General features: G+C 46.2%; 2 protein-coding genes and 15 non-coding genes across 17 annotated transcripts; 12 read left to right on the forward strand and 5 right to left on the reverse strand.

Annotated features, from left to right (window-relative positions):
• Positions 1 to 22,971: 22,971 nt before the first annotated feature.
• LOC126536314 (very long chain fatty acid elongase AAEL008004-like) lies at positions 22,972 to 25,928 on the forward strand. Its single transcript, XM_050183232.3, has one exon. It carries the CDS (start codon positions 23,110 to 23,112, stop codon positions 23,893 to 23,895), a length of 786 nt encoding a protein of 261 aa, XP_050039189.1. The 5' UTR covers positions 22,972 to 23,109; the 3' UTR covers positions 23,896 to 25,928.
• Positions 25,929 to 39,945: 14,017 nt separating this feature from the next.
• TRNAV-AAC (transfer RNA valine (anticodon AAC)) lies at positions 39,946 to 40,018 on the reverse strand. The gene has a single exon. It is a non-coding gene; the product is annotated as a tRNA-Val (tRNA).
• Positions 40,019 to 46,436: 6,418 nt separating this feature from the next.
• TRNAV-AAC (transfer RNA valine (anticodon AAC)) lies at positions 46,437 to 46,509 on the forward strand. Its single transcript has one exon. It is a non-coding gene; the product is annotated as a tRNA-Val (tRNA).
• A 5,966-nt stretch (positions 46,510 to 52,475) lies between these two features.
• On the reverse strand, positions 52,476 to 52,548 carry TRNAV-UAC (transfer RNA valine (anticodon UAC)). Its single transcript has one exon. It is a non-coding gene; the product is annotated as a tRNA-Val (tRNA).
• A 2,240-nt stretch (positions 52,549 to 54,788) lies between these two features.
• TRNAV-AAC (transfer RNA valine (anticodon AAC)) lies at positions 54,789 to 54,861 on the reverse strand. The gene has a single exon. It is a non-coding gene; the product is annotated as a tRNA-Val (tRNA).
• A 4,128-nt stretch (positions 54,862 to 58,989) lies between these two features.
• TRNAV-AAC (transfer RNA valine (anticodon AAC)) lies at positions 58,990 to 59,062 on the reverse strand. Its single transcript has one exon. It is a non-coding gene; the product is annotated as a tRNA-Val (tRNA).
• Positions 59,063 to 64,046: 4,984 nt separating this feature from the next.
• TRNAV-AAC (transfer RNA valine (anticodon AAC)) lies at positions 64,047 to 64,119 on the reverse strand. The gene has a single exon. It is a non-coding gene; the product is annotated as a tRNA-Val (tRNA).
• A 5,322-nt stretch (positions 64,120 to 69,441) lies between these two features.
• On the forward strand, positions 69,442 to 69,514 carry TRNAV-AAC (transfer RNA valine (anticodon CAC)). The gene has a single exon. It is a non-coding gene; the product is annotated as a tRNA-Val (tRNA).
• A 9,608-nt stretch (positions 69,515 to 79,122) lies between these two features.
• TRNAV-AAC (transfer RNA valine (anticodon AAC)) lies at positions 79,123 to 79,195 on the forward strand. Its single transcript has one exon. It is a non-coding gene; the product is annotated as a tRNA-Val (tRNA).
• Positions 79,196 to 79,535: 340 nt separating this feature from the next.
• TRNAV-AAC (transfer RNA valine (anticodon AAC)) lies at positions 79,536 to 79,608 on the forward strand. The gene has a single exon. It is a non-coding gene; the product is annotated as a tRNA-Val (tRNA).
• Positions 79,609 to 80,690: 1,082 nt separating this feature from the next.
• TRNAV-AAC (transfer RNA valine (anticodon AAC)) lies at positions 80,691 to 80,763 on the forward strand. Its single transcript has one exon. It is a non-coding gene; the product is annotated as a tRNA-Val (tRNA).
• A 340-nt stretch (positions 80,764 to 81,103) lies between these two features.
• On the forward strand, positions 81,104 to 81,176 carry TRNAV-AAC (transfer RNA valine (anticodon AAC)). The gene has a single exon. It is a non-coding gene; the product is annotated as a tRNA-Val (tRNA).
• A 3,496-nt stretch (positions 81,177 to 84,672) lies between these two features.
• TRNAV-AAC (transfer RNA valine (anticodon AAC)) lies at positions 84,673 to 84,744 on the forward strand. Its single transcript has one exon. It is a non-coding gene; the product is annotated as a tRNA-Val (tRNA).
• Positions 84,745 to 85,087: 343 nt separating this feature from the next.
• TRNAV-AAC (transfer RNA valine (anticodon AAC)) lies at positions 85,088 to 85,160 on the forward strand. The gene has a single exon. It is a non-coding gene; the product is annotated as a tRNA-Val (tRNA).
• Positions 85,161 to 85,503: 343 nt separating this feature from the next.
• Positions 85,504 to 85,576, forward strand: TRNAV-AAC (transfer RNA valine (anticodon AAC)). Its single transcript has one exon. It is a non-coding gene; the product is annotated as a tRNA-Val (tRNA).
• Positions 85,577 to 85,916: 340 nt separating this feature from the next.
• TRNAV-AAC (transfer RNA valine (anticodon AAC)) lies at positions 85,917 to 85,989 on the forward strand. Its single transcript has one exon. It is a non-coding gene; the product is annotated as a tRNA-Val (tRNA).
• A 37,092-nt stretch (positions 85,990 to 123,081) lies between these two features.
• LOC126536315 (very long chain fatty acid elongase AAEL008004-like) lies at positions 123,082 to 124,602 on the forward strand. The gene has a single exon (XM_050183234.3). The coding sequence runs from the start codon at positions 123,157 to 123,159 to the stop codon at positions 123,988 to 123,990; it is 834 nt and encodes a 277-aa protein (XP_050039191.1). The 5' UTR covers positions 123,082 to 123,156; the 3' UTR covers positions 123,991 to 124,602.
• Positions 124,603 to 128,246: the final 3,644 nt, after the last annotated feature.

Consider the following 128,246-nt stretch of genomic DNA (forward strand, 5'->3'; position numbering starts at 1 on the left):
GGCAGCTGAGCACGGGGTCGCGGGATCGAATCCCGGCCATGGCGGCCGCATTTCAATGGGGGCTAAATGCGAAAAAACCCGTTTACTTAGATGTAAGTGTGCGTTAAAGAAACCCAGGGGCTCAAAATTTCCGGAATCCTCCACTACGGCTTGCCTCATAATCAGAAAGTGGTTTTGGCACGTAAAATCGCCTAATTTTTTAAAAAGTGCCTTCTGAATCTATAATCGGTGTGGACGGTGTTTTAGTATTGCCTGTTCACTCAGAAGACGATTGTGCAGTTTCCTGAATGGGTTGGACACAGATTGCCTTTGTGTTTCCCATTGAGGACTGTGCCACAATAGGTGGTCAATGTTCTCATCGCAGCCGCAGACAGCACATGCAGGACTGTCAGCCCTTCTAATTATTTCCGAATAAGCTTTTGTGATGGCAGCTCTCACCTACAACTGACACAGAAGAGACGCTTCACGTCGGTAATGTCCGGCCGGAGGTCTGAGTTGCAGCGAAGGGTTTAGTCTGTGCAATCTGCTACACCTTGTATGTGCGCTATTCGACTCAGCTAACTAGACTGTGCATGCTAGAATGAGAAGCTGTTTCGCAGCGTCTGTCCTTGAGGGAGAAATGAAAACACAGCGTTCTTCTTGGTTTCACATCCGAGCTGCCTTATCTGCGTCATCGTTTCTAGTGATACCGCATGGACTTGTATCCACTGAAGAGAGTACATGATGGTATTTTTATCTGATGGAAGTGATGGATAAGTTTCACCATTTCGTGCGTCAGTTGATTGTAAGTTCCATATAGGAGAAACGACTGCATACATTGTAAGGCCAGCCGTGAATCGCCGAAAGCTGCCCATTTCCCAGGACTCTGTATTAAATACATGAAGTGCTGCAGCTGTAGACGTAGTGATATGGGAAGTCTTGAACCGCTGGGTTGTTCCCCTTGTTGGTTATAACTACGGCGCCATCAGAACTTGTTCATGTAGTTGAGCCATCAGTATAGACGTGTGTGAACTCACTGTATTTCTCGTGCAAGAGTAAACTAAGCTGCTTGTGCGCATGTGACGGTAAGTCCCACTTTTTCTGAAGTCCTGGGATCGTGAGGCTTATTTGAGAACGGCTCACATATCATGGAAAAATCTAAGGTCTTGCCGCAGGTATGTACCCTTACGTAAGAGAGGCAGGGGGCGCGAAGACAGTTACACTGAATGGCCTGTGGGGCCTTTCTGCTGGGAGACTTGCGAGCTGGTGGGTAAGGGCCCCGACGAAGTGTGATAGTACACACACATTGTTTCAATAATAGCGTGCGTTCTGATAGTGTAAACTTGAGCGATTGGAATAACTTCTGTGGTTGACGCGCACCACGGTAGACTAAGGCATATCCTCAGGGCTTGGGCTGAGATATTTTGGATTGAATTCAGATTAGTTCTGCAGGTGTTAGAGATGACGGGTAGGTTGTACCGCAGGAATCCAATGAGGTGGCCCCTGTACAATTGCAGCATAGAGTGCATTGATACTCCCCGGTTCTTTCATGCTAGGAACATATACATATGCCAGATTCCCATCAGACTTTTCTTCACATAATTCATATGAGAGGTCCAAGAGAGATTTCCGTCAATAGTACACCCCCAAAATCTGTGACTTGGGCTGTAAAAGATCAGCTGCCTGTTGACAGATAGCACGCATGGAGACATTTGTTTCCTGGTAAATTCCACCACTGCACACTTTTCACATGATATTTGAAGTCCTTGTTCCCGAAGGTAGGATGATGTTAAAGTGGCTGCCTTCTGAAGCTGCGCGAGAAGCCGATGTCGCGTCACACTCGACGTCCAGATACAAATGACAGCGGCATAGATGGAAAGCCGAACGGTGCATGCAAGCATGTCGGCGAGTCCAATGAATGTTAGATTAAAGAGCGCTGGGCTCAATACTCCGTCCTTAGGGATCCCAAGGTTACTGGAATCCTGAGAGGTTGGGCCATTCTCGGTAAGCACGAAAAAAGATTGTCGTTTGCAGGTAGCTACTAATCCCGAAGTAGATCTTGCCGCCAAGTCCTAACTGCCTCTAACATGCTGACCATCGCTTCACGTGTTACGTTATCACGTGTCCCCTTAACATCAAGAAACAGGGCAGTATATAACCGTTTGCAAGGCTTCTGGTGCTCGGCGTACGTATGTCGCCAAGTCAACAACGTTGTCTGTGGAAGAATAGCAACGACTGAAACCAGCCATTGCGTCTGGATATACCTCGTAATGTTCGAGGTACCATTTTATTTGTGCTAAAACCATCCTCTCTATTATTTTCCCGATGCAGCTGGAAAGCGCGACCGGTCGGTATGAAGTCGCCAGGCTTTAGCAGTGGAATCAGGCGACTGATATTTCATTCCTGGGGAACCGTGCCCGTCTGCCAGGAGCTGTTGGACAAGAGCGGGAGCACTTTCCGATCCTCTTCGCTGTGTCCGCACCGCGGCTGGGAATGAACCCGCGACTTAAACAACGCGACGCCATACGGGTTACAAGCTTTCCATAAAACTTGCCTATCTACTTATGAGCTTCGCGCTTGGTTTGCTCACAAAGTTAGGGTATCGAAGCATTTGATGCCAATTGCGCAGATACCGTCGCGTTCGCGTCAGCATTTGCGGCGACCGTCAAGCCAGGCGGTCGTTATTCCTGTGTCGCGTCTCTCTTCTTTTTACGACGTGAATGTTAGCAGGAAGCGGGGGAAAGTGGTGTGACTTCAGGTACAGCGAAGAAAAAGGCGTGAACAAATGTTAAAGGAGACAGGACCGTGTTCGAAGGGGTGAAACATTTGGCAACTCTTCAAGAGAAAGCGCGTCATTCGTATACGCGCGCGTCTGACTGAACCTCTTCCATTATCCTTCACTTGCAAATGTTTGATAAATCTGTTTATCTGTTCGTTTAGCAGAACCACGCTCTTGAGAGACACCGCATCGAGGTGACTGTGGTGCCGCAAATGACGCGAGGTTCGAGGTACTAGTACATGTTCGAGGATGAGATCGGTCTGAAGTTGAATGCGGCTTAAATGCAACGCGCAGGGTAAATAACCGGTGTACATTTAGGGTTACAGTATGGGTGCCAAGAGAAGGGAAGCGCAGTCGAGGACCACAGAAGACTAGGCGGGTTGATGAAATTAAGAAATTCACAGGCGCAAGTTGGGATCAGTTGGCACAGGACAGAGGTGGTTATAGACCGCAGGGAGAGGCCTTCGTCCTGCAGTGGACATAAAATAGGCTGATGATGATGATGACGGAATGCAACTCGTGAGCATAAAAAGGGTGATCATATTTAAGATTTACGGAATTTTTAAAAATTGCCTGTGGCAGATAGCGTAATTCTTGTCCTTGTACTTGATTATTGACAGATGCGGACATAACTAGTATGAGAAATCGAAACATGTATTCAAATATAAACTAAAATTCAATAGTTAGCTTCCCAATTAATTACTATACGGCACATATTGTAGTTCACGAATTGTAGCCGGTGAGCTTGCAAGTCGCATCCATTTGAAATTAATTTCCAGGGTGACACCAATTTCGAGATATTATTTCCCAAAGTGTGGAACGAAATACGTGAGCGTGCCAGTTACTTTTCTCGTTCAATGAATAAAAGAGCGTGTTCTTAAAAAGCAAGTGGAACAATAGTCATCTTTAGAGCAAGTTTGACGGCGCATATCTCCAAATTGGCGTCATTCTGGAAATTAATTACAAGTGAATACGCCTTGCAAGCTCACCGGTTACAATTCGTAAGTTTGCGCCGTTAAGTAAATAATTCGAAAGTTAATTAGTGGATGTTTGTTAATTAGTTCAATATGTGTTTCGATTTCATGCGTAAGTAACGTCCGCCTCTCAGAATAACCCAGCTCGAGGACTCGAATTGCGTTACCTGCAACAGGCTATTTAAAAAAAAATTCATTGAACTTAAAGATGATCACCCTGTATAAACAGATATGACGATGGATGGCGAGTCGACACAACCCCAAAATTTTGTGTCGCCTGCTTTGTTTCCTTTCTTTTTTTCTTGTGTCTTATGTCACTCTATGCAGCTTACGAAATAACGCAGTGATACGATTCTCAGTTCTGTGCTTGAAGCATATATGCTAGGAAGCGTTCTAGACTTAAGGGGCTTATTCAAGTTGTTTATGACAACAGGATCAAGTATGCTTCCATAGTTCTCAAGCAGTACGTGGCGGAGGGGATACTACCAGTGCCACAAGGGAAGATTTGAGGCACTTCATACCCTTGAAAACAATGTCTTCATCGATAGCGTACACATCGTACCAGACTGAGAAAGAAGCTTACTTGAGGTAGAATTTTTTTTTCCACCATACACAGAGAAAAAATGTTCTGCAAAGGCATCAGCAGTTTCCGAGACAATATCGCCATTTTAATAAACAAAACATACATCTTCGGCACTCTCTTTAGAAGAGTGAGAGCGCACGTAGTTCCAAGATTATTTGGAATTACCTGTTATAAGGAGCTATCCAGAGCAGGAATTTGCAGGGTGCAAAACACGCACGCACGCACGCACACACACACACACACACGCACGCACACACACACGCCACACGCACACACGCACACACGCACGCACGCACACGCACGCACACACACACACACACACACACACACACACACACACACGCACACACGCACGCACGCACACACTCGCACACACGCACGCACGCACGCACGCACACACACACACACACACACACACACACACACACACACACACACACACACACACACACACACACACACACACACACACACACACACACACACACACACACGCTCCCAGAGCATTTGGCACACACAGACAGGACAAGAACCGGGGAGTGGTCGTCCGCCCAACGCACAGATTTAGTGTTCCAAGTGGCGTGAAATGGCGCGCGCTAGGAGCGCCAATGACCTCTGGCATTGAGGAAGGGGAGTCCGAACGGCCAGATGGGCAGAGAGAAAGATCTGTATGCTAGCGATAAGCATGTAGTTGCGGCGTCGGCCCATGCGGGTGTGACGGGGCTCAGGCTGTCCTAACTGCTTGTTCAGACGGACTGAAGATCAGTGCTATCCTGAGAGCGATAAGGCACCCTGCAGAGTAGACGGTCTCATGCAGTATCGCTGTGATGTTGCAGGATGTACCATTTGAGGCCTCTGAGGTGGTCTTCGTAGGCTGGCATGAGCTTGCAACGACCGAAAAGACGTGAGTAGAGGATACATTTTGCCCTGAGCAGAATGCATTGAGTTTGTCAGTGAGGTGAGTTTACTATGGCGACTCCACTGAGGAGCAGTACTCAAGCTGTGGCAAAACGAGAGATCTGTAGAGTGCTCTGAAAACCTCAGGTCCACAGGGAAAAGAGACACGGGACACAAACCCCAGAATGCGACGAGCCTTAGATACAGTTCTGGTGACATGAATGAGAAGGGCTTGAATAGTCTTCACAGAGGTATCTCCGAGGAAGTACGCTGGGCGCGCAGCAGTTTTATTGTGGCTGATATGCATGACAGCACTTTTGTAATGCTAATACGACGTTTATTATTGCCAGCCCAGTCTTTCAACGTCAAAAGGTGGTCTTAAAGGCGAGCAGAGGAGGCTGAAGAAGGAGAGAGAGAGAGAGAGAGGAAAGGGGAAAGGCAGGGAGGTTCGGTTGGCTACCCTACGCTGGGGAGAGAGGGGAGGGGGAGGTAAAGTGGTGACAAAGTAGAGATAAGGAAAGGAAGGAGAATAGACACACAATCACAATCGGTCACTGTCACTGAATACTGTCATCGCACAGCACAGTGACACTTGAAGCACTGTCAACATCTGTTCAGGCTACAGCCGCCTGTCCAATTCGGTCGCCCTCAAAAACCGCAACAGTGCACTCGTCGCCCTCTGCTGCGAAGGCTTATGATGGCGGTATTTTAAAATAAGTTCCTCTGTGAGAGTTCTTTGGTCAAAGCGCGCTATCGCGGTTGCGAGTGATTGTCTCTGTAAATTATATCGAGGACAGTCACAAAGAAGGTGTTGAAAAGTCTCCTCGTCACCACAGTCCTCACACGAGGCGTCGTCGGCCTATCCAATTCGGTAAGCGAAAGACTTGGTGAAAGCCACCCCTAGCCATAGTCGACAAAGCAGGGTAGCTTCGCGACGGCAGAGTCCAGGTGGAATACAAAGGCGTAGAGAGGAGTCAAGATTGTGGAGTCGGTAGTCGTGAAAACTTCCAGCGTTCCACAAGGAGAACGTGATGTCACGGCTAATCAATCGAAGTTTTCGAGCGGCATCTGTCCTTGATAACGGTATCGGCTCCTCTTCGTCCCCTTGAAGAGCCGACCGAGCGGCGTTATCAGCGTGTTCGTTCCCTATGACTCCGCAGTGACTTGGAAGCCACTGAAATGTCACGTGGTGTCCTTTATCAGTTAAGGTATGAATGAGTTCTCTAATCTCAAATACCAGTTGTTCGTGTGGTCCGCGCCGCAGGGCCGATAGCAGAGATTGCAGTGCAGCCTTCGAGTCACTGAATATTGACCATCTTCGAGGTTGTTCTTGGCTGACAAGACGAAGTGCAGCGCGAAGGGCTGCAAGTTCCGCGGCCATCGGTGTCGTCGGGTGACATGTCTTGAAACTGATGGTGGTGGCTTTCGCTGGGAAGACCACGGCTCCAGAGGAACACTGGAGAGTTGCCGATCCATCAGTATAAATATGTACGTGTTCGGCGTACCTCTCGTGCAAAAGGAGCAGAGTTAGTTGTTTAAGAGCAGGTGATGACAGCTCCGATTTTTTCCTGATTCCTGGTACGCTGAGGTGTACTGCGGGTCGAGCCAAACACCATGGAGGAATCGATGGCTTAGTTGCGGGGGTGAAGCCTGATGGGAGGCAGGTATAATACTTCGAAATCGTAGTACAAAATGCTGCCTGCGGCCTTTCTGACGGTAGTGCTGCCAGATGGTGGGAACAGGCACGGGCAACGTGCCTAATGTGCACTCTCAACACCTCTACCGCAATGTGTGTTTGTATAGGTTGGTCCCGAGCAATCGTAATTGTCGATGCTGTCGATGTGCATTTTGGCAAACCAAGACAAACCCTGACAGCCCGAGCTTGAATAGCCTGTAGAGCACGAAGATTTGTCTGGCAGGTGTTGGTCAGTAAGGGCAAACTGTATCTCAAGAAGCCCAGAAAAAGAGCCCTGTACAATTCCAACATTGCATGCACTGACATTCCCCAAGTCTTTCCTCCCAGAAACTTGAAAAGTTGGGAGATTGCTGTCAGACGCTTTTTCAAGTAGGTCACGTGCGGGCTCCATGACAGATCTCTATCAATGATTATGCCAAGAAATTTGTGAGTCTTCTCATAAGAAATTATCTGGCCATTTATTGATATGGCGTAGGGTGTCATTGGTTTGCGAGTGAACGCCAGCAGTGCACATTTGTCTGACAAGATTTCAAGACCTTGGTTGCGGAGGTATATAGCTGTTAGAGTAGCAGCTTTTTGAAGTCTTGCACGTATCTGAGGACGTGTCACACCTGAGGTCCATATACATATGTCGTCGGCGTACATTGATATCTTGATCGCTGCTGGCAGATGATCAACGAGACCAATGAGTGTGAGGTTGAATAGGGTAGGGCTGAAGAAGGAATTGCAGTTGCAGCCATAGTGCCGTCGGCGTTCCGTATGAGCAGGCTGCCAGCGTGGATCGGCATAGCATTCACATAAAGAAGAAAAAGTGTGGGTCCGAGGACAGCGCTTTGTGGCACCCCTGAGGGCACTGGAAGTTCTCGAAATGCACTTCCATGGGGCAAAACAAGGCACGAGTGACCTATGATGAAATGACCCAGCCGAAAGAAAATGAAACCTTGAACACCTGATTACGAGACCTTCCGGAGGAGGATCGTGTGAGCCAGGAAGTCGAAAATGATCCATGGAGTCGAAAGCGTTAGAGAGATCAATGGGCATAATATCAGTAGGAGTGCGTTTGACGAGGCTGAAGCTGGCATTGTGAACGACAGTAGCCAAGGGACTGTTATAAGAAAAACCATTTGACAAAATTGAAAAGTAGTATTTTTCTCCCTTTTATGAACCTCTCTCGACCTTGTGGGCTTCAGCAGAAATAATTTCCCATCAAAACACTTTTGATACGACTCATTACCCAGGGGTCATATTTTCGCACGCTCCCTTCCGGGAAGATCACTTTCAGTCCACATTGATTGGCTGGTTGAGCATAATTGCTCCAATCATCCAGCACGCCTTGTACTACGTCAGGCAAAAGTGAAAGCATTGCCAATAGTGATCGTTCGACAATACCATTGGAGGACTGAAAGACAAAAATACATCACGACTACATGCACAGTGCACGAACTGCAAGACTAAACCAGGAAAGTTAATGAAAGAGCATAGAAGAATTGGAAATGAACAGAGAAGCACATACACCCGACACAAATGCACCAAATTCGACAAGAAGCATAAACTGCAGGAGACACAGAGCGCTGTCATTTGGCGTAGCCTTCTGCGTAGCTGGGCATGCACTCAGTCATACAAATTTCTGTGAACTCCCCTGTGTTTGCTTAGTATCATGCAAAACACGCGGACTGCTGGGCAGGTACGTTGTGTTTACATCAAGAGAAGAAAACGAATTCTCTCTGAATTAATATTTCAACTGTAAGAAATAGAACCAGACAAGAAGCTGTACAAATTCCTACTTTACTTCTGCCTTGTCTGCCTGTCTTCTCGTCCTTCTCACTGGCCACACTGACTTGTGCACTTTAGCCTTTACACTTGCCACGTAGCAAGTTTTGGGCACGGCTTGGAACCTGGCACACAACAACTTGGCAACAACTTCAATAAAACATATGTGAATAGATACCGTTTTCGAGTAGTTCAGGGAAGTAAGGTCGTCGGCGGTGAGGCGCATAACGCACAAGCAGCTTCTCTGGTAGGCGGCATTGATCGTTGCACTCTAGTCGCAGTTTGGAAAGCATTGCGGGAGCTCCTGGGCACTGAACACAAGCTGGCCGCACTGACACACCGTGCAAAAGCGAGGCTGTCTCCCCAGTGGTTGCGTGCGTCTTCGCAGCATTGCCGCCACCTGGCAACTGCTAGTCGACACGCTCAAGTCACCAGAACGCGACAGAATGCAGCATGCTGTTAAGCCGTCAATGCCCAAAGGTGGGGCAGAGGGCACCATCTGGTCAGAATCTAGGACGTTAATCAAAGACCTCGTGCTCACAGATCTGTAAGGCGATGGTCTGAGCTTTTCCTTGCTCGAAGCATGGGACAGCTGCGTCTGCACCGAAGCCTGTAGTCCCTTGCCCGTATTATAGAAAAACTTGGGCTGCGTGGGCAGGTCCTTGATAATGGCCTCAGGCGTGTTGCTCGCATTGACTTCATTCCGTAAAACATCGCTCAGCAAGAGGCACTCGGCGCACTCGGCCAACGACTGCACTGAACTCAGAGGATGTGGCCCTGATGGAGCAGGACATCTCCCTGTGTATCCTGTCAACTTCCCCATCGAAAGAGAGAGAAACAGACAAGACTAGTGGTCATTCCACTGAACGCCTGCTTTACTTCTGCCTCGCCGTCTTCTCTTCTTTTGTCGTTGACCGCGCTGCCTTGCGCACTTCATCTGTTACATAATGTATTTATTTCAGGCGCGTATGCTGCATATCAGCCTAATGTTGCAGTGGAAATGTTAACCCACTAGTTAAAGACAGGTATTCTGCGGCGATCCATTAAAAACGTGGTTTTGAGTTAATATTTTCCGTGACAATAGTTCGTAGTATCACAGCAAGAAGCGTTTTATTGGAAGCTGACGAGATTTGTACAGCTTAAGTATACTGACTACACATCTAAAGCATTGATCACACCTTTTCCCTTTTCCTGCACATGCACTCACACCATCCGCTCTTTGAATAAACGAAAAAAAGAGATGAAAGGCCAATTACAGTTTTATTGACTGAGTATGTGCTGCTGCTCCCGCAGACATAAGAGCGATTCTGGTGTACGCAGCTGCGTGCATAGGTCTTGTGTGATACAGACCCCTCTATACATTTCACACGGTGCACATATTGCGAACAAAACATTTCTTTTTTAAATTTGCTGTGCTCAAGTAGAAAGACACACGGAAGCAAACACGACAGTGCTTCATCACGTTCCTTTTATCGCGTCAGTGTTATTGAGTGCTGCACGAGCGATTTATCATCAACTAGACCATAAGACGCCGGCACTTGAAAGAAGTGAACAAAGGAGTACTGTGAATTTTTACTGAACTGGAATTCACGCGTTGAATCGAAGAGCGCATTGACAGCTGAAACCGACAGCATGGCTAAAGATCTACTTCCCGTTGTTCGGCTACTAGTGTCGTTTGTTTTAGAAAATTATTTTTGCAGCTGAAAACAGCACAGAGGTAGTCCATTATATTTGAGTCACCAGAGACCAAGTTAATCACAGAAGAAACCCGCCATGGCTCACCACAAGAAGTTCCACATGGTTCACCACAACACACACTACACGAAATCAAGACCGCCCTGTTTCAAATCGCTATGGCGCAATCAGAACTGAAAATTAATTTCCTTCAACAGAGCTAGTCAGCTGGGCCCGTTCGCTCGCTGGTTACGAACTCTACGGACGTGCTAGGCATAAATACTGGATGTAAACAGCATCGGCGGTAGGGGAGTGCTGGTTATCAGATTTCGGACTTCGACAGAATATTTCCGTTCCTTTCGAGCACAACAAAATATACATACGACGAGCAGAGGCGTTACGGCAGTCATGATTCGGTGCGATTTTTAGCAGACGATCGTATTGAGACCGGCGCGAGGACAGTCGGAAGGTTGGATGTGTCGGCCCCGTTCGAACTCGGCACAAACTCTCGTCGCACTGCCGCCACCCACGGTCGTCACCTGTGTCGTTGTTGGCCTAGTATCACAACACTGTTTTTCAGAAACACAGTCGTGCACGTCGTGCGTCCGTTGGCGGCCATCTAGGCATGATAGCCGGAGGTACACCGTGGCCTTATAATCCGTTTCATACATCAGGTGCAACACTGTGGAAGCTACTCACGTAGCGCAGCCCCCAAAGTTGATCAGTCCGCGCGTTCCGTATATGCTTCGCTAGGCGCCAGCGCCGTTCGCTCGCGCGAGCATGCACGTGAGGCTACCGCGACGGAATGCAAATAAAAAACATCGAAAAGCAAACTGACGCAGAACAACTTGTTAGCGGCCAAATGAGCGTACGGTTTGTCTGCTTCTAAAGGTAAATTCTTATTTTCATTCAGAACTGACTTTATATAAAGAACATTTTCACAAAAATCGGTCAAAAGACACCGAACTATACAAGCGCGAACGCGGTCACTGCAAAAACAAACAAACAAAAAAAGATTGGCAGTGGCTTAGCTCGGCTATGCCAGGATATAGGTAGCGAAAGCTAAGGCATAGCATGGTTAGCTTTATTTAGTCTTGATTGCAAGTCCAGGTTAGTCTGGTTGTCTAGCTATGTTGCGGCGTTTAGCCAGTCATTCGGCGCGCTGTTCGTCTGTTTCCTGGGCGATTCGTTTCCTCTTCATCTCGTTCCGATGTCGATTCCAGGCCTCCTCCTGCTTATCAGAATTATCGCCGTCCGTAGTGCCGCTTCAACTGTGGTTGCGGCGCACGCGAGCTCTCCTTTTCAATCCTCCGACATGTTATCAGGCATGCGACGCAACTGGCGAAGCGAGCGGAGGCGAACGCAACGACGAGGAACGCGGTGTGACGTCATGTGCCTCCTCGGAGCACGGCCACGGCGAAATCGCAAGTTCGCGGCCAGTAAAGCGTTCGCATTAAATGTAGTGGGCGGTGAAGCTCCCGATCGGCGAGCATGTGACGTCGCCAATTAAGATTTGTATCGTGCACTTTGTAGGGGCCAAACATTTCTTCTGAAGCGGCATATATATATAAGATCACAAAAGCCTAACCGTTAAGCTTTTACCACGTTGCAACTGCAGCCTAAGTGAAGGGGGACGCTCAAGGCCGCACGAAAATACAAGCTAACGAGTCTGCGCCTAAGCCCTACGCTGTCGGAACGCCACTGTAACAGCTGATTATTTGTAGACCCGTTAGCCACCTGTGCCTGGTTTTTCGGTGCCAGCAGAAGATTAACCCGCGTTAATCTGAGAGGTGGTCGGTAATTTTAGAAGGTCATATGCGACGCTACGTACATTTGCGGTACTATATTTTGAAGTTTGCTTCCCGTCTTACTTTCCAGCACGGTAGTATTGTGATGGTTATTTACATTCTAAGCTACTGCGCTTGAAGAAATATGAAGTACCACTCCTTCTTAGAGGAGAAGAAGCAAATAATCAATTTTTTTTCATGCCGGCCACAACAGCCGCATTTTGATTGGAGTGACATGCATATATATATATATATATATATATATATATATATATATATATATATATATATATATATATATATATATATATATATATATATATATATTGTTATATTGAAGAGTGCCATTTATTTATTTATTTATTTATTTATCGCTGTACCCGCAGCGCCAGTTTGGCATTACAGGGGGGGGAAGAAGTACATATATCATTGACAAATAAAAGCAGTTAATAAAGAACACATGAAGAGAAAAATTACAGTTCAGAGCAAATCGCTGACGCAAGAAAAAAAGATAAGCAGAGCATAATCGTACGTGTGGGAAGCGAAACAAAGCGGTTCTGGTGACGCAAGCACAAGGTACAGAAAGGCAATGCAAATCACGCCGCTGAAGCCGTGCGATTACATCGCGCAAGGCGTGGCAAGGCGTGCGAACAGCGCGACTGAAAAATACAACAAAGATCTCGTGTAGATTCATTCGACTGCCTTCGTCAAAGATAAATTCGAACTCGTATGCGCTGGCCTTGAACGTGCAACGTCTGCAGATACAAGATACAGCCCTTCAGTAGCAATAGCTTCAGCGCTGCATGCTTTGACGGACGTCGCGACAAGTGCGATAGCCGGGGTTCAGAAATTCCTTGTCTTATTTTAGTCACAGGCTCTTTTCTATTAATACGAAAGCATTATATGCCCCATGAAGGGGAAAATCCGGTGTCCGGCATTAACATCCAATGGTGCAAAAAGACACGTGACCAAATGATGACGTCACGTTCCCGGCGCTGGCCCTGTTGCGTCTCGCACTATATACGCATGGTGAACAGCCACGGCGACCGTTCGACGCCGTGGCCCACACCCAAAAAATTGATTTTGCCCAATTCGAAAATTGAGTTGACCCACGTTCAAAACTGACGTGGCCCATTCCCGAAATTGACTTATCCGACAACCGAAAATTGGCGGCCCACCCCCAGAATTGACTTTGCCCAATTGGAAAATTGCGTTGACCCATGTTCAAAACCGACATGGCCTAACCCCAAATTTTGGGTGGCACACGCTCAAAACCGACTTAGCCCAATTCGAGCACAGGACCATGTAGTGAAAAGTACCGCGCGGAAAAGTCATACTGCTTTCACACTCGGTGAACGTAAGGAGGCTTAAATGCCTCTGTATCTTCTTTTTACTGGTTTGAAGGTGATCCGTCATGTCTGCTAAAGACACCTACTTTGCAAGAAGGCAACGTCATCACTGCTTTTTTACACAGTTGACGGGAATACGCTCGGCGTGCTACGACACGGACGGCCAGTCTGCGATCCTGATAATATCCGTGTCGGCCGTAATGGATCACCTCGCGCGAATAAATAATCATTGCGAATAAATTGAGCTTTGTGTGTTTGCAAGGCTGGACTCTTGAGGAAGACTGAATCCCGGCGTTTGCATTCCTACGTGCGCCTGCACTTTGTTCAATATATATATATATCATAAGAAGCCAACAAACATTGACACCAAGGACAACATAGGGGAAATTACTTGGGCTTAATCTATTAAATAAACAAATAATAAATAAATGGAAATGAAAGCGGATGAAAACACACTTGCCGCAAGGTGGGGAACGATCCCACGTCTTCGCATTACGCTTGCGATGCTCTATCGATTGAGCTACCGCGGCGCCGTTTCCCCATCTACTTTCTTGGATGTGTTTGTTTTCTAGTAGAACCCTGGGAGTGTTCCATTTCCATTTATTAATTTCCATTTATTTATCACTTCTTTATTTCATTTATTAAGCACAAGTAATTTCCCCTATGTTGTCCTTGGTGTCAGTGTTTGTTGGCTTCTTATAACGTGATTAATAAAAATCGGACCCCTCATTTAACGCCTTTTCTTCTCGCTTATATATATATCGGGTGTTTCAGCACACACTTTCAACCATCTTTAAAGGTTGCCCGTGGCACATATCACAATTCTAGTCCATGAGCTGGTCTACTCGAAGCGGCGGACAATACCTGCACAAAAAATTGAAATGCAAAATTGACTAAACAATGAAAATTTACTAATTAAGTTTCTAAATAATTACAATATGGCCCATATTGCAATTTACAAATTCTAGCCGTGGAGTTCGCAAGGCGGATCCACTTGGAACGAATTTTCAAGATGACACCAGTTTCGAGATATAAATTCCCGAACTTCTCGGAGAAATGCATTGGCGTTCCATTTAATTTGTTAAAAAAACGTCGTTTCATGCATTGAAGTGCACAAGTAACTGGAACGCCAATGCATTTCTCCGCAAAGTACGGGAATTTATTCTCGAAACTGGTGTCGTCCTGGGAATTCGTTCCAAGTGTATTCGCCTTGCGAAGTCCACTGCTTGAATTTGTAAATTGCAATATGGGTCATAATATAATTAGCTAAAAAGCCCCACAGCCCATCTCAGTGTGCCAGGAATCGGGAAAAAGTCTGAACTGTCGTCGCCTGTGCTGAAACAACTGTCTCTGCTTCTTCTGCACGAGAGGTACGCGGACAGTGAACGCATTTATACTGATGGTTCCAGAAACATCCAGTGTTCGTCCAGTACTGTTGTTGTCCCAGCAAAAACTATTACCATCAGCCTTAGGGCTGACCACCCAACAACATCGACATCTGCTGAACTAGCTGCTCTTCGCGCTGCACTTTGTTTCGTCAATCGGGAGCCACCTCGACAATGGTCAATCTTCAGCGACTCAAAGGCAGCACTACATTCTGTGCTATCAGCTCTGCGTCGCGGGCTATTCGAACAGCTCGTATTCGATATTAGATACCTACTCCATACATCACAGGAGAAAGGACACCACGTGAAGTTTCAGTGGCTGACAAGTCACTGCGGCGTCACTGGAAACGAAGACGCCGATAATGCCGCTTGGGCAGCTCTTGAAGACGCACAAGAAGAGGCCATACCACTTTCACGATCCGACGCAGCTAGCAGACTTCGAGTGCTTGCGCAGGAGATCACGCTCTCTCTATGGTGCACACCAAACAGCCAGACCAACCGGAGCAACCGTCAATACCACCTGCCCTCCTTGATGCATCTCTGTATGCCAACTGGACTCCGCCGAAGAGAGGCGACTCTGCTTTGTCGCTTATGGCTAGGGGTGGCTTTCACGAAATCTTACTCATTTCGCATTGGAATGGCCGACAACGCTCTCTGCAATGCCTGTCTTTGCGAGGAGACGCTGGAACACATTCTGTGTGACTGTCCTGAATATAATGTTCAGCGACAGTCCCTGGCATCCGTTCTAGCGCACCTTGACACTAGACCATTGACCCTCGACACGATTTTCACATGCCGCCGATAGAAGACATCGCAGGTGAAGTCAACGAAGGGACTACTTCGGTTTTTGAAAGAGACGGGATTGGACAAGCGGCTGTGACAGTGATATCACGTACCATGCCAGATTGATGAACTCTAACGGACGATGTGTGTGTGCTGTGCTATGTGCTCTCTCTCTCCCTTCCCCATCTTTCATCACCCCCATCCCTCTCCCATGTGTAGGGTAGCAAACCGGTCAAGCTAAACTGGTTAACCGCCCTGCCTTTCCTTCTCCACTTTTTCCTTCCTTCCTTCAGGCTGCCTCCTGCCTCCTCCGAAATAAACTCTTTTTCTTCAATGATGAAGCTGTGTGCTCGTGAACCCCGTCTGAGTTACTGTTACTTTTTTTTTTGTGGTATACACTCTGTAATTGCTAACTTGCTCTGGCATGGGTCATCCTCCATCTTGTGAATTTATGCGCTGTTCGTTTGGTTAACCAACGTTTTCGAATGAATATCAGCACGAAACAGAAAGCAATAAGACATATCCGCTGATGACACCATTTGCCTTGTCACTCTGTTTCATGCTGTCATTCATACAAAAATGCAGTACAAGACTCAAGACTCGAGACAACAAGACTCCAGCGTTTCTTTAGCTGTCGCTTCAAAATGCCACCCTGATGTAATTTATATTTTGCTTCTTCTTGCTTTGTATTGTGCCTTTAAATGTGTATATGCACCCCTTCGTCAGTTCTAGGCTGCGGCAGCACCGCTGTCTTGTTTCGTTTGTCTTGCAACCGCCCTGTAACGACCTTTGGTCAACAGTATTGCTAAATGAAAATAAACAAAATAGTATAATTAGTTGTAATAGTGGTTATTCGGAAGAGAAGCCGGACGTACGCACTTAGCTGCATCTGGAAAAAATCGGATGACCCGCACAAAATGGCTAGGAGATATGATGCGATCTAACTTGGTTTCTGGCGTAAGGAGGTGTCAACAAAACTGAAGTAAAAGCCAAAAGAAAGCAACTAAATTGGTCTGTTACCAGTACAAAAAGAATTGTTGAGATCCTAGGCACTGTGGGAATCCATATTATACGAAGCGTTTGGCAGGTACTCGGCAATCCAGCATTGTTTGGGGTTCCGCAAAACAATGTCAGCTGGGCGGACTAACGGGCTTATGTAAATTGAGTAATGTGAGAGTCGCGGGCGTACGTTTACGTGACGACAGCAGCACGACTATGACCACGTTGAAGACGGTTGTAAGACCGCAAGGGCACGATTTCTGTGCCGGCTGTTCGACGCGAGCCTAAGATATCGCGATTGTTGGGTTCTACATAGGCAGGGGACAAGCGTGAACGAAAGAAACACGGATTGCGAAATCGCCAGCGACTACATGTTATACAATCGTATGCGCCTACACTTGAAACTCGATTTAACAAAGTGAGGACCACGCTCTAATTATTTCTTTAAATCGGGAAATTCGTAAAATCGAGAAAGGAATTTTTTGCTCTTTCGTAATCTAGAATTGTAACATAGCCACACGCTAAAGCTATCGCAGAATTGTATTTACCGCTAAACTAGCCATCGGTCGTACAACCACCGCCGCCCCTACCGAGGCGGTGTTGAGTACGCTGTTCCGTGAATGGGCGCGGCGTGCAGCCTCGTCGAAATAAAGCTAGGGCCTTGACTAGGGTGCCTACATGGTTTAACACTTTAGCTTTAGAGCGCACGCTCGAATAAAAGCTAGTCTGTGTCAAAATTACAAAGAAATCGCCGCATTTTTACTCATTTATTTCAGGAGAAACTTCGTTAAATTGAGTTCGGCCAAGTTAGTTTCGTTAATTCGGGTTGAGGACAACATTTAACCCTACGGGTACCTGCTGGCGAATAGAAAGTTCTTCGTTAGATCGGGAACTTCGTAAAATCGGGTTTCGTTAGACCGAGTTTTGACTGCATGGCTATGTCAACGTGGGGTATCTTAAATCGACGATGGTATTTGTACTGCGGCGAAGAAATCTTAAAACATGATTAACTTGGACGATCATAGAATTGGTACAACGTGTGACAGTTTCCGTGTAGCGTAAGCTGCTACGGCGAAAGTACTATGGAAAGTTGGCGAGTCCCTAAAATAGTACAGCTTAATGGGCACCTCAAAGCGCGAGCTGTCACAAGGAAAGAAGACGAGAGGGTGGCACGAGGCATTCGCGTGCCACCCGTGCGGCGCGTGCCGAGGGTGGCACGCGCCGAGTCTTTCGGAGAGCTGGCTGGCTTTGGAACGAGCAAAGTATGAATCCGATTGTCGTCTAATAGCAAAAATTGCAAGAAAAAGAAATGATCGTGGTCAAATGGTTTGGGCATCCGGCTGCTGTGCTCGGCAACAGATGTTGGATTCTGCCATTGGTCACACATTGTTTTTTTCTTTATTAAAGCGAGAAATTAAATAATGGCGTTTTACGTGCCAAAACCACTTTCTGATTATGAGGCCTCTTATTATGAGGCCACTTTCTCAGGCCACTATTATGAGGCCACTTTCTGATTATGCGGACTCCGGAAATTTGGACCACCTGAGGATCTTTAACGTGCACCTAAATCTAAGTACACGGGTGTTTTCGCATTTCGCCTCCATGAAACTGCGGCCGCCATGGCCGAGATTCGATCCCGCGACCTCGTGCTCAGCAGCCTAACACCATAGCCACTGAGCAACCACGGAGGGTTTATTAAAGCGAGGCGAGACAGGAACCCGCCCAAGAAGCTACCTACCTACGTACCATAATGTGCAAAGAATGAGACAGGGTATGCTGCTCATTAAAAACTGTTTCCAACGAAAAGCGTGGATGCACAATAATGCAATGCGTAGTGAAATTCAAAGTGAGATTCTAGCTGCAGGAACCAAGTCATTGATCTGCTTAAGTTGTCAATATGCTCGCAGTCTTGTGAAATCGATGAACGCGTAGTAAATAAGAGGATGACAACATCATTATAAGCAGCCGCAGGGACGCAAACAACGAAAAAGAAAGAATGGAATGGCATGCTGTTGTTTCTTTTCGCTATCGGCGTCCTTACCGCTGTTTTAATTCCAACTCGCCCGGCAGTGCCTACTTTTGGATGACAATTACTGGAGGACGGAATCTCCATGGGCAGCAGTCCTCGGGCATGACCGTCGTGCCTCCAACTCGCTCTTTAGTTGTGTGAAAAAAGATAAGTGAGACGGAATGGAGAAGCAGAAGCTCTTTTCACTTTCCTGTTTTTTCTTTCTTTTCTTCTCGCTTTCCCGCGCCACAGTGTAGGGCAGCAAACGAGCTGCAACCTGATTTACCTCCCCGTTTTCCCTTGTCTTTCTCTATCTTTGTCTTGGATGCATGAAGAGGTTTGCAATGTGGACTTGTTGGTAATGCATCTTGAAGGGGTGTACGCTTGCGCTACCGGTCGCGCTACCGTACACCCCTTCAAGGCTGCATCAAGTCAGGGTTAATGGCCGTGGAGCGTGAGGACGCACCGACAGTACACAACCAGCGCGGAACGCCCAGGCCAGGGACGGCTCGCCTGTTTCAGTGCACTCGTGGGTCTACGCTAGCGTTGGTAGTGCTTACTGCACTGGGCCCGCTGTCACCTCAACATAATTGTCGGGGGTGTTAAGACACTATGCCGCTGTAGAAGAAAACCGAAGAAATTACAAAAGCGATCGTGGAATCGGTGATTTAAAGGGCCACTAAAGAGGTTGGGAGAGTTAAGAAAGAGGTGAAGAAAGTTAAGCTAGTTTCCTATGTTACTCGTCTGGAACGCCAAAAACGTCAGTATCGCACGCGAAGCGTTGGAAAGCCGGAAAAGGCTCAAAAACAAAAGGCGGGTGGCGATGCCAGTGATGTGTTCTCGATGTAACTTATCATGGGTACGGACAGCCTTTGCTCGCGTATGACATTTTGGCTGATAAAAAGGGTTATTTGACATTTTAATAGAAGTATAAAATCAACCTAGTGACTTTTGGGAACTTCATTCGCACATGAACGGCTCAAACGCGTGATTTTCTCATTTCTCTAGGTGTTCGTGTAAGCAAACTCACAATCGGAAGAGCAGGCCAGTAGCGTTGAGTCTGGGTTCATGTAGTCCGGCAATAAATATATTAACGTTGACATTTATTGTTCAGCGCGGAAATTATGGGAGAAGTATATGCAATGTTTGAAAATCGCTTATCACAGCTGATGAAACCTTTGAATATTGTAAAATAAAGCGCTTTTATGTCTTTCGCAATGTAATCGAGCAATATAACTCCCGGCCCAGTCAACATTTTTCACTGTGAGATGTCACAAACAGAAACCAATTATAGACGATTATACTGCACTGTAGTGGAATTTGAAGTGCATATTCTGCCAGGGCAACATTGTTGCACATGGACGCAAAGTCGAGCTGTATACCTTACGTATTACTCTCCACGGCAATATTAAGCCATGGTCGAAATGGCAGACACGACTGACGATCCGAATATGATTGTATCAGGTCAGCGACTCTAATTCAATATCGAACGCTTCTATCGAGACGAGCAGCTGCGTTTGTGATCGCGTTGGTGAAACAATGCGCCTTTTTATTTAAATTCCGTGGAGTCATGTAGTTCAATATGTGAGACAAGGACGTTCCCTACATGTGATCAGCGCTTATTAACACATGAGAACATCAATTGCAAAAACGAAAGCTTTTTTTCTTTTCTGCGAAGCGTTTGTTATGCAGGAAAGCAAGAAAAGTATAAGAAACGTTTCAAAATTTATATAGGAAGTGAATGCTCGCTTAACATCACTGATTTTTCCTTCTTTGCCAGCCAAGTGGGCAGATAACAGCTCCGACATTCGTCTCTATTTGGTTTCTGTTTGTGACATCTCACAGAGAGAAATGTTGACTGGGCCGGGAGTTATATTGCTCGAGTACATTGCGAAAGACAAAAAAGCACTTTATTTTACAATATCCGAAGGTTTAATCTGTTGTAATAAGCGATTTTCAAATATGGTATCTACTTCTCCCATGATTTTCCCGCTGAACAATAAATGTCAACCTTAATGTATATATTGCTGGACTACAGCAAAATATGGTTTTCACCAATTTCACGAATCAGTGACGTAACATTCCCATCTGCTAGACAGATGTTCATTCTATGCCAGGCAACACTTTTTCATTAATTAGCCTGTTAAATATCGTGCCACCTTCTTGTGTGTGACGTTATTAGTGACACCATTACTTCCGCTTTCTACTTCCGAGTTTACAGAAACTTCGGCAAAGTCGTGCTCACGTGGCGGTTCTTTGCTTTGCTGTGTGGAAATCAGTGATTTCTAATTAATTGTGATTATTCCACATACTCAAGTAATTCAATTTTTAACTAAAATTATGCTCTGCTATTATATACATAATGAAACTCATGAATTTTCTACTGTAATATCTTTTTCTATTTTTTTCTGATTTATTTCGAATTTCGTCCCCGGTCGTCTCAGGAGGTGAACCGGAAGTGACGCGCAAGAAACGAAAATGTGATTCGACGCTCGTGCCACCGAAGATAGTTGATTTTACATGCATATGTTTCATAGTGACATTTAAATGACGCTGCGAGATTTGCAAGCTTTTTAATAAAATTGGGTATTTCATTTCAAATTTTCGTACTGACATATGATATACATCATTATCAAAGGATCAATGTGCGAGGAGTAGGTGAAACCCATCATTCGATACAGTACGTTAAATGTCAATAAAAGTGCACACGTAAGTAAGACGTAATGTTTTAGGGTGGAAATTATTTGCGCACATTAATAAATACGGTATAACAACCAAAAACTAAATTTCTAGTTATTTGTTCAATATGTGGTGCCTAGAGTAGTGACGAGCCGAGAGTTACTTCTATATAATTATGGCTGCTTTTTTGTTGAATTTATGCGTCTTCAAGATACAAGTTACCTGTGCTTTTCGGCAAGAAGCGAATACTATGGTATTTACTTGGTATTCATGGAATTTAAAGCAAATGTTCGTTAGTTTCAAAAGTTTCAAACCCTGTAAAACTCTTGCTTGGGCTAGTTGGTTCATGCTTTAAATAGTAAAGGTAAGGCGCAGAAGACCAGGACTCGAGATGAAACACAAGCGACAAACTTTCAAACCATGCTTGACGTATTTTGCAGCTCACATTGAGCAATGTCTTCTGCTTCCTGTCTTGAAGTTAATAGAGCTGCCTTATCTGCTGCATCATCTGGTAGCCCGATAGGGCTGCAGATATATTCCAGCATCTTGCACAGAGTGACTGGTCCTTGTTTTCTAATTCCCTCCCCGGATCACAGCTGGAAGCTCCCAGTTAGTCAAAAGGACGATTCGTCATTGTGGGAAAAGTGTTTGTCTGCAACAAATAAACAAGTTACTGGCCGCTCAGACATCACCTCCCTACGCGCTCTGCCACAGATAACATAATTCTCGTAACAGGCGCTGTAGCTCCAAACAAGGTGTTTCCCAATGAGGTGAGAATCCCGCAACAAGCTTCACCAGAATAAAGGAACATATGATGCCCGCGATTGCTGTAAAATTATCCCGGCAAGATAAAAGCAGCAACAGCGACACTCGTATGCCAGCAACCCAGGCGCCTATGAAATTCCCCCTCTTCGCGTTCGCGAGCGTGCGTAATGTAGGCTGTTCGGCGAACGCCGTGGTCTTTTCCTCTTGTGCAACCGCTGACCGAAGGGCGCGCACGCGACGACACCGTCTAGGCACGCGCGTGGCCGCGTGTGAGGCGTGCGAGAGGCCAGGGTAAACAAACACCGACCGACGCAACAGCAGCGACCTCCTCGCGCAATCCCCACAACGCTGGCGAACGGTGTTTCCCCAACGCTGACTCGTTTGCCGTCTGACGCGCCGGCGACGGACGCCGAAAAGAACCCGCTCTTCCCAACCTCCTCTTACCGTCGTGTCAATCCGGTTTTGTGACATCACTACGTCTTGCCCGCCAATCGGGAGCGTCCCAGCGCGACTGCCGCGACGTTCGATAGCGGAAAGGTACGCGTGCCTGGCCACATCCTCGCCACGCCGCACGCCACAGCGCACGCACGCCCAACCTCTTGTGACCGCGCCGGGCGGCGGTGTGAAGGGACGCGCGCGGGGTGCTCGAGCATGCACTTCGGAACACCCCGTGCTTTACGGGCGATAATGATGACGTCAATGACGTCACCAACCAATCAGCGGGCTCGCTGGTGTCCGACGCCGCGCCCCATTGGCCCCAGAGAACGCACGATACTACGCCGTGTACGCGAGCACGTGCCACGGCTCGAATTTGTGTGACGTCAGCGAGCCGGCCGCGACCGACCGTCTAAATGGCGTCGATCTCGTTCGGAAATTGTCAGTGTTGGCTCCGCGCTCTACCTAGACGGGCACACGCAGGGCTGTGCGACGACGCACCGTGCCGCTATACACACGTCGATCGACCAAACCGGGAACCGCTACAACCGGCAACGTGCTGCAGCCATGGCCCTGTTGGAAGACGGATTCCGATACCTGTCCTCCCTCGCCGACCCCCGCGTCCAGGGTTGGCCCATGGTCGACAGCCCGATCACCGTGATCAGCATCGTGGCCGTGTACGTCTCGTTCGTGACTACGGTGGGGCCACACTGGATGCGCGACCGCAAGCCCTACAACCTCAAGCCTGTGATCATGGCGTACAACCTGGCCAACGTCATCGCAAGCGCCTACTTCGCCGTCCAGTTCTTCCGGTACACGTACTTCGGGGGTGGCTACAGCTGGGCCTGCCAACCGGTGGACTACTCTGACAACCCGAAAGCTGTGGCGCTGACCAACCTCGTCTGGTGGTACATGTTGCTCAAGATCGGTGACTTGCTGGACACCGTCTTCTTCGTGCTCACGAAAAAGCAAAGCCACGTCACTGTGCTGCACGTCGCCCACCACGCCATGGTTGTGTGCACCGTGTGGCTCGTGCTGAAATACGCCTGTGGCGGCAACAACATGCTGACGGCGGCCGTCAACAGTTGTGTGCACGTCATCATGTACGGCTACTACTTCCTCTCCCTGCTAGGCCCCTCGGTGCAGAAGTACCTCTGGTGGAAGCGCTACATCACCCAGATACAGCTCATCCAGTTCGTCGGTCTCGTAGCGCACGCCATCTCGCCTCTATTCGTGCGATGCGGTTTCCCCCTCTTCTTCAGCTGGCTATGTATCAGCGAGTGCATTTTCTTCTTCCTCATGTTCTACCGGTTCTACCGCAACAGCTACAAAAAGCTAGTCAAGGATTGTTAGTGCCCAGTCAAGCTATGCTCGCATCACTTCAGCAGGGACCATTGCCGGCAACCGACTGTCTTTCCTGGGATATTCAAGTGACCGTGCAATCTGTGAGCATCGCAGCAACAACTCGCAACACTTGCCCATCTGTTGGACATAATCGTGAGCGTTTTCTCGGACAGGTCAGGGTGCAGCATGCGTTAACGCATGTACCGGACGTTCGGTGGTGTCAGAAGCAGCATGCTTGCGACATTCACGCAAGCACACAACTCCGCCGATCGAGGACAGAGACTGCGAAAAGACGAAAGATCCGCACTCGCCGGCAATTATACAGGCGCGTCTACATCGATGGGATCGTCTGTCTTCACATCGAAGGTTGTCACGTGCATGCATTCATCCATACTCCAAAACTCTTATGTACTACGACAACAATTCGCTAGATAAAGCGACAGGCGGCAGAAGCAAGAGGCGGCGGCTGAAGCGCTTGTATTGCACATACGACGTGCCAGGCACAAGGGTTAACGAGGCTTTTTTGTTTTTTCTATTTCCGTTTGCCTAATTTTCTTCCTCTCCTTTTCATTTAGGCGAGCGCGATCTGCGTTCCCATTTCGGTCTCGCTTCGAAGACGGCCTCCCGTAGTTTGCTTTCATGGTCACTATCGTCGCTTCGTCGGCCCAGACACGCAGGATGGTACTATCGTGCTCCCCGTACTCCTCCCTCCCCTTCCTCGACGACGCCTTTTACCAATACTTCCTCTTGCCATAGTCGCCCTTTGCGTAAAAGTCACGCCAACTGTTCTTATGCCCCGTGTAACAGTTATTTGACTCATGATTCCCAGAAAAAAAAAAAAGGATAATACAGACGGCTCCGGAAGACATGGTCTCGACGACAGCGGTGAACGCGCAGGGCCCCATTGAATGCGGTCGTGAGTGCGACCCTGCCGACGGTGGGGAGATTGGTATCGGCGCTTGCAGGAGAAAGGTCGAGCGGTCACAGACCATCCTCTTCGCCTCGCAAGTCAATCTTCCGCTCTCGAAAACAATGCGAGGTCGTGCAGCAGCAAAACGCCGCATATCCGTCCTACGGGGAAACGGTGAGGCGCCATATCAAGGAACGGCTTTACCTTGTGTTTCCAATGGGCGAATCAAATTACTATCCCTGTCCCCCGTCTTCGTGCTAATACTAGTCCTAAGGGCAAGAATGACGATGCAGTGGCGATGGATTTTAGATCGAGCGAGTTAAAGTAATGAAAGCGTGTAAGTTTTCCTCGTTATGTTCGTGTTACATCAACGATGAAAGCCCGGTAAAACAATGTTGAAAGCAGCCACGAGGACCGGAAATGTCTTTCAATGTGAATCGCTGATGAGGGTGCACGCGTAGTTTCTTAGGGCGCGTGGGGACCACCACCTCCAGCGGCCTTATGATGATAAAAGCTTGTAAAATATAACATATTTTGTCGGAGAGCCATCGGTAGTATAACGCGAGACGGCTTTCGTACTGAACAGGTCCTCCTCGCGCATTGAGCCGTGCCCTGATAATGCCACCCACGCTCCATGTGATATTTTGTCCACGGTCGTCGACCGCAACGTGTATGGACATACCTCGAATGCTCAATTTGAGCTGCTTTGTATGTGAATGTTTGTATTTCGATTGCCATTTTTATTCTAAAGCGCAGTGGAGTCTCTCGCGAGGCCTGTTTCGAGGCTGTGAATGACGCAGACTCGCAAGAGAAGCGCGTTGCATCACTGATCGAAAGTTTACGGGTCTCGAGGTCCTAGCCATACGTGCTGAGAAACTGTGGCGGTAGCGAGCTGTTATTACTCCACAAGCGAGTTCGTCTTCCTATGCGTATTCGCTCTCATCATACGCTTTTATCCCTACCTATTTATTTTCGTTGTTGCCTTACACCTTTTACATCTGTACATAAGTCGTGTTTGCCTTTTTGTTTCGCTCTGTCTTGTATTGAACCATGAGAGAATGAATTTCGCTTATTTTTTTCATCTTGAATCATATCATCCTTCCGAATTAAAGAAATATTGAAGATACAAAAACTGGTGGTTTTGATTCTTTTGTTGCGCCTTGTGGAACAAATATTTTATGGATGCCCGTGACAGTTCACGCGCGCATTTCTTCGTACAGTGATTTCAATGGATGCACTTTACTACAACTGCCATGTAGGCCACGGAAAATACAATGAGGAATACTCTCGACTAGTCTCAACCACTTTCACGTCTTTAACGCGCACGTAAATAAAAAAAATATACAGTCAGGTTTTTTTTTTTCATTCTGCTTTCAAATGGAAAGGAACCTGCAAACAAACCCACGTACTTCTACTCCTAATGCCATTAGGCTGCCTTTCGGCGAAGAGTGTGACGAGGTTCTTTATGTACAGTGCACTTTCAGAGTGTCATTGCCTCTGTCTCGTTCGTTCAATGTTTCACATTACTCAAACTTTCTTGGTTAAGTGCCTTATCATGTCTAAAACAAAACCCCTCTGGTATGACTGCGGACTTCATGTTGACGTCTGTCCGCGAGACTCTCAGTCATACAGACTCCAAAATAACACATTTTCTTTTTTCAAGTACTTTTTGTCTTCACTGCATGAGAAAGTCTGCTCGATTATGTCCGAATTAACTTACGGAAATTTGAAGCTTTGATCTCAGAGGCGCAGAAGATATTCTTCATATAAATACTGCTCAGCCTATGCCAGCCGAGACACGTACACATTCTTTCAAGTCACTCCTTTGAAGAGCTTGGACAACGGGGACGACCAACCTACATTGCCAGTCTAAAGTATAGATTCACTATATGTCGCGAAAAGAGTGCTGTCCCTCGCAACTTTAGGCGGCGGAGCAGAAAACGTCCCTTTATACTGGAAATAAACTACAAGTTGTTTGTGCCCCTGATATGGGGAAAAATTAAGTATCTGTCGCGCTAGATGATAATGAGCGCATGGTCCCCCGTCGCGCATTTAACTTCACCTCTGACAGTTCTGAGCTGAGCGACGGGCAATTTTTTCATCAATTTCTTTGTCATTTCTCTCGGTGTCCGTTACTTCCCACTTGGAAATAAATAAATAAGAAGAACCCAGCAATTTTAAAGAGGAATGACCCAACAAATAATAAATCAGTAAATGCGCTGTTCTTTAGGTCGAGGGAAACACTATACTAGCTCATCCTGCGACATTAATGTATGTTCGCAATCTTTCCCACTCGGCAAAGTAAGAGCTACCTTCGCATAAGATAGCAGGAGGCAGTGGCGTAAGCTGTTGCCTCGAAAAAGAAGCTTTAAATTTGTGAAGCTTGTGAGTGAGATTCAGTCACAGTCGAATCAGTCAAATCACCATGAAAATTTACCGACCCGCCCAACCTGCCGCACTTGCTGGAATCAGAGTTTGGATAAAGCATTGTATTTTATACGATGCATTAGCATTCTCGCACCGGCATGTCAAGCTGCGTTCTGGTTTAGCTCAGTACTCATTGCGAGTGGAACGGCCTGGTTAGGACTTTAGAATTGTTCCCACCAGAAAGCGAATTCATTGTTCGCGACGTTTTGTAACCAGTGAGTGAATGCGAACTTTATTTAGGTCCCGAGGAGAAAGAATTAAATCAATCCTGCGGCTCCACCCAGGTCAGGGCCGCTAGACAGAGTCCTTCGGCAACGGCCCAGCCCCTCTGGACAGGTTTGAGCTGAGCGATGAGCTTTGTGCTTCTGAACGCCGAGTCCCAGGAGGACTGGTCAGGAAAGTCCATGGCCGCGTTGGCATGGGCACAGCCAGAGCATATGTTCGAAGTTGTATTCGTGGCCGCAGTGGGGGCATTCAGTAGAACGGTCTGGATTGATCCTTCTTAATGTTGTTGGTGTGATGTATGTTCTAGTCTGCAACTGTTTGTAAGTGACGGCCTGTGCCTTTTTGAATTTTGGGTGAGGAGGAGGAAAAATTCGTCGTCCTAACCTATGATCTGAAATGATTTCGTGGTATGACACGAGCGGGTCTTTGTTGCCTAGGTCCCTCTAGGCTGGGTCGAAGCGAGTGGGCGGACTGCGAGTTCTCGCTCCAGTTGGTGTGCCCGCTCTTTCGGATTACAGTCAGGACGTCAGGAAATGTTGCCCATGTGGGCCGGGAACCATGTGGTGTGTGGGGACATAAGGTTCTAATCTCCCGTTTCTTGGAAGAGTTTGTTTACAACCGCAGCTGCTTTCCAAGAGGCGAGGGCCACCGAGAAGGTTCGAATGGCTGTTCTTGAGTCCGAGTAAATGACGGAGGGTCCTTTGCAGCTTCGAAGGGCCACCGCGATGGCCATTTCTTCTGCTTCATGAGTGAAGTTGGTAACTACCGTGGTTGCATTGACGAGCGAGCCATGGGCTTCCACCACGGAGACCGCGTAGGCGCCTCGATTCCAATATCTGGCCAAGTCAACGAAAAGGACTTGCGTTTCATTACATTTGATGTTGTCGAGGACTGCCTTGGCTCTCGCTTTTCTCCGCCCTCCGTTGTGGGTCGGATGTATGTTTCTTGGGATTGGATCAACTGTTATTGCCCTCTTGGCGTTTGTGCATAGTTACGACTTCTCTGGTGACATGAAGAGGGGCTGTATGTGTGCTTCTAGTAAGATCTCGGGGCCCGCCTTTGTGAGTGTGAGCCGACTAATTTGGGCTTTCGCTGTGCTTCAAAGAGTTCGGTTGCCGTGTTGTGTAGCCCCAGTTGGAGAAGTCGTTCCGTGCTAGTGTTTCTAGGGAGGCTTAGGACCTTTTTTAAATCCTGTTCTGATTAGTGTGTCGATTTTGTTCAGCTCGGCCTTCTTCCAGTTGAGGAAGGGGGCGGCGTAAATTACGTGGCTGATGAGGAAGGCGTGAAATGCTTTCATAAGGTTGTCCTCTTTCAGTCCGTCCCTTGCGCTGGCGACCCGTGATATGACCCTGGTGAAGTTGAGGGTGCTCTTTTCGATGCGTTTTAGTGCCTCCGCGTTGTCATTGCTGTAAGAGGGTTCCTTCTTCAGGGATAAGTGACAACAGAGGTGGCGGGATGCGCCTTTTAAATGCCCTTCGTGATAGTAAAGTTGTTAGTTGGTCCAGTTGGTAAATATTAACGGTTGGAAATCCAGCTGCAAAGCACGGAGAACAAGACGAAAAAGACGGCGGGACGAGGCTGGTTGATAGCGGTGAGGATGTTGAGCTTCATGGTGGAGGTTTGACTTCCCTTCCGTCCGTGACTAATGAAGTGAATCGAAAGTGGCAGACTTCAGGAAGGGTCGGAGACTGTGTTTCTTGCCGTGCGTAAACCGTTAATGTACACCGAATGGACGCTTCGTTTAGAATAATTTAAGTCGTTCTTGGTGGCTTGATTGTATCATGACCCCAATAACAGTCGTTTTTGTTGGTTAGTCTCTGTCGTTAGAATTTCGGTTTCTTGGAGCACCATTGTGTGATCTGCAACTTCTGAATGTTCGGCAAGGGGCGTCGTCTAGAGAAGGTTCTGACATCGTTTTTGTTTTGCACGATTCTTTCGTTGAGGTATTTTCGCTTCGCCAATGTACGCTGCCTGACACCTGGAACAGCTAATTTTGTATAGGACCCCTTAAGCTGAAGGGTCATGCACCAAGAGAGAGCTCAAGGAGTCGGCTACAATATCAACTGTTCCTTAAGGGGTCGTATACAAAATTAAATGTTCCGGCTGTCAGGTAGCGTACATTGGCGAAGCAAAAATACATAAATGTTGGCGAAGCAAAGAAGCTAAACGATAGATTTCACGCCGAAAGGTCACGCCTGCTGTTACGTTCTAGCAGCTGAGTGAGGTACCCTGCTAATGACCTCCGCATACCTGCAAAATTTCATTGCAGATTTGTGAAGTCAGAGCGCATTATCGAGCAGTCCTATAGGGCCGTCGTATAGTCGGAAGGTTATGCATGATGGTAAAACGGCAAATGATAAGTTGCGGTTGAACGCTGACTTCGACGACACAACGAAAAACGGCGAGTTGTGCGGCTATGCCGAACAGCCACTAAAAAGAGGAGGAGGGGGCTGGTCGCCCCCCCCCCCCCCCCCTTTTGGACATGAGAACTATTCTCCTGTGCATTGGAGTAGCATATCCAAATGCGTGCTCCCTTATTATTCGAATGGCCAATACCCCACTTCTTGAATTATTCGGGTGCAGCGAGAAGATTGCGCGCCTTCTTTGCCAGTGCCCTCGTTTCAAGAACGGAAGAGCAGCGCTCTCATCGGCACTATACCAGCTGGACAAGCGCCCGCTCACAGAAAGCAAAATTCTTGGACACAATTCATGGACATCAGCGCGAGCTGCTATATAGGGTGTCCCAGTTAACCTTAGCCAAAGGGTTCAACGAAAGAAAACATATGAAAAGACACAGTGCGAGATGCAATCATAATACCTATGGTGTACGGTCGTACCGGTGAAAACCGAACACCGGCTTTACAATTGTATCTTGCACCATGTTTTTTAGACAGTTCTTTTTTTCCTTGAGCAGCTTTGCTAACGTTGGCTGGGACACACTGTATAAAGGCACTGCTGTATTATTTAGGATATAACGGACTGTGCGATAAATTGTGACGCTGTGTGAAGTGGTATGTTGCAGTGGGACATTGACATTAACGCGTGTATTGCTATGCGGCGCCTTCACAGGCTGTGTGACTGCGCCTATACAGACGGCTATGTATTTCTTCATTTCTTTTTCTCATCTTTCGGAGTCCGCTCTGGGAGAGATATCCTTTGGTTAACCTCCCTGTGTTTCATTTGCTTATATATATATATATATATATATATATATATATATATATATATATATATATATAACCGGGGCCGAACTGCCATTTTTTTGTAAACCCTGATGAAGATCGGTCCACCGATCGAAACTGTCGAAATTAAATACTTGTTCTGTTTACCTTGTAGCACCACTCAAGTTCTTTACGTTTGAAAGGTAGCCTGAAGAATCCCTCTTTGCCTACATATATATATATATATATATATATATATATATATATATATATATATGCGAGGCCTGACAATGGACTCTTATTTCGACCGTCCCAACCGCTCACTTATACATGCGAACGGGTTCTCATCCTTCCCAAGCCGTCGTCCAAATACAAAACAGACACCCTTCCCTTCATCCTGCCTTCTGATGGAGGCCCGTTAGGCGGCCCGGCATTCCTTTTCTCTATCATACCATCGCTCGCGCCACACAGCGCAAACACGCACTGGTTTCATAACATGGCATCGAGATCGACGCGGTGCCAACAAACTTCTGATTCCCGTAACCGCAGCTCTTCAAGGGAACTTGGCTCGTCCATTCACGATCGACGTGGTTTCTGGCAGCAGGAGGTAGCGCCAGACATCTCACAATCGCTATTTGGGATCTCTGTTCGTGTCTCTGTTTTCTTGGCTGTCTTGAAATTGATATTGCGATCCAGTGATGTCTATCAGAGCGAGGTTGATCTCGTCGTGAACGAACTTGATGCCGTGCCAGGCCAGAACCGCGCCGTGTCGGTTTTTTTTGTTGACCGCGTTTCTCTCAGCTGTAATATGGTTTGCGTTACGCAGCGTAAAGCGCAGCCATAAAACGGGGGTTGGAAAGGCAAAGTGGCCCAGCAGTTCGTGTTCGCGAAGAGATGATATGTGTACCTGTGTCTGCGTGCCTTGCCCACAAGGTCGACCTCGCTAAGCTTGCACGGAGTAAAAAAAAATTAAAAGATAGATTCGAGAATAGAGGGAGGGGGGGGGGGGGCATAGATGTGGTAACAGCGCGGCGCCCTGCCAAAAGGCGCAGAAACGCTGAGAGCACACATATACACATTCAAAAGAAGAAAAAAATCCGTCTCCATTCCACCTTGTGAAAGTGGATGTACAGCGAAGCTGATGCGGACGTTAGACAAGTACTGCCACCTCAACTGACATTATACGACGTTACACAAGCACCGCCACCACAAGTGACGTACGTCACGCACGCACGCACGTGTGCGGAAGTGCAGCATACAACCTCATTCTTCTAGACCGTCCGCCAAGCGTAAGTGCCTTATTGCACTAAACTGATGCTTAAAAGTAAACTGCGTCAGGAAATGCGTAATGTGTGACTTCCACACAAGCTGAAGGTATAATAGCTTCGGATTGCTATTCGAATATACGAGAAAACATGAATCCGTTACGCGGAAAAGGAAAGACAAAGCCCTTTCCCAGCAGCCGTTTGAGGTCCGTCTGAGCGGCCGCCGCCGCTAGGCGGCGGTACCGTTTGTACAGCATATATCCTCAATGTTGTAGGTCATCCGCCTAGCGCAAGTGCATTATTGAAATAAATGAATTTATCAAAGTAAGATACGTCAGAGAAATCGTAAAGTACGACTTACAAGCAACCTGCAGGCACAATAGCACCGGATTTTCGAATATACGAGAGAACACAATTCTCTTACGTGGGAACTCAAACACAAACCCCTTTTTCAGCTGCCGTATTTTGGGTGAGCATGGCACGAAGAACCCCGACCAACTGGAGGCTAACAACTTGGCTGTAAAAAGGATTACGCAGGTCCCACGCACTGTGGGAATCAATGTTATCTAAGCTTTCTGTGCGGTTTGTTGTCATTGATGCCAGCTGGCCATACGGGCTTCCGTCGCGCAGCACGACCTCCCGGTGTTTCATGGTAAGGACATTGTGGACTGAGGGTTGATCATGGTGAACCACCACTTGCATATTGTCCTTCTGACACCACGATGCTTCAATGCGGCTTTGCGTCTGCACGCCCTGCGTCAGTTGCTGGCAAAGACAAACTTGCATGGTCCTTATTTTTCATAAATAGCAGGAACGTGCCGTACCGTACCTTGAGTTATTATTATTATTATTATTATTATTATTATTATTATTATTATTATTATTATTATTATTATTATTATTATTCAGTGTGCTTGCAACTGTCGCCATGTCTTATAGTGGGAGCGTTTCTTTTATTGAAGAGACCCAAATGAAGCCTAAGCCGCTGCAGAAGCCACGGGGGTTCCAAACTAGGAACCCATTCCCCCCCTAGACTTTGTAAGCGCTGGGCCCGTAGGGCTTAGCTCACACCTCTCCTGCAAATAGCAGAAATAAAGTTTATCACCCCCACCACCACCACGTTCATTGTTGCCGTGAGCGAAGAGTCATTATTCACCCGTTTCGTCACGACGTTGGCTTTACGCCATTCTCTGTCTCCTCTGTCTACCTTTCTATCTCCCCTCTGGGCTTTTGCGCGTGAATACAATGGTAAGCTCTGCAGCTTACCTCTGCAATGGTAAGCTCTGCAGGATGACAGCCTTCCAGAGGACTTGTGGCAACGTCCAGGACATTCCAGATGGCATTCTGGCAACGGCCAGGGGGCTCAAAAAGGCATTGTTGTGATGCCCTCGAAGTTCGTTTGAAAGGCCTCATAAACACCTCTCCCGGGACCTTGCCATGTACATTGCAGATGTTCTCTGATGATGAATGTCGTGCTCTGTGGCGCAAGTGCCAAATGTGGCCAAAGAGCGCCAGGCCGGTGTTAAAGAGCGCCAAACGGTGTTAATGAGTTCGCAGTAGAGCTACGAATGACGAAGGGTACATACAGATGTTCTCAACGACTGCCGTCGCGGCGTGCAGCAATTGCAGCAGGCTATTGGCCGCAGCCACCTCAACAGGAAACATACAGAGCCACATGCCGGTGTCGGGGAAACTCGAGGTGGGCCCCGAAACAGTTCGTGTGACCACTCTCGTCGTTCACTGTGCTACTATGTTAGCTTCCCTATGTGAGGTTCTCGCGATAAGTGACGTGATTCAACCTAGGCAAACGGTGTTTGAGTAAGGTATGCGTCTATTGCGCGAGTTTCTGCATGTTCATCTTAACTCACAGCACTCTTTACTTCCCTGTTCTTTCTCTATTTCTCTTGCTTTCTCCTTGAGCGCACTTCCACTGATATCTTTGTAACTGCTGTAGTGATGTTCTCTCATACTGCGCGCTGTTGTACTGATGGCGCAAACATAAACAATTGACGCCGCCAGGCGCTGTGGCTTGCAGATTTCCTCAGGTGTGTATTTCGCTCTGCTCGAACTGTAACGAAACTGCCACAATACCTCTATTAATCAAGTTTCCTAGCAATATATAACAGGCATCGGGTATACCATATCATATGAGCCCGCTTTCATGGGTTGCCGAAAACGCAAATGCCAGTACACAGGCCCTGATGAGGATGCTCAGTCTGTACGAGAAAACTTCGTTTAAGTAGCCGTGCCCGCCTGGAGAGGTGCTTAGGAGTGAAATAAAATTCAATTAAATAAGAAGCGTCGGGGTTTTGCGTGCCAAAACCAAAATTTCATTATGAGACATGCCGTAGCGGGGGGGGGGGGGGGGGGGGGGGGAGGGTGCCGGATTCATTTTTGGCCAACTCAGGTTCTTGAACGCGCACCCGTTGCATGGTACGCGAGCGTTTTGGCACTCCGCTCCTTCGGAATGCCAAAACGCTCGTGTACTATGCAACGGCAGCGCGTTCAAGAACCTGAACAAAAATGCGTTTTGTTTCTTTTTGGAGGTCATCCTATGCGGCGTGTCGACGTGGCATATATTTAGAGTCCTTAGTTATCGAGGTTATATATATCTATATATATATATATATATATATATATATATATATATATATATATATAGTAGAATTCGACGGGTAATAAATCGGATCTTCTTTCTTTAATGAGTTAAGCTGGGCAGCAAATGGGGGCTATTTTGTTTGGTAGCTCATAGTTCCGAATCCTTCTCGCAATGTTTATAACCAATTAGCACAACTAATAGTCTCCCTGTGGACACAAGCTTTCTGTTTAAACAAATGAACTTCCACACACGAGCATTTATTGGGAAATAGAAGTGCCCCAAAAGTCATGTCCCGAACTCATCTCTACAAATCTTTGGTCGGCAGGCACTCATAATAATACATTCAAGAGAAAAAGGAAATTAACAAAAACAACAAATAGAGGCGGGCCTGGCGATCCCTCCTTCGTCTTGTTCTGTGAATTTATTTATTTTTTAACAAGGAAAGTAAGTACTACAAGTACTGCACGCGAGCATGCTTAGCTTGAGTCGTGGCGCCTGCCAATGTATCACGAGCCCTTGTAACTACTGACGAGCATTACGATGTGCATTGGCGAGATTGGAAACAGCGGTGGTCGCACGTCTGTATCAGAAACGTGAACGACTTGCTACCCCTCCGGCTAAAGGACCTTGCGCAAGGTGTAGGCTATAGACTGCGACGTCGCTGGCGGTCACTTCCTTTCAAAGCATGCAAAGCGGGCTCATGCTTGCGAAGCACTTCGCCATCGCCGACACCTTGGCAGCGGCCGGTTTCATCCTAGCCCATTCGCGGTGACGTGTGACGCAGATTCTTCTGAATTACGCCGTGTGTATGGAGCGCAATCATTTCTGAAGCTAAACGTACCTTAGACGAATAGAATAAAAATAGGGAAGGAGAGAGAAACCTGCGGCTTATCGCAATCACCTTGACGGTTCCCGCGGCGCGGACGCGGGCACTGCCAACAGTGGGTTAAACTGATGCCAGGAAGGCGATGATCCTTATCAATCCGGGGCGAACGCGCCGGCCAATCTGGCGCGGGTACTATAAGCAGTATCGGGTCCTGAGATCGCTTCAAAACACCCGCCCCGTGCGGCAGCTTGGCAATAGAGCTGCCGCAATGCCTGTGAGTTTGAAGGCTGCGGCATGGCGCATTACGGCATAGACCTCAGAGGCGCGGAAGTGCAGGGGTGTCAGAGCACCCAGTGCAAGGTCCCTGATACCCTTCCCGCTTCTGATGCTTCCGCAGACGGGCTGAGGATAAACAGATGGCTTTGTCCGTGCCATTATCTTCGGCCACTGGTGAGCCCTCCAATGCCGGTAACCTTAAGTGTGACCTGGATAACCGCCAGATAGAGACCACAGTTGTCCCAAGCCTTAGCGTATCACTTTTGCGCCTGCAGCCCTCTTCTTTTTCTGCATGGGCAAGCGGCGTCCCTTATACTGCCGTACGGGGTCGCTGTTCCAATCTTGGTCTTACAGTTCATCTTTCTCAAAACTACTTTCTTAATGTCTTAGTGTTTAAACCTTACATGATAATTTCCCCGACACCTTCAACAAACTGCCTTTGCATTCGTTACCCCAACAGGGTCACTTCATCTAGTGTTCTCGCGCCATGCCTTATAGCTCCCGTCTCTGTTAATTACGTGCCCAAACTATGTCATTTCGTAGAACGCGAGAGACGAAACAGCAACGATCAATCGCAGACATAGAACAATGGACTAAGGAGCTCAGTGATGACGTCAAAGCTGCCACAAAAATAGCACCACCTGAATCTAACTTGGATAAATGCGACAGCAGACTTCTCCACATGTGGGAAGCTAAGCACTCGCTTCAGAATAGACTTAGCGGTCAGAAGCATAACAGAAAGTTAAGAAAGCGCATAGCACTCCTCAACAAAAAAATAGAAGAACATGCTAAGCAATTGACCAAACAACAATGGATGGGACGAGATATGTAATTCCATGGACGGACAATTAAGCACCGGCAAAACCTGGCACCTGCTCAGGTTCCTGCTTGACCATGACAATAACAAGAAAAATCACATGCAAGCCATTAATAAGTTAATACACGCATATGAGGGTACAGAAGAGGAATTTCTCAATGAATTACAGCAGAAATACTTAAACCAGGCACCCCCTTGCATCTATCCTAGCTACAACGGGAATACAAACGCAAAATTAGACGAGGAACTCACGGAGGCAGAAATCCGCGCGGCCCTACAAAAGTTAAACACCAAATCCGCCCCAGGCCCGGACGGTATAACCAACAAGACTCTCAGGAACCTCGATGATGAATCGATAGCCAAACTAACAGAATACATAAACGAGTGTTGGGTAAAGGGAGAAGTGCCAGCTCAATGGAAGAAAGCGACGATAACGCTTATTCCAAAACCTGGTAAGAAGCTTGAGATCGACAACCTCAGACCAATCTCCTTAACATCCTGCGTCGGAAAATTAATGGAACATGTAATTTTAAACAGAGTAGACAACTTCTTAGAGGATAATAACATATACCCAGATACAATGATAGGATTTCGCAAAAATCTTTCGACACAAGATGCTATGCTCCAACTTAAGCATCAGATAATCGATTATAAAACGCGCTCGACAAGGGCCATCTTGGGCCTTGATCTTAAAAAAGCTTTCGATAATGCCAACCACGCAACCATATTGGAAAACATCGAACGAATAGGACTAGGGCAACGGACGTATAACTACATCAAGAGCTTCCTATCAGATAGGAAAGCAGTCATCTCCGTCGGAGGGCTCAAGTCGCCCGAGATCGACATAGGGGGGGCCGGCACGCCGCAAGGCGCTGTTATCTCGCCGATGCTGTTTAATCTCGTCTTGATGGGACTCCCCGAAAAATTAAATCACATAGAGTCCCTGAATCACACAATCTGCGCGGACGATATTACTATCTGGACCTGTGATGGCAGCGACGGATCAATAGAACAACGACTCCAGACTGCAATTAACACAGTAGAGGAACACCTCATAGGAACAGGCCTCACATGCTCTGCAGAGAAATCTGAACTTCTATTGTACCGCCCCACACTTAGAGGCAGGCCTCCCAAAGGATACGACAGAAACAAGGCTCATGAGGAAATCAAGCTACACACCAAGAACGGGCGGCATATCCCAATAGTCAACCAGCTCAAAGTGCTGGGTCTGGTAATCGAGAACAAAGGCACAAATAGGGAAACCGTAAAGAAGTTAGACACAAAGGTAACAAACACCATGAGATTAATCAAACGAATTACTAACAAGCACCAAGGTATGAAGGAAGAAAGTATCATACGGCTGATACAATCATTCGTAATCAGTCAGATCACATACATAGCAGCCTTCCACAATTGGTTTGCAGCTGAAAAGCGTAAAATTAACAACATGATAAAAAAAGCATACAAACTAGCACTAGGTATTCCCATCAGTACGAGCACGGATCTCTTGCTAAGGTTAGGACTCCACAACACACTGGACGAACTCATAGAAGCACAACAAACATCGCAAGCAGAGTGACTAACCAAAACCAAAACGGGACGGCATATACTAAGCAAACTAGGAATGAATTACCACAATTTATACGGGGAAAAGAGGACGATAACGAGAGAAATTCGTGACAAACTCCTAGTACCAAATATACCCAAGAACATGCATCCAGGTTACAACGACGGCAGACGCAAGAGTAGAGCAGAGAAAATTATCCGAAGCTTTGGGTCAGACGACAGAGCAACCTTCGTAGACGCTGCTGAATACCCAGACAGAAATAGCTATGTAGCAGTAATCGTAGATCACACCCAAAAACTCCTTACAAGCGTATCAGTTAATACCAAACATTCCGAGACCGCAGAGGAGGTAGCCATTGCACTAGCATTGGTCTCCACGAATGCTCAGTACATCATTAGTGATTCTCAAGCGGCCATTAGAAATTATGCAAAAGGTAGGATCTCTCCTGAGGCATGGCACATCATCAGAGTCAATGAAGCAAAGTTCTCCAATGCAGAGAAGAACGGCAGGCAATTGCTCTGGTTCCCAGCGCATACGACTTTAGACATTCCCGCAATCAACCTCAACGAGGTAGCACACCGCGAAGCTCGAGGTCTCACTCGCCGAGCTGAGCAAAGAGTGACTTCCATCGGTCAGGAGAACGCGGAGGAGGAAATCTGGAGAGAAAAAGATATATTACCAAATTCTATCAAAATCGGAGGCGAGTATTACCACCGCCTCACACTAAACTGAACAGAGCTGAGTCCGTTACTTGGAGGCGACTACAAACAGAAACTTATACGAGTCCCGTGCAACTAAAAACTTTCTACCCCGATATATACGAGAGCGATATGTGCAAGCTCTGCAAGTCTGTTAGAGCCACCCTTCAACACATGTTGTGGGGTTGTGAAATATACCAAAATAAAATGGCAGTCTCCCCAGAAAATCTACGGGCGCGGTGGTCGGCCGTGCTGCTCAGCTCAGAACTCCAAGACCAACTTTGGGCCGTCCAGCGAGCCAAGGAAGCCACACGGGAGCAGCAGCTCCCAGTGGCCATCTAGGCGGCCCCAGGCCCGGGCCTCCCAATCGCCGGATTCCAAATAAAGTTATCACATCACATCAACTATGTCATTCTTCTATATTGAAATTTTGCCGCGAAATTTGTTACTTTGACCTGTATGTAGTTGTAGATGGACACATGGTTGCTTCAACAGTGACGACGCGTGCGTAAACATTTGCACGTCGTTATATAAATATAAATCAAAACTTAAATCAATGTTCCGCAGCATTTATGGGTGCCGTAAGTTTTTCGTTTTTGGAACTCAAGATCAGCTTGCATAGTCAAGCTTGGTTGCCGGCATTAAAGGTTAAAAATAAGCCAAGTGTGGTTTATTGATATACGCAAACAACACTGGCACTTCACACTTGGCTTAACGACATGGTACAATCAGCCCAACAGGTAAAGTGCAAGGAAAAGTAGACCGGACAATGCAGCTTTCGACAAAGAGAATCATAACCCCTTAATAAAGATTTATACAAATCAAACACATCCATTTGTTAAGCAAGGCGAAATTACAACAACGCGATACAAGGGGTAAACGTCAGAAGAAAAAAATACGAGAGATACCTTCTTGTTATTGAGCAAGACAAATTCTCTGATTTGAGATAGCAGGGAAGGAAATACTTTGTAGATACTCTACTCCTTTGCAGGGATAGCTGTGTGGCTTTCTGTATGTATTTTTTTTCAAGCTCGTAGTGCTTCCAGAGAACAAGCTTTGTTAATGCGAAAACGTTGGAAAAGCAGCTTCAAGCAGATTTCGAAATTTCTAAAAAAAAATATGTAGTTAGCACGTGATCGCCGAACTTCTCGCCCTTTTCTAGTCCCCTTTTCCCCTTCATCAGTGCAAGGTAACCAGCGGATATCAGCCTAGTCGAAGCCTACTGGTTATCACTTCTCTCTTTCGGCTAAATTACCAGTGATTAAGTTCATCTTTAAAAATAAAAACATGTGCCTGCCAGGGATCGAACCTGGGACCTTCCGCGTGTTAGGCGGATGTGATAACCACTACACCACAAGCACTTTTTTTTTTTTCTTTATTGCATGGAAATAATGGTAGTGTCAAATCAATGCAGTTACATTACATATGAACATACACGCACACAAAACAAATTCACACACAGTATGCAGTCCAATGACAGTTCAAAATTCTGGCAAACAAACACAAGCGTCCAGACGCGAAATCCATTCAGGTACGGGATCATATGTAGCAACCACACTACGGACTTGAGCAGTCTCTTCACGGAAGATAGACCTTGTCGAGCGAGGTGGCTCGGCATGTCTGTCGATCATTCGACTTCTCCATAATGAATGAAGTCCTAATAACATAAACAAATCGTATGGTGTATTACACCACAAGCACTTTCTTTCTTTCTTTCATGGTATTTATTACAGTAGCAAGAGCCCGATATTCACCAGTTGTGCATAGTCAGAGAATAAAGAGCACACTGACAGTCACTCAGAGAAAAGGCATCGTGCATACTGTGGGTAGAAATGTGGTTCCACTTTAGAAGGGTAGTAAGGATTTTGGTGAGGTGCCTATCCTTACTACACCACAAGCACAGCTGTCTTTCCGTATGTGGTGGAAACAATCACTGACGGCGCTCCGAAGTGGTGACCTCGTTTTCCAACCGGTTGTGCCCTCTCAGACCATGTTCCTTGCAGCACGGCAGCGGTTTACAGCGGATCATTTGGAAAGCTAGCGTCCTCTACCCACAGAAGTTCACACCAGCGCAAAATGGACACGCTAGGCAGTCATGGAAACGGCCTCTTGGGGATCCCCTTGGCCTTTTTGCTCTTTTCTGAGGCGTTTTCTTGTTTTTTTGCTTGTGAAAATTGCTGCCGCAACTTGACGCTTGCGGGATGTAAGCGAATGGCGCGCTGAGCTCATGCAGCACAGCCGTGTCATTACCGCATCTCACGCAGTACACGCGGCCGGAAAATAAATTGTGAGTGCAATATGACTCTGATTTGTGCATATCATCATCACACGTAAATTTTCTCAACTGCACAAATTATGCAAATACCCAACAAAATCAGAGAGACCATTACGGTGGCAACCATCCCAATAAACGTGCACCCCGATTACAACCGAGGTAGAAGAAAGGCAAGAGCCGAGGCTCTGCTTCGTTCATTCGGCAGGGAGAGAAACGCGCGCTTTGTCGACGCAACCGAATATGTGAACGGCCAAAAATACACCGCCGTAGTCATAGACGCAGAGTCAAAAATCAGAACCACGTGCAGTGTATACACCTAACACTAGGAAATAGCGGAGGAAGTAGCGATTGCGCTGGCCCTCACAGAACAGGAATGCGAAGTCGTACTAAGTGACTCGCAAACGGCAGTAAAGAATTACGCCAAAGGTCGAATTTCTAAGGAAGCCCTGTCCATTCTGGCCAAAGCGGGCAGATCCAAAACCGCGAGCTCGAGGATCATATGGTTCCCCGCGCACGTCACCACGGAAGGCGACACGCTCCCGAACCTAAACGAGACGGCGCACCGGACGGCGCGAGACATGACCCGTCGCGCCGAACAGGGCAACGCCTCTCGCATGATAGCGAACGCTTCTCGAGCAGAACGGGACAGGCTCACCAGATACAACGACATAACCAGTGCATATTTGAACGCCAGAAGGATATACCCACCGCCGAGTCCCAAATTGAACAGGAGGCAGGCCGTCGCCTGGCGACAACTCCAGACGAACACCTTCCCTAATCCATTCCGTCTGAAGCGTATCTTCCCAGATAAGCATCAGGACGACACGTGCAAATTGTGCTAGGAAGGACCAGCAACACTCAAACACATGCTGTGGGAGTGCAATGTAGTTATAGGAGGGATGGCAGTTACTCCGGAGACCCTGTCGTCGAGGTGGGCCGCCGCTATGCGCAGCTCGGACCTCGGAATCCATATGTGGGCAGTCCAGCAAGCCCGTGAGGTGGCGTTGAGGCAGGGCCTTGACGTTCCCCCGTGGAAGACCTGAGCCCGGGTCGCGTTAAACCTTGCCGGACGTACAAGAAAGTTGTATCCATCCATCCATCCATCCATCCATCCACAAATTATGCTGGTACAAATTATCAGCGCGCACCACGCCGTCTTCGTCTTCATAACTTGAGCTCGGCCAGACTACCGCGGTCCCTTAACGAACTAACGAACGTGCTAAAGCACGAACCAACCTATAAACAAAAGAACAAAAATATTCTTTAGCCATTTTCAACTTGCCTTCAGTTTGTCTCTGTACGCGCTGTAGTCAAGTTTGCAATGAAATATCAACTAGCCTCTACGCAAACCCTGCTTCAACTTGCCGTTCATCGTAGCCGCAAATGCTATCTTTAATCTTTTACAGCAAATGCTCAGAGGTACGTCAAATATTACCGGTGCACAGTAAGAATCACTCCCTTCCTATGCAAGGGACTCACTTAGGCGGCTTGAGTTTGCTTCCTACAGTATATCACACTGCATTTTGATGTGACCATGCGCATGACATGGTCAGCAAGATGGAGGCTCGAGTTCTTTTTTCTTCAGAAATAAATTTTATCCTCGGTAGTCTGCCTTACAGAAAACGCATCGCTCAATATATAAGAAGCACGTGGGCTTTCAACCGCGCATTCGGTCAGCTTTTTCAGCTAGGGATCTTGTATTAGTATTTCTGGCCAAGGAAGCTTTTGCGTAAGCCCGGCCAACTGCGGTCATTGGTTTGACGCAGTTCTTGCCTTTTTGTCTGAAGGCAAGTACATCATGGCCGCCTCTATCCAATCACGAATTGATAGACTGTGTTTTCGAAGCGAAGTTTTCTTTGCATCCTCCCCGAATAAATATATATATATATATATATATATATATATATATATACACACACATTTCTATATCAATGCTGAACACATAAAGTTGGATCAAAGGCATCTCTGTGTAAAAGTATTACTGACGTAATACTTTCGAGTATTCAGTTTTCCTTTTCGTGTTAAGTGAAGGTCTTAGGCCCCTATACTGTGGAATAAATAGTCAGAAGCCTTTGAGCGCCCTTAAATAATTTAATATATTTGCGTTTCTGCAGCCAGTACCGGTTACGTTTCGCCGGAGACACTATGTTGTGGCGTCAGGACACAGTATGTGGTCACGTGAAAGCAGTACGTTGCGACATTTTGACATTCGATCCGGCTTTCTCGCTCACATCGTATGATGGTACGATGGTACTCGTTGTGAGGGCCGATGTAACAGCACAGCACATAACTGAGTGAGCTGGAGCGAAAGTCAAACGTCACATTGTACTGCTTTCACGTGACCACATAGTGCATCATGACGTCACAACATAGCAGAAACGAAAACGAAACTCTCTGTAGAAAAGATGTTATATTTTTACGCTTAGAAAGCTATTTACAGGATGTATTTACAAAAAGAGAATGTTTGCCGAGACGGAAGAGAGCAGCCAGGCTGTGTCGACCTTTAGAACCGTCGTCGTTCTTTTCTTCGCCTTACTGTAACACGACCCCCAGCGGAAAAAGCACCGTCCCGGTGCGTCAAACGGGACTGTAAGGAAGATGGTGAAGATTTAGTTGTGCGACGTAGGTGACATCGACGTAGGTTATCTGATAGGTGAGATCGGTCACTTGACGTAGGACGCGCTAAGGCCCCTGTAGCATGGAAGGAATTATTCCGGGAGCCCCACTTGACGAGAAGGGGGCCAAAGTAGCACAATGGAACCTGGTGAAAAGCGGACGTCATGGTATCGTTTATTATAAACGCGCTTTTGATTTTCTTGTGATTGCAACAGACGATTACGGGCAAGCTGTCTTGCGTGTTCAGCATGGTCAATGGCGCCGAGAGCATAGTCGCTGCTCGATGCACTATCAGAGGGAGGTGAAACGTTCAAGGACAATGCAGCGTCGCCACCGAACAACAGGTAAAACGGTGAATAACCGGCTAATAACGTAGTATAGGGCAATGTCCCAGTCACGGTGGTCTGGCGAAACGTACTTAGACAGCATGTCGGTGATGGTACGGTTCAAGTGCTCAGTCAGGCCATTGGTCTGAGGATGGTACCAAGTAGTGAGCTTGTGCTTGGTAGAGCAAGATTACAAGATGTTGGCGATGACTTTGGATATGAAAGTACGACCATGGTCCATGAGGCGTTGTCGTGGGGAATGATGTCGCGGATGAAGAAATCCGTGACGCCAGTTGCACAGCTGGTCGGAAGCACTCGGGTAATGGTGTTGCGTGAGGCGTAATCAGTACCCACAGCAATCCGCCTGATGCCGGGCCTGAACTCGGAGGAAGGACCGAGAAGCTCTAAACCAACTCGAAAGAATGGCTCAGTTGGGGTGTCAAGGCGTTGAAGACACCCGTCAGGAAGTGTCGCTGGTTTTTTTCTGATGCTGACAGGGCTCTGATGCTGACAGGGCTCGCACGCAGAAACGTATGGCCCTACAGAGCGAGCAAGGCGAGGCCAGTAGAAGCGACGGGAGACACGGTCGTATACGTACGAGTGACACCAAGATGTCCTGCAATTGGTGCGTCATAGTGCTCATGGAGAACGGCTGAGTGAAGGTGGCGAGGGACGATACAGAGAAGGGAAGGACCGGAGACGTGAAAATTACAGCGGCCCAAAACGCCGTCCTGGAGGACGAACCACGATATGGGTGGGTCAATGAGGGCCCGCTCAATGAATATCCGCAAGATGGCGCCACGGCGTTGCTCATTGGCCATGTGAAAAAGTTGGGGGATGGAGAGAACGCAGGCGGAAGATTTGTAGACCGCCAAATATATGAATACTCCTGCAGCCGCAAAGTTTATCATCCCCTTGTGGGGTCATTCTAGGACGAAAACCAACAAAGAGCACGATGGTCGGCGACAATACAAATATACCGGCCATATAGGTAGCGACGGAATTTCGCAACCGCTCAGACAAGAGCCGGACACTCTCTCTCAGTAATGGAATGGTTTCGCTCCGAAGGTGACAAAAGGCGGCTGGCGTACGCAATAACATGGTCATGACCACGCTGCATTTGCCCAAGACAGCACCGATTCCGTGGCCACTTGCATCGGTGTGCCCTTGTGTAGGGGCTGAAGCATCCAAGTGGCCGAGGATAGGTAGGGTGGTGGTTAAGGTCGGGAGACGAGAGAAGGTGGCAGTTTGGGAGGAGCCCCATGAAAAAGGTACATCTCTTTTGAGTAGGTCTGTGAGAGGCCGTGCTCTGGTAGAAAAATCTTCAACCAAGCGGCAGAAGTGAGAGGAAAGTCCTACGAAGCAGCGGACTTCTTTTTCTGAGAGCGGCACGGAAAAGCCTTTGATGACCCGAATTTTTTTATCAGGGTCAGACACCAGGTCAGGTCAGGATTTCTTCTTGCCGACCGAAGCGATGAGCCACTATCAGCGTCGGCACGCCCCATATAGTGGCATGCAGCACGCTGACAACTGCACAAATGGCAATCTACGTTGCGGGGCTTAGAAACGCTCAGGTTGAGAAACGGTGTCTACGTCTGCTACTTCTCGAACTAGACTTCAGCCAATTTTGACTCTGCTATACAGCATGATTTACAGAATTATTTGGAAGCACTACACCTGTGACAACTTTGCCACACACGCGGGCTTAATGGAATGCTAATGGGGAATAACTAAGTGTATAAGGCGTTTTACGTTGCTGAGTGCGAATGGCACTCACGAGAGTCACTCATTCTGATTCGATGAGTGTTTTCTGTGCAGTCAAGCATTCCGGACCTGTGACAGTGCGTCTTGCCGTACAGAATTTCTTTATGATAGTTAAATTTATCTGAAAAGCAGCATTTCTCAGCACCCGGAGATAACAAGATCCCTCTCTTTTATTTTCGCTTCAGTATAATAACGGAAAACCTCAGCTGGCTACCCACAACGTCACATCGCACCTCCAATAGGTCACTCAGAAGAGGCCTTCCTGTTCAATTTTGTCTCGTCGGCGTTCTCCCGTCCCATTCCCCTCCCACTTCTGTCCGACATGGGACCACGATTTCCCCAGCATTCAATAGGTGCCTATGTCACAGCTTATGGAAAACAGTAGAAAAACAACGTAAATCAACATAGAATAACAGGCCGGATTAGCCAGCATGAAACAACATTCCCGTAAGGTCACTTTATCGGTGGCAATGTTATTGTGAAGAACAAAACTGATCACGCAAGCGGCTGACTTTCACTACAAAAACAAAAAAAGAAGAACCATACGCAATAGTTACTAGAAGCTTTCGTTTCAACTGGGAATCGCCAAGTTGCCTGTGTGCACCACTTTAGCCCAGCCTGCTGCTCTAGAGCGCATCCATCTTCACGGAATGCGAGCGCTACAGACAATCCGCCCTGCTCTGCCGCGTGGGCAGTAATAAACGCGGCTGCAGCTACACGACCGGTCCGAAAAGTAGGTCGACGTAGGCAGCGCGTGGGTAGCATAGCGGTCTCTATATGTACAGCCACTGGGCAGTTGTGCTTGTGGTGTAGTGGTTATCACATCCGCCTAACACGCGGAAGGTCCCAGGTTCGATCCCTGGCAGGCACAGTTACTTTTTTTTTCTTTAAAAAATTAATATTTTTTCTCTGAAAAAAATAGAACGATTGTCAGGTTCTCTCCCAAGTCGATGCAGTAACAAGGCCACCCGTTAATCTGCAGCAGCAATAACCTACGAGCATGCAGTTCGCTTTTGTAGTTGTAACAGCAATTCGATAGATGATTAATTATTAAACTACTATGTTTGTGTACTTTATATAAGACCATATAACCTGACAGCAAATATTGACTGGTGCCGCACGGTTCAGCGAAAATGGTTCGCTTAAAATATATGTGCTCGTACAGCTGTGCTTGTGGGGCAGTGAGAAGGAGAGACATTCGGGGATCGGCCTCCAGAAACTGGCTTTGCACGTTGCCGTTAATATTCGCCATCACTGCTCCTATCGCCATCATGAACCGCCGCGAGAGAAGCACATCGCTGGCGTTAATCGCACAGCGAACGCCTTCGTCACTGCCCTGTCTCCTTTTAACCGGCAGCAGGCCCTGCTAAATGATATGTTCGTTTGTACGCGGAGAGTTTGGAAGCGCTGCTATGGGGGACGGCGCGCAAGCGGGTATGTCACGTGGTACTTTTTGTATTTAGCGGGCATCCGCAGTAAGCTGAAAAACACTAATACTTAATAGATAGAAAGTTAGAAACTGTCTAATCGGATGTTTTGCAAAGCGCTCTGCAACTGCTTAAATGGAATTTTTTGCCTAACTTTGTTGCTTCAGAAGTTGGTTAATTAATCTTGACTAATTATCGAATTAAGCAAAATACAATAAAATAGCGTGACACACTGCTTACAAAAGTGAGTAACATGCATTTGGTCGCGTCACCTTAGAGTGCATCGGCACATTTTTAAACTCTGGCTAAAGTTAGCTGAAACACCCTGCATACAGGGTGTCCCCCCTAACTTTATCCATAGTATTAAAATATGCGAATGACACGTAACTGGACAGAACCAAGGTAATGTTGTTTGTCGTTGTTATGGACATGCTCAACTTATTTTTTTCATTCCACCTCATTAGATAATGAGCATTAATTCATTAATCACCTTTTGAATTTTTCTAAATTGGTGAAAAGTGTCAATGAGAAAATCGTAGAGCAACATGAGAAACTCCCAATACAGCTTACTGTTGCTGAATACGCGCCACATAAAAGTTTTTTCGAGCGTGAAAGAAGCTCGAGAAGGCACGCAAAGTGCCTCGAGCGGCCAGTCGCGCGGCAATTTACGTTATCCCTCAGCGTGGGGCGCCCCCACATTTATCGGGAGTTTCTCGAATGTTATCGATGGTTCTGTATGCTGTGCGTTGTCACCGAAGCTTGGGTAATTTGATTGCATGTGCGACGCAAATTGTGAAGTACTTTCTGGAAGACACGCGGTCACCAGCGATTACTCTGGAACCTTCGATGACTCGTGTATAAAAGTCGACGCACTTGACCGACAGATCTGATTTTCGCCGATCATCGACTGTGTTCGCCGCTATCGTTGTTCTTTGAGTGTAGTGTTCGCTGACTGTTTTTGAGAGCACAGGTTCGCCCAAAAAAAACTCTACTTTCGTCATTCATAGTTTTTTCTGCTTTGCTCACCGTCACTACTACGCGACAATATGTTACCGCAGCGTTTAGAGAAGGTAAAGCATGTACAGGTATCTATAGCCGGATCAACCACTTTTTTTTTCTTCCTTTTGGTATGGTCCTCTCTGCATGCCATCCGGAGCTCAGAATATGCACGTCAAACTTGGGCTGTCCAGAGAGCCCACGATGCGGCGGTTAGGCTCGGCCTACCAGTCCCCACGTGGGAGCGGCCCGCAGCTCTGCCCTAGGGCAAAGCTTCTCAGGACGTTGTCATTAAAGTTCTTTGTCTGTCTGTCTGTCACCGCGGCATTCAATTTTAGCTCTACAAGCCAGCGAAGCGTGCACTAGGAGGCACCACGTTGGAGTGACGCGAAACAGAGGAGTCCCGTGAGCGGAGCAAAATAGCCCTGCCGAAGCTAAGCTCTCGTCAAGACGTTTGGGCAGCGCGCCAAACCCATTGCGCGGTGACAGAGCACGAGCGCTCATGCCTCCATTCTTTAGTAAAAAAATTATGGGGTTTTGCGTGCCAAAACCACTTTCTGATTATGAGGCACGCCGTAATGGGGGACTCCGGAAATTTTGACTACCTGGGGTTCTTTAACGTGCACCTAAATCTAAGTACACGGGTGTTTTCGCGTTTCGCCCCCATCGAAATGCGGCCGCCGTGGCCGGGATTCGATCCCGCGACCTCGTGCTCAGCAGCCTAACACCATAGCCACTGAGCAACCACGACGGGTTCCCTTCTTTAGTAGTCGTGACGCTGAGGGCTGTGTCCAGGTCGAAGAGCAGGTAAGGTGCACTCTTCACATCTTGAGGGCTCGAGATGGTGAAAACCGCAAATAAAGAAATAAAGAAAAATATGCAGATCAAACGCGCATGTTGGAGTCTACCTGAAGAGAAGCTCAAGTGAAGCGGATAAATAGCTGCTATGCAACTAACGGTAATGCTTACAATTGTGTTTACTTTCGTCCTATGCAACGTGTAATTTCATGCAATAGCTATGTTTATGCAGCGCAAAGGTCAGAACTTTTATATCTCCTGTGTCGTGTCGGCACTCATACATGTAAGGCTTCTACACCTCTTGTGTCACAGTAGCAGTTGAACATCCTTGAGCGGCACATACCTATATTGGAGGATTAGCCAATTACAGGCACACACCTGATGGCGCATACCACGCGTACGTACCCAGCGAATGGCTATATCATAGAAAGTTAAGTAAATCAAAGGAGTCGCAGATTATAATGCGCCATTCCTAAGATGTCGGCATGCTTTAAGTGGTACTGACGCAACATTTTCGAGTCATTTTTTTTACCTTTACAGGGGTGGAGACATGAGAATTGTCGTTCATACGTTCTTTGATTCAAGCGTTGCGTATTGCTTCAAGAAGCACGATACACACAATGGATTCATATGTACCCGATAAATAATTTAATCATAGCATTATTATACCGAGCAATTCCAGTTTCGGTTTCTGGGCTCCGGGTGATGCTATGACTTCATAGGAGAAGAAACGCAACTCGGCTTGGTCACATGTGTAACAAGAATTGTGATGTAAAACTATGCTGCGTCGTCTGCTATAGTGCATACGCGGGCTCTGCCAGCAGGGGTAAACAAGTGACGACTCGAAATGCATGTCTTGATTATTGTAATTATTGTGAAGAGCGACAACAATGGTAAGGAAATATTGCGGCGTGTGAGCGTCGGTGATTCATCAGCGGCGGTGAGGCTGCCGTCGGTGCCTGAGTGACCACTCCTCGGTCGCTGATTGGCGACTTCACCGTTAGGCTGCCGCACAAATGCGTCCCGGTCCATCCTCTCTACGGAAAGAAAATAGCGCCGTTCGCGAGCAAAATCGCCATCGCACGGCGGCCTGCGAACGGCAAACGGCGTGCGGCGAGTTGCCGCGCCGGTAATGTGGACGGGCCTTTACACGTTGGGAAACGCCAAGCGAACGAGAGACTGCTCGAAGCTGCCGAACTATGCGACTGGCAGATGCTACGTCAACTGCTCTCCGCTACAGTGCTGTGCATGTCTCGGTTAGCCGGGGGCCAGGGTTAGCTCGGTTACAGTGTTCTAGAAGCCTGTAGCATAGAGAAAGGATTTCTATATGCCTGCAGCTCGGTAATAGCGGAGGCTATGCTCGGTCACTCGGTTCAGCAGACTCCGTAATCCGCATTTCATCGCTACTCATCATACGCCACGTTTTTGTGCTAGTGTGGTATGACGTCAATATTTTCGTTCCTCCGTTGTCACGTCATAGCAGCCGCGCTAGCGATGGGTCTCGACCACGAGAAGGAGCTTTTAATGAATTTTTGCAGTTGAATTAAAAATGTTTTCAAATGTTTGCAGCGTCCAATACCTCATTGTGGGTGTCCTCGCATAAAGAAGCATTCTACAGTATGCTTTTTAAAGCCTCACAATTTGGTATCTCAACCCCTTTAAATGAAGGTCCAGTACCTCTATACACCAAAGAAAATACTGTCAGATCTCACAATGCCTTAAATAAATTAATATCTCTTTGACTGAAGGGTTTAAATGGTCGAGCTGTCTTTGCTACCTGGATGACATTCGGTGCACACGTTAAGCGACCCTCAACCATTCTTGGTATTTTTCGCGTAGCTGACCTGTAGTTGAATTCGAAAAAATGCCATTTTGGCCACAGTCAGATCATTCGGCTTGGACATCTAGTTAACGCTTCTGTAATCCGACCCGGAACCTTACCCGGTATCTGACCTTGAAAAAAAATTCGGGCCATCAAAGGCTTTTCCAAAACCATACCAAAAGGAAGAAAAAAAAGTGGTTGATCCGGCTATAGATACCTGTACATGCTTTACCTTTTCTAAACGCTGCGGAAACATATTGTCGCGTAGTAGTGACGGTGACCAAAGCAGCAAAAACTGTGAATGACGGAAGTAGCGTTTTTTTGTTGGGCGAATCTGTGCCCTCAAAAACAGTCAAAGAAGACTACACTCAAAGAACAACGATAGCGGCGAACACAGTCGGTGATCGGCGAAAATCAGATCCGTCGGTCAAGAGCGTCGACTTTTATACACGAGTCATCGAAGGTTCGAGAGTAATCGCTGGTGACCGCGTGTCTTCCAGAAAGTACTTCACAATTTGCGTCGCACATGCAATCAAATTACCCAAGCTTCGGTGACAACACACAGCATACAGAACCATCGATAACATTCGAGAAACTCCCGATAAATGCGGGGGCGCCCCTCGCTGAGGGATAACGTAAATTGCCGCGCGACTGGCCGCTCGACTGGCCGCTCGAGGCACTTTGCGTGCCTTCTCGAGCTTCTTTCACGCTCGAAAAAACACTTTTATGTGGCGCGTATTGAGCAGCAGTAAGCTGTGTCGGGAGTTTCTCATGTTGCTCTACAATTTTCTCATTGACACTTTTCACCTAATTAGAAGATTTCAAAAGGCGATTAATGAATTAATGCTAATTATCTAATGAGGTGGAATAAAAAAAAATAAGTTGAGTATGTCCATAACAACGGAAAACAACATTACCTTGGTTCTGTCCAGTTACGTGTCATTCGCATATTTTAATACTCTGGATAAAGTTAGGGGGCACACCCTGTATGCAGGGTGTTTCAGCTAACTTTAGCCAGAGTTTAAAAATGTGGCGATGCACTCTAAGGTGACACGACCAAATGCATGTCACTCACTTTTGTAAGCAGTGTGTCACGCTATTTTATTGTATTTTGTTTAATTAGATAATTAGTCAAGATTATTTAACCAACTTCTGAAGCAACAAAGTTAGGGAAAAAATTCCGATTAAGCAGTTGTAGAGCACAGTCTAATCGGACGTTTTGTCCGATTAGACAGTTTCTAGCTTTCTATCTATTAAGTATTAGTGTTTTTCAGCTTACTGCGGATGCCCGCTAAATACAAAAAGTACCACGTGACATACCCGCTTGCGCGCCGTCATAGCAGCGCTTCCAAACTCTCCGCGTACAAAGCCACATAGAACATACATGTGTCTCCTCATTTGTTCGTATTTATACTTGCGTGGAGGAAGTCACTCTCCGGAGACTACGGGCTGGAGCGGCGCTTACACCATGCGCCACCTGGGCCTGATTTCCGACAGCTGAAGACCCAGTGAGTTGTCGAAAGTGTGCTGCTCCAGCCTTCACAGCGGACTTTCACCACATCTGGTGGCTCTGGCAAGGAAAGATGGGCACCCGCAATATCATTCTAAATGTGGCCAAGGCTGCAGATAGACGAAACAGTTTTACGCATTAACTCATGGACAACAAATAAAATAAGGCACTCCAATTCCTACAGGACGAGGCCCTCCACGGTCTTACACCGATATACATGGGTGTGGTACGGCAAGATGCTAAAAAAAAATAAGACTTACATATTACCATCGCAGACAAAAGTATGTGCCTGCCAGGGATCGAGCCTGAGACCTTCCGCGTGTAAAGCGGATGTGATAACCACTACACCACAAGCACAACTGTGCCACAGCTATTTCAATATAACAATGAAGCTTCGCAATATCTGCGAACATTTGTGACGTAACATGCTCTCTGACTATGATTGGTAGACGTCCCAAACTTATTGTTGCATTCCATCGCCTGTTCGGGGTGTGTTATAAAACAAAATTTTGAGATAGTTGTCTCAAAACTGCAAAGGATAGATCTTGAATTATTTGGTTGGGAAGAAGATTAGGCCAGTCTAAAACAGGGAGAAAAATCATGGAATGGGTAGGAATTCAATGTGACAGGGGTGCCCCGACTGACAAGAAGGACATTCCGTTGGACGTGCGTAAGCGCTTCAGAATCGCCCCCCTACCTAAAAATATGCATCCTATCTACAACAAAGAGAGGAGAGCTCACAGGGCTAAGGCTCTACTAAATAAACTTAAAGACACACCGGCGCATAATGTAGCGTACGTGGACGCCGCTTGCGGCAGAGACGGGGCTGCGGTTTCGACGGTGGTTGATGGCGACGGGTGCGTTAAGATAGCGAGCTCCACGTGCACGAGGGACGCCTGTACAGCCGAGGAGGTTGCAGTAGCGCTCGCTTGTGCGGGCACAAAAGCGGGAGTAATATTATGCGATAACAAATTAGCTATCCGAAATTTTAACAAAGGGAGAATCTCGGAAGAAGCCCTCCACATTCTACTCAAAAACCCTCCCAGGAGGGACATAACTTTTATTTGGGTACCGGCCCATGAAGAAGTCCCAGGCAACGAAGCCGCTCACGAGCTCGCCCGAGCACTCTACCACCGGGCAACTCTAGAGCAGCCAGTTCCAGGGATAAAAGATAGCATGATCACGTACAGGGAAATTGTCGATCACTACAAAGCCGAAAGAAGAATCTTTTCGCCTCCGCATCGGTCTCTCTCTCTGGAGGACGCTCGCATCTGGCGACGCCTCCAGGGAAACAATTATACATCACCACATTGGATCTACCTAACACAGACGAGGGACTATAACGACGCCCTCTGCAAAATTTGTAAGCAAAAAGGTACGCTAGACCATATAATATGGGAGTGTGCTGGCTCCCCAGGGGCCAATGAAAACATTAACAGTAGAGAAGCCTGGGAGGCCTTGCTCCAGAGCGAGGCTGAAGACGACCAGCGTCGAGCAATTCGCCTGGCCGTTGAGGCCGTGAACACTCACCGTCCTCAACGCGCGGGGACTGCTTCGTCCTCCCCCCCTACCTACGTGTAGGTTAAGAGGCGGGCACCCCAGCTCGGTGGAACAATAAAGTTTTCAATCAATCAATCAATGGGAAGAATCACCAATATTTCTACCTGAAAAAACAACAACGTTAGGTAGTGAAAATATAGATTTATTTATTTATTTATTTATTTATTTATTTATTTATTTATCTCTTTATTTATTTATTCGTCAAACTTATTCACTGCAAAAATCACGTTGTCTCATACAAACGCGTAGCGGAGGGCTGGGATATAACTTCCACCACCAATGATTCTTTAATGTGGGCACGCAAACCGAGGTACTCGAGCGTTTTTGGCATTCCGAAAAATAATAAGGACACTTTGCGTGATGCTGCCTGTAAAAAAAGGAGAGGGGGAAAGCTGCATCAGCAAAACAAATACATGCCTGTCAGTGATCGAGCCTGATACCTTCCGCGTGTTGGGTGGATGTGACAACCACTGCAGAACAAGCACTTCTTTTTTGTTACTGCCGCATTGAACATTACAAGAGCGCTGACATAGACGTGAAGCCGATATGGCTACATTCAAGGAAAACATCAGTAGAGCTATAGCTGTGTACTAGTTTCAAATCCCAAAGCCTTCTCCAACAATTTAATAATTGGTTAAATAATTCCAATTGTTAAACATACGCGAATATTAACGGCAACGTGCAAAGCCAGTTCCTGCTTGCCGATCCCCGAATGTGTCTCCTTCTCACTGCCCCACAAGCACAGCTGTACGAACACATATATTTTAACCGGACCATTTTCGCTGAACCATGCGGCACCAGTCAATATTTGCTGTCAGGTTATAGGGTCTCATATAAAGTACACAAACACATTAGTTTAATAATTAACCATCTATCGAATTGCTGTTACAACTACAAAAGCGAACTGCATGCTCGTAGGTTATTGCTGCTGTAGATTAACGGGTGGCCTTGCTACAGCATGGACTTGAGAGAGAACCTGACCATCGTTTTTTTTTTTCAGATAAAAAATATTAATTTTTAAAGAAAAAGAAAATAACTGTGCCTGCCAGGGATCGAACCTGGGACCTTCCGCGTGTTAGGCGGATGTGATAACCGCTACACCACAAGCACAACTGCCCAGTGACTGTACATATAGAGACCGCTACGCTACCCACGCGCTGCCGACGTCGACCTACTTTTCGGACCGGTCGTGTCGCTGCAGCCGCGTTTATTACTGCCCACGCGGCAGAGCAGGACGGATTGTCTGTAGCGCTCGCATTCAGTGAAGATGGATGCGCTCTAGAGCAGCAGGCTGGGCTAAAGCGGTGTACACAGGCAACTTGGCGATTCCCAGTTGAAACGAAAGCTTCTAGTAACTATTGTGTATGGTTTCTTTTTTTTTTTTTGTAGTGAAAGTCAGCCGCTGGCGTGATCAGTTTTGTTCTTCACAATAACATTGCCACCGATAAAGTGACCTTACGGGAATGTTGTTTCATGCTGGCTAATCCGGCCTGTTATTCTATGTTGATTTACGTTGTTTTTCTACTGTTTTCCATAAGCTATGACATAGGCACCTATTGAATGCTGGGGAAATCGTGGTCCATTGTCGGACAGAAGTGGGAGGGGGATGGGACGGGTGAACACCGACGAGACGAAATTGAACGGGAAGGCCTCTTCTGAGTGACCTATTGGAGGTGCGATGTGGCGTTGTGGGTAGCCAGCTGAGTTTTTTTTTGTTATTATACTGAAGCGGAAATAAAAGAGAGGGATCTTGTTATCCCCCGGTGCTGATAAATGCTGCTTTTTAGATAAATTTAACTATCATAAGAAAATTCTGTACGGCAAGACGCACCGTCACAGGTCCGGAATGCTTGACTGCACAGAAAACACTCATCGTATCAGAATGAGTGACTCTCGTGAGTGCCATGTGCACTCAGCAACGTAAAACGGCTTATACACTTAGTTATTCCCCATTAGCATTCCACTAAGCCCGCGTGGTGGCAAAGTTGTCACAGGTATAGTGCTTTCAAAGAATTCTGTAAAACATGCTGTAGAGCAGAGTCAAAATTGGCTGAAGTCTAGTTCGAGAAGTAGCAAACGCAGGCACCGTTTCTCAATCTAAGCCCCCCGACGTAGATTGCCATTTGTGCAGTTGTCAGCGTGCTGCATGCCGCTGTATGGGACGTGCCGGCGCTGATAGTGGCTTATCGCTTCGGCCGGCAAGAAGAAGAAAACAAAATGATAAAATGAGCGGTTCCGCCCATGCTATATAAGCAAAAAGGCCGGAGTCTGGATCAGCGAACGAAGGGTGCGCGTAACGTGCACTTTGAAAGCTGGTGTGAAAATGTGCCGAATACATCACTCTTATTTAAGTATCACCAACAGTAGCGCAATGTTAGCCAATGTATGAACTTCCCGCTTACATTGTAAATGCAAGGCGAATCAAAGGCCCTAAATTTTAAAATCATATTCGGCTGTAATTTGACAAGTTATGGCGTATGTGACGTTTACGCTGTTAAGATTGTTTCCAGGTTGTTGTCGCTTTCCTTGCAAGTTTCTTTTTGGAATTATGTTAAAATATGGGGTTTGACGTCCCGAATCTTCACAACGGGTTATTATTGAGACCGTAGAGGAGGGCTCTGAAGGAATTTTGATCGCATGATGTTCTTTGACTTACACCCAAAGCGCGGTACGCGACCGTTTTTGCAATCAGCCCAAGTCGGAATTGAACCCGCGGCCTGGTGTTCAGCAGAGAAACGCCGTTGTCTGTTTGAGTCGTTGCATCAAAAAAGAAAAGAAAGAAATCTGTTTCGTTTTTGTGCCGAAACGACGATTTGACTATGAGTCACGGCGTATAGTGAGGAACTCGGACTCCAATATTTAATATTGTGTGAGGTTACTGGCGTGAGGTATTGCCCTAAGTCAATTAGCGTCAGCTGAAAATGTACCAACATAAATGATTGAGCCAGCCCCAGAAGCATTGCTTTGTGATACTTTATCACCAGTCCTTTGTGTGCTACCTGCTTACCCTGTAATATGTCATGTTTAAGTATGAAACGAAGCATCAGCTAGGCAGCAAAATGCCCATCTTGCTTTTGGGTTAACAATATAACGCGAGATTCAACTTTTTATTCAATATAGCACATCATTTACCTGCAGAAAGCTCAACTGTCTTAAACTGATTATATTTTTCAGTGAAATTCTCAGACTTGTTTGACAAGTTCATAAGTGCCTTTGTAGCTGCAACATACCAAATATTAACTTGAAGGCTGACTCTGCTCTGCATATTAATAAATATACACCAATATATATACTGTAATTTTAAGCTTCGTCAAATAAATAGCTTAAGACTAAGTGCCCAGTACCTTAAGAGAAGTGAGCGCTTAAATTTATTTTTAATGTGAGCCAAACTTCTTGCTTGACACATATTGCTAATTGAAGCTCCGGTTTCACATTCTCATTTCCTGTGTTGCTTTTTTCCTCTTCGGTGCAGCTTTTGCTTTACTTGTCTACAAGAACCTTCACAGGCGACCTGCTACAGCGAGATTTTGTGGGCGGCCAGTGCACTCCTGCGAAGGCTGGCCTGCTCTGCCTGCGGCAGCAATCGTCTTCAAGAGCCATGCATGACTGCCTTTACTGCTATTTGTCACTCTTGTTAATTACACTTTCTGCATCTTTTCTTATTTATTAGTAATCAAGTTTCACTACGTCACGTGATATGAAGTAGATGTTGCATTTTAGTTTGCAGAGATGTTTTACCTACTGCAGTACACGAAGAGCTCATCTGCAGAATGTGTGTAAAAAATAACAGCATATTCTGATTTATGTTTCAGTTCCATAAAATATTCAAGGAATTCACTAATGTGTGGTGCGCCGGAGAACAGGCCATCATTTATGCATGATGCTATGCAAGCATGTGGCGATGCTTTAACCCACAAAGTAAGTGACAATTTACTTTTAAATAAAGCATGGGCATCGAAGCAAACATTCTTTAGATTGGCGGGTAGAGCAGTGTAGAGACTGCTCTTACAGATGTGAAGCATTCTTTCTTTTTATTAATTCATTGTAGCACTGCATTCTGCTTTGTATACTGGTGTCATGTTATCCGGTCGCGCCTGTAACTAAAACCAGGATGTCATTTCTGCCTGAACCTCAGCATTATCAAAATATTTCCCATGCTAGAAACTATTTCATTTGCAGGAAACCCAGCAGGGTAAGTTTTTGTCGACAATTATGTGTTTTATGCAGAAGTGATATCCTTCTTTCAGTCAATTCGAGCACATTGGCATGATAGCGCCATACACTACAGATATTCTTTTATTTACAAAATTATTGTAGAGGCTGCATTAAATCGATTGGCTTGAGCAAAATGCTCTAGTCTACCAGACACACTGGGCTTCACAAGTGACCTGGTTTACTTCTTAAAAACTACCTGTGTACCCCTATACTTGACAATATATACTTTTCCAATGTCCATTCCTCACTGAAGATAAATTGTAACTATGGACACACTTGGTGTTACTGTAACCGCTGTCACAATAATTTGAGGGAATGTCTAATAAAAGACTTTATCTGTTCTTATCAAGATGGCCCATAGCCAACTTTTAGCATAACGTTAGCAGGCTTTGCTGGAGTGCTTCAAGACGCCCAAGGCTACAATATGCCTTGCTCAAGACAGCTACTAAACTTCGGTAAATAAGTCATCCGTTGAAGACTTACTTTAGACATAAAAGAGCAGCTTGCGTGTTTCATGGCATAGATGCAGGAGCCGGGCACTCAGAAAATTTTTCAGGGTTGTCAGTTATAGCATAACTGCGAGTCGGCCTAGTTTAGTTGGAACAGATTCATTTAAAAAAAACTTACGTTGCGCAAAACAAACAGGGACAAAGATAGGGAGCAACACAAGGATAAGCGCTTTCCTTGTGTTGCTTATTTTCTTTGTCCCTGTTTGTCTTGCGCAAAAACAGTTTGTCAGTTGTAGATTCCCAAGTTCAAGTGACACGCACTCGCACAACTCTCGCTTTCATTCTTGCTATGGCGCGTGCTTTAGAACGTAAAAAAGAAAATGCGAAGGAGAGACAGCCAAGTGCACCATTTTCTATTCTTCACGTTTTGAAACACGTGCAAAAAAAATAAGAATACACAGGAAGCGTAATAACCAATTTACCCAAGAAGTTCTTTTCGATTATCTCTGTCACTTCTGCTCTTAAGTAATTTGCTACTTTGATGTGTTTTCATGAACATGGAAAAAAAAGGACGTGTGCCTGCCAGGGATCGAACCTGGGACCTTCCGCGTGTTAGGCGGATGTGATAACCACTACACCACAAGCACAGCTGCGAGATGTGGCGCTTCGAAAGAGATCACAATAGAGCCCGCTGTGCCGCACGCGGCCTACTTTCCGTGACTGGTTGCACCGTGCTCCTGCCAGTGCGCCGCGGATTACTATGGATCGATGGAATTGCTGGCGCCCTCTGAAAGTCGATGTGGAGACTAGGGGCACTTACCAGGAAGGCGCGGGTTACTTGGAGGCACTTTCTCGGGGAGCCACGATTCCCTTGAAGATTGCGCTAACGTTGTCAGTTTGTCTTCATTTATGCTGCGGTCGCGACAAGAGGGCACATCGCGTATTTACGATTTATTGCTTTCTACTTGTTTCACCACCCCAGGTTGCTGTTAGGTGTCGCAAAGCAATAACATCCATGAAAAGTGGAAATGTAGCCTCAAGTATACCCAGGCTGGCTAGTATAGTGAGTTCCTAAAATCAGTTTAACACAATTTGCGAGGCATACCATAATTAGAACAATGCATACCATATGAACTGTCAAATTTTAGGCTTGCTAGGATTTTGTGTTCGGCTATGCTCTCGGTCGGCAGGCAGGCGCAGGAGCACCAACCATCTACGAATGCGGCGGGCTCGAGTGGCACAGGGAAGCCTCGGCTGCCACTAGTATGGCGGGAAGGGGGGGGGGGGGGGCGAGCTCATGTTTTACCCTATTGGCCAAAGACCTTTTGCAATACAAATGGTCCCACTATACGAATAGGGCGTGGGCACGACCGAAAAATTAGACTGTAAGACGCCCCCTTTAACATAAATTTGGCGTGTAAGCTTTCTAATCCGTGAAAAAATGTAAGCTGTGCATTTGGGAGTGTCATTTAATGCAATTACCCTATGACGTCAGTCATAACTACCTGTACTGTGCCATTTTGTTTTTCTACAAATACTACTTGTTGTTGTACACTCTAGAGTTAGTAAGGAATCAAGAGGAACAAGATCCGCCTCTGCGCGGAAATCGGTACAAATATTTGCAGCATAAAAAAGCGGGCACAAGAAGCTGGTGTTCTGTTTTATGAAATTGGAAGCAATGATAATAAAATGTATTTATTACCATGGAAAAGGCTGTCAAGCATATAGTTCGATTCATTCTTCCAATCATCGATATACCAATAAACAACTTATATATTAAGAACATGTTATTCTTTGAAGCGTGGCCGTCACTTAGGGACCCTGTAGACCAATTACGGGAGCGTGTGACCATCTCAGGTCCCCTCAACAGGTTTGGTCATTTCAAAGAGTTAAGCGTGGCGCTTTGATCACGAGCTGACGATTGTGTATTTCAGGTTATCGAACATCTGCCGTGTGCAAAAACAGCTGGAAAGTCAAAGGAAAGCCCTTGAGCCCGTCTTCTCTAAAGGGCTGCGCTTCCTGCCGAAGAATCAAGGCGACACGCATCTGCCCTCGATGTCAGACGCGTTGTATCCACCGTCACTGGTTACGGCACGTAGCTGCGGTAAATCGTACAATGTACAATTAACCTCCTTGATTTTCTTGTTGTCTCCTTCTCTCTCCAATGCGGAACGCGCAAAACCGGTACTGGAAATGCGCCGTGCATCAAAAGCAAGAGAAACAGAAATGAAAGAAAAGGGAGGTGGATGTCGTGACGTAAACGGGACGTGAACCCTCGGCTCTGCTATGGAAAGGTGCGCGGAAGGGATGTCGCTTGAGGACACTAGTCGAGGGAAGGTAAAGGAGTGTCAGTGTGCATGGCGACACATTTTCGATTTCTTTTATCTCCTGAAATAACGAACCAACGTGAAAGAGTGATTGCGTGAAATGATCCCTCGACGGCGCTTCACAACATACTGTGTTTTCACGTTTTACGTTAAGGGCGTAGAAAGACGACTGGAAGAAGACAAACAGTGAAGGAGGGTTTGGTTTATCCTACATTGGGACGGGCAAAGGGTGCAGCAGAGGGTCCCCGGGCTGATGTATCCGGACGACGTAGTGCTACTAGCGGACAATGCAAGAGATTTACAGAGGCTTGCGAATATGTGTGGCAACACAGCAACAAATCTAGGCCTTAAGTTTAGCACAGACGAAACGGGAATTATGATCTTCAGTGAAGAGACGAATACAGACGTGGTATCAATTCAACAGCAAATCATATCACAGTAAAGCAATACAAGTACTTGTGTATACAGATAAACGAAGGAAAGACTTGCTGAATCACCTACCAAGATGAACTAAAGGTGAAGAGGAAGCGAAATACAGTGGAATGAAGCATCGGATATCTTGTCTAGGTTGGAATCCAACCAAAGATTGGTAGGCCGGTTGGCTTTGGTGGCCTGCGGAAAAACCACGAATGAGACAGTGCAGGGATACAGGGGTTGGCCCTCATTTGAAGTAAGAGAAGCGCAGAGAAAGATTAGTTTTTAGGAAAGACTCAGGAACATTAATAGAAATAAATGGATTAGTAGAGTGCGCAAACATGTGCACTTCAGAAACGTGGACACAGTATGGAGCATGTGGTCAAGAAAGTTGGCGACCAAGTTCAGGGTAAGTGAACGCGTAAACAGACAACCAGGAGCAGCCGGAAAGGAAGCGAGAAAAACAGAGGCAGTAAAGTGGATGCAAAGGCTGGAAACAAGAAGGTCATAGAGATTTACCACAAGGGCAAGAGGGAAATCACCAAGGGACATCTTTACAATAACACTAAGGCCAGTGCCTAGCTGTTTGAGGTTCGAGCGGGTTACCTATAAAGACAAAGCAATACCGTAACAAATATTCGCAAGAAGATGACGCATATGTCGGCTTCAGAAAAATTCAGAGCCAACTTAGCACGTCCTAATGGAGACTCAAAGGTAACGTACATCTACCGAAAGCGCTTGGATTTAAAGTGGATGGAACCATTAACCAATCAGTAGTCGAGATAAGGAAGGAAGTGTGAAAAGAAGTACGGAAGATGTTGATAGTACCGGATCCTTTACGGGCATAGATAACGGTACAAGGTAGATATAGACGTTTTAAAGAAGGAAAAAAAAATTAATGAGATGTACGCGAAAGGCTAGATTGAAAAGTATGTATAGTATACATGATTAGCTCAAGCGGGCTAGATGAATATTTTTCACCGCCCCATTTGCAAACGGGATGCTAATAGATTATAATCATTATCATGTATAACCAAAATTTCCGATGGGGCCTGTGGAGGGGCTCTTTAAAAGCATGTGAACCCCAGTGCAAAGTGTGTGTTTTTATCGAAACTGTCGGAACAGAAACATCAATACCACGGACCCCATAGCAGAAGTAGCCACTGAACTCACGTCGCTGTGTTTGGTTAAGTGTGCAAGCTTAAGTAGGTGCTCCCCGTCAGCCACACACACATTGCTAGGGCAGCAGCCGGCTTCACATTTAAGATATGACCTTCGTATTTGCTTTATTAGTGTTATTGCGTATTTTCTAAGTATGCGAGGCGCACGCGTAGAAATCAGGCAGAAGAAAGAATAGCATCGAAAAATGTTAGATGACGCAGGCTCAAGGAAACGCGTGCAATGATGGCTTAGGCACAGGACATAAGAAACTTGTGTTCATTGCCAGTCACGATTCGAATATGAGACCTTCTGCGTGCTAGGCGCACCTGACCACAGCTGCACCATAAGCACATATAATTTCTCCAATTTTAGGAGCGAACGTCATTTATTAAGCTATATATGAAACAAGCTCTTGCTCTTTCGGTGATGTAACCGCGGTCAGCTGAAAGCTTTTCTTCACAGTGTGGTACTCCGCCTGCCGTGCAAGTGCTCATCATTAACCAGCGCCCGTAATTACGAAAAGGTGTTGCGGTCCAAGTGTTCGTGGGGTCAACGCCAGCCAATCCTGATGCTAGACACATGGTTAACGAAGGGCGCCTACCAATGGCAAAGAGCACTTTCGAACTAAAACATTTGCGAACTCGTGCCCTGGACCGTAGAAGCATAGAAAAAGCAAACACAGCTACCCGTGTCATCGTTTATCTTTGTTGCTACGTATTCGACCCTCCAATGGTTAATATGTCCTCTAGCAAATACAGAGTTTCGGTCAGATTTTAAACGGAGACGCACGCTACACATGTTTGTCGGTTTGCTGCATTGTACGAAGAATAACCCGAATGCTTCAGTATAATAAATTTGAAGCAAAAACTTAATAATAAGGACAGCAACCTTGTGTAACATTGCACAATGACAACCCAATTTCTGGCGGAGCTGTTTTTGTCGAGTAATTAAACTGAAAAGTTCAGTTGCCTGTAATTATGACAGGCATCTTAAAACGTTATGACACCCGTTTGACAGGTTACTCACACGTCTTTCTCCAGCAGTTGCTGAACGATCTTTTAGCAAAAGCCACATAAAGTGTACTTTTACTTTTGAACGGACATCATACATCATGCCTATAACGTAAAACGCATAAAAATAGGGAGGGGAGAAAAGACCACTACACACACACACACACACACACACACACACATATATATATATATATATATATATATATATATATATATATATATATATATATATATATATATATATATATATATACGCATAAATGTAGGGAGGGACACAAAGGCCACAACAAAAGCCAGTGCAGGGTAGCCCACCAAGCTCAGCCTCGTTAACTTTTCTGCCTTTCTCTTATGACTTCTCTCTCTCTCTCTTGTCGTTACTTAGAAGGTCCGCGACCATGCACATGGCAAAAGAAATGGGCAAAATCGAAAAGGCTTTGGGCCAATCGAAAAGATGTTAACCACCTGCGATTCCTTAGCGTTCACCTAAATCTTGCACGAACGTTTTGGACTTCGCCTTCATGGAAATGCTGCTGCCCCGGCGGGGTTCGAGCCCGCGACTTCGGCAGCGCAACGCCGTAGCCTACCGCGACAAGTCCTATTACGTTGTTCAATAGATCAGTATATATAGGTAGGGCTGAGAGTCTCCTTTCGAGCTGCACCGAGCTGTTTTCATGAAATAAAAAAAATGTATATTAGTAAGCAAGAAAAAAAGGACGTGTGCCTGCCAGGGATCGAACCTGGGACCTTCCGCGTGTTAGGCGGATGTGATAACCACTACACCACAAGCACAGCCGATTCCGTGGCCTATCGAACGCGGACCACAACGTACTTCCCTCGCTGTAGGTGACCTACTTCAGCAGCCGGTTGCTCCGTGCGAGGTCGACACGCGCGTACATTGCGCAACACGCGACATCATAAAATACGTTGCCACTCGCAACGGGTGACGTCACTTAAAGATCAGTGTTGATACCACCCCACATTGTTCAGTGAACGGCTTCTAAGAACAACCCCCTCTATTGTTCTTTTCTTTTTTGAAGCCTATCCGAAGCTGGCAGGTGAAGATGTTACACAGAAACCAACCGGTCTAACTGAAATACTGTTCCATCCGTGTTATCAATAATGGGGGACCACTACAAGCTAGGTATCGTAGTAGCTCCTATACAAAAACGAAATAAGCATGATAAGAATTCTGCTAATATGTTTCCTTGGGAGAGTCGGTGCGACATTGCAAGTGCGTGTACAGCGCAACAGGACGAAGACAGTGCAGGGAACGCGCTGTTTATGTCTCGCTGCCTTGCGTTCGTTTGCACACTCTCAATGTATGCACTTGCATTGGCATATTTTACTTTTTGCGTGGGACTCCCTTTTCCGGATTGCTGCTGTTATCAGGCTATCACTATCGAGCAAGGTACGCATGGTGTATAGCAAACTTCGCGAATGTTGTTGTCGAATTGAAAGCCATGACAAGCGTCTGTAATCTAATCAGACTGCACACATGGCGCGAACAGTGTTACGAGTGTATATGGGAGCAGCAGCGACTGCTCAAGAATGTATGGAGCCACACGTATATATAGCGACAGGACTTGACACGTTAGGATCATTGACTGACGACTGCGCTCGCCACTGGCGTTGGGATTTGAGGGTTTATTGCCCTTCCGGGCACAAGTTCTCCCCCAGAAAAACATAGTTTGCTTCTTTACTCACACTTCTGGCTACGCTTCTGATTCTGACGGTACAGCAAAATTGGGGACTTTTCATTTGGGAATAAATAATGAAAGGTCAATATTAAAGTTAACTCGCATTGAAGCTGATTGCACTTTATCCGAAGTTCACAAACAGCATAGACGCGGGCAAGTACAGCCCGAACTATAGGGAACCAACACTGGCCACGAGGTGCTGCAGCAGTTTGAATGTCCTGCTAAAATATAATGACGTCGTCTGATAGGGACGCCACAAAAGTGATACGACGTTTGATCGATGACGAGCGCGCGCCCATATCAACGCCTGATAACGTCCGGCGCGTCCGGCCAAGCTCTGTCCGTAGGCAATCATGCACTGTGAACCAGAAAGCCTGCGCAGTTTGGTACTAATAAATATTAGTAGGTGGAAGAAAACAGCGTGTGACTTCATATTTTCTTATTTTAATTACCTTGCCCGTCCTTTTCCAAATGTTTCCATTGGTGACGTATTGGAAGCATATTTTCATCAACTAGTGTTTGGCCCCGCGAGATGTAGTCGCGCTTCAACTGCACCACCAAAATTGATGTCGCTCCTCTTTGGTTTGGAACCAGACTTCAGCCTCGACTTCGCGATCATGTAAATTGACCTTGCAGAGAGCCAAGTGCACTCTTATGCCTTAGCACGGCGGTGGCCAGTCATGTCAAACGTTGGACACGAGTACCTGAAGATTAGCGGGAATTTGCTGACGTAAAACATGTCCTACTAGAAACTAAAAAGTGCCTCAAGCGGCCAGTCGCACGGCAATTTTGCGTGTCATCGTGGGCTTCTTTGACGCTCGAAAAAACACTTTTATGCAGCATGCATTGAGCAGTAGAAAGCTGTGTCGGGGATTCCCCATGTTGCTCTGCAATTTTCTCGTTGACACTTTTCATCTAACTAAAGTAATTGAGAAGTTGAATTATTATCTAAGACTGATCAACTAACTAGGCGGAATGCAAAAAATAATCTGAGTATCTCTAAGCGACGACAAACGACATTACTTTGGTTCTGTCCAGCTAGGTAGCATTTGCAGATTTTAAAGTTTGGCTCAAGTTAAGCGAAACATTCTGTATGGCAACGTATGTATAAAATACTGTTTAATTTGTCTAATTGCGTACTTTAAATAAGTTATTTGCCTAAGCAGAAGGTTTGTACTTGTTTCTTGTAACTGCTATCATATGGATATTGACTGGGGCCTTCCACTAACCTCTAGTTTCTGGCCTTGTACAAATCCGCGTATAAATGAAATGAAGCCATGCACGCTCAGCTCTGCTTTATCTACCGGCCTTGCATACACCTTTGTTTCTCTCTCTTCGTGTCAAAATGAAGTACGGCATACGACCGCGTGTACTATGTGCGCGGGCCCACTCTTCTGGCGCGTTGCAGAGAGCGTGAAAAAACATTTGTGCTGAATGCTCGACCATAATAGCGGGAGCGCCTTCGAGCGAGGTGTAATGATGTCATCGCCGTATCTCGCGCCAAGCACGGGCAGCTCAGAACTCCGCGCTCGGCCTGTGCGTGACGTTTCCACTCCACGTCGGCGGCGTTTCGGAAAAGCCGAGATCCCCGATCTTTTCCGTGGAAGCCGGACGACTTTCTCTGCGAGTTAAACGACGCTCGGCCCGCTCATATTACTGCTTCTAAGAGTCAGTTAGGTTATTTTTCTTTTTTGCTTCCTTCGAGATGTCGGGTTTCTCGTATTTTGCTTCCCGGCATGGCAACTCAGCCGCCATTGTGCTGTCACTAAACATTAGCAGCAACATTGTGCGCTACAGAGCACAGGGTTTTCCCGTTAGGTTAATTATTCCTTGTAGCGCAGCGTTACGCTGTTCTTATCTGCTTGTGTGAGCTTTCGAGCTAGCAAACAAGTGGTTTGGGATAAATAGCGTGCACAAAGGTCCTCGTTCCGAGAGCACGATGTTAAAATAAACTACGCTCTGCTTTTCTTCTCATTTTTTATTTAGAACCTATATATCTTTTTAACAATCGCTTAGAGCAAACAGGGAAATTTGGCCTGCTCAAGTGAACTACCTCAAGAGGCGTTCGTATGCGACAGAGGTAGTTTTAGAAGACTCGCTAATTAACTTTTTAATTGTTAGCTCGAAAGTAAATGTTGAAATCGCGAAACCGAAGCCGAATAGTATGGTGAAGTCTTGTCGGCTTAGCAGAGCCTCGCTTCGAGATATTCGAACAATTAAAATGCGCTAAGCGAGAAACTATTTTCTTCCGTGCATAAAGTGGAAGATAAGTTTCTCTAACTTACTCCAGTTGAACTTCTACAGTTGGCCAAAAGAGAGGAGTGATCGAAAGACCCCGCAATAACTAGCATTCCAGGGTAAGTTTATATAGATGGACTATGGGGCGCTTCACGGGGTTTTAGTTGCAAGTTCAGTGTCATCGGCAGATAAAACGAACTTTTACGAATAAGTTCCTGCCTTGGAGTTACGCATACTTATGCCTAATGTTGCCAGACAGGATTTGCTTTCTTGCTGATGATAACAGCGCGTCGAAAATTAAGCTGAGCAGGCTTGTAAGGAAAAAAAAATATATAAGCTCATGCCCCGCCGCCGTGGCTAAGCGGCTATTGTTGCTTAATGGTGTTGAGCTGCTAAGCGCGAGGTCGCAGTATCGAACCCCGGCCGCGCCGGCCGCATATTGATGGCGCGATGTGCAAGAACGCGCATGTAGAGTATATTGAGTGCACTTTAAAGAAGCAGCAGATGGTTAACATTATTCCAGAGTTCGTCACCACGCCGTGCCTTAAAATAAGATCGTGGTTTTGGCACGTAAAATGTGAGAAAATGTTTAAATTGAAATCAAACAAGAATATATGTACACCCAATACACGCCTTGGATCTATGTGAACCGAAGCTTACGCGGGGCGGTAATTCAATGCTATAAAGTTCGCCTGCGTCGTAAAGAAAACTGGCGTACTCGCGTGTGCTCTCGCGCGCCCATGCCAAGATATGTGCCACAGGGAGCGATCGTCTTAAACAGCTAGCTTACCTTTGCACGGTAGAAATATACGCGCACTTGCATGTTGAATCGGAATGCAGAACAAATTCTATCAACGCCAGTCACCTTTCACTGAACTGATCTCACAGTCGAGATGCATATATGATCATGAAGATTTCCCCCCGGACTGGTATCCATTGTTGATGTTGTGTATCTGAATGCCTCCCTTTTAGAAAATTATTTACTCCAATATTTGTCGTGCGAAGTGTTTGTTTTCTGCTTGTAGACACAATTATTAATGTCTTGGCTGCTATACATAAAATTTAAGCACGAACAGTTTTTTATATTTGTAATAGATACCACGGAAGAAAACAGGTGATTGTTGCTTCATCCGATTGGCTGTCGAGGTAGCACCTCAGACAGCATGTAGTTCATGTAGGACTGAAGGCTTTGGTGTATTTCATTATTAACTGTCTTGTATTTGTGCTTTGTAAGTTGGGTGCTCAGCACATTGTCGAAGGCCAGCAATAAATTAAAAAAAAAAGAAAACAAAGCGATTGTGGCTTAATGTCTAGAGCATTAAGCTGCAGTGCTGGGATGACCGAGGTTCGATCCCACCATCGGGCACGTAATTCAAATTTTTTTTTAAACTACTGGCTATTCGTCGAGAGAGTAGCAGCAACCAGCCGCCACGATCGCAAAAGTCCAGGAGATTGGCAAACCATGCATACAGCTAGGTTGTTGATATCAGCAGCAAAGGCTGACTGTCTCCTTGATAGAAATCGCGCCCTTTCGGTTGGCACTCATAGAAGGAAACGTGAGAAAGAGCCACCGATTACTGCACGCATGCCAGTCCACTTACCTTTATCCGAAACACTTAAACAAACAACTGCATTTGTTACAAGGGAACCCCCCCCCCCACCTTTTCTTTCCCCAACAACAATGTGACGCTTCAGCACTTGCGTATTTGTTTTCTCTTTTCGTATTTTTCAGGTTATTTCTACAGAAAGTACGAGTGGTCAGATTACAAAGTAAACAGTTGAGTTACGCGTTGTGACCGAACAAGCTATTCAGAACCGCATCAGAACTGCCTGAATTTCTTCGTCGATGCTCCAGAGCCTCTGTTCACAATGAAACTAATAGTCTGCAGTTTCGATAGTGTTGTGTTTCCGTGAGAATGTAATTATAATGAGCAGACCGAACCTTATGTCTGCGATTTGCAATACGGAACGAAGGTTTCACTTCTTCTATTGAACGTCAGCTGCGCATAGCCTCGTTGCAGCATTAAAAAAAAGGTTTATCTGTTTCAATAAGCCTGGCAGACGTAATCATTTATGCGTGCTAAATAATTTTTATGCTCCAATCCATGTGTACATAACCATCGTGCGAGAGATGCAAGCGTCGACGGCGCAATTCACTGCGGAGAAAGGAACCGCTGTGCTTGTGGTGTAGTGGTTATCACATCCGCCTAACACGCGGAAGGTCCCAGGTTCGATCCCTGGTAGGCACATGGTGTCCTTTTTTGCCACCTAGCTCAGCCATTTTATTTAGACGTACTTTTTTCACTTTCATCTCATTTGTAAGCAGGTTGTCACGTTTTCATAAAGTACTTCTCGCTTAAAGCCGCCTATTACCCGCTGCGGCTGGACGCTTTAAAGCGTCCGATTCATTACTCAATAGTCTATCGAAACTAGAGCTCAGTTTCTGAAGGTTCATCTGTTTCAATAAGCCTGGCAGACGTAATCATTTATGTGAGCTAAATAATTTTTATGCTCCAATCCATGTGTACATAGACATCGTGCGAGAGATGCAAGCGTCGACGGCGCAATTCACTGTAGCAGGGTATCAGATTATTTTGCCTCCACTGCCAAAGGGACGCGTCGTGCTAAACACCGTGTTTTTGCGCGGCAACGTACGAGCTAGACCCTAAAGAGTAGAGGATTTCCGGGACGCTCTTGGCCCAACAGGATAGCTGCTGGAGGTGGTGGCCCTGGGGGTCTACCAGATTAACCACGTCTGGGCTGTGACCATGAACACCGCGGACGCCACGAAACGGATGCTGGAGGTCAAGGAGTTGAAGATGAAGGGCGGCGCTGCATTGTGATCGACCCTCAAAACCAGCAGGTGCGGCTGCGTCTTCACTGGTTAATACATGGTGTGGCCGATGATTATGTAAGAACGGCGTCGGCGGCTTTCGGTAAAGCCGTACAGGTCACCCGAGAGCGATGGCGCGTTCAGGGTATCAACGACAAGAGGACGACTACCCGGCCCGTCTTGCTCAAGCTCAACAGCGGCGTGAAGGTGGATGATCTCCCGCACCAAATTAGGGTTGCCGGTGAGCTGGCCCTAGTCGTCGTTCCTGGCAGGCCAATGCAGTGCTTGCGCAGTCAAGGCACTGGTCATGTACATGTACGACGAGACTGCAATGTTCCCCGGTGCACGCAATGCCTGTCGGTTTGGACACGCTGTGCTGGAAGTTATTTCTCTGCGGCTGAAAGCACGCTCCCGCAGTGCGCGACGAGTCATTGCGCCTGACGCATGTATGGAACCACGTGTCACTGACGTCACGCGGGTTCTACCTAAACGGCTGTGGAAATAAAGACGGGGCTCTTTCCCCTTGCTGGCGTTTTGGACTACAGTCGTCTCCTGTCTTTCGTCGATCGCGCACTGATAGCGGCGGCGCCGATACGACATGGTGTCAGAAGTGATGCGATCCACCCACTTTTAAAAGCAATTGAAAAGGGCGTCGAGACGTCGTCAGAAAGGGAGGCTGCAATGGCCACTGCATCGCCGCCGGGTCTTCAGCAGCCGCCACCGCTGGACTTCGACACTACCTCAGAGTGGCCGGAGTGGATACTGCACTTCGACGACTATCGCTATGCGTTGGGCCTGAATGAACGCCCGGAAGAGGCACAAGTACGCACTCTGCGTTATACCATGGGTCGACAAGCAAGGGACATCTTCGCCACCTTCAATCTTTCTGCAGAAGATTCAAAGAAATTTGAGTTGGTCAAAAAGAAGTTCGACGATTACTTCATCAAGGAGAGCAACGTTGTCTACGAGAGCGCTTGCTTTCACAAGCGGCACCAGATGCCTGGCGAGTCAATTGACCAGTTTATGACTGCTCTACACGTCTTGGCGGACAAATGTGACTTCGGAGAATTCAAGCAGTGCCTCATCAGGGACCGGTTCGTCGTGGGCCTGTGGGATGAAAAACGTTCCGAGTCGCTCCAAATGGATCCCAAGCTGTCTCTCCCAACAGCTCTGGCGAGGGCCCGCCTAAAAGAGACCGTTCAGCAACAGCAAGAAGAACTTCGAAACTGCAACGAAGTCCACGAATACACACCGTGCAAGCCATGTGAGGACGTCAATGTCGACGCAGTGGGCGACCGCAGGAAACCGCAACGCAGCAAGGAAACCCGGCCGACATCAGCTCGTTCCGAGGGACCGTGCGTCTTCTGCGGAGGTAACTCGCACCCAAGGACAGCCTGCCCAGCGAGAGGCCAGAGGTGCTTCAACTGCGGCTTAAAGGGACACTTCGGCAAGGCGTGCCTCAAAGGGACTTCTCCAGGCTACCAGCGAAAGGTACAAGTGTCGTCTGTACAAAAGGACAGTGGGGAGGTTTTTTTGGGCGCGGTCGAGGTGCCTCGCGCCAAAGCGCGTTACGTTCAGGTATTACTCAACTCCGTGCCTGTTTTTGCAAAGGTCGACTCAGGCGCAGAAGTGTCCGTAATTCCAGCATCATTTCCAGGACTTCCCACGAGCTTGGAAAAGGCCGACGAGGTCTTGACTGGCGCTAGCAGTGACCGCTTAAATGTTCTGGGCAAGTTTCAGGCGGATATATTTTGGAGGGGACAAACTTCGCGCCAAACGTGTTATGTGGTCAGTCCTTTGCGCCATGTACTGCTGAGTTTGCCGGCTCTCGAAGCGTTGGGAGTCATCAAGTTCGTTGACTCTGTGGCTCACAAGGAACCCAACTACGAAGTTTTGTGCCCTCAGGTTTTCAACAACTTGGGCACTATGCCCGGGGAGTATACAATAAGGCTTAAACCAAATGCTGTTCCATTTGCAATAAGCGCACCGCGCAGGATTCCTATACCGCTTCAGGAGCCTGTAAAACGAGAACTCGAGAAGATGGAACAAATGGGCGTCATTCGTAAAGTCGAAGAGCCAACAGAGTGGTGTGCCGGCATTGTACCTGTACAAGAGCACTCGGGAGATGTAAGGATCTGCGTAGACCTTACGCAATTGAACAAGTTTGTCTTAAGAGAAAGATGCACATTGCCTACTGTCGACCAAGCACTGCGCGCTCTTGCCGGTGCAAAATGGTTTTCCAATTTAGACGCGAATTCCGGCTTCCATCAGGTGCGACTCAGCAAGGCCTCGGAAGTGCTGACCACGTTCATTACACCGTTTGGGCGGTACTGTTTCACTAGGTTGCCATTCGGGATTACATCAGCTCCAGAGTATTTTCAAAGAAGAATGTCTGAAAACCTGGCAGGCCTTCCTGGCGTCGTTAACCTTATGAACGATATTCTCATTTTTGGCGACAGCAAAGCGCAACATGACTCTAGACTATCGAACGTCTTAGCTAAGCTGGCCCAGTCTAACGTTACCTTAAACAAAGCAAAGTGTGTGTTCCGTGTTCGAAGCATAAGCTTTCTGGGCCATTTACTCAGCGAGGAAGGCGTACAGCCGGATCCGGCCAAACTCGGAGCCATTAAAGAGCTGAAAGCACCCTCTGATATATCGCAATTACGCAGTGTTCTGGGCATGGCCAACCACCTAGGCCGTTTTTTGCCGAACTTGGCGCAAACCACTGCTCCGCTACGGGAGGTTTTGCAGAAAGAGACCGACTGGGCTTGGGGCCTTGCTCAGAACACGGCTTTTGAAAGCTTGAAATCTCTTATCTGCTCAGCAAAGTGCATGGCTATGTACGATCCACGCCTTCCCACGATTATTTCGGCGGACGCCTCGTCTTACGGTCTCGGTGCCGTCCTTTTCCAGAAACAACGCAATGGCGAACGCCGGCAGATAGCGTTTGCTTCAAGGTCACTGACGAAAACTGAGCAGCGCTATGCGCAAGTGGAAAAGGAGGCACTAGCGTTAACATGGGCTGCCGATAGATTCGACGAATACATAAGAGGTATTGAGGTGATGCTTGAAACAGACCACAAACCTCTCGTTTCGTTGCTTGGTAAAATGCCTATTGATGTGTTGCCGCCAAGGGTTCAGCGCTTCAGAATGCGGCTGATGCGGTATCACTTTAATATTGTGTATGTTCCCGGTAAAAGCTTGATAACGGCGGACGCTCTTTCAAGAGCACCGACGAAAGAAGATAAACTAGCCGGTGAACTGACCGTCTCAGAAGTGTCGTCTTTCGTCAAAGCATGTGTGCAAGGGCTTCAAATGGGTGACAATTTTGTTAACAGAATACGCGATGTGCAAAAGACTGACGTCGTTTGTCAAGCCTTGCTTAAGTTGTGTCGCCAAGGCTGGCCAAAAAAACCAAAGCTTCCTTGCTACTTAGTTCCGTACTGGCAGGAAAGAGCACTAATTGCCGAATGCAATGGCATGCTCCTAAAAGGGACCAGACTGGTGGTACCTCAGTGCCTAAGAAAGGAAGTACTAAAAAAACTACATGATGGACATCACGGAATCGCGAGAACTAGAGCTTTGGCAAAGGAATTGGTCTGGTGGCCAGGCATCGGCGAACAAATTGCGCGGCAAGTGAAAGAATGTGTTACTTGTGCGCGCTTTGTCAACCAGAACTCGGAGCCATTGATTTCAACCCCAACGCCAAGTTTTGCGTGGGAACGAGTTGGGGTCGACTTGTGCTTTATTAACAACTGTCATTATCTTGTCGTGGTCGACTACCTGTCACGTTATCCGGAAGTAGCCCTCCTTCCCTCAACAAAAGCTAGGGCGGTGATAGAAAGGCTAAAAAGCATTTTTGCACGCCATGGCATCCCGGAGACCGTAGTGACAGACAATGGACCACAATTTTCTTCTACAGAGTTTGATAAGTTTGCACACGATTATGGCTTTGGTCACGTCACTACTAGCCCTAGGTACCCTCAGGCTAATGGGGAAATTGAACGTATGGTGCAAACAGTTAAGCGCCTGATCCTTAAATCTAAGGACCCGTACCTGGCTCTGCTTGCATACAGGGCAACCCCAGGCATTCTTGGCCCTAGTCCGGCTGAAATCCTCATGGGCCGGCGTCTTAGGACACGAGTTCCAATGGCGCCGCAGCTGCGTGGTCCAGTGCAGCCACCGCTGCGTAATCTTGCGGCCAAAGACAGTGCCAACAAGAAGCTACAAGCGCGGTACTACAACAGGCGCCACAGAACCCGAGAATTGAACAAACTAAAAGCTGGTGATTCCGTTTGGGTAACGGACATGAAGACTAGAGCAACGGTGCTAGCCACAGCCGCTACACCGCGGTCCTACATAATACGCACCCAGGATGGGAGTACGCTGCGGCGTAACCGACGAATGCTCAACCACTTGCCAGAACAGAGGAAGGCGGAAGGCAGCTACGAGTTTCCAAACGAAAGTGATTCATCCGAATTGGTTTTTACGAACAGAGAGTCACCCGTTACCTTAACAGATTCGTTACCTTTAGCATCGGGGGCTATGACTTCAACTTTAGTACCTTCTGCTTCAGTGACTGTGACCAAGTCTGGTAGAGTGGTTAAGCGACCAGTTCGATGCGGGATTAATGAATAAGGTTTTGTTCGTGGTAGATTACCACTGAGGGTTCTTGCTTTTTGTTCATGTGCGGGTGTGCTAAATGTCATGCGCGAAAACCACTTTCATTTAGCAAAAGGGGGGATGTGCTGGAATGTATTTCTCTGCGGCTGAACGCACGCTCCCGCAGGGCGCGCAGAGTCATTGCGCCTGACGCATGTATGGAGCCACGTGTCACTGACGTCACGCGGGTTCTACTTAAACGACTGTGGAAATAAAGACGGGGATCTTTCCCCTTGCTGGCGTTCTGGACTACAGTCGTCTCCTGTCTTTCGTCGATCGCGCACTGATAGCGGCGGCGCCGATACGACACACGCCGAGGACCAGTGCGCACGTACATACGCCTTTATGACCGGGCCAGCCGAAGGCGATGACACGGCAAGGTTGGTGATGGATGCAGCCAAGGCCGAAGACGCGGCGAAAGGGGCAGGAGAGCAGGCAACCCCCTGTGCTGTAGGTGGTGTGTTTGCACCTGATGCGGGCCCAGCAATACCACCGGACAAGGAAAACGCTACTGAAGGTGCGGCAAAAGTGCCAGCAGAAGAGACCAAGGAAGAAAGCAAGAGCAGCCTAACGGAAGCTTGCGAGCTTAGGACCAGTCGGCTAAGAACGACCCTATGAGCAGCAATGCCGGAGCCTCGGTCAAACGACCTCTTGAGAAGCCTGCAGACAGCAATGCAGCGAACCAAGGAAGTGCGGAAGATGGGCCGCCTTCGAACACGCCAATGGGCAGGCGCAGCTGCTACAAGCCACGACCGAACACAGCTACCGTAGATAAGAAGACCGCGAAGAAGCCACCACCGCTCTCCAGTGGTACCGGTCCACCGGGCGGCTCCGGGGCGTCTAGCTGTGTGCTAGGCGCTAAAGGTAAACACCATGCTCCGGGCCAAATCTTTTCACTAGACCATCATGGCTCCCAACCCGACGTTTAGATTGGCCACGCTAAATGTTCGAGCTCTGGCTGCCAAGCGAAAGCAGAGCCAAGTGTGTAGGCTGCTGGTGGACTATGACCTTGACGTGTTAGCCGTGCAAGAGACAAAAGCGGATGGTGACGAAGAGACCCGCAGCATGGTGCAGCGGTTTATGCCACGGTAGTACGCGGTAGTAAGCCACGCCATAGGGGCGTCGGCGTGCTGCGTGCTGTTTGGAGAAGCGTAATATATATCCAGACGCAATGACAGGTTTCCGAAAGGGTAGGTCGTCAATCGACAGCGTCATTGACCTAGTAACAACTGTTGAACATCAGAAACGTCGCCGTCGATTAACGGCTGCTGTCTTTCTAGATATCAAGGGTGCTTTTGACAACGTTCTCCATGATGCAATTTTAAATGCCCTAGAAGAATGTGGCGTCGGGGGTCGTATGCTTCAATGGATAGCCAGCTATCTTCAAGAGAGAACGATATTCATGACAACTCCAGACGGGGAAACAAAGAACCACCCCGTCTATCGTGGAGTGCCTCAAGGAGGTGTATTGAGCCCAACCTTATTTAATATCGTTCTCATCGGACTGGTCAAAGAACACTCAGGCGCAGTCTCGGTCTCTGTGTATGCAGACGACATCTGTATATGGACCACGAGCTTAACGCGCTTACAAGTGCAAACAAAGCTGCAGCGCGCGGTGTCAATAACGTCGACATACCTAAACAGTCGCGGACTGCAGCTCTCACCGGAAAAAAGTGCAACCATGGCATTTACACGACAGTCAATGGCCTGCTACCCCGTTATGATTGATGGGAAGATTATACCTTCAGTAACCCACTACAAGTTTCTCGGAGTCATCATCGACCGTGACTTATCTTGGTCGAAGCACCTCTCAGGATTAAGAAAAAAGCTAGACAGCTTTACTCAGATCATTCGACATATGTCTGGAAAATCATGGGGGCCATCCAAGTCATCTCTTCTGCAGCTCTACCAGGCACTTTTTGTTGGCTACTTCCGCTACAGTGCGCCTGTACTTTCTCGGGTTAGAACAACTGCTGTACGCACACTTGAAAGTGCTCAGGCTCGCGCACTGAGAATTTGCCTAGGACTACCACGATGTGCACCTACTTGGGGCACTATTGCAGAGGCGCGTGCGTGCCCAGCTCGAGTTTATCTGCAACATGAGCCATTGCGAGTGCATCTAAGGGTACTGACTAGACACAGAAACCATCCACTCACGAACGTCACAAGCGTACGGCCTGTGTCCGCCTACTCAGAAGCCGTGTTGTTGCAGCAAGACTTATTGCCGTCGGACTTCGAACCGTATGACATACCCGAGGTTCCACTCTGGACGATGGCAAAGCCAACGGTGAGGCTCTCAATCCCTGGAATAACGAAGAAGTCGAAGATGCCGCTTGCTGGCCTCAAGCATTTCGCGCTATCATACATTGCTTACATGTATGGATATTACGAACATATTTTTACAGATGGTTCTGTGACACAGACCTCTTCCGCGGCGGCCTACACTGTGCCAGGAATGGGGATCGCACTACGGTTCAAGATAGGACACAGGACGTCGTCTACAGCAGCTGAGTTGACCGGAGTTCGAGAAGCAGTTCGAGAAGCAGTTCGAGAAGCAGTTCGAGAAGCAGTTCGAGAAGCAGTTCGAGAAGCAGTTCGAGAAGCAGTTCGAGAAGCAGTTCAAGAAGCAGTTCGAGAAGCAGTTCGAGAAGTGTAGCTGAGGGGATTGGACAGGTGGCAATGGTACAGCTAGATCTGGCTAAGGCGTTCGACAGGGTGAATCACTCATTCCTGTTTACTTTACTAGAGCATATATCGAATCTCTGCTCCTTAGAGGTGTCAGGATATGTTATGCTAATGGCTCAACGCGGCTTATAGGGAATGGCTCTCTCTCCGATCCGATTAGGCTTTTATCATCAGTACGACAAGGATGCCCCTTGTCACCGCTTCTGTTCTGCTTGTATTTAGAGCCACTTTGTATGGGCATCCTTAAAGAACAAAATTTCCAAGGGTTTAAATTACTGACTAATGAGGTTCGGGTTCTTGCGTATGCAGACGACGTGGCCTTTTTCTGTACCGATAAAAAGAGCGTAAAGACTGATCTTGCAATTACAGAAGAATTTTGTGCTGCTTCTGGTGCAAGCGTTAACGTTGAAAAAAGTTCAGGTTTTTGGTTTGGATTATGGGCCACAATGCCATCACATTACGCAGGAATTCAATGGAAAGAAGATCTGCGTTATTTAGGTGTGCCTCTCTCACAGTATAGAAATAGCAACGCTAATTGGTCGGGGGAAGTTGGCAAAATTCAACGTAAAGTGAATTCATGGCGAGGGCGGAATTTGTCAGTGTTCTTTCGTGCTGAAGTGTGTAACGTTTTCTTAGCTTCCCGTCTTATGTATGTGCTCCAAGTACTGCACTGCTCAAGACTTCGCCTTCAGGCACTGCATCGCGTATTTGCAACATTCATTTGGAGTTCGAGCTGTGAATGGATGCGGCGCGACAATCTGTTTCTCCCCCTTGAACGTGGTGGTCTAGGATTAGTACACCTCTTCGTCAGGCAAATTGTTTCTCGCCTGTTTTTCTTTCGAGACAGTGACCATCCGTTCTTGCGTGAAATGTTGCAACTGCGTTTAGTTCATTATGTTCCTAACATAGTAGTGTCATCAAATGTCAAAGATGTCCCACAGGCTCCTTGGGGCTTTCTCAAGGAGGTTGTTGACACATTTCTTTTCTTGAAAGTTAGATTCAGCCTTGAGTACGTGTTCACAGCGAGTCGAAAAGCAATTTCTGCGGCACTGGTTGACTCTATTTTCCCAGATCCTTTGTATCATGCACCTTATTTAAACCGACCTTATCAGGATGTGCTTAAACGCGTCCGAAAAATGTGTGTGCCTCCTGGAGTAAAAACATTTTTCTTTAAATTACATTCGGAAACACTCCCTGTTAAAACTTGGTTGAATTCGAGGGGTTGCTTTGTGCCGTGGTCAACAAACTGTCGGCTCTGTCCACGTGCTGAAACCATAGATCACTGTTTCATAGGCTGTAGGGACGCTGTATTATTTTGGGACATTCTCCAACGGACGCTTAAAAAGGACATTGACATGACTCCATACTCAATTAGGTTTCTACCGTTTAAGGTTACAGGTGGTCCTCCCTATGACATGTTCATTGTACTTGGTTTATACAGCCTGTGGAGAAGTAGACTCTGTGATCGCCATGCCGAAAGCCCGCGAACTACAAAATCCTTCTTTCGCGAAAGTGCTGCGTATGTAAGAAGTGTGTACGGTGTGCAGGAACCTCCGCCAGACTGGATGCACTTGTTGGATGCATGTGTGTGTTTGCCTGAGTTTTAAGTGTGTAGTTGTGTCCGCTTCGTTATACACCTTCAGTTTTCTTTTCCATGTTATAAAGAAAAAAAAAGCTGTGCTTGTGGTGTAGTGGTTATCACATCCGCCTAACACGCGGAAGGTCCCAGGTTCGATCCCTGGCACGCACATGGTGTCATTTTTTGCCACCTGGCTCAGCCGTTTAATTTAGACGTACTTTTTTTAGTTTCGTCTCATTTGTAAGCAGCTTGTCACGTTTTCATAAAGTACTTCTCGCTTAAAGCCGCCTCATACCCGCTGCGGCTGGACGTTTCAAAGCGTCCGATTCATTATTCAACAGTCTATCGAAGCTAGAGCTCAGTTTCTGAAGGCTTATCTGTTTCAATAAGCCTTGCAGACGTAATCATTTATGTGCGCTAAATTTTTATGCTCCAATCCATGTGTACATAGACATCGTGCGAGAGATGCAAGCGCCGACGGCGCAATTCACTGCGGAGGCCGCGAACAGCTGTGCTTGTGGTGTAGTGGTTATCACATCCGCCTAACACGCGGAAGGTCCCAGGTTCGATCCCTGGCAGGCACATAATGTACTTTTTTGCCACCTAGCTCAGACATTTTATTTAGCCGTACGTTTTTTGGTTTCATGTCATTTGTGAGCAGGTTGTCACGTTTTCATAAAGTACTTCTCACTTAAAAGCGCCTCATAGCCGCGGCGGCTGGACGTTTCAAAGCGTCCGATTCATTATTCAACAGTCTATCGAAGCTAGAGCTCAGTTTCTGAAAGCTTATCTGTTTCAATAAGTATGGCAGACGTAATCATTTATGTGCGCTAAATAATTTTTATGTTCCAATTCATGTGTACATAAACATCGTGCGATAGATGCAAGCGTCGACGGCGCAATTCACTGCGGAGGCCGCGAGCAGCTGTGCTTGTGGTGTAGTCTAAGAAAACATGTTCGATAGTTTCCGGCTTCCGGCATATGAGACAATGATTTCCCCAAGGCACAAAGAAACCCTTCGCTTCCAAATACGTCTTGACTTCAAGAGTGTTCGTATGGAGCTTAAAGAAGAAACTTTTAACTCCGCCTGGTACAGTCATTCTTTTCACACGTTTTAGAACTGACTGCCATGGACCTGCACAGTACAACGACCTGTACAACGGTACCGGAAGAAAGACCTCACACAGGTCCTTATAAAGTTTCTTTCGCGACACCACTGACAAATATTCAAACGAAAATCGCCCTTTTCTTTTGGGACATTCTCCAACGCACGATTAAAAAAGACTTACCGGTTGATGCTTTCGGAATTAGATTTCTACCCGTCGAGAGTGAAGACGGGGTTCCTTTTGACATGATTATGATATTGGGCCTGCACAGTATTTGGCGATCCAGGATGGCGGTCAGCCACGCAGACATTGATGCCAGGCCGATAAGACAGTATTTTTGTGAATCTGTTAGCAGAGCTATTGAAGGATACAAGATACAAGACCCAGTGCCTGAGTGGCTTCCAAGAATGGAAGCTTTGCTACACATGCGTGAATTTTAATCTCATCACGTAACCCCAAGTGAGGGTGACGTATTTTTAGCATACGTGTTGTGTTCTTCGCGCGGACTGATTTTGTAAACTGACGTGTTGAAGTCGGCAATAAAGAAAAAAAAAAAAAAAGTGCTTGTGGTGTAGTGGTTATCACATCCGCCTAACACGCGGAAGGTCCCAGGTTCGATCCCTGGCAGGCACATGGTGTCATTTTTTGCCACCTGGCTCAGCCGTTTAATTTAGACGTACTTTTTTTAGTTTCGTCTCATTTGTAAGCAGCTTGTCACGTTTTCATAAAGTACTTCTCGCTTAAAGCCGCCTCATACCCGCTGCGGCTGGACGTTTCAAAGCGTCCGATTCATTATTCAACAGTCTATCGAAGCTAGAGCTCAGTTTCTGAAAGCTTATCTGTTTCAATAAGCCTTGCAGACGTAATCATTTATGTGCGCTAAATTTTTATGCTCCAATCCATGTGTACATAAACATCGTGCGAGAGATGCAAGCGCCGACGGCGCAATTCACTGCGGAGGCCGCGAGCAGCTGTGCTTGTGGTGTAGTGGTTATCACATCCGCCTAACACGCGGAAGGTCCCAGGTTCGATCCCTGGCAGGCACATAATGTACTTTTTTGCCACCTGGCTCAGCCGTTTAATTTAGACGTACTTTTTTTAGTTTCATCTCATTTGTAAGCAGCTTGTCACGTTTTCATAAAGTACTTCTCGCTTAAAGCCGCCTCATACCCGCTGCGGCTGGACGTTTCAAAGCGACCGATTCATTACTCAATATTCTATCTAAACTAGAGCTCAGTTTCTGAAAGCTTATCTGTTTCAATAAGCCTTGCAGACGTAATCATTTATGTGCGCTAAATAATTTTTATGCTGCAATCCATGTGTACAAAGACACCGCGCGATAGATGCAAGCGTCCACGGCGCAATTCACTGCGGAGGTCGCGAGCAGCTGTGCTTGTGGTGTACGCACCAAACAAGGAACATGACCGGCGAGTGTTCTTTGAGGAAATGGAAAAACACCTGCTATGCGATAAGCTGGTCATATTACTGGGTGATTTCAACTGTGCTTGTGAACCAGAAGATAGTGAACAAACGACCTATTCGAGATAAAAGTGCAATATTTTTAAGCGCAATAGTGGATGAACACAATTTAGATGACGTGGGATCTTTGTTTTCATGTAACTCCCCCCAGTTCACTCATTTTCAAGGAAATAGCCACGCTAGACTAGATAGAGCTTATATATCGACAGCTCTTGTACCTTTGTGCAGTAATTACACAGTCAATCATGTTTCTTTCAGTGACCACAGCTTAGTGTCTTTCTCGCTTGGAGCAGAAAAAAGAAAAAGTACATTTAATTGGCAGCTCTGGAAACTTAATGACAATCTATTGGATGACAAACCTTTCGTAGATTACGCAATGGAAAACCTTAATGACTTACTTGAAGATCACCAGAACATAATTGGCAGATGGGAGCTTTTCAAAGAAAAAATAAAGGTTAAGGCGATAAAACGGGCTTCTGCACTTAAGCACAGTAAAATAAAACGCGAAAAAGAACTGCAAGCCCAGTTAGACTTCTTGATCAGCCAAGAAAGTGTTACCCCCGGCCTGCGCAGTAAAGAAATTCGAGACGTCAAGCGACAACTTGAGCTTATCGATGTCGAAAATTATAGAGGAGCAGTGATACGGGCTCGTGCAGAGCATTTGTGGATGGGCGAAACGCCCACCAAACGCGCCCTTAGTGACGAAAAAAGATACGCGACCAAAAAAGAAATCAAAGAAATAAGGTACCGAGGTGCAGTCACAGATACGAAAAGTGATATAGAAGACGCTTTCGTAGAGCACTTTCGGAAATTGTTTGGTGAAAGGAAAGAAGTAAACAAGGGATTCGTAAACGCTTTTCTTCCACTTATGCCGCAACTAGATGACAATGCAAAATCAGTCCTAGAAGCCTCAATTACATTAAAGGAAATTGAAAAATCAATCGATGATTTGAACCCCGGAAAGTCGCCCGGTCCCGATGGACTGGGTTCAGCGTTTTATAAGAAATTTAAAACTCCTATAGCTAAGGCATTGCATGCGGTAATACAAGAGGCATATGAAGTAGAAGAGCTTCCCCTTTCCTTCCGTCAATCACATATCATTCTCATTCCTAAAACGGACGACCGACTTAAGCAATTATTGGTAGGTTCTTACCGGCCAATTACCCTCTCTAACGTAGATTACAAGATATTCATGAAGGTCTTGGCAAGAAGATTACAAGGTTTTATTAAAGATATAGTCGGACCACACCAGACGTGCGGAATTAAAGGTAGGAGCATAACGACGAACATTCATGTAGCAAGAAATATTTTAGAGTGTTGTGATGTTTTTTCCAACCACGTGGCAATGCTCCAAATAGATCTGGAAAAAGCTTTTGACCTTGTCACGCACGAAATATTGTTTGCCATTATGGAATATGTAAATGTAGGGAAAATAATACTGGAAGGTGTAAAAATGTCGTACACTGGATGCTCTGCCTCAATTATAATTAACAAACAAGTCAGCAAAAGCATCCATGTCGTCTCTTCGGTGAAACAAGGGTGTCCTCTGTCGTCACTACTTTTTAGCCTTTATTTAGAGCCATTTTGTTTAAAGATGATTCAAAATGAGGAAATAAGAGGCTTTCGTATTATGGCTTGTGAAGTCAAAATATTATCTTACGCCGACGACATAGCTGTTTTCTGTACCGATAGAGAAAGTATAACAAATACGATAAAAGATGCCACAGCTTTCTGTCAATACACAGGGAGCAGAATAAACTGGAATAAATGTCAGGGTTTCTGGCATGGTGAATGGGATAGTGTGCCAGTCACGTACGCCAACATTCAGTGGACGACTACTCCAAGTAAATACCTAGGCGTTCCACTACAACATTACAAGGATACAAAAGAATACTGGAAAGAACAGACAGAAAAGGCTCGAGAGAAAACACAAAAATGGGGAGGACGAGACCTATCCATTTTTTCCCGTGCCACAGTGTGTAACATTTTTATTATTGCTCGAGTATGGTATGTTTTGCAAGCGCTGCACATGTCGCGCATGAGTATTCAACGACTGCATAGAGTGTTGGCTGTTTTTGTATGGAACTCATCATGGGAAAGGGTGAGCCGCACAAATTTGTTCCTTCCAGTGCGATTGGGAGGACTGGGTTTGATTCATTTGTTCGTGAGACAAATTGTCTCTAGGTTCGTATATTATCGCAATCAAAGAAATCCTTTTTTAAGAAGTGTTATGCAAGTGAGATTGGCGAACGCATTGCCAGATGTCACTGTGTCATCATGCGCCCATATGCAACGCAATGTGCGCGGATACATGCATGAAATTGTTGCGGCTGTCCAGTTTCTAAAAGTAAGATTTTCAATGGAATACCTCAGCGAGGTCAAGAGAAAACGCCTCTACAAAGACCTAATTGATGTGATGATGCCTGTTCCCTTGTATCGAAGGATGTACAATCCTGGGCCAGGCAGCAATGTTTTAAAAAGGGTTAAAAGTATGACTATCCGATCGTCAGTCAAAACTTTCTTTTTCATGCTCCATAGTGGCACACTTTCTACAATACCGTGGCTAAAGGAAAAAGGGTTGTTAGTACCATGGTCGGTAGACTGTGTAATATGCAAAAGGCCTGAAACAATCGAGCACATGTTTCTCGATTGTTACGATGCCGTATTCTTATGGGACATCTTGCAAAGAACCCTGAAAAAGGAACTGCCGCTTACACCCTACGGCATTCGATTTCTTCCCGTCGAAAGCGAAGGTGTGCCGTACGATATGCTAATGATTCTAGTAATGCACAGTGTTTGGAAAACCAGAATGTCAGTGCGTAATGCGGACGTCAACGCGAGGTCAGCCCGGGACAACTTCAACGAAAGCATTGCATATTTACGAGATGTGTACAAATAGAAGGAAGAAAAGCCAGATTGGCGTGTTTATCTGGACGAACTCCTGACCGTGAAGCGTTTTTTTTACCCACTTATGCTAGCCAGACACAAGCTAGCATTTTTAATGTGATGTTGTGATGCTGTTTTTCACTGTATTGTGCCAAGTTGGCAATAAAGAGAAAAAAAGTGCTTGTGGTGTAGTGGTTATCACATCCGCCTAACACGCGGAAGGTCCCAGGTTCGATCCCTGCAGGCACATGGTGTCCTTTTTTGCCACCTGGCTCAGCCATTTAATTTAGACGTACTTTTTTTAGTTTCGTCTCATTTGTAAGCAGCTTGTCACGTTTTCATAAAGTACTTCTCGCTTAAAGCCGCCTCATACCCGCTGCGGCTGGACGTTTCAAAGCGTCCGATTCATTACTCAATATTCTATCGCAACTAGAGCTCAGTTTCTGAAAGCTTATCTGTTTCAATAAGCCTTGCAGACGTAATCATTTATGTGCGCTAAATAATTTTTATGCTCCAATCCATGTGTACATAAACATCGTGCGATAGATGCAAGCGTCGACGGCGCAATTCACTGCGGAGGCCGCGAGCAGCTGTGCTTGTGGTGTAGTGGTTATCACATCCGCCTAACACGCGGAAGGTCCCAGGTTCGATCCCTGGCAGGCACATGGTGTCCTTTTTTGCCACCTGGCTCAGCCATTTAGTTTACACGCACTTTTTTTAGTTTCAGCTCATTTGTAAGCAGGTTGTCACGTTTTCATAAAGTACTTCTCGCTTAAAGCCGCCTCATACCCGCTGCGGCTGGACGTTTCAAAGCGTCCGATTCATTACTCAATATTCTATCGAAACTAGAGCTCAGTTTCTGAAAGCATATCTGTTTCAATAAGCCTTGCAGACGTAATAATTTATGTGCGCTAAATAATTTTTATGCTCCAATCCATGTGTACATAAACATCGTGCGATAGATGCAAGCGTCGACGGCGCAATTCACTGCGGAGGCCGCGAGCAGCTGTGCTTGTGGTGTAGTGGTTATCACATCCGCCTAACACGCGGAAGGTCCCAGGTTCGATCCCTGGCAGGCACATGGTGTCCTTTTTTGCCACCTGGCTCAGCCATTTAATTTAGACGTACTTTTTTTAGTTTCATCTCATTTGTAAGCAGGTTGTCACGTTTTCATAAAGTACTTCTCGCTTTAAGCCGCCTCATACCTGCTGCGGCTGGACGTTTCAAAGCGTCCGATTCATTACTCAATATTCTATCGAAGCTAGAGTTCAGTTTCTGAAAGCTTATCTGTTTCAATAAGCCTGGCGGATGTAATGATTTATGCGCGCTAAATTTTTATGCCCCAAGCCTTGTGTTCATAAACATCGTGCGAGAGATGCAAGCGTCCACTGCGCAATTCACTGCGGAGGGCGGGAACAGCTGTGCTTGTGGTGTAGTGGTTATCACATCCGCCTAACACGCGGAAGGTCCCAGGTTCGATCCCTGGCAGGCACATAATGTACTTTTTTACCACCTAGCTCAGCCATTTTATTTAGCCGTACGTTTTTTGGTTTCATGTCATTTGTGAGCAGGTTGTCACGTTTTCATAAAGTACTTCTCACTTAAAAGCGCCTCATAGCCGCGGCGGCTGGACGTTTCAATGTGTCCGATTCATTATTCAACAGTCTATTGAAGCTAGAGCTCAGTTTCTGAAAGCTTATCTGTTTCAATAAGACTGGCAGACGTAATCATTTATGTGCGCTAAATAATTTTTATGTTCCAATTCATGTGTGTACATAAACATCGTGCGAGAGATGCCAGCGACGACGGCGCGATTCACTGCGGACACCGCGAACAGCTGTGCTTGTGGTGAAGTGGTTATGGCAAGATGTATTAAAGAGAGTCAGAAGAATGACTGTTAGAGGAGCTGTTAAAACTTTCTTTTTCAAATTACACACAAAAGACACGTTCCCTGTAAAAACATGGCTCGATGAAAAGGGATTATTTGTACCGTGGACAATAAACTGCCTCTTGTGCAAGAAGCCAGAAACAATCGAACACACTTTTATTGATTGTTAGGATCCAGTCTTTTTTTGGGGGGATGTTTTGCAACGAACCCTGAAGAAAGAGTTACCGATAACACCACACGGAATTCGATATCTCTCAGAACAGAATGAGAACAGCTTGCCCTATGACATGATCATGATACTGGGGCTACATAGCCTTTGGATCACAAGAATGGCAGTCAGGCACGCAGACCCCAAAGCAAAGTCAGCCAGAGAAAACTTTATAGAGAGCATAACCTACATGAGCGAGGTATTTCGTACTTTAACCGAGCCACCAGATTAGAGTTTGGTACTTGATGAGTTGTTTCGAATGAAACCTTTTTAATCAACCAAACTGGCCAAGCACACCAAGGTGGGTTTTATGTATGTACATGCCTTTTCTGAGTGAAAGTTAAAAAGAAATGTGGTGTAGTGGTTATCACATCCGCGTAACATGCGGAAGATCCCAGGTTCGATCCCTTGCAGGCATATGATGCCACTCTTTGCCACCTAGCTCAGTTATTTTATTTAGACGTACTTTTTGGTTTCATCTCATTTGTATTTAGGTTGTCACGTTTTCATAAAGTATACTTAACGCGTGAAACCGTGCCATAGGCGCTGCGGTTGGACGTTTGCAAGTGCCCAATTGATAATTCAGTGAGTGAGACTGCAGGTCAGACTGTGCGGTTCTCTCTACGTCAGGATGTATGCCTGGCAGACATAGTCGCGTATTTGTGCTATGCTGTATGGTGAAATGAGTTTCCGCACACCGTATACGAGCGATGTCACCGTTGACGAGGCGACTTAGTTAGGAGGGATTATTTAGCTTGGTTATTTAGTTTTGTATCAGATTGAATCATTTTTCACAATAAAATAATTGTCTGTCTGTCATGCAGACGGAGCAGTGTTCATGACAAGCTTGTTTGCAGAACGAGAAGCTGGGAAATAGTTAAGCTTCAGGCCCTTCAGGGATTAAACCGTCTCCTCTGCCGCGATGTCGGTCACCGTTGGTTGCTGATACGAAAAATTGGTTTGCCATAGCCGTCGAGCGTAGATGTCAGTTTTAATGCTTCCGTAAAGGGCTCCGCTATCATCGAAATTTCTTCTGTCACCCGAACCAGTGGTGGCATCTGGTCTTTGAGCGAGGAAATAGACAAGGACGGCCACTACACGCGTAGATGCTCTTTCGCTCTCTCTGATCACCTTGACACCCTCCCAAAACGAGTTTCTGCGCCTGACGTGCGACGTCCGAGCGTTCCAATTTTCTGCCTTGCGGAGCTTCGCAAACCTCGTAAGCGACTCTGTGAATTCATGCCACGTCAAAGTTACCGGGAAATATGCTAGGAAGAGCACAACCGATGCTCACGTGAATCTATAAACGAGCTATCAACCCCCCCCCCCCCATTTTTGTTTCTACCTAGCAGGTAATCGGAAAGCCACCGGAAAGAATTTGCGAAAAACTTTGAACAGGCGGATAGTCCTCAACCATGCCGACCAGCCCCCTCTCTATATACAAAAGCAGATTTGGGCTTGTTTTTCCACAGTCCCTAGTAGAAAGAGAGAGAGAGAAAGGCAATGGAAAGACAGGGAGGTTAACCAGAGATTATCACCGGTTGGCTACAGTCGCTTGTCGTGTTTCCTGTCTGGGTTTTGCTCCTATATTTATGCACTTTAAAGGGACTACCACATACTATATAGCCTTGCTATGAGCTACAATGGACGAAAACATATTTTCCGCCGGTTGTGTGTGTAAACGTAGTGAAGCGCACCGCCCGTTTTTATCATTGTTGAAGGATACCCATCGAGACTCACGTTTATAGACTCCACATTCTGTTCTCTCACGTGGTCGAATTCTGTGCTAATTCATGGACTACTTGCCGGGCGTTAGGGACCGACGAACGAGTTTGTGACGCAGATGTATGTTTTATTTGTATCTATAACTTATTGTTAATTTGTTATCATTATTTTTTTCGGGGGGGTCCTCTCTTTGACTCACACTCCTTCCCTCTTCTCGGCTGTTCTCCGCTCACTATCATTTTTCTACGGACCAGTTCCTTTGTAGAGCGGGCAGGTGTTGTGCCCTTACTGGCAACCATTGCCAGCTTACCTCTCTTTCTATCTTCTGGCTGTGATAGTTTTTATACTACTACTACTTCTATTGCTGCTACTACTACGACTACTACTCCATAATAATAATAATAATAATAATAATAATAAATAATAGTAATAATAATAATAAGAAGCTAATAAGTAAAATAATACGAGCTGTATTCGTTCCTTCTTAAATATCTTTGCTTGATAGATCACTGTAAGCGCTATACAGTGCTGGCTGCTAAAGTTACGATGACGGGTTTGTCTTTTTAAATATTGCTGACCATTGTCTTGAATGGACAGCGAAGCCCTCCAATGCATGTTTACTCACGTTATTTACAGAATACGTAATTAATGGGAGATAACTGTATGTCTGTCACGAAGGACCCAAGTTTGCTGAGTGCGTCTGCAACAATTTATGTATATATGCTTAACGAAGGCATCTAGTAGGTCTTCATATATATATATATATATATATATATATATATATATATATATATATATATATATATATATATATATATATATATATATATATATATATATATATATATATATATATATATATATATATATCATTAATCAGATCGAAGAAGCCAACAAACAATGACACCAAGAAAAACATAGGGGAAACCACTTGTTACTTGTTGGAAATTACTGCTACTGTTACCTCTTGTCTCGTATCCGAAAGGGGATTAACCACACTTTGCTTGCAGTGCTTAGTTTCTTATATAGGTGCGTTTTTTTCTTCTTCCAGGGACCGTGAATGCCAGTATCCGGTCCAGACCAGGGCTCGCTCTGGTCGACTAGTCGTGCCACTGAGTCGGTGCCCCTGGACTGTTTCCTTCCGAACAGAGTGAGCAGCTTGCCCGTGGCGATCGTTCCCACAGATGTTGGATCCATTCGGTTGACCGCATCAAAAATTTTCAGGAGGAGCTGCGCGGTATAACCGAACAATTCATTGTCATCTCGGAGGGGAGGCGTTTTGGCAAGAAGGGCATTCTGTCTATGTCATCTAACGTTCAGTGCCTCAATGATTTGCTTAACTGCACGAGATTCGCTAGCATTGTGGTTCGTGCTTTCGTGCCTCCACATCTCGCATGCGTGAAGGGCGTTGTTCGTGGGGTACCCACCGATGCCAGTCCTGAGGCCTTCTTGAAGATTCTCTCTTCGTCTGGTGTTGTTTCTGTTTACAGATGAAATAGGTCAGTGAGTGATAACCGAATTCCAACTAAGAGCGTTATCGTCTCCTTCGCCAGTTTAACGCACCCGTCTGAAGTGAAGGCTCGGCCGTATTTGTTCCGCGTGGAGGCCTTGACTCCTAAACTGCTGCAGTGCCGGCACTGCTGGAGATTTGGGCCCAGTGCTAATGCTTGCAGATCTTCAGTGAGATGCTGTAATTGTGGCGGCTCTCAGTCCACATCATCCTGCGACTTAGATGTCCCGAGGTGTTGCTTACGCGATGGTTCTCATAGTGATACGGATGCTACCTGCTCCGCGCGAGGCCATGGAATGCAGGCGCTTGAGATCGCGGAGAAACGTTATTGTTCCAGCGCGGAAGCGATAGCGCGAAGTCGGTTATGCAGCCGCTGCTTCCTGTAAGTCCACATCTCTAGAAAACACAGTTTCGGCCAGAGTAACAGCAGCTATTGACAAAGCAATCCCAACACTTATGGAGCGACTTTAATTACTTTGCCGAAGGTATAACCGAGATCCTGACTGGCAAATTCAACTGCCTCCTACAGTCGCCTTTGCTGCTGCTGCTTCCACTTCAACTAGTATTTCTACACAACCTTCAAACGAAACAAACTTTGACACTCAGGCAGAAGTTGTCTCTGATACCTCCGTGTGTTCTCCACTATCAGTAACAGCGTGACCTAGCCACTCATTTGGGCACATAAGGCTTGGGACCATCAGCAATAAACGTAAGAGTTCCCCCACTTTCTCCCACTGATTCTTATAAATATAGGCCGGAAAAAGGACAAAAAAAAAAAAACAGTGATTACCACGAGCAGGATGCGTTATGTTCTGCTGTGGAGTCATCCATTTTAGGATCGCCATAGCATCATTAAAAGTTCAATGAAATTGCCGCTCTATAACTTCCAGTTACGCTGACCTTTTTTATTTAGTACACAAATTCCAGGTATGATTTTACTTCAACAATCATGGCTTCCGTCACATCAAATATTTAGTATTATTAATTTTCAAAGCCCACCACCCCAGGTAGAGGTGGTGGGCTGCTAGCATTAGTCTCGTCAAAAATGTACCATAAAATAACTGTCACTTTTGAACATGTGTGTTGAGACTGTGAAATTTTAAGATTAGATTTTTTACTGCCTGGTTGTACTGTGTTTACAGTGGCTAACGCGTATTTACCGAACGGAGTCAAGTGCACTGGTCATCTGGACTCGCTGTGCCGAAACTGTTTTAACGCAATGCTCCTGGCAGGAGACTTTAATTCTCATAATACTTCCTTGGGACTTAAAACAGATGTATGGGAAAAGAGGTCTCGAAATTGGATGCATGACAACAATTTTCAATGTTATAATTGAAATCTAATTACTTTTCTACGTGGGCAATTCTTTTCAGCATTAGGCGTGACTTTCTCGTCTGCTCATGTCTATTTCATCTAGGGACACCTTTGACAATGGAACAAGTAGCGATCACTTACCGATTACTTTTGAAATTTCACTTTCACGTCAGGCTCCTATTGTATGGCAAAGACGGCTCATTAATTATAAAACTTATAAATCTGCTATAAATGCAGGTTTATCAGCATTGACCACTTGTGATGAGCAACGGAGAGCTGACTCTGTGGCATCGCTTTTAAATTCTACTATACAGCCCGCTGAGGTTGCAGTTATGTCTGGCAGCTCGCCGTCAATATTATGTTGGTGGAATGAAGCTTGCACACAAGATTATAGGCGAGTGAGTGAGTGAGTGAGTGAAAACTTTTGAGTCTTTCAAGAGTTTCGCGGTTACGAGGTCTCCATCGTCTTCATCTTCTTGGCGCTGGCGACTTGAGACTTCTCTTCAGCAAGGGTGGGCCCCTATTCCAAGGCTCCACTGAGTCGTGCTGCATCGCTGGCGTGCTGCACTAGGGCCCTTTGGGCCGTGAGCTCGCTGCTAGTGAGCCGGCTCTCCCATTGCTCCGCACTCGGGTGTTCGTGTTTATGGAATGCTTTGTTGCGTTCGCACTCCCAGGTGATGTGGTAGAGTGTAGGTTTGGCACCGCACCAAGGGCAGGTGGCCCTGCATTGTGTCGGAAACATCTTATTGAACACGTGTAAGTTGGGGAAGGAGTTTGTTTGTAGTCTGCGCCAGCTGGTCGCTTCCTCCTTTGTGAGGTCTTTGTGTGGTGGCGGATATCTAATTCTAGTTCCTCTATGTAAGTTCAGGGTCTCTGCGTATCCCCCCTCGCAAGCCTCTAGGTGGGTCTCCGGGGCATTCGACCGCCCAGCTCGGAACGCTTCGCCTCGAGCTAGGCTGTCTGCCCTTTCGTTCCCCCCTATGCCTACGTGACCCGGGATCCAGATTATAGGCAAACAAAAGTAGCGTGGAAAAGTCTCCAATCATTCACCGAAAATTTGGACGGACTTTAAATTCTATGCAGCTGCGTTTAAAAGACCTTTGGCGTAAGCTAAACACGAACAAAAATTGTGCCACATTCAACTTTGTTGAAGCCAGAGAGAAGATTGGCACTTTTTAGGTTTTTGCGAGACGGAAAACCTGTTCGACAGTCCGTATGGTCCCATTATGCTGTTCTATCCCCCAAATGAGCACCGCATTCACTAAATGAGATCGCGAAATGGCTAGAAGCACGCTTTTCTTCACAGTGTCCCAGACCTAGGAGGTTTAAAAGTTCGGTATCTGAGTTTGTAAAAGTTTCCATGTGAGAATTATCCGATGTCATCTTAACTACACCGCAATCGCTCCTGGACTAGACCGTATCACAACTGCTAGGATTAAATTATTTTTTAATTCTTTCCCAAATGAGCTCTTGAATATAGTTAGCTGTTCCCTACAATATACATGGATCCAACCCTCTTCGAGAATTTGCAAAAATTGCGCGTTCACATAAAAATCAAGAGCTCGGATATATCTTGGACAAGGTTCGTCCGATTTCCCTTACATCGATTCGAGTCAAAATTGTAGAAAAAGTCATCCATGTCCGGCTCGATGACTTTACTTCTTCTCAGGGTATTCTGAGCTCGAGACAAATATGATTCAGGCCTCAATGTTCCATATGGTCAGCTCACGTCGATTTAGTAAGCCGCATTCGACTCGCAGAACTATCAGGAGATGTATCAGCATTGGTAACTTTAGATATTGCAAAAGCATATGACAGTTTCAAACATGAAATTTTAATTTCTAGATTAGTAATTGTGCTGTTGCAGACTATTTAGTGGCCTGGATACAAGGGTTCTTTTGTGTCAAGGATGGGGTGACATGGGGTACATATAAACAGAGAGGTGTACCACAGGGATCCATGTGTTCTATGAGATAGTCACGGTTATCCTGCCTCAGGATGTTACATGAATTGAGAACCGAAGGGTTGGAAGGAGGGTGAGGAGAATGGCTGCGTGGCTGACTTGCTCCCGAAAGCGATTGCGATCGTGTTACCAAGGGTTCCTTACTTGGTGCACCGCGTGAGCGAGAGCGGGACTTCGATCTGGAGCAGGCCTGCGATTTGTAGCGGGCTCTCGATATGAAGTAGTTCCTGCTTGTGCTGCGGGATCTCGGAGCAGTGACGCGAATTGCCTTGTAGTTGGAAGAAGCGGTGGCAGAGGAAGTAGGGTCAGTGCTCGATGACTGACGAGCGGTTGCGAAGAGGGAGATGACGAACATGCTTCGCACGATGTAGTGCACGATCTGCCGCAACCGGAATTTTGCAGTTGGGATCTTCAGCGTCGTGACCTCCGCCGCAGTGCGGGCAAGTAAGGCGGCAGATGTAATACTGTTTCAGGGTGGCAAGCGTGGTGCCGCAGACGCGACACCGAGTTGTTCCGGCTTGGGGACAGACGTCCGCGCGGTGGCCCGTGCACAAACAGTTGGTGCAAAATTGTGCATGGGGCATGTACGGCGAGCAGTGGAGCACAATTCCGCGATTGTATGTAACATTGGATGTAAGACTGTGTGTAAGATTGTGAGGCAAGTGATGAGAGCAGCTGTCGTACCTCCCATCGTGCGAGCGGTGAGAATACCGCTGTCAGGGTACCGGAAGCTTGCCGTCAAAGCTTGAGACGATGTGCGCTGCACGATTTTACGCATCACACTACGACACGTGGTTTGTGATATGGCTTCGTATACGTAAGCTGAGGGACGACCAGCTTTAGCGACGAAAGTATCCAGTCGGAGGAGCTTGGGGATAACCGAGGAGGCGTTGCAAGCAATGTAGACGACGTTGCTTTTCGTACAGATATTTATACGAATGGTAAGCAATACGGCTGGAGTCTGGACGCTCGTAAGGCCCAGTTCAGCATGGAGCCGTTCTGGTGGTATGTCGACGAGGCGAAGTCCTGCTGGGCGCGGTAAACAAGGTTTCTGACTTCAGTGGACGAAGTTCTTTTGGTACGGTGGCCGCGGGCTGTACGTGATGTCCAGCCCTCTTCAACGATAGTCTATTTCGGAGTCATGACTAAGCGGCCGCGTAGAACCGTTCGCACACGTGGCTTTGCAAATAAGCCTAGGCGTGGTTAGGCTTATTTAGGTCACATATAGTTAGGTCACAAGAAGTGGCACCTGGGGAGCCACAAAATGAACGGTGATCGCAAAAACACGCTCGTATCAAGTTCAAATGGCGAGGAGGCGACAAGTAAACCAAATGTGGAGTCGAACGTCTTATAAACGGGCATCAGACGGAGTCCTGAGCAGAATGACCCGAAAGTGCGACCGATATTGTCGGAGACAGAGAGGGGACTCAGGTGAAGGGTAGGGAAAACCTACAACACCGTTCACTTCTACTGAATCGGGCAAACGGGTAAGAAATGGCTAGCAGCTTCGCCTGAAGTAATCAGGCTGAGTGCCACCAGATATGTAAGCATAAACCACTTCTGCGGTTATATGCAGAATCAGCGCAGTTCCTTGCAGCGCCATACCCCTGTATTATAGAACGTTCCTCTACTCTACCTTCTACCTCGACTCAAGAAAGCAGATGGAAGCGCCACCCCTCCGCAGAAGTGGTCACTCAGCTTCATCGACACTCCACGGCTATTATCAAGAAGCTTAATGTCTTCTTTAGTCGAGGGGCGGTGCTGCGCTCTACTCAACAGAGTAGAGGAACAACTTCGTGTCGAGGCTCCTTTGATAATACAAGATTTAGTGTATAAAATGTGAGTAGACGCTCTGCTAAAATCGTCTATTAATTATGTCCAGGAGAATTATATATGTAACAGCTTATTTGGCTGCCCCCAATACGCGCGTACAAGCTGGAACTTCCTGCTGTAGCTTACACGGACTTTTTTATTGCATAACTGATCGCAGTTATGCCGTGACACGCGCCACCTAAATGGCTGCATCGGCGGCGCAGCTCCCTCCAATTATAAGATTTGCATAATATGCATCGCGCCTGCTTGGACAAAAAAAAAACCTCTCAAAATAAATTTGCTGCAGCCAAGTCTTAAATACTCCAGTATCAGCTTTGGACGACAAACCCGTATTAGATGTCACTTGCTTTGGCAGTAATTCATGAGGAAAAGGACACTTACAGTTGAGCAATTATTAGGAAGAGCACTACGGCCAAACAACTCGCCTATATTGGTTTGCCGATAAGCTGTTACACTTCGAATTCGCTTTACTATCCCAACTAACCTTCTCCATGCGTGAGATCGAAGGTGGCTACAAGCGCTCTCGCGATTATAACAAAACAAAGAATAAAAAAGAAACGCTTCCATAGATGGAGGAACTTGTTGACGCGAAAGACACCGCCTTCTTAGCTCAATTTTCCGTGAGCATGAAGGTCTTGTTTGTTTCCTTGTGTTACGTGTTCTAGGAACGCATGGGAAATTGTGTCTTTACCAAGACGGCATCTATTATTGGACCCGCCCTTGAGCTAGGAGTCCTTCCTACTTTCTTTCTGAACAGCATCTGGGTTACTCCATTTTTTTGTCAGCTCAAGGAGGGCCACTTGTCGGAGCTACATTTGTATACTTAACATACTCGGCGAGTCTGATAAAATAGCAACAATGAAAACAGTCGACGTAATTCAAATAGCGGGAGCAGGCAGCCAACAAAAAGGAAGATCTAACACACATGACCTCACGTTGCATGCGCTACTAACAACAACTTTATTTTAGATCCAGTAAGACATGCGTATAGCAGGTATATTAAGATAATTAGTAATTATACAATTGTTTCGAAACCCACTGCAATAGACAGCACAAGCTTACATCTGAAGCTTGATTACGCGAAGAGGGGACATAGCCAAAAATTGAAACGCTTAATTTACTTATGCAGAAAATTTTATTTATAATCTTTTTAGCTACTTATATTTGTAATTAGAAATTGAAGCCACTTAGTTATTAAGGCAGGTTTCCTTCGAACGCATAATATAACTGTCACCAGTTTTGAGGTAAGTGCAATCAAAATTCTTTTTCTTTTTTGCACAATATACAGCGCTGCTAATAGCAAAGCATCCACTTAAACAGTGCAAGGCCCACCTAACTGGTACACCAACGCATTTTGTGGTACAACTTGGAAACGCCTACCCCGCAGGGGCGTCTGCGTCAGCAGGCGTTTGGTGTGTTGCGACACCACGTACCCGAGCACACGAGGGTTGGACCCTCCCGCGTCTAAACGTGCGTGGCTTAGCCGTGTCCGGAGAAAAGGGGATCCTGGGGGTTGAGCTGATGCTGAGTGTCTGGACCTTTAAGGCCCCTCGGCGGAGGCAACAGATCCCTTTGGCCTCGGCTTCACGTAGACGGCACCTCCGGAGTGGCCCAGTAGTTGCCTTTTCCTATCCTCCTCTCTAGTCATCATCTTTCTCTCTCACTTTTAATCTTTCCGGTCTTCTCCTCTCTTCTGCATTACTTCAGGTTTTCTAGGCAGCGAGGATTAATCCTGTGTGAGTAGCCTACCTAGGTTATGTCACATTTGGTTATAAAGTGGTAATGTACAGCTGGCGTTTGCAGGACCTGTTTCAAAGGTCTTGCAGCGTCCCCTTGTAGAGCTCCCCGGTGGGTGGCGGGCGTTGCTGCCGAAATCTCTCATATCCTTATGGCTAGTCCCTTCTCTCCGCTCCCTGATTGCCCTCAAAAAAGAGGGCGCACCGAAAATGTGTTCCAATTCTTTGAACGCCAAAGACAGAACTTCTCACAGTTCCACATCATTCACTCAGAAAAACTGGATAAACAAGTACACAAATCATTTCCCCTTTTCTAGTTTCTAAGTCTCTAACTGAGGGGCTTGGACCAGGCTACAAGACATCAAGGATGTCATGTGGTGATTTCCTCTTGGAACTCCATGATCGGGAACAGTATGAAAAGCTGCCCAGTCTAGAGTCATTTGAAGACGCTCAAGAGACAGTAACCCTTCACCACACTATGAACACCACCCACGGCATTGTCTCGGATGATGATTTGCTCGAGCTGACTGAGGCTGAACTCCTGGAGGGCTTCGCTGAGCAGAATGTTATCAATGTTTAAAGAATTAAGATGAGGCGGGATTTCAAAGAAATCCAGACCAAGCCCCTGATATTCACATTCGGCTCAAGTGTCCTGCCCGGGTCCATCGAGGTTGGGTTCATCAAGGAAGCAAGGAAGGAAAAAGTGGAGAAGGAAGGTAGGGAGGTTAACCAGTTTAGCTTAACCGGTTTGCTACCCTCCACATGGGAGCGGGATGGGGAGGATGAAAGACGGGGAGAAGAGATAGAGAGCACATAACACGGCATACACATCGTTGGTTACAGTCTGTCACTCCTGCGTGGTACGTGACATCACTGTCACAGCCGCTTGTCCAAGCCCGTCTCCTTCATAAACCGAAGTAGACCCTTCGTCGTCTTCACCTGCGATGTCTTCTGTCGGCGGCATGTGAAAATCGTGTCGAGGGACAATGGTCTAGTGTCAAGTTGCGCTAGAACGGATTCGAGGGACTGTCGCTGAACATTATATTCAGGATAGTCGCACAGAATGTGTTCCAGCGTCTCCTCGCAAAGACAGGCATTGCAGAGAGCGTTTTCGGCCATTCCAATGCGAAACGAGTAAGATTTTGTGAAGGCCACCCTTAGCCATAAGCGATAAAGCAGGGTGGCCTCACTTCGGCGGAGTCCAGTTGGCATACAAAGATGCATCAATAGGGCAGGTCGTGTTGACGATTGCTCCGGTTGGTCTGGCTGCTTGGTGTGCACCATAGAGAGAGCTTGATCTCCCGTGCAAGCACTCGAAATCTGCTGGCTGCGTCGGACCGTAAAAGTGGTATGGCCTCTTCCTGTGTGTCTTCAAGAGCTGTCCGAGCTGCTTTATCGGCGTCTTCATTTCCTATGACGCCGCAGTGACTTGGCAGCCACTGAAACGTCACGTGATGTCCTTTCTCATGTGGTGTATGGAGTAGGCATTTAATATCGTCGAGCACGAGCTGTTAGAATGGCCCGCGGCGCAGAGCTGATAGCAGAGATTGTAGGGCTGCCTTTGAGTCACTGAAAATTGACCATCGTCGAGGTGGTTCCCGGTTGACGAAACAAAGTGCAGCGCGAAGAGCAGCTAGTTCCGCAGACGTAGATGTCGTTGGGTGGTCAGTCCTAAAGCTGATGGTAATACCTCTTGCTGGGACGACCACAGCACCGGACGAACACTGGATGCTTGTGGAACCATCAGTATAAATATGTTCACTGTCCGCGTACCTCTCGTGCAGAAGGAGCAGAGACAGTTGTTTCTGCACAGGTGACGACAGCTCAGACTTTTTCCCGATTCCTGGTACGCTGAGATGGACTGTGGGGCTGACAAGGCACCAAGGGGGTATCGATGGTTTAGATGCAGCGGTGAAGCCCGAAGGAAGTTTGTCTTTGTACTTGACGATAGGTTTAGAGAATGATGCTTGGTGCCTGTCTGAAGGTAGTGTTGCAAGGTGGTGATAGGGGGCACGTGCAAAATGTCTGATATGCGTTCTCAGGGCTTCCACCGTGATGTGAGTTTGCATTGGATGGTCCCGAGCAATCGCAATAGTTGCCTCAGTTGACGGGCATCTGGGCAAACCAAGACAAACTCTGAGTGCTTGAGCTTGTGCTGCCTGCAGAACACGAATATTTGTCTTGCAGGTTTTCTTCAGTACAGGTAGACTATATCTTAAAAAACCGAGAAAGAGAGCTCTGTAGAGTCTCAGCATTGCGCCTACTGACATCCCCCACGTCTTTCCTGTCAAGTATTTGAACAACTGGGAGGTTGCTGTCAGGCGCCGTTTCATGTTCATCAAGCTTCGTGTTAGGCCAAACGTGCCAAATCGCCTCCGATGATTCAAATGCCAGCGTTTTGGCCACAGTTCACAGAGCTGCCGAGGCCGCCAAATTTGTGCAAAATGCTGGGATCATGAGTACACCGTTCACTCTCGTAAAAACTCTCCACTTTGTAAACTGTGGTGGGGAGTACGCCGTATACTCGCGGTCATGCCCATCCTGGAAAAAGGAAACGGGAATTGTAACAATTAAAGTAAAGGAAAATATAAGTTTCAAGGTGGCACGTAGGCTGGTATCCTAACTGCCTAATTTTGCCGATGTGACGCGTCAGCGGGCAGCGACACAAAGGCTTCCGGCGGCTATCCGTTCCAACGCAGTGAGCGTGTGGAACGGACAGCGGATGCAGCAGGTGCTGTTCCACCACCTTAGCAGGAGGGGCGAGCGTGTGGAATGGACAGCGGATACAGCAGGTGCTGTTCCACCACCTTAGCAGGAGGGGCCATCGACCTCCGGGCCGATGGCCTCAAAGGTCTCGTCCAACGGGTCGAGGCCTTCACGTGAAACACAGCTCATGTGTCCAGCGCTTCACAAGAGGTGATGGACAACGACCAAGCCATACGACGCTGTCAGAGCCGAAAGAGCGGCGAGATTCTTGCAGTCGCTCCAGAAAAGACAAACCTCGCATCACGGTACCTCTAAAAGGCCCCGTGAGCTAATCTTCGTCTCTTAAACACACAGCACGAAACGCATTTATCATAATGGAGACACAAATACAACAACGAAATGTTAGAGGACTTCATGATAACCTCGATGATGTTAGAGAACTCCTATACAAACATAATCCAAAGTTACTGTGTGTTCAAGAGAGGCATCTGAAACCTACAAACACTAACTTTCTTCGCAATCACACCATCTTCCGAAAAGACCGTGACGAGGCTAACGTCTCCGGCATTGCAGCCATAGTTAACGACAAGCCCGTAGCTTATCAACAGGTCACCCTTCGGACGCTATTGAGGTAATGTCAGTTCGGGCAATCCTTTTTAATAAACTGGTCAATGCGTGTTCTATATAGATACCCCCTAACTATCATCTCAGAAAAAGCGATTTCTATAACCTCATTGATCAGCTTCCGGGCCCCTACATACTCGTGAGTGATTTTAACGCCCGCAACACTATGTGGGGAGACTCGCGATGCGACACGAGAGGTTGATTCATTGAAAATTTTCTTCTGGCCTCCAGTGCCTGCCTGTTTAATAAGGCAGGTCTGACTTATTACAGTGTCCAACACAACTCGTATTCATCGATAAATCTAGCAATTGGCTCTGCGTCTCTTCTGCCTCACCTGGAACGTCATCAATCAACTTTTTGAAAGGGACTGCTTTGCTGTAACTTTAAACCTGATAACTCTGTCCCCATATACCTCGATGGAAATTAGCATTGGCTGAGTGGGGGTATTTTACAGAATCAACTTATCTACCACGAGGTTTTATAAACAATTTTAGCATAGATGATGCTGTTGCACAGTTTACCGCTTCGATTATTGATGCAACCGAAAAATTTATCCCGAAAACGAATGGTAGTTCACTTACAACACGTGACCCTAGTAGAACGAAGACAGTAGAGAGGCGCGAAAGAGCCAGAATAAGGCCGTATTGCGCAGACCGCCAAATGCAGAACATCTCATTCAATTTAATGACATTAAATCACAACGAAGGCGGACACGGGGTCACGCAAAGAAAGCTGGATCAGGTTCCTCTCGGGTATAAATTCATACACACAGGAGGCGAAAGTGTGGAATGGCTTAAGAAAGCTTAAAGGGCAACAAATCCACCCGTTGCTTCTGGTGAACGACCATGGGAATACCTTGCAAGACCAGGCAGACTCTCTTGGGGAGCCATTTGACCATGTGTCAAGCTCAATCCATTATTGAAAATCCTTCCTTAAATACAAGCAAACTAAAGAATGTAAGCCGGTCGTACGTAAACGCCGGCCGAACCAACCATATAACCGGCCTTTCAGTACTAACGAGTTGAGAGCGGCCTTGATGGCTTGTAGGAGCTCTGCACCTCGGCCTGATAGTGTCATGTATTACATGATCGAAAACTTACACACTGAAACACAAGTTGCACTACTCGCACTTTTCAACAGTATTTGAGCTGCCGGGTACCTTCCATCCGCGTGAAAAAGATGCAATTGTGGTCTTTGTTTTGAAGCAGGGTAAAGACACTTCCTCGGTGGCAAGATACCGCCCGATAGCTCTCGCAAGATGCCTTTGTAAGCTATTTGAAAAAGTGATTAATCGGGTACTCATATATTTCCTTGAACTAAACAAAATGCTTGATCCCTATCAGTGTGGCTTTAGAGAAGGGCGGTCCACAACCGAACGTCTTGTGCGCATTGAAGTAAATATCCGTGACGCGTTTATATATTAAAAATTTTTCTTATTTATATTCCTCAATATCGAGATTATCATGAGAAGCCAGCAAACGAAGACACCAAGAAAAACATAGGGGAAATTACTTGTCCTTACTGATTGAATTAAAGAAATGATAAATTAATAGCAATGAAAGTGGACCAAAAAACAACTTGCCGCAGCTGGGGTACGATCCCACGTCTTCGCATTACGCGTGCTATGGCAAGTTGTTTTTTGATCCTCTTTCATTGCTATTAATGTATCGTTTATTTAATTCAATCAATAAGTACATGTAATTTCTCCTTGTTTTCCTTGGTGTTGTTGTTTGTTGACACATCCAGCACATCGCTTTTCATCCTGTAATGTTTCTCGGTCCAGAACCGTTTTTGATAGCAATACAGTCCTAGGGTTCCTGAAGATGTTGTCTTGTATGTTATTAGCCCCATAAATTCGTAGCGCATCCTCGCTTCAGAGGATTCCTCTGTGATAGTAGTTTTGTATAGCACACGCCTCCACGCCCCTGCGTTTTAATGGCTATGATGAGGCAGCAGTGCTCTAGCCAATTTTTTCATCTGATATATTTTGTATATCATATAGTTTTTTCGCGATGAATTTTAATGCTCCTAGTACACGTCATCAGTCATTGCCACAATCTTACTACACGTAGGTTTTACGCAATTTGTAGCGACTATGTTTAAGGGCCCTTTACCGCCACGTCACATCAACTTCTTAGAACTCGCCACTCCTCTGCGAAGTCACTAGCACGGGCATGGCGTTCTTTGGCCATACCTGGCCCTTGCGACACTAAACAACACACATTCATCGGGAACGCATATTTCGAAACTGGTGGGAGCCTCATAGTGCATCTTAAGTGGATGTGTCTTGCAAACTGACCGGCTTCAACACGTAAATTGAAATGAGTGTCTTGGAAGGATTAGTTGGGAAGGTAAATATAGAAATTTGCAAATTAGTCAATTATGAATTTTAAATTACGGGGCAAGTATTACCACCTCTTCGAGTAGTACAACTCAAGGAGGAGAACTAGGCTGTCTAACACAAGCTATTTAAAAAGAAATTCTGTTCAGCATACACACAACACCCTACATAATCCTTCAGAATGCGCAGTCTCCGCAACTTCATCAAATAGAGTGCGCAAGACGTTTTTGAAAACTAGAAAACCTGTGCGCTGTAAATTCGGCACCTTCCGGCCAAGATTCTGCGATGTGACGATTCTGGTAAAAGATGAAACGACACGTGAACTATTGGAAGCATTTGGAAGATGCTACATATACGTGCGGAGTAAGGTTTCTATATTTTGTTTTATATAACGCAGGACTTAGCTCCTTAAAGTCTTCCAAATCATTCGATTGAATCGGTTTGAATTACTTGAATAAAATAAAGTCCTACGGCACTCCTAATTCGTCTGGCTCGCCAGAAATGGGCTAATTTTGGTATTTCAATCGGCTCTGTTGACCAGCAAGACTGCAGAAGCTACGTTTTGTGGCAAGGAGTATCCGAATAACATTTATAATTGGGATTGGACAAGTTCTCGTTGAGAAAAAAGGGCACAGAATCTCATTTTTTGAAATCTAACAAAGCTGTTCGAAGGCGAAGGGATCATGTTCACCCGAAATTATAGACATACTGATTATCATTTCCTTGCTCCCTTAGCAACATAAACCTCGTATAGACCAGCAGCGCCTGATCTTTCTATGCTATGGAAGTATGAAACACTGTGGTTGTCACCCTCGAGTCCTCGATAGAAAACTAGGGCGGTTCAGAAGAAAATCTTAACGCAAGGCAAGCAGGTGCGTACGGGGCCAGCCGGCCTTGCTTTCCGGATGAAAAAAAAAAGAAGGAAAGAACGTTGTCTCCTGTATAAGGAGACAGCTGAAACGGCGCGACTTCTACGTTTGCTTTCCCTAAAGCGCGTAGTTTTCCTAGTATTCGAAAGCCAACTCAAAAACAAGAGGTTGCGTACAAAGAAAAGAAAACCGTGTCACTGCTGTGTAACCCTTTGTCTCATTTCCGCGATGGTTTGTCCGTTGACAGGTACAGCTGGCAGCGCCACAGCGTCGCAATAGTTTTCAGGCCACCGTTTTGCCGTTGCTGGATACGTATGGCAAACGTTACTCAAAACTCCAAAGCAGTACCAAAATACAAGGAAAGAGACCTTCACAATATCTAGTCAACAAATTCTGAGTAATTCAACAAGTGTCCGAAACCAGGAAAAAGAAAACATAGACAAGGCAACGCGGGTGAGAAAGCAAATAAGCAAATACGCGCCCTTTGCACGAGTCGGCATGTGATTCGCAAATAACCTGCATGGATTCATGTACAGAATGGTCATATAGCAACGTCCACAACGTGTCGCGCGCCGAATTACAGAGGGCTGACTTGCTAAAACATTAAAAGAATGGCAATAAATCAGGACAGATCTTAAGCCATGCTATCTTCAGACACCTTTATTGAGCTTTTTTTTCTCTACAAGAGTGCACCAAAGGGATAAAACGGAATATAAAGGAAAAACGCATGCGCAGGTTAGCCAGGACTGAGAAGGGGTTGTCCACTTTAAACTTGGGAAAAGGGAAAAGAAAGGTGGGAACACGTGAAGAGAAGGGGATCGAATCGCTGGAAAGTTGCTCAAAAAGCACGCTTGTCTTTCTCGGGATCGAGTATTGAAGCACATTTACAAAGCGCAGAAATGTGCGCAGAAATGTGCGCAGAAATGTGCACCGCTCTTTCTATAGTTTATATCACTGAGGAGCCTGCGCCACCTTCGCCAGCTAATATGCTATGCCCAGCCTCAGAGGTCGGAACCGAAGAAAGCGATGGGCTCTATGTGGTGGAACATAGCAAGGAGTAGATCTATTGCAATGAATCCGGGGGTCGGCAAAGGCGAACCTCGAACACCTGCTTCGACGACTGTGTAAAGCAGCAAGCATGGCGCCAAAGGCACCTCCACTTCCCCAAGTCATAGGTATGATCGACTAAGAAGTGTGAATACTAGGCGTTGGCGAATATTCGAAGTTTCGAATATCGATTAAGACTTCGTATACTGTCGGTGTTCGTATTCGAAAAGTAAGTGTTCGGTATTTTTGTATACCAAAACTTACCAAATATTTCTCAGGAACCGACTATGAAAGTGCTGTTACCATTCTCCATCTGCTATACAAAGTGCAGCAAATTATCACAACAAACGAGAACACGAAATTTAGAAATGAAAATTCACTGATGATTTGGTGGTAAATGCGAGAGAAATGTGTTAGCATTATATCGCACGGCTCTGAGATCCCAGACCTATGCTTTAAACCTCGTCCACCACTTTGCAAAGTGTTGTTTACTGTTTGTGGTGAATATATATATATATATATATATATATGAACCTGCCACGGTTGCTTAGTGGCTATGGTGTTGGGCTGTTAGGCACGAGGACGCGGGGTCGACTCCGGGCCACGGCAGCTGCATTTCGATGGGGGCGAAGTGCGAAAGCACCCGTGTACTTCGATTTAGGAGCCCATTAAAGAACCCCAGTAGGTCCAAATTATTCCGGATTCCGCCACTATGGCGTGGCTCATAATCAGAACATGTTCTGACGCGTAAAGCTCGATAAATATTACAAACAAACATTACTTTGGTTCTGTCCAGCTACATTACATTTGCATATCTTGAAACCCTGGCTTAAGTTAGCTAAGGCACCCTGAATATATATATATATATATATATATATATATATATATATATATATATATATATATATATATATATATATATATATATATATCGCACACATGAGCTTTTTCCACTTTGACACTCCCCTAATGCTAATGCATTAAAATGGAAGTTTTGTCCTTGGTTTCACGGCGAAAGCCTACGTGGCAACCTGTGAATGCTGCTTGCAGTCTATCATATAGTCTTACTGGCAGTTTGGTCTGTAGAATTAGCACCTTTTGCGCTCCTATCAGTGACGTTTTTCTTGCGACACACCCTTTTACTTCTGTTTACTGCCGAAAAGTCCTTCAGCAGCTCTTCTTCTTCTACAGCTTATCTTTTTTCGGCAACCATTAGCGCTTTTGGAAAGCTCCATTCCATATAGCAGCTATTCATTCTTGAAAGCTTGTTTCCAACTAGGCTCTAAAGGCTGTACGCGTGTTTAGAGTTTTTGAAAATTATCAAGGCCGGCCGCAACGCTTAAGAGCAGAGTCCCTTTTAATTAAATATGAACGAGTTGAAGCCTCCCAGATCTAGTAATATAATTAGGTCATAATGATACTGATGTTAAACTCAGTAACATTTCGATGTCTACAGGTCACAACCAGTAATTCAGTATCCATGACGCAGGCAAGTTAGTCGAGTCCCACGAACAATAACCAGCTATTGTAAACAACACCGAACTTACCAACTAGTAGTATTGTTAAATTGTTTAGCACCTACTGACTGCAATACAATAATTAAGAATTATTTAAAGTTTTTGTTAATTGAAAGTAAAACTGAATATGGCTGATTGCCTTCAGTTTCCCTTGGGCTACGTATTAAAGTTTGCAGTAATTTATTGTCGCTAATTCTCGTTATTACTGCTTCTTTTTTTTGAGTCATTTCCAAAGCTGCGTAAAGACATTAAACTTGCAGAATTTATCACACCAGGTTGTTTCTGTGATTCGTTATTATACGGGTATTTTGTCTGCCATGTTGTATTGGTACATGTCTTTTATGAGCACGTATAATATTGTACGTGCGTCCTACACGTAATGAGTGTTTGTTTTATTTATATTCTAGTATTTGTGTATTAATGTGACATTGTATGTTGAAAATGCTGGATATTGCTGTAGTCGTTGCTGAGCCAAATTCCAAACAGAGTAGGCGCCTCTGTCAATCTTCGGTGTTTTTTGCTCTTGCTGCTGTTTCTGTAACAGATGCAGAAACATATATTGCTTTTGTCGTCTCTGTAAGAAAGAAAAAAGAAAAATAACAAAGAAAAAAATCACAGACATTCAGAGACTAGTGTTGTATTTTTTTATGACTATTAGTTATGTTAAAAGTGGTCCAGTAAAACTCTTGCTCTTGCTTGGGCTAAACTCTTGCTTGGGTTAGTTGGCTCATGCTATTACTTAAAAGTGGTCGTTTGTCTCTGATAGCTTCCTTCCTTGCACTAGTCGGTTTAGCTGGGCGACGTGTTTATATATAAAGTGATGAATATTCCTACTGTGAATACGTATATGTATCTGCGTTTCAGTATTCAATATTCGATTCGATATTCGGCACCCACTATTCGTACTTGATTCGCACAGGAAAAAGTTTATGTTCACCCCTAGCTGTAGCGAATACCAATTTCCAAAGAACTGCTTGAAGCCTTCCGGCAACAGCGCGACTTTTTTTTTTTCATCTACGTCAGTGCGATGGTCAGTTCCTTTTGGCTGCACGATATAATGTGACCAGACGAGCGAAATGTCAGAGTTTAAGGAGCCGAAATTGGTGTGTGTGTGTGTGTGTGTGTGTGTGTGTGTGTGTGTGTGTGTGTGTGTGTGTGTGTGTGTGTGTGTGTGTGTGTGTGTGTGTGTGTGTGTGTGTGTGTGTGTGTGTGTGTGTGTGTGTGTGTGTGTGTGTGTGTGTGTGTGTGTGTGTGTGTGTGAAAACTTTTATTGTAATGAGGTCCGGAGGCTCGACTTCTCAAGCCAAGGCGGGCCGCTCCCACGTTGGCACTGTCAGGCCAAGCCTTTCAGCGACACCATGGGCCCTCTGGACTGCCCTTAGTTGGTCCTGAAATTGGTGTCTGTTTTCTTATTCTTAATGTGCGATGCCGCCGCCTTGAATTGCTTTCGTTCGCGTTCTCCAATTTCATTATGTCTTCTTCCACTTGCGTCAGTCAGAATGACGCACTCAGTGAAAATATGAGTTGCTGTAATGAAGTAAATTTATCCCGTTGAGGTCATGTAATCGGCACAATATCTGCCACCGCATTACAGCGCACACGTCCTGAAGAGGATGTGTCGAGAGCTAAGTTCGGAACGTTCCGATACTGCATACTTAACTACACCCAGCAGAAAGAAAGCTGAAATAATGAACTGATTGATTAATGAAGGTGTTGTTTAAAAAACAATATCTTATTCCATTGACCGCACAACTTTTACACAAAGAGGAACTTCGCGCGTTCAGGATTTCTACCCTGTGCTCTAAGGTCTGCAATGGCATCTGTACCACAACTCCCGTCCCTCTCCGGAGAAGAAAAGATTGTCACGCCAGCACCGCAGCTCCAAGTCAATGTGGGTGATAATCGGCTGCAATGCCAACCCCCAGTTATGTGACCGAAGTAAGGTTCAGATAAGCAATGCTCAAAAGATTGGTAATCGCCTGAACACCGCTGTACTTTGCTCAGTAAGCATTGTCACTCGTTCCACTGCAAGTGGGCGAATTCATCCGCCAAGTGGCGATTTGAGTTACCAGTGAGATGGTAAAAAAAAAAATAATAAGCAGGAGCTATGGCATAATGGTTTCACGAAGCCAAACCAAATACAACGACTAAGATGGGGGACATTACTGAGGTGTCGTTTTGGTCGTGGCATATGCAGCTGTCATTAACTTCTGTAGATGTTAGGGGAAAAATAGCTGCACGACTTCCAACTTCTCCTTAGACATAAAGGTTAATCAAAAGTAACACAAATCACCAGTTGAAGAGCATCACAACGCCGTCTGATACTGTACAAAAAGGAACATTAAACTTTGTGTTCATGCATGTCTGAATATATTCATGTATTTCCACGCCTTTTGTGATAACATCTTTTTTTTTTTTTGCCAGAGCAGCAAGGAGCAGCCGGTGCCCCATAAATACAAATTTTTCCTATAACATCCATGTCAATAAAAAACAAAATTCTGAATTCCTGAAAAGAACGTTCTATATATTCGGTGTATCAAGTACTCGCGAAAAAAAAAACAATTTACGAAACAAGGTCAGTTGTCAGGTGGCAACTTAGGATATATGTTGGGGAGAAGCATATGAGGATCGAATTTCTTCCAGCGAAGCTACCCAGTTCCAAAAGCCTTTGTGCGGAAGGCTCGTCTCGCGTAGCTCGTCGCCGAGCAGCATGCGCGGCTGATGCAGACTACCGCGGAAAGACGTTGCTGAGAAAACAAGGAAGAAGTCGTACCCTTCAAAGGTGCGCGTCTGTACATAAAGAAGCCAGGCAAGCCGCTGCCGCCCCGGAAAGCCGCATGGCACGCAAAGCGTGTCTGTCGGTGACGCACGTTCTCCTCCGAACGAGGCCTCTTTGCGTTAGGCAAACAGGAGAGAGGCGAGCAGTGGCTTGACCTTGACGCCCGCGCCTACAGTTCAAGCGCACGTCCAAGTATGTGTCTGTCACGTGCATCAGGCGCCCCCCCCTCCCCCCCATCAAAAGCTTTTTTGGCCACGCTACGAACTTCAAGGAATAAGGAGCCGAAAAGCGTCGAAAGCTTTCCGAAACGTGACTGCAGGTCGTGCGGACGATTATCGCGTCGCTTTTGCACCGTGCAGCTATATGACCTAACGGGTGGCCCGATGAATTCACGTAGCGATCCCCAAACACGCCGACGTTGGCAGCAGTGGCCAGCGGCCTCGGTATACGCTCAAGCCAGAAAGAAAGGTCGCCCGTCACTCTACCGAAGGCGAAGCGACTGCGGACCCACCCTGTGACTCTGGCCACTGGCACGAGGATTCAACATTTAGGGCATATTGTCCAAATACATCAGTTGACCACGATGAAGATCAATAACTCTGCCCCATTTTTACATTCTTTTTTCTTCTCATGCTTCTTTCCGAAACTGATTCACCGCCACTATTTCTTTGGGAAAAAGAGTGAATAAAGATTTCAAAGCACCAACAACGAGATACCCAGCCTCCCAGCTTTTCCAAGCTTGCGAGTCGATTTTAGCTACCGGCGACTTTTCTTTGAGGAACACTTCGCTGCGGTGTACAAGAACTTAAATAAATTGCACTGCTGTTTCGTCTTCAATTTGATAAACAAACCATGTTCAAGGAGGTTTGGTTGATGTGCTTTAACATTCATGAGCTCAAAATATGGCCTGTGACGTGTTCATGGTTTAACACAATGCGATCGACGTTGATGGGATATGACTGATTAGGGCACCGTGGTTCGCCAGTGTCAAACCATGTCTTGGAACTTGTTTGCGAGTCACGTGAAGCTACAAAAAGCACTTTCATCCTGAGTAAGCTCCCAATAATGTCTTGAAAAAAGAAATTAATTGAATATAATCTATGTGAGGGGGGGGGGGGGCACTAATACATGACGAAAAGACAAAGTGACACACAGAAGCGCGAACATACAACAGAATTTTATATTATATTATATTATTATATTTATTATTATTATTATATTACAGATGTCATATGACGTGTTTCTTGTTCAATTGCTATATAGTGAAGAGTGTGAAATGTATAATGACGTCGACGCTTGTGTCTGTCACTACGTATGTTTCTGCTTTTGATTTGTGCGCACGAGAAAAAAAAAAACTGCCGATATGGATTACACTTACCAAATCGCCCAAACCAGTACCTTATACTCAGGAATTTATTGTAATATAGCATCTGGCTCTGCCATCACTAGAAGTCGATAAGAAATAATTACTAAATGAGCATTGTGCACATGCCCGCACAATAAAATGAGAATAACGTTTGTTGCCGACGTAGAGGAACGCAACGAAACACGACGGTGTGTGTGCTCGATTTCATGCTTGCAATTAATCTGTAACACATCCAGAAGTTCTGGTCATATACTATGCATGCTTAATTAATGTCTTCCATTGGTACTATTATCTTGTTTTGGCTTTGTTATTATGCGCTTCTCTGTAGGACAAGCCGAGATGAAATACGGTCATTTGAGCGTAGTTTGCTTCAGTACTTTGGTCTTGGCAATAGATTACGCGGCTCAACAAAGTATGATCAGGGGAATGAGTGCACAGACTGATAGCGGAGCGTCATGTGTACTTTAGGAAAACGTATCCTAAGACGGGCAGTGAGCCCTACTTTAGTATCAACGGTTGTTGCTTGTGCACAGAACGACGCGCATAACCAACGTGACTACGCAAACACATAGCCGATATAATAGCTTACTTACCTTCTATGCCACACCTATGGGGAGTTAAAATTAAACTATGGGGCTTTACGTGCCAAAACAACTTTCTGAATATGAGGCACGCCGTAGTGGAGGACTCCGGAAATTTTGACCACCTGGGGTTCTTTAACGTGCACCTAAATCTAAGTACCACGGGTGTTTTCGCATTTCGCCCCCATCGAAATGCGCCCGCCGTGGCCGGGATTCGATCCCTCGACCTCGTGCTCAGCAGCCCAACACCATAGCCACTGGGCAACCACGGCGGGTACCTGTGGGGTGTTGACAAGCTGCTTCGTCATACAAACGTCATACATTCTTGTTGAGCTGTGGGCGGCGTCGCAAGGAGACGGAAAGTTTCACCGTAATGTGAGCGTGTTTTGCCGCCGAATGAAGCTCAGTGCTTCGAAATGTCCCATATTAAGTTGGGCGTTGGCGAACCTACTTTTGCTTCGAATAACGTTGATAATGACCCCTGGCTTTTTTGCCAGCTCACGCCATGATGTCGACAGTTGCAAGCGGTAGCATGATAATGTCCGGGCTTCTATAGCCGGTGACGACGTAAGAGAGAGGGAGAAAGTATGCATAGAAAGGCAGAGAGGTTAACGAGAGGTAGTTACTTTTGGCTACCATGCACGGGGTAGCCTGCACGGGGGGAGAGGGATGTAAGTAGGACGATAAAAAGAGAAAGAGAGCGGAAGGAAGAAAGAGAGAGAAAGAGAGACAGACTTAAGAATTAAATTACAAACAACGTCCTCCCAGAAAAGCACAATGCAGCTGCCCTTACCTCTGAAAAACAGCTCACCGCCTAATGGCCTTGCTCTGCTAATGTAAGTGCTGGGGTAATTGGAAGCTCGTTGGTTCAAGTTAAAATAATATATTTGACTGAGAAGCGATGTCAGGACTACCCATAAAATTTGCCCTAGACGTTCAGGTTTCATACTGAAACCAGCTACAACGATCTGCACAGAGTAAATATGCGCTTTAAACACGTGAAACCACTTGATGCCTCGCAAATAAGCTAATCTAATTGGCCGGCGCATCAATGCAAATTGTGTTTGAGTTGGACAGCGTACATATAGCCTTTCTGTTCCTAGGTTGTCGCCGACTACATGTCAGTCGAAGTATCAGTACTTGATAATATTTGCCTTCCTGCTGACAAACGCATAAATGAACTCCTTTGTGCGAATCATAAGGTTGTTTTTATTTCTTTGAAGGAATCTGTCACTGTGCGAGGAGATGATTTTCGGAGAAATGGCAAAGGTGCGCCTTCACGATAAATTTCTGTGGCTACATAAGAACGCTAGACGTGCCATCTTTTCCTTCCAATTGAGTTAAAGCTCTCCGACACAAAGATATCTGCATTTTTACCAGGCAGCCTCGGTAAATTTTCGCAATAAGAACATACGTTCCTGAAATATCCAGAATGGTATGCAGAGTGACACTGACTAACGACATCGGCCCGAAGACCCAGCTATCGCTTTTGGCACACTGCCAACTAATATGGACGGCGCTATTTTCCGGAAAGCTCTTCTGTGGTCGCCAGAAGCGATGGCAAATGGAAGATTATTATTTGAGACAAAAAAGTAATCATTGCGGCAGGATACTTTTTCCGGGAGTGTGGCATGTCGGCGTCATTATTGATAGGATAGCTGCTTTACTTGAATGCAACTGCACATTTGTAAACTGTGACAGCCTGTTGTGTGTAAATAGTGCTGGTTTCTCGGAATAAGTTTTATTAGAACTGGTGCCTTGTATGTTTACTTCTCTTACGTGTGTCGTTGTCTACGCGCTTTTCGCCTCAGAATTATATGGTCGGTTTTAAAAGAGCCTGCATGCCAGAGAGTTCGAGAACTATGGTGAACAGGATAATCAGCTGGGTCTCGTAGAAATGCTTGTCGACACAGTTAAGAAACACGTAGACGTTCAATGACCTATTATTTTTCTTGTGAATGGCAAGAAGGCAAACGACGTCTTTCTGCTAATATGACTCTCGTCGTACGGTCATTGCTAGATAAACATCGCGAGAAGTTTACAGCAAGATATTTAGAGCGCTGCCACAAGAATGACGCTGTTGTGTTCAATGTGTAAAAAAACAACAACAACAACGCGCTGGAATCAAAGGCGAGTTTGGAAGCTAGTGCCCAAAAATCACTTCGATGATGATGATGATAATTTATTGGCATCCCCTTTGAAACGGGGATGCCAACTTCAGTTAATCAAGCTTTTAATTGGAGGATTTTTATTTACATCTTTAACCTTTTCTCTTTCTCAAAACTCAATTTATTTTGTGCCGCTACACGTCTGTAACGAATGCTGTCATGTCCATCTATTCCCTGCTCTTTCTCCACCGATACCCCGAATGTCTCTTGCCTATATCGACTGCTGACCGATCGAAGCTTCCGTCCACTTTGCCCAAGCGCTTGTGGAAGGTATACGTTACCTTACGGGTCTCACTGGATGAATACCTTCGCATTGTATTAAGACGTGCTGAATGGTCTTCGTATTTCCGCTGCAGCAGCACATCCCTCACCTTAAGGCAAATATTTGCTCATGTATATTTTTGTCCTTAGGCTACCAGTTCGAGCCTCAAATAGCAAGGCGCTACCCACTGTGTTATCCTACACATTTTCCTTTCTAATTTCTCTCTTCCCATTCTTGTAAATCTCCATGGTCCTTTTTGTTCCCATTCTTTGCGTCCAATTCACTATCTCTGTTTCTTGAACTGCGGTCAAAGCGCCAGCTTGCGACCGAAGCGCAAAGCACTTACACAGTGTAGCGAAAGTAATTCATAGGGCTAGGCTGCGAAACGATGGTGGGACATGAGTTTCTGGAGGAATTCTGCAATCAGGAAAGCAGCCTCCAAGCAGGATACATTGTGAGAAAAGCTTTCAAGTGTCATGGGGTAGCGGAACAGTATAACTAATGCCGATGTCCCCAATTCTTGGGTATGCTTGTAAGAAAATTCGTTCTTATGTGGATACCCTAATTCAGTTCTTGAAGTGCACCAGCTTCAGAGAACAGTTTATATTCCTCCTGTCTGTCCTCCGGCGTTCTCGTATTGGTCACTGTCTCACACTTGTCATCTTTCTATTGCCTCTTTCCTTTACCCCCAGCGTAGGGTAGCAAACGGAAGGCTAGTCTGGTTGACTTCCCTGCATTTCCTATCCCTAATTTCTATATATCTATATATTTCTATATGTCCCTCCATAGATGCTTCCAGTTCCGTTTAACAATTGTTCGCGCTCCTCATGCAACTCACTGTCGTGATCTGTGGACTTGCAGAAAGAAAAAGAAACAATAAATTTGTCAAAGAGGGGATGCTAACTTGGCATGCGTGGGGAGGGAGGAGGTAATGAGGCTAAATACGACTAGGTTTCGCTTGAGACAACGATCTTTCTTGCCCTTTTCTGGCTAAATCCAGCCTTCGCATGCGGCCACTTCCTGTAAGCAGTGCTTTCTTCCGGCCTCTTCCTGTCTGTCATATTCCTATATACTATGTCTTAAACGAGGAACTTGTTTCTCGAGGTATTAGTGACAGTACAGTGACGAGGTATACAGTGACAGTCGAGGTATAAAGATACTTGAACAAAAGACGGCTGTATTGGAATGATTTTGGCCAATAACAATGGCGTTTATTCTTACCTCGCCGCAGTCACTTTCCGGTTAACTCCGAAGGGCTGAAGTTGAGCCGGCTCACACGTACTAGCAGCAAGGATCGCCGATGATGTTATGTTACTCGTACAAGGAAAAGGTTGTAACACGTTTCCCGTAACCGCAAATGAAGTGAAAGCACGCATCGCCTAGTAGTTAAGCAACGGTTGCGCTAGGCCTTGAGGGCTCTAGAACGGAGGTAGCAAAAATGGCGCCGAAGGATACTCGTAGTGAACCATACCTAGTAGCAAGCACACAGCAGCAAAAGACCCTTGCGAACGAAAAGCTTCGGTGAATTCGTTCTCGGTGTTCAAACGTCGGGAAAGAAACAACAGGCGCGCGCGAAGCAGGAAAGATACCTAACATGGGCTATTAGCTCAGAGAAGACTGACATGAAGGCGTGAAGCAGTGCTGCGTAATTATGCAACAACCCGCCGCGGCGGCTCAGTGGCTGTGGAGCTCCGCTGCCTTGCACGGGGTTGCGGGTTCGATCCCCTGCCACGGTGATCGCATTCCAGTGGATCGTAATGCTAAAACTCTCGTGTACCCTGCTTTTGGTGCACGTTAAGGAACCCCAGGTGGACAGCGCTACCATGGAACTGTCTACTCGTGTATCGCTCGTGATCAACTGAAGTATCGGTACATTAAGCTTCATAATTTCATTATAAGAGTGTATGTGTGGCACAACAAAGCTAAGCGAGTAAGCCCTTGCAACAACTGAGTTGACCCACGGACTATAGCGCACACAGTGTGTCTCGCGCAACTAAGGCATTTTCACTATTCCTCAGCGACACTAGTCTAAAAAATGGAAGAGATGAAGAAAGAACGAAAAGAGAAAAAAAAAGAAAGTATGACAGATCTCAAAGAATAAAGCAGTGCACTGAGAAAAAAACAAACAGAATACGGCCCTTTACTAAGGGTCACGCTAATAAGGCTATGTCAAAAATAGAAGAAAGAATGTCCGAGGTCAAATCATTCGAACACACACACACACAAAAAGAAACATAAGCAACAGCGGGAGCCTAGGTTAATTCCTGTTATAAAAATAAGGAGCGCGCAATAAGCTTGACCGATTCGAGACACACAATCACTGGGGTACAAAGATTCGTCGAGTGTCATACGTCGCACGCCAAAAGAAATTATAGTCCCTCACTAGCAACAGGCGCTGTGCAATAAAAGCGGAAGACTTCAATGGTAACTAGGCGAAAAATATACGGAGGCAATATACGGAAACACGCCTCATACAAAAGTTTAAAAGCCTACACTCGGCGGGAATCAAATTGGCATATGTCAACTTAGAACCGCTAAAAGCTGTAGCTTCCCCTGAAATTCTCATATCATTAACAAAGGCACGAAAACATGTTATGACACTAGCTAATCTCCATTTGCAACCTCACCTATTCCTCTGTTTCCAGCCCTTCCTTCCCTCTCCTCTACCACTCAAATTAATATATTCTTTCGCGTTTTTACGCACGTATCAACCACAGGAATCCTTTTCTCATCTACACAGGCTGCCTCCCGTTTCTCTGCTGTCACCCTTTTCTTTGTTCTTCATTTCTGTTTTGTTTTTCTTTCCTTATTTTTTTCTTCTGTATATATTTTGACTTCCCCTTTACTTTTTTCAATACCAACACTGACACATTCCAACGTTCCAGACGTCCGAATATATTTTTCAATGCCTCCACCACACAGGGTCACTCAACTTCTGTATACCGCCGTGACGACGCTTACGCCGAGCTATTGAGGGTATATCCCTTGAAAGACCAAACCGCTCTCTTACATCTATCCCCATCCATTGACCCCATACTCGGCGTCGCCGTTTTAACACCTTCGAAATTACCCGACACATTGCTGCTACACTACTGAAGTCATACTTTCAACTCATGTCCTTTGGTTATCCGCGCACTGACCAGCTGATTAGTTCTTCTAAAACCACAAACGCACCCCGCCTACGACAGCCACGCTTTCTGTCCAGTTCTCTGAAGTATTTCTAGCCTCTCGCTCTCGCCACACCCTCTTATGCCCTTCTTTTTCTCTTCTTTTTTCCCTTCTTTATTTCTGCCGCCTTCTCACTTCCCCGCTCTTGTCCCCTCGTTTTAGAAACCATGCCCAGAGCCCTCAAGCGACAGTGCTTATTTTCTCTTTAGACTCTCCCTTTACAGCCAGCCGCTACCGACAGTGACCGCACGTGACGGCACTCTACTAGCGTGTTAAAGCTAACCTGCCAAGGATGACGAAGCCGGCTTTGACGAAGATAGGTCCTCCTATCAAAACTTCGACTAGCGTTTCTGATGCTCCTTATCTCTGTAACTATTATACCACATGTGCTACTCTGTCTATCGGCCTCCTCCTTGAGTTTGGATTTGCATGTAGCATTAGTTGCCCTAGTCGCTGCGCTTCTCGTTTTATTGAAGAACGCGACTTGATATTCAAAATATATTCAGTTTTTCTACGTGTTTCTCGGTTGTCAATGCGAAATTTCATGGAGAACGAGCTGCTGTGGTGGGTTGCGTGTAGGTGACTCTTTCGCTGATGTTTACCAAGGTTCCTTGATGTTGTTGTTTTTTTTTTTTTGTCAAGGAGAGCTACCTTACGGCATGAAAAAAAAATGAAATGATGATTCAATCCTGCATCGCGCAGGAATTCCAGCAAAGCTCTGCAATTCCAGCCATTTACTCCACTCGCTGAATTCAGCATGCCATTCACTGCGGAGGCTCGACCGTCTGAGCAAAGACTCCCGGATGTGTAGTGTGGCTGGGTGAGTTAAAAGCAGGTGGAACATATGCCAGCGTCTTGTGCCAGGATCGTGCAGACGGGTCAGGTGGCGTCGTGCTTGACGAAGCCATTCTTGCAGGGTTGACGGTTTCCCTGGCCCGTATCTTCATCAGGGAAACTTCCTGCACCCATGTGAGGTTGCGAGAGAGGGAGCGGGCACACGGTGGGATAAGAGGACGTGTGTCGTGTCTGAGGGAATTTTCGAGAGCTAGAATAGTCGTAAATAAACCTGGAACAAAATGGTGTCGATGGAGACGCGTATACTTCTTGTCGTGTGTTTTGCTACCTGCCATTGAATTAAACGGATCATAACTATGCCCTTATGTTGACTTTACGTGAACATGGAAATGTGAGTTATTGTGAAGTCTGTGCGTCTTCTGACAAACTAATGTAGCTTTGCTGACTCGCTTCAGCTGTTTCATGGCGCTGAAGGAATCGGTGCATATGTGTACTTTTGTGGATGTCTGATAATAATGAGGCCAAGATTTACCCGCGTATTTGTTCACGTCGTTGTTCCGAAACACGCCAAAAGCATACGCGAAGTGGGTGATGATCAAAATGCTGCATCATGTACTGTTCCCAGTGCATTTGGCATCAAACCACGTGCATTCTAAGGGACCGCTGTCACCTATTCTGATAAGTAGCGGACTGACAAAACAAACAGGGTTTTGCTCCTCTTTGGAGAACAAAGAATGAAGTAGCAAAAAAAAAAAACGTTTATATGATGACAGGGAAGCGAAAAATCACGTGCGAACAGCTGGAGCCCTTTTAACAGTTCTGGTAGACGACCAAACATAAAACTGAGTTTTTCTCAAAACGTCCTTATTTATTTTTTTTTTCATTTCCACACTGTCGAAGCGTTTTTCTTTCAAGAAAATACTCGCCAGTATATAATGGATCTGTTGCGGCTTATGTTGCATTGTATTGATGACAGTATGAACATGTAATGTTAAAACAATATTTATATCATGTTGACGACAAAAATGTTTCAATCCCGAAGTTCTCCTAATAGGTCACGAATTGTGAAAATTTTTCTCTTAAAGGATTATAATACAAGTCAATAAATTTAGGTCCCATTTGGAGATAGTAATATAAAGAACGTACCTGACAGCCAAACTGTCATCGCGTCACTTGTTTTTGAGAAAAGATATGTTAAAATCTGGAACACTTTGTTAAATTGTGTACAGATTTACAGAAACAATTTGAAGTGCCATGGCGAGAGAGCTACTGAAAGTTATGTTAACCGGCGCCCCCAATTCAACACTCAAAAGTCACGGTTAACTTGTCCCGTAGTTTTAACAACATAAAGCAGAAACCAAGGTGACCTATTTACCCTACCCCGTTTAAGCGCCTTACCTGCACCGTTCAGCAAAGGACTTTGGCTCGGAGCTTATGCGAATGTGCTACACTGGACAGCATCAAAACTCGGCCTTGGTAGGCGCATACGTATTCCCTCATATGTAAACGTCAGTGCCCCGAAAGCTCTGAGGACCTCTACTGCAGGATGTGTATATAGTGCACACAGTGTACAGCGTTCCGCCTACTAACGTCGAAGCAGGAAGAAAGTTCGAAGGACGTTTACTGCAGGACGTCGTCGCGTACGTTCGTCGTATGCGGGACAGGCTTTAATGTACACAAGAAGGTAACACACAGCATTTGAACGACGCATGGACAAATACTGTGGCTAGGGCGTTCAAATCGCAGACGGTGCGACAAAACTAAATAGTCTTTTTTTTTTCCTTTGCACATATTGCAACACACAAACGGCGCATAGAGAAACTGGGCACTGGGCTCTGGTAACGAGCAAATCAGTGCATATTTTTTTAATGCGCTCGTAACAACGTGGACATGAATGTGGACAATGTGTACGAAGTAGGCTGCGCCAAGTTTCCGTGGCCTTTAAAGAACAAAGCCACACCTGGTACCGCGAATGTGAAACATACACAATAGCTTCAAGCCTGACCACGTCAGTGAAACTTATGGGATATACGCGCGTATTAAAGCGAAAATTTCTATACGAGCGCTTTCAGACCTAGCTAATCGCAGCTGCTGGGTGCGGTTGTCATATGTCGTGCCGAAAAGCTCCCACACGGGGCAGCATGGGTGTAAGGATTCGGGTCGTACGCGGTGTTTCCTCTTTTTAGGTCATACAGAACTCCTAAAAATTGCCTGTGGCAGATAGCGTAGTGATAGTCCTTGACCTGGACTACTCAAAGTGGTGGACATTACCCGATCGAGAAATCAAACTGTATAATTGACTATAATTGACAAAAATTTGTTAACTTCATCAATTGTTTGGCGGCACATATTGCAATTAACGAATCGTAGCAAGCTAGTCTGCTAGGCGTATCCACTTGAACCGAACTCTAGGGATCGCGCAGGTTTTAAAACATAGGGCGTGAGACATGCAGTAAAGAACGCGCTGTTGTTGCACTTACTTTTTTAACAAACTGCCATTTTATTTATCGAAACGCAAGATTAACAGGAATCTCCGCGTATTTTGTCGCACACTTTGGGAACAAATGTCTCCAAACCCGCATGATGCTCAGAGTTATTTGCAAGTTAGTATTCCTAACAAACTCAACGGCTGCAGTATTTATTGACGTAAAGTCAATAATTAGACAGTTAATTAGTGAAATGTTGCTACCGAGCAGATTATGCAATTTGATTTCTCGTGCAAGTTTTGTCCTGCTTCTTGAGTAATCCGTTTCATTGACTGAAATTATTCCCTCTGCCGAAGGCAATTTTTTAAAATTCTGCATGGGTCTCAAAAAAGATAGAAAGAAACTCATATGTAGCCGTCTGCGGTGCCTCCAAAGATGTGCCAGTGACCGACAACGTACCCTTTGGAATCGCGCATAGAAACTACAAACGGTACCTAAATGTCCCTGAAGATACACGTCATTAAGTCCCTACTTTCTTTATTTAAGCGAAGTTTTCTGTGCCTCCTTCCCCGGAATTTAGCGCGTTGCTTTTTTTGGCAAGTAAAGTGGGCCGATACTGGACACGGCTACAATAGCCAAGTGGTCGTTCCCGCGTAGATGATGTAATGAAAGTGAACTGATCCCAGAGACGGTGTTTTGAGATCTCGTGGGTAGACGGGGTTAGATCTCCGCGTTTTGCCATATTACAGGCCGGCACGTAATTGTAGTGCTGCGAAACGCGTCGCAGAAGGTGAACAGTCATATAGCACTTATCTAACCACTTCCTGAATGCTTTCCTTGACATAGATTCCAACCTGTGTGCAGTATTTGCATAAATATTTTGACATTGTCAAAAGCCGCCGGTATGATGGAGTTACCGCGTAGTGGAAAACCATCGCTGTGAGAGACACGCGAGATGGCTGTCGCCGTGTATCGTTGAGGTCACGCGGCACATAAGTATTTGCGACATTGCGGGACCCGGTGATAAACCCGCCACGTCGTTCTGCGTGTAAACCACGCCGTAAGACTGGCGACAATGCATCAAAGCTTTCAAATAAGTTCAGAGGTTAACGTGAGAAAGCCATGATATGATTATCATGCGTGCTTTAGCGGAGAACTGTGGATTAATTTTTGACTGCCTGGTGTTCATTAGCTTGCAGTAAATCTGAGCACACAAGCGTTTCTTCTTCTTTCTTTCTTTTTTTTTGTAATTCGCAGCATTATGTACCGTAGAGTATTTGCTTTGATCGGTGACAATAGTGGACTAATTTCGGACAAGATTGCAGTGTGTTCATCACTGATTGCTAAAAAGACGCAAAAGTGTCGGAAATAAGTTCTATATCTATAATGTATCAACATAACTCATAACTCATAAGTCGGTGAAATAGTATTTCAGTTGCAGGCAATCACTTGCTAAAGGCATGAGTTCCTAAATATTGCTAGATATCTTACTTTAGGAGCTCAGCGTAACACTTTTTTAATTACAGGCAATCGCCTGCCAAAGCATTTTTGCCCATGTCACGGCAGGAGTGTCCCCACCCCCGCTAGTAGAAAACTGTTTTCGCTCTCTCTCTCTCTCTTTCTCTCTCTCTCTCTCTCTTTAACCTTAGTGGATTTGTTTCTAGCGAGGACAAAGAGAACACAAAGTCAATTATCCAAACAATGGCTTTGACGTACACCACTTTTGAAGATGTGATAACGGGGGAACGACGATGATCATTCTAATACGATCAGTGTGTATATACAGTGACACATCTGTTAAATGCCTGTTAAAGACCATCTTGTTTTTCTACACACGCAAAATACGCTGTGGTCCCTTAGACAATGGGCATGCGGCCATTGCGCGTTGAAGCAGATGCTGCGATTCACAAAGGCGAAGGACGAATGAAGCATTGTAACAGCAGTGGACAATAAATGTTTAAATTAAACACCTGTTACGCGTATGTTGAAGCGGTCAAAAATTCCACAGGGTTATCACTCTACCCGCAGTGGTCACTTTGGCTGCGCTCGAGGACACGAGATCGAATCCCGGCCGCGGCGACCGTATTTCTATGCAAGAAAAGACCGTGTACGGTGCACGGAGTGCACGTTGAAAAACCCCAAGGGGTCCAAATTAATCCGGTGTCCGCCACTACAGCGTACATCATAAACATATTGTGGTTTTGGCACGTAAAACCCCAGAATTTATTTTTTATCACTCTACAAGTAAATGCAATGTGAGAAGTAATTTCTGAGGCAGCTGGCTTCCCGCTATTTCTTACGCACATCGTATTTTCACGTAACAAATCGCGTATATATTCAACGACCAGACAGCGAAAACATTTGACAGATGCATCGAAACAACTAGCTACCAGCATGCAGACTACTGCCACTTTTGTTGGGGGAGGCTAGCACCACCACACATATAGGCAGCCAATTGTGTCGATCAACGCAAACGAAGTAGTGAAGATAACCGTTTCAACAGTGCGATGCAAGAAGGCTGTGTTGCGGCTTCTCTTTAAAAGAAAACACTAAGGTGGTTCATATTAGAAGTGCCTCAGTAAAGAAACTTTGAAAATTGATACAGCGCGGCCTTCAGGCAACGAACGCTTCCTTAAAATGTGAGGAGCTTTTCTTTGCATGTTTCACTGAGCCGTCCTCGTTGACTTGGGTAGGTAAAATAAATAGTAATTTCGTGTCAAGGTCATGGGGTAATATATTCTTCTGCGATTCCGTTTGAAATCTTTAGGCGTGCGATTCGTATAAGCTAATGACACTGATTCGTTAATAAATAAATTATTAGTGCGCTGTCATTTATAGAGCAGTTAGTCAGAAGATTAGCGGCTTAGATCAGCGTAAACTTGCAATTCGATTATTTGAATAAGATACGGTACACTAGCTTATGTTTACTGGCGTCTTGATTAATAGTTCGCCCAGCAAGCGACCTTCGAAGTTACCGTCGGTACAAAAACGTCCGCAAAAATTATAGCACCAATACTGCGCTAAAATGAAAGCTCAACTCGTTGTCCTCAAACGTCGCGCGTCAACGGGCGTCCTGTATTGCACTGAAGCCTAACGCTTTTATTTTCTACGTGGCTTGCACAAAGTGCATTATCCAATCCAGTCGCCCGCTAGCTGCCCATTGCAGCTGCGATGCAGCCTTCAGCAAAAACAGAAAGCTGTTCGGGCACATCGCGAACAATGCTGGCAAACCGGGTAATTCCGAAGGTTAATCCTGCAGTTAATAAATGTGACTACACGTAAGTGCTCCTAATTCACGTAAATGTGGCTACACGTAAGTACGTAACTGGTCCGCGTAATGCAGCGCGGCTTATTGGTTTACGCGTGCGTCACAAATCTGACCGCATGACGTCTCGTGGTTCCTGACGGCAGAACAAGGATGTTGCGCCGACGCCCTCACGAAAGCTATCGTTGGCCAGGTCCCACCTGAGAGCCCTGCCAGACACGATGGCTCCGCTGTCCCAAAGAGAGCGCGGAGGAAATAAAGTATCCCCCCCACAATTAGAAGGCAACATTACCTGGCGGCTTAGGCAGCAGGGCGTGACTGTCTCCTTAGGAGCAGCGAATGCATTTCTTCTTCCTAATTTTCTCCCTGCCGTCGCTTCCGTCAGCCTTCACTCTCCTCTCAGCGAGACCGCCGAAAAGCTCCTGACTTTTTGTGGCGGAGTTTCTAATGGAGTGTTATGCCTCGACGGAGAGGCCATAAAAGCGCCGACTCGCGCGGCACTCGCTGAGAGACCGCCAAGTGGCTGCGAGCAAACTACGGCGTTCGTTTCTGCGCAGCCTTAGAACCACGATGGCGACGGCATCGATCACAGCCGACGACGGCGCGCCGTTCTTTCTGCGCAGGGACCCGCGCACCGCTGAGTGGTCCTTTCCGGGCAACAAGCAGGTGATCACGCTCCTGCTGGTCGGCTACGTCTACGTCGTTAAGGTGGCCGGCCCGCGGTTCATGAAGAACCGCAAACCGTACGACGGCATCAAGCCGCTCATCGCGTTCCACAATCTCTTCATGGTGGTGTGCAGTGCTTACTTCGTCGCCGCTTTCGTGTCGACCGCGTATATCCGCAACGGTTACAGCCTGCTGTGCCAGGGTATCGACTTCGACGCCAGGGACGACGGCACCATGCATCTGCTGAACCTCTATTGGTGGTACACGATGCTCAGGATACTCGACTTTCTCGACACCCTGTTCTTCGTGCTCCGCAAGAAGGAGTCGCACATCTCCTTCCTGCACGTCGTGCACCACACCATTGTGGTCTTCAACGGCTGGTTCGGACTCACCTACGGTCCGGATGGCCAAGCGGCGATTGTTGTGGTCATCAACGGCTCGGTGCACGTAGTGATGTACACGTACTACTTCCTCAGTCTCCTGGGGCCGGAAGTACAGAAACACTTGTGGTGGAAGCGCTACATTACGCAGCTGCAGCTTGCGCAGTTCGTCGTTCTCTTCACGCACGCCTTGCTGCCGCTCTTCCTCAACTGCGGATACCCCAGGTCTCACACATTCATCACGCTGTCACAAGCTGCCTTCTTCTTCGGCCTGTTTACGCACTTTTACTTTAAAAGCTACCAGACGAAGAAGATACATCTAGCGGCGAAACATAGAGCTAACGGCAAGATACAGTGAGGCATGAGGTTTTTTTTTTTAATGTATAATTGCATTTTATTGAACTTTTGGCGGAACGTTCGATGGTTTTTTGCTGGCAAAAAACTGACGTGTTGCTTCGTTTGCCGTGCATTTGCAGCTGATACGATGGCACAGACTACCAGCGAAAATGTCTCGTGAAATATAATGACTAATTACGAGTATTGGGTAGTAGTAGACCTTTTGCGTAGTTTTATATGATGGTCAGGTATGTCTTTCACTGTCATATACCAAAACAGAAGATTAGGTTATAAATATCAACACTATAAATATATATGTTCGAAAATATCTGCGATAAGCTGTCTTAGCTAGTAAGATTGTTTAATTTTAATATCAGGTGTAAAATACACTCAGGAAATGAACGTGTATATATTTCGGTTATTCACTCAAAGTGTACGCCTAAATGCCTAGTCTAGAACAAAGAGATCGGCAATATAGAAAGGAAAGGCGCCCTGCGTGGTCAAACAAACTGCCGTATATCAAAATGACGGATTTTGAAACATTGTGAGAGCAATGACTGCGCCAAGTGCTTACCTGTTATGTTCAAATTTGCCTTGTTACAAACATGCATAATAAAATTGGTTTCTATCTTTGTGTATGTTTCAATGGTTGTTTTCATACATTTGGACAAACAGCCAGATGAAAGGCGAAGGCGAAGAGGTTAACTAGAACGTAAAAAGCGGTTTCCTACGTTGCACTATTCAAGGGGAGAAGAGGGAGGTGGTAAAAAAATAAGAAAGTACATAGAGAGAAAGAAAAAAAGAAGGTGCTCAGACCCAAAATCACAGCCGGTCGCTATCACCGCACAGGAGCACTTGTTGCACTACAAACGCCAGCTCAGGCTACATCCGATTGTGCAGATCTGTTGACCTCAAAAACTACTGCAGTGTCTTCGTCGCCCTCAGCTGCGATGGCTTGTGAGGTCAGCATTTTAATATGGTTTCTCCTGTTAGCGGTGTTTGATCCAAGCGCGCTATCGTGACTGCGAGAGTGTGCTGGAACGGGAGGGCACTCGAAAAACTGCAACTTACGTGGGGAGATTTGCTGCTGGACGTAATGAACAAAAAAAGACAAATAAAAGAAAGATGATATGAAAGCGTGCCGCTCTACATGACGAAAGGTATGTTGGCGCTTCAGGGCACAACCAAGCCAGATGTCGTTCACCTGCCGTTGCCACAGAGTGGGGCCCTTGGGACACGTTCCCTGGTACAACATTTTCGGTTCTCAGACACAGGTGTGTGGTCCGCTTCAGCTCGAAGACTCCGAAAAGATATTTCCTGTATCCGGTTGAGGTTACGACCCAGGGCATTAGGGCGCTAGTGTCTCATAAGAGGGAGGCTGTGGATCCAGCTGTCTGCAAGGGGGTTAAATCGATCCCGACTGCGTCATTGTACCCAACGTGCCTCAACACAGAGGTGTGAGTATCTTTTTGATACTGTGGAGTCACTTGCAAATCCCCAGCGTTAGATATTTATGGAACGCACCAAGCTTGAAGCACACACGTCTGTACCGACTGGATCCGTCCCTTCGACTTCGGCCTCCATCTGGACTCTCTCGACTCGAGACAGCAGTACTTTGCCGACTGTGGCTTGGTGTCGCTTTCACAAAATCTTTCGCCTTCCGAGTCGGTATGGACGAGAGCGCGGCTTGCACTCACTGCGGCGGCGAGAAGGCTGTAGAACACGTACTTTACCACTTTCCCCGATACAGCGCGCAGCGGCTGTCGCTAGCGGCCGTGTTGGCACACCTTGACGACAGGCCACTTTCAGGACAGACAGTCTCGGAATGCCGACATAAACTGTCGTCGCACCGAAAGTCGGTCAAGGCTTTGTTGACCTTTTTAAGGGGCAGTGGCCTATTAGAAAGACTATAATGATCCCGTCCTTTCTTTCACGCCTTTCTCTTCTTTCCATCTTTACTTCCCCTCTTCCTTCCCCTAGTGCAAGGCAGCAAACTGGAGGCTTTAACTCTGGTTAACCTCCCTGCCTTTCTCCCATTTGTATCTCCCTCTCTCTCCAGCGTTTTTGTTATTTGGGTCAGGTGCTTCCCTGCGTTAAGTGAACCATTATTAATTTCCACTACTGGGATGTTTCACAAAGTGCTGGTGCAGTTGATGGCGTGGTATATGGTTAGCAATTCAAGTAGCAACGGTTCGAGCGTTCCTGTTGTTTCATTGGCACATGGAACTGCAGTGCTCACACTGGGGCACTCACGAATGAGACCCGTCCCCCCATCACTCGTCCCAAAAGAGCCACGGCATTCGTATACACGGCAGAGGTGACCACTTAAGACTTACTGGTAGAAGCTTACGGGTGACGTCGACTAATCATGTTTCAAGGCTGCTTCATATATTATAGACACATCAGGTTCTCCTTCCTTTCATAACCTTAAGCAGAAGCACGGAAGAAAAGCACTGCGGGACACACAGTAAGACCTGCAATAAACTTCGCCTTAATTCCATTCTTCAATGCACATGTTGACGTCGCTCTGACAGCAGCGCGTGCCTACAAAGCTGTCTCCTATCGGTATTGTAGGCTTGAGGCTTTCACAACTGAAGTAAAATTTTCCCAAGTCTGAAGAGGGAACACACTCTACCAATACGTGAAATACGCTCCACTTACTGAACTAACCTACAACTGAGTTAACGCCTACTCAATCGCGTTTCCTTAAAGGGCTATCATCAAACGGGCAACACACTCTTATCGCTTCTTTATTTTAGGAATCTTGTTAATGCTGAACAAAGCCACGCAGAAGTTCACCAAGAACAACACGTAATAAAATGGGCCTTGTTTGTCCATCTTGATGATGGCGGAAATCTTTTTTTTTAATTTATTATAAACTGCACACGCTTGTGTCCAAGCAGGTGGACAGTTTCAAAATTACAGCCAGGATACAAAACGCGACAATGGAAACTTTTTTGAGGTTAGTGTAATAACATAGATGATAAAACGCAAAATGGCAACAATGCAATCTGTTTCAAGATTAGTTTAATAAGATGTAATACAATAGAAATGAATACAAAAGAGCTACGGAATATGTTTCTAGATTAGTGCAACAATGGCGCTACAATAACAAAGACAGAGACAAAGAAGATGCCTGGATAAATTTGTTCCAATCTAAGACTGTGCGTGGAAAGTAGGAATACTTATAGGTGTCAGTTCTAGCAAAATAAGGTGTGAGAGAGCTAGCCTGATGGTGCCTTGTGCGTCTGATAAATAAGGTTTAGAGATACGGTTATCGATCTATCACAAGTTCGTGGTTTAAAATTAAGCAGCGACAGGAAGTCAATTCTGAACTTCTTCCGACGCGCTTTAAGAAGGGTAATGTCATTGGCTATCATTATTTCCGACGGAGAGCCAGCTTTATTTTTTTATTTATTTTCACAATACTGCGGACATCTGTCCAAGCGGGAGGGGGCTACGTGAGCAAATACAAAAAATAAAGCGAACATACAAATAAATACAAGGGATACAGTCAACAAGATACATCAAGTGGGTGGTTGTAACCAGTGGGAATTTCCAGGTACGGCATTCCAATCATTGATTGTTTTCGGAAGAAATGAGTATTTAAATATGTTTGTTCGTGCAAAGATCGGTTTTAAATACTGGCTGTGTTTGTCGCGGGAAATACGAGATGTGTCCTTGATAATATAGTCGCGCGATTGTATTCCTAGTTTCCCGTAATAAAGTTGGCGAAAGAAATTTAATCTGGCAGTTTTTCTTCGATCAGTTAGTGGTTCCAAAAGTTTGCGGTTTCCAGCATAATCATTGGGGAGTCACGTCGTTTGAAGGGCTTATAAATGAAGCGCACGGCTAACCTTTGAATTCTTTCTAGTTTTTCAATACCTACCACTGTGTGAGGATCCCAAACAATACTCGAATATTCTATGAGGTCTAACGTACGTTTTATAGGCTTTTAATATTTATGAAGATGTGGAGTCACTTAATTTAATGTTTAGAAATTCTAGTCTTTTTCGGGCTGCACAGGTTATACTGTCTATATGAGGCACCCAGGATAGACGTGAAGTTAAAGTTATCCCCAGGTATTTGCAGCTTTCTACTTTCCTAATGTTATTATCCTTCATTTTATCCAAGTATTCTAGCTTTCGTAACTTATCTGCAATACACATATCCACTGTTTTGTCATAATTAATAACCATATGCCATTAATTGCACCATTCTGCAAACCTGTACAAAGCTTATTCCAGAAAAAGCTGATCCGAGACAATTCGAATGCTG

The sequence above is a fragment of the Dermacentor andersoni genome, chromosome 4 (assembly GCF_023375885.2).
Source record: "Dermacentor andersoni chromosome 4, qqDerAnde1_hic_scaffold, whole genome shotgun sequence".
NCBI classification, from domain to species: domain Eukaryota; kingdom Metazoa; phylum Arthropoda; class Arachnida; order Ixodida; family Ixodidae; genus Dermacentor; species Dermacentor andersoni.

Excerpts from the sequence above, each read along its gene's own strand:
- LOC126536314 (XM_050183232.3), top strand. The coding sequence starts at position 23,110 with ATGGCCCTGTTGGAAGACGGATTCCGATACCTGTCCTCCCTCGCCGAC.
- LOC126536315 (XM_050183234.3), top strand. The coding sequence starts at position 123,157 with ATGGCGACGGCATCGATCACAGCCGACGACGGCGCGCCGTTCTTTCTG.